General features: G+C 35.9%; 5 protein-coding genes across 7 annotated transcripts in view; 4 read left to right on the top strand and 1 right to left on the bottom strand.

The window, feature by feature from the left end:
* Nucleotides 1-10821, top strand: part of LOC107838835 (aminoacyl tRNA synthase complex-interacting multifunctional protein 1) — an 11787-nt gene extending 966 nt beyond the window's left edge. The window contains exons 2-3 of the mRNA XM_016682060.2: nt 8227-8433; nt 10542-10821. Coding sequence (XP_016537546.1) covers nt 8227-8433; nt 10542-10685 — 351 coding nt within the window. The 3' untranslated portion in view covers nt 10686-10821. The remainder of the gene's footprint in view (nt 1-8226; nt 8434-10541) is intronic.
* Nucleotides 10822-70671: 59850 nt separating this feature from the next.
* On the bottom strand, nt 70672-110036 carry LOC107838834 (protein GET4). 3 transcript variants are annotated; one of them, XM_016682058.2, is made up of 12 exons: nt 109690-110036; nt 109396-109475; nt 109237-109315; nt 103184-103265; nt 80261-80417; nt 74460-74550; nt 73892-73975; nt 73619-73665; nt 72666-72794; nt 72329-72413; nt 72092-72172; nt 70672-71036 (listed from the first exon to the last, which is right to left on the bottom strand). In XM_016682058.2, the coding sequence occupies exons 1-12, from the start codon at nt 109735-109737 to the stop codon at nt 71019-71021; spliced, it is 981 nt and encodes a 326-aa protein (XP_016537544.1). In that variant the 5' UTR covers nt 109738-110036; the 3' UTR covers nt 70672-71018. The 3 variants fall into 3 exon arrangements, 2 of the variants coding, with proteins under 2 accessions (XP_016537544.1, XP_016537545.1); XM_016682059.2 differs by lacking the exon at nt 103184-103265 and adding an exon at nt 94421-94466 and having other exon boundaries at nt 109690-109951; XR_001664799.2 differs by having other exon boundaries at nt 71009-71036; nt 72092-72187; nt 109690-109949.
* Nucleotides 110037-110582: 546 nt separating this feature from the next.
* Nucleotides 110583-114601, top strand: LOC107879023 (ATP-dependent zinc metalloprotease FtsH). The gene is made up of 5 exons (XM_047395508.1): nt 110583-110739; nt 113614-113711; nt 113874-114036; nt 114223-114413; nt 114491-114601. The coding sequence occupies exons 1-5, from the start codon at nt 110583-110585 to the stop codon at nt 114599-114601; spliced, it is 720 nt and encodes a 239-aa protein (XP_047251464.1).
* LOC124885347 lies at nt 112040-119547 on the top strand. The gene is made up of 5 exons (XM_047395816.1): nt 112040-113711; nt 113864-114413; nt 114491-114631; nt 115683-115772; nt 119176-119547. The coding sequence occupies exons 3-5, from the start codon at nt 114626-114628 to the stop codon at nt 119530-119532; spliced, it is 453 nt and encodes a 150-aa protein (XP_047251772.1). The 5' UTR covers nt 112040-113711; nt 113864-114413; nt 114491-114625; the 3' UTR covers nt 119533-119547.
* A 5388-nt stretch (nt 119548-124935) lies between these two features.
* On the top strand, nt 124936-127027 carry LOC107838833 (serine/threonine/tyrosine-protein kinase HT1). The gene is given in 5 exon segments (XM_047395507.1): nt 124936-124962; nt 125925-125986; nt 125988-126264; nt 126267-126397; nt 126674-127027. Coding segments are annotated over 5 exon segments (786 nt in total). The 3' UTR covers nt 126963-127027.
* Nucleotides 127028-144179: the final 17152 nt, after the last annotated feature.

The raw sequence follows: 144179 nt of genomic DNA, 5'->3' as shown, positions 1-144179 counted from the left end.
GTCAGATGTACCAAAATGCCAGTTAATGTTGTATCATAAATATGACATATGGAAAGTTGTAATTAAAGAGTTGCTAAAAAAGAAATAGATATTCTTTTTGAAATAGACTAAAAAGGAAAGTTGGAAAGAAATTGAAAAGGGGTGGAGTATTCTTTTCTGCATTGTAGTGTCTTTATAGTCAACATCATTTTGGTTCTTGTATAAAACTGTGTATGCTAATCCTATTATTTTCGATATTAAACTTTGCTTAACGAAAGTGCCTCTAAAATGATCACTACATAACTATACCTTTCAATATTATTCATTATACGATAATCCTTATATTATTATTCCTTGTATGTCTACATTATTGTTCCCCGCATAACATTTCTTATATTATGGTACTGGAATAAACGGTCGTATAGAACACCAACGCATAGAAAAGGGCTGAAGAAACCAGTCTATGACTTGACATCGGTGGAATGCTACGATCTAATGTGTCAAAGAGTGGATTCTCTTGCAGCGGATACAGGGGATACCTCTGAGCCTATTGATTCAATTCTAGAAAGTCCTGTCTCTCCCCTTCTCTTCTCTCCCAATTGAAAAAGATTATTACTACATGAGATGGCACATATGATAAGGGAAATAATCTTGAACAAAATTGACCTTGGGTGTTTTAGCTGGCATTAGCACGTAAAATCTTCATATTGTTACTATCATCTTAGACAACATTGCTCTTTATATGTCTCCTTTTAGGTTGTGTATTACTATTATCTCTTCAAAGTCATTCTCAATTCAAGTTATCTATGAACCTATCAATTTTTCCTTTCCTTATTTAGGCAAAAGCAAATCCTATCTTCTATACTTGAACACTATATTGTATTCAGAATTCAACCTTTATTCTTGTCTTGATTTCTTGGGTTCTGTAATCTAGTGTAATCTAGTATAAAAGAATCGCGACGTTTGTCCTTAAATATCACATTTTGAATTTAGCCTATTAAGGGGAAAAGCTAAATAGACAGAGAATTTGTAGGATGCAAAGCTAAGAAAGAAATGGAAGGCTTACACAACTAGAAGAACAAAATACCGCTTTCATAAAGTCCAACAATTTGCACCCAAGGGTGTGGCCTAGTGGTACAATGAAGTTGGTTTGAGCATCATGAGGTCTCAGGTTTAATTTCCAACAGAGACAAACACTAGGTAATTTCTTCCCATTTGTTCTAGCCTTGATGGACAAAGCTACCCGATACCTGTCGTTGGTGGGAGATGACAAGTACCCCTTGGAATTAGTCGAGGTGCGCAAGCTGACCGAAACACCATGATTATAAAAAAAATATTCCAACAACGACCGGAACACCACGACCTGTACCTTGTTTTTGAGCTAATGTACTACTGTCTTTCTCTAACTTTTTGTACTATTCTGCATCTTCTTGATGCCAACAATGAAATTTCTTGTTACTTCATCAAAAAAAAAAACACCACGACTTGTACCTCTGCAGAATTTCACCCCAACTTCACTAATCAACTTGAGCCTCAACAACGACAACTGACAAGACTTCTATAATCTAGGAATTATAAACTCTAACTCTTATTTAATGCTCAAATAACAAACCTCTCAAGGCATGTGATCCAAAGTCTTCAAGTACCCTAACTTGAAGACAACAATCTAACTCAGTTTATAACTCACGGAAACTAGGATTGCATCAATGTTACAACTCACATGGCCAATCTAATACATAAAAACTAAGATTCCTTTTCTTACTTAGTACTAGGACCAGGTTCAGCAATGTGTCCCTTAAGTCTCCAAGTTGCACACTGCTAAGTCAATTTGTCAATTGCCTTTTCGCCTTGTAAGTGCGTGAGTGACTGTGAAAGACACTCCGTCTATTTAAACACAACTCTCCAAAGAGTTCTTCTTTTGATCAAACTTCTTCTCTCGTCAGAACTCTTTTCTCTTAGAGTTCTATTTTGAGTATGACTGCTTCTTCAATTCAAGCTCTCTTTTTTCTTCAAGTGTTATAGTCAAACTCCAACTCTTCAATTTCACACGTGGTAGTTAATTTGAGTTTATCAACTGTAGTTGCTTATCCACTCTTTCAATGTCCTTTCTTTCAATGGTCTTGCTATGAGCTTACCTTCATGCACCTGTGCATCTCTGAACCAGCTTACCCAACATGTTTCATTCACCTTGTCAATCATCAAAACATTCGTAGAACCCAATAAATTTCCCCTTTTTGATGATGACAAACTTTGTCTTTGTGCAGCCTATGCCTTTACCTGAAGATACTTTAGGCATAAAGCACTAGAATGAAATGGGTTAGTGTATGGGTTATAAGCATTGCACTATCCTCTATTATCTTTCCCCTTTTGGCATCATTAAAAAGTTGAATATACACATATTAGAAGGAAAAACAGAGGTCAAACCATTCATGGCCTTTGGGTTTATCACCAAGACAATCAGAACATGACAATTTTAAATTAGAGGCATATCAATCTAAGCAAGAAGACAGAAGACAGTTGAGCACACCCTAGATCCATTGCATTAAACTTCAAAAGGATGAACATCAAAAGCCAAGCAAGCACCAAAAAGAACATAAAACTACTGAGCACAAACATAGAAGAATGACAACCCTAAGACACTAAGAAGGATGGACTATCAGGCGGATGTATGAAATCAGCTATGTCAGACGATGAATAGCTGCAGCACTAGTGGTCCTTTCCTGGGCAAGCTCATTTTCTAACTCCACAATGCGTGCCCGAAGTGCAGTTGTCTCTTGAGCATGAGTCACCCTAGCATCCTCTAGCCCCTCAATCTTCTCAGCTAGAGCATTTTGGGTCTTTTGGAGAGGAGTGTTAGCTCGTCACATTGTCTCAAGGAGGGCAGAGTCTGTCGTATCCTGCCTAAGACATCCTTAGTGGTCTAATACTCCCACACAGGAACTGGATATTCAAAAGCATCAAAAATCTGACCCAACCAAAATCCATATGCCAAAGAATGAACATTTTCATCCTGATGAAGCACTTTATTCATGTGCTTGAGGATCAAACTTGGCAAGTCAATTTTGACTTCAGAATCCATCAACTCCATCAAAGTCATGTCCAAGTAGTTGTCTTCAGTCCTTCTATCCTTACTTTGAAGGAAAAATTTATGAATCACATCAAAATAGAGCTAGTGCAGAGGAGACATTTCCCTTTTCTCAAACTCTGCGATGATGAAGAAGAGTGGGTTGGCCTGAAAATTTCTTAGTAATGTTCAAAGCTATGGTTGATTCCTTCAATTGCATTCCGTCAAGTCAAGTCCAAGATATCATTCTTATTCAGACTATTCTCTCGGAGACACACCCTATCTCAGACTTCATACTTAAGAGGGCTAGATCTCAACTCAAGAAAAGAACAGGAGCTCGTATTCCAATTCCTAATGATGAGGTTCTTGATGAACCTGTAAGTTCTCCTGGTCCAATGCGGACTCCTCACACTCGCAATCGCAAACGCCAAGAGGATGTCATTCTTGAAAAGGCTCTGAAGGCAAGTAAGAAGAAACGCCGCATGACTGGTGCACCACCATCTTCAGAGGTTCTCTCCTAGCCCGCAGTAATGGAGTTGATGTTCTTAAATCCATAGTTGGAGTAGTTAAATCATGTGAGTGATATGAAAATTCGAGTTATTTTTTCAAAAATATTCATATATATTTTCTTGAGAATTGGTAAGATTGTTGGCCACCTCCAAAAAAAAGAAGAGCAATTACAAGCTTCTTATTAAATCTATAATTAGGTAATTATCCTCTATACACAACTGTTACCAAGACAAGCAAGATACAATACTATTCCATTTACTTTGTGAATGGAGTTGGGCCTATCTTCAAAGAATCTACCATTCCCCTCTCTCCAAACTGACCACCATATACATGATGGGATTAATCTCCACCACTTCTTCTGGCTCTTGCTTCCATCCCTTCTAATCCATCAGCTAAAATGGCCTGAAGCCTGTTCTAGCATGATGCAACTAGTGCCTGTAACGTTGAGGAAGAGATTCCATAGTTGGTGGTATACTTGCAATGCGAAAAGGTGTTTTTTGGGAACCAGGTGTCTTACTTTCCTCTGCAACGCTTCTTGGGTTAGACATGCCCTCGTAATAACCAACCAAGTGAAGCATTTCATGTTGGGATGTTAGTTCTCCAGAAGTAGTTCCAGTGGTATTGGGGTCCCCCAGTTGTCATCTGTAGGCCTCTCTTGTAAGCACTGTTGACAGAAAATACCCCATCTTTTCAATGTTTCCACAGAACTCCATTTGCCTCATTGGTGGCGATATTTATTTGGCTTATCATCCCTAGTAGTAAAAAACACTCGCATATATTGAGCTCGTAATAGTACCTCTCAGTTCAAAATTCTCTATTTGTTCAAGATCTGGTTTAGATCAATGAATAGAAGTGCATTCATTCTATAAGCTGGACTGAGTTGTTTATTCGGGGAAATTTGACTCGTGAAAAAGCCTCGTTAGACCGACTCTTTTATGAGGCTTTTGAGAACCCTTAGTTTAGGGAGATAGGTTGGATTGAATAAAAACTAAAGTCTAAATTCTCTGATGGGATTGCTGACCTTCTTCTGCAGCTTAAGTCTTCAATGAGTGAAACCAAGCAACATATCTTTCATTGTTGGTACTAGGGAATATATTAATTTTTGGAAGGACAAGTGACTAGGCAATGCTAGCCTGATGAATGATTATCCTGCCATTTATCAGCTGATTTATCCCAATAACTCAAGCATAGCCCTAAACAGGAATGGGAATAGCTGGAACTTAACTCTCAGGAGGAACATAAATGATTTGGAACTTGAAGAGCTTCTGAACCTTTTAGCAAGACTGGAAAATTGTTCTATTAATGAAGACATACAAGACAGACTCAATGGGATGATGCAAATTATGGGACATTCACTGTTAGAGAAGCTACACTCAGTTTTGTGCTTTCAATGTCTTGGTAGAAATTGGCCTTGGAATCAAATTTGAAAGACTTAACTTCCTACAAGTCCTCTGCTTCAGTTTGATAGCTCTTCAGGTGCATCCTTGATGCAGGACAATCTCAAGAGAAGTCAAACAAATGCAATATGTGCCATCAAACTGAATAAACTATCAGCCATCCTTTTTTTCAATGAACAGCTGCAAATGATATTTGGAATATATTTTACTCTATTTTTGTACTCAGTCGGGTCGTGCCAATTAATCTAAGAAAAGCAGTAGAAAGCTGGAGCAGACGGAAAGTTTTGGTAAAGCCATCGAAAACGTCTGGAAGATGATACCGGCAAACGTTTTTGGGTTGTTTGGACAGAAAGAATTGCAGATGTTTTGATGGAATATCAGCTCCTAATCATTCCTTTTAAGCCAAATGTCTTTTACTTTTATTTAGTTGGTTCAATCTTTTCACATTAAATTCTTGAGTCTAGTTCTTAGATTTTGTTAGCATCATGCGAATAGCGTAGCTGTTCTGTGTGGGAGCTATTTGCACCTTCTTGTAATCTTTATGGATCTGTTAGCATCTTCTTAATGCCTTCAGTGATATTACTTCATAAAAAAACATGGAACATAATCCATGCAAAAGTTGAAATGCAAAGGAGTAGAGCCTTGGCGAGTTAATGCTGATTGAACAAACTGCTGTAGCCAGACCTCTATCCCCATCAAAAATTGCAAAATGCATGGATCCAAACTTGAGCTGTAGCAGCTGGCAAAGTCTGAAGAGATCTCGTGGAGGCAGAAGTCTAGATGTCTATGGCTCAAGGAAGGGGATGGCAATACCGAATACTTTTAGAAAATGGAAAATTCACATGGAAATTGAGGGGAAAATAGTTTTCAGGAGTTTTTCAAGTTTTTACTCAAAACATTTCAACTTAGTTTAATGTCCAAACATAACTCCATCTTCTAAATATCTTTATTTCAATTTCTAGTTCTGATACTACTTTTTCAGATCTTTACCAAATCATGTTCAGATGCCTACCTACTGTTGTACTCTCTTTTCTAGTACTAATGGAGGAAATTAGGGAGAATTAACTAGAGTTCAGAATAAAGCATACTCAACAAACAACATAGCAGTGTAATTTCACAAGTGGGGTCTAGGGAGGGTAGAGTGTATGAGATCTTACCTAAAAGCGATGGTCTAGGGTGGGCTGCCTGAAAGCAGCTGTCCTAACCCTAATAAATACCACATGAAGCGTGTGATCACCCAGATTCCTAATGCCTTAAGCTAAGTTGCTCGGACTCGGGTGCGGGTGTCCATTACGGGTATGGATCTAGAGATCGGATCCTTCACAGTCTCAATTTAAAGATTCAGGGATATGGATCTAGGGATGGATATGGGTACGGGGATTCGGCGAAAAATAATTTAAATATCTAAAAATATAGTTATAAAACATAAATTATGAGATATTATGTTGAAACTTGAGGAGAAAATATTGTTCAAGAAGAAAATCCTGAAAGGAGATAAAAGGAAAAGCAATAACATAGAAATTTCTATATACAAGGTATTCCATTTTCTTCAATTTCACCTTAGCTTTTGTTTTGATTACAGAATTTCTTAAATCTGTCAGGACTTTCCAGTCAATTTTGGTCAAAATACCTAAAATTGGTCGACCAGATCGGGTACAAATCCCACACCCACACCCACGTTGTGTCGACATGGGTGCGGCACTGAAAGTGAAGAGTCTGAGTAACTTAGGCCTTAAGTATCTTCTATTTATATAAATTTATCGATGCCAGCCCCCTTGCCCCCTTCCTACTCCAGCTAATGGGAAAACGCATTTGAATGTCATAATATTCAACAACCCAACCGACATCCACCATAGGCTCGGAAGCGGTCCTCCTAGATTTCCCGAAGGTAATTCCAGGGCTTTTTTAGTACCGACGACTCTTGATGCCAAGAAGGAGACCAATTAGACGAGACAGACCATTTTTCATAGGTTGGTTATAAACCTGGAGATTGAATCTGATTCTTCCCCGTTGAGAGGGATTCTCATGGCCACCATAGGAAGAACTCAGTTAGAGGTTGTTTCCAATAGACCCTCAGCTTAAATAAAATCATTTTCAAGCAGTTTGGAAAAGGGAATACAAATTTAAAAAAAAAAAGACAAAGAAATTGCTCGGACTCTCCAAAAATGTTGCCGCACCCATGTCGGATCCTTCAAAAATACATCATTTTTGGGGGATCCAACACGCACCCGAAGATATTTTTGAAGAGTTCGAGCAAATAGAGCTAAACTACTGATGAGAAAGAAGGTCCAAGTACCACCACGAAGCCTATACCTCAGGAACGGAAGAGAACACTCAACTACCAACTACTCTTCATCTTTGATTTACTACTTGTTTTTCTTACTTAATTCTTTTTTGAAGTTTCTCTTTTGCTTCTCTTCCACTCTCTTAGCATTCTAACTGAAGCAATTAGATATGAAATTGATGCTGCAAATTAATCCTCTTCTGTAGTGAGAAAGGAGAATTTTGGGGTGGTGATTCATATAGTAGACCCTAACCTGCTTGTGATTGAGGCATTTTTGTTGTTGTTATGTTGAATTAATTATCTTCTGTAGCGATTTACTGAAAATTGAAATTACATCTTATAATGAGTAATTAAGTTTTTGCATTATTGTTCTATATTAGATCGTAATTTTAATTGCAATGTGATGTTAAAAGTCCTAAATTCATATATGTTAGATAAATTCTCATGTTTCTGATTAGTTGTGCGCTTCACTTCTCTCTTTTTTACCTAAATATCCATTGATATTGTGCTTATGTGCACTTTTTGCTTTTGTGAAACACTGGCTAGTGCCTACTCACTTGAGTTCAAATGAATAAATTCACTCTCTATAATATAATGAGCCCTTTTAGCAAAATAAATAAATAGATGTCATCCAACGACCTTTAAAATACTTATGATTTGAAGTTTCTAGGATTGGAGTTTGGATCTTCATAAATTCCAGTTGCTGGGAATAAAAAGTCCTCTTGCTTCAAGTATTGTTGGTGCACATTGCTAGTCAAACTGGAAAATAGAACTTTGTATGTTAGTTTTTCCCCATGACAACTATTTATGATTGTTTGATTCGTTTGTTTCTTTTCCTGTAATTAATAATATGCTGTTTTTTGGCATTTATTAAGATGCAGCAAAACATGATTATTGGGCTTACATTGTGGTGACTGCGTCTCTTACACGCTTAAGCTTCTAAAGTCCATCAATAGTGACGTGTTTGAGAATCTTACAGTTGCAAAATGCAGGAAAGGAGTGTGATTGTTCTTGCGAATCTAAAGCCAAGGAATATGCGTGGTGTCAAGTCAAATGGAATGCTGATGGCAGCATCAGATGCATCTCATGAAAACGTGGAACTTCTTGAGCCACCTGAAGGCGCAGTACCCGGGGAAAGGATATGGTTTGGTTCTGTTGATGAAAAGGATAATCTACCTGATGTGGCAACACCCAACCAGGTAACATATCCGTTGTAAAGTTTGATTTCCTATAAGAGGCGGTGCACTAGCCTAAAAGCCAAGGGGCTTCTGTGTGTTATTTCTTTAACTTGAAGCAACAAGTTTATCCTATAGTGAGCATGAGGGTAGTTGAGTTGGAAGGAATGGAAAATGTTTTCATCCTTTCCTCTATCGTTGCTCACTGGACTGTGAGGAAATAGGACTGCTATCCAGGTTAAGTCTTTGACCATGTTAAGTAGTTAAGGTTACATGCTCTTGAGATTCAATTTGAAGAATGACTCTGTCTACAGGTGTGTACTGCCCTACCGTTTTAAGATCTTTCTTTTCCCAGAAATTACACTAACCTCACTTGTTAGTGTTTCCAGACAATCAGGAAAGGAATATTAGCCAAATGCGGTTTTATCTTTGTATTAAACAAACTATTTTTTTGGATACACTCCTTCTTTCTCCTACTTTATGTTAAGTATTGATATTCAATATATTCTCGAAACTTGGGAAGACAAAAAAGAACCATTAGGCTTATTGCCCATCTTTCTCCGCCATATACCTCCCATGTTTTATGTTTAGGAGTACCAGATTTCTTGAGCAGAAAATTTGATTTTCTTTTGCTCTTTTTTTGGAAATAAACTATTTATATGAAATATCTATTGAAGAAATAAAGTGATCGTATAAAAGTGTGAAAGATGATTTTTGAGTAGTTACTGTACAAACTTGAAAGCCTTTATCATGTTATGCCGAACTCTATCCATTCATTTGCCTCTTGAAATTTGTAAATAATATGGAACATTGTAAATTGCTTGGAGGCAAAATGAGAGTAGATGTCACTTAACCATATAACCATTTGTCAAGTGATGTATGTGTATGAAAAATTACATGTCTTTCATTCATTAGTTTGGTCTACCCACCGGGTGCACGGGAGTTGTTACTATATCTCTAAATAGATCCACGTGTAAATGGACTCCTTTGTCATGCATTGTGCTGTTTATGTTCTCCAAGCAATGTGTGACAACGTATTTTGGGGGTAAAAGGAACATCAGAAATGAGAAGCAGTGATTAATCGTCACATAGTTGGATGATGAAATTGAAGGATCTCTACTCTTGCTATTCCATCTACGACTAGACATCCTCCTTTCCAAAACTCTATTTGCAAAATTATAAAATGTGGTTTATATTGCATTTTCTTGCAATTTGTCTTATAGATGCTTATCCATAGTTCCTACATCCCTTTTTAAGAATGAAAAAAACAAGATTTAGAAATTATGGATAAGCATCTGCAAGACAGATTTCAAGAAACCCATTGACCATTGTAACATTCTGACTTTCTATACTAACTAGTTACCTCTTGAATTTTTCGGGCTAAACCCCCTTTGTTCATTGAAGAATTATTAGATCTGTCATTTCCTGAATTCAAAATTGGATCAAATTGGGGTAGAAGGTTAGTAGATAGGAGTCCATTGTCTTGTTGCCCTTTCTAGTAGTCGGAGGACTACTCTTGCACTTTCTTGTTTTTCAATTCCTGTTACTATGTATGGTTTGTGTAGTTTGAGTGGAGTATTATTTTGTTGTAGTACTGTTGTTTTACCATTTGGTGTTTTTGATACTATCTATTGTCTTTTGTGCTTTCATTACATCTTTTTAGACTGTTTTTGTCTTGAGCCGGTGATCTATCGGAAACAACCTCTACCTCACCTCTGAGGTGGAGGTACGGTCTATGTACACGCTACCCTCCCCAGACCCCACGTTATGGGACAACACTGGTTATGTTGTTGTCAATATTTACTACTGAGATGGATATCTGTTGATTGCTTGGAGAAGCATTCAGAATGTGTGCCTCATTCAGTTATTAACGATTGGGTAATATTGTCCTTTGGGTAACCGATCGGATAATATTGTCAGGAAAGAGCAAAGTAGTTTGTCTGATTAATTTGGCACTTGTTGAAAGCTTTGTAGTATACTGCACGGGAAATTATGTACTACTATTATGTTTGCTTACTCTTTTCATTAAAGGGAGTACTGTTTTAATATCCCTTGTACAGTTACTTTTTTGTTGGATGAGGCGGGGGTATTGTATTGCCTTTGGGCTGACGTCGTTCTTCAACTCTATGCAGATAGCAAAGAGAAAGATTTGGGAGCTAGTACAACCACATCTAAAAACAGATGACGCATGTGTTGCTGCACTAGGAACGCATACAATGCGAGCTTCAACCGGTGTAGTGGTCAGCCCATCTCTAAAAGATGCAGACATATCATAATTATATCCTAAAGTTCATGTAGCTTTACATAGCTTCCTGCATATAATTCTATCTACCATTCATTGTTATAATTTGCTCTTTAAAGGTTCATGGCCTTCTTTATTTACTTATAAAAATATGGAATTTTTCCTTTGAATCTTATAGCATGGTTGCAAAAGAGTGAAAATTCTAAAGGTGGGAGAAAATTTAAACCTCTTCCTTTTGGTTTGACGAGAGCATGCGAAGTAGAAATAAGTTTAAACCTTTTCCTTTTGGTTTGACGAGAGCATGCAAAGTAAAAATAAGTTAGCTTTCCTCTTTTTGGAAAGAAAACTTAAGGGCTCAATAGAGCATATATATTCTGGTCTTGGATAATTACATCAGGGTTAAAATTCTAAGTTCTAACTTCTAATTCTGAAGTTGATCAATTGGTTTTTGTCATTCTTCGAAGTAACTGTCACCTTCAAATGTATGTCAACTCCCATGAAGAAAGTAGAAATCTTTTAATGTCAAGCTACAGTTAGCTGGCAAGTTTTAGTTTGCCACAGTGCAATTTGCATCTCTATAACAATGGGAAAACTTAAAATTGCCTTCTTGCTTTAGCTTAATAATCGTGGAGCTCGTCAGTCCAACTTTACTTTGTCCACTATTAAAAATAGATATCTAATAATACTTGTTTAATTTCAAAAATTAATGGATGATTTACTCATTTATACCCATTTTATCTTTTGTATTAAATGCGATTCATTATTCAGTGTATTTTTTAAATCATTAAATTTATCATATTCAAAGAATAATATACACAACAACAACAAACCCAATATATTCCCACAAAGTGAGGTCTGGAGAGGGTAAAATGTACGCAGTCCATATCACTACCCCGAAGAAGTAGAGAGGTTGTTTCTGATAGACTTCCGGCTCAAGACAGCGGACCATAGACCAAAAAAGAGAAAAAAACATGAAATAAATTAACCGACTGAGGGCACATGAAGTGAATAGTGATAACTATTGTTGTGGAACAGAGGAAGTAACTCCTTTGCAAAGAAGATGACAATTTTAATCTTTATTAGATTTGCATGACAATTTTAACCTTTATTAGATTTGCGGTTTGATCTTTAACCATTTGAGTAATTATGATCTACTTTTCTCTTCTTTTTTTTCAGTAAAAAGGAGGGGAGATATTTTGTTGTTTCGCTGATACAAGACCATAAGCCAACTTTGGGGATTTTCTTGGGAAAAATTACATCAATAATTAAAGTTTGGCATTCTTCTTTTTAAAAATTTCACTCTTTTAAAATATTTCATAATTAATCACTTTTTCGATTTTATCCTTGATACATATATTTTCACTCAAACTATACGAACTCTTACTTTTTAGCCTCAAATCTCTCTTTTACATTTTTTAAATTTCCCACTTTAAAATAATTAATAATTTCTCTTCAGATTTGAGTTTCAATCAATTATCGCCATCATTCATCTACTGCAAATGGCATTAAAGAAAATTTGTTGAAAAAAGTTTCTCATATTTTTTAGGGTTATTTTTGAGGGTGCGTGAAATTTTGAAGTTGATTTTAAGAAAGATTACTTTATCTTAGTTTTAAAATACATTTTTTGTGTTTTTTTTTGTTTTTATTTTTTTCAATTTTTATGAATTTTGATGATTTATCATATCATTCAATTCGGGTGTTACCCAAATTAATAAGTTCATTGTTGGTTCTTCACGTGGTGATGTGGATTTTATTCTGGGTATTTTTGATTTTTTTTTTCAATTTTTATGGATTTCAGTTTAGCTGTTACCCAAATTGATAAGAACATTGTTGAATTTTAGGTTGGTCACATAACATTATACTATACTCTGATATGTATCAAGGCAAAATATTATATGTATCAAGGCCAAATGTGTAACGACTTAAAAATTTGATGAAATATGTGAAATTTGTGATTTTGTGTGATTTGACTGTTTTAATTCTCCCCGTAGTTGCATTATGGTATTTCTGGAGTGTGGGAGTGGTTGACATGATTTTTGATGCATTTTGGTATCATTTATGCAATATTGTGGTTTTTTATGGCTTCGAGAGCCTTATTTTGGACTTATATGGTTATATTTTGATCCATGCGACGGATGACCGAACGAAATGCTCCAGCAACTCTGAAATATCGATTTTAGGTTAGGTAGACACTTTGGTTCGGGTCCTGATTCACCCGAGCTCATTTCGACCTATTGGTCGGAAAGTTGAAAAAATTAAAAAGTTGGGAGTGGGATCCACTTTTGGTTGAAACGACCTCGTATGGAAAATCCGACTTCGCCAACAGATCCGGAATGTCAATTTTAGTGTGTTAGCATGTTTGGTATGATTTTACGGCTTTTAAATCTCATTTCAACCCTCGGTTTGGAAAATTGTGATTTCGGATCTTGGGAGTCAATTTTATGAAAACGATTTTTTTTGGAAAATCTGGTATCTCCATCGCGTCCGGAACGTCGAATTTAGTGTGACTGCATAGTTCGTTTGCATAAATCGGACTCCGAACGAATCCCGAGCACCCCGTCGAGTTAGAATAAAAACTGCACAATTATGCAAAAAAAATCTGCAATATATATAGCAGCTTTTTCACATTCTCGGCCCATTTTGCTCATTTTTCATCTTGTCTCTTGAGAGTTAAACCCCAAATATTTTGGGAGCTTAAAATTGAAGTTTGTGAGAGTTTGGGAAGCTAGATTAACACCTATTTCTTGATTTTAATTACGGATTTAAGGCAAGAATTCACCTTTTTCTTAGAAATTTCTTGATAATTTCTCAAAACCCCAAAAATATTAGGGCATGATTTTAAACCCAAATTTCATCCCCTTTCACTTGAATAATATTTTTATCTTATAAATACTAATTTTTCATCAATTTAACCTTCAAAACAACTCTGATTCTTGATTTTACTCGATTTTCAGCCGGATTTCAAGGATTTTACCTCGTAAAGCTCAAAAATGGTTTTTCTTCGATTTGAACCCCGTTTTTCACTCGATTTAACTTGAGTTTTCAGCTATAGGTTCCTAAAAATATAGGGAACATATTTTTGTAGTAAAGTTCTAATTTTGCCCTTTTTTTCGAAAATCTATTTTGGAGGTTCGTTTTGACCCCGAACCAAAAGTAGTCAATATGGGTGTCATTGTTTTTTTTTTTACGTGTATATTTCATATTTGATGTTTTTATTAGAGTTCGGGATTGTTCGTGAAAAGTAAGGTTGCAGGTTCAAGTGTAGCGGACCGGTTTTGGCTTTCGAGGTAGGTCATGGTTTGACTCTTCAGACTGGGCTGGGTAGTAAATGATGGTACAAAATGCATGTTAAGGGTGGGAACTAATCATGAAAAATGGTTATCTACGTGTTGTGCCCGTGTGGGGGCCTATATGTGATGTAATTATCGAAATTGAAATATTATGTGATTTGTTTGACCGTATGGGGTCCTATGTGACATTGATAGTGTTGAATACATGTGAGTAATTGTATTGTATTGTTTAATGTGGTACCATGGGTGTATTATGATTATACTCATACTTTACTAGCATATGAGACGTGGAAAATCATGGATGAAATGAAAATAACAAGTGAATATTGACTCATGTGGTTGTGGAAATGTATCATTATGGTTGGTTGTGGAAATATATCATGTGGTTAGTTGTGGAAATACTTATTGTGATTGGTTGTGAGTGTTATATCTTCATATCATACTCATTCATGAATTATTTGTACCACCGTGGCAACATCTGAAAAACACTGGCAACATCTTTTTAAAAATATTGTAACACCTTACAAAATCCTTTTTGAGGGATGTGTCGGAAAGGAAATATGAGATATGTGGATTGTATATGGATTGACGAACCCCCCATGGGTCCTACTTCGGGAAGCTTTGGCTCCGTAGGTATATATGGGGATTGTGCGACGATCCCAGAGGTTGTGCGACAACCTCGTGCATCATCATCATCATCATCATCATCATTATTATTATCATATACATTACACTTACTTTATTGTGTTTATGTTGTATTGTATTGCCTTATTGACTTGTCATCTATGTATTTGTCTTACCTTTCTTTACTTGTATTTGATGATCTTGTATCTACATGTTCTCTCTTGCTCTATTTTATATGTGACATAATCTATACTTGTGTTCTATATCTTGATGTATTTTTGCAATATATGTGAGATATATTAGAACTGTTAGTGCAAGCGGTGTGGGCTACCGTTGTGGGACATTTTCTGATTGCAGGTGACGTGCCCTTAGTGTATATTTTGTATGAGTTATTTACTACTTTGCTTAGTCGTCCTATGATACCTACTGAGTACAAGTGGACCGTACTCATGCCTACTACGCCCTTTCGGCGCAGGTCCTAGCTCGAGTGCGCCTCAGCTTACTTGATTTGGGCGGTTGTTGGAGCTTTCAAGGTAGCGGTTGGACATTCATGTGTCCGAAGTTCACCTCTATCTTTCTATACTAGTTATGTCTTTATTAGTGTTCGAAGACAGTTATTATTTCTTTATGGTTATTTTTTCGATGTATTTGACTCTTAGATTGTATTAGTAGTTCTTACACTATTGGCACCTAGTTTGGGGCATGATTGGTGTTTTGGATAATTTCTTTCCGCATTGTTATGATTATTTATATAGTTCGGCTTCATTCTAGAAGCCTTACCTTAGGTATTTTTGTCTTTTTCTCTATTCGTATCAGTTTGGGTGATAGGCTTACTTGTCAAGATATGTCGCGACAAGTGCCATCATGACCCTCATTTTTGGGTCGTGACAAATTGGTATCAGAGCAGCCAGGTTTCATTAGTCTCAACGGTGTAAGAACGGGATGTCTAATAGAGTCTCGCGGACCGATACGTAGACATCCGTATCTATCTTCGAAAGGCTATAGGATGTCATTAGGAAAACTCCCTCATTTCATTCTTTATCGTGCGAAATTCTTTCATACCCTGTATTCTGAGTTGTGTTCCACTCTTTCTACGCGTATGAAGTTGCTTATACCTCTTATCAGTTGAGAGATACAGCGAGAGATTATTGGATATCATTTGTTGGTTGTACGCTTGTTAATGCTCCTAAGTTGTCATGGGATCAGTTTGTTGATGCCTTTCTAGAGAGATTTGTGCCTTTTATTTTGAGAGATCATATGTGGGACGAGTTTGATAATTTGGAGCGGGGCTCCATGACAGTTTTTGAGTATAAGGCATGCTTCCATACCCTGTCTTGATATTTCTAAGATAGCATTTCCATCAAGTTTGAGAAGATTCAAAAGTTTGTGAAGGGTTGGGTTGTCTTCCTTCTGTTGGCTACATTTCATATAGTTGTGTTTGGGACTTCTTTTTAGAGTATTGTGGATCATGCTAAGATAACAGAGGATATTCTTAGTGCATCTCAGGGAGGCGCCAAGAAAGCGCGATATTTTGGTGAGTTCAGGAGTCAAACCTCTTGAGGCAAAAATTTTAGAGGTTCTAATGGATACTATGGTAGGCCAGTATAGGTGGCATTATAGAGTTCAGGTGGTGGACCTTCTAGTCCAGCAGTTCAGGGTGGCTGTTCAGGCCCAGTTGTACCTTCTCCTATTGAGACTAGTCGCAGAGGTTGTTATGTGTGTGATGAGATTGGCCATGTGGCCAAGGACTGTTCTTACCGCGTGTTTAGGGATAACCTTATTTCAATTGTGAGAGGTAGGTGTTCTACCAAAGGTGCTAGAGGTAGAGATGGTAGAGCCCGTGTTGGTGGTTATGGGGCCACTCAGCCAGATGGTAGTCATGGATAGTGCTACGCTATATCAGTCAGATCTGAGGCGGACGCTTCAGATGCTGTGATTGCAGGTACCGTTCCATTTGTTTCAGACCTGGATGTTATTATTTAATCCTAGATCGACTTTCTTCTATGTGTCTATATATTTTTCTTCGGGTTTTGATTCTGTTAAAGAGCCTCTTTCCATGCCTATTCGTGTATCTACCTTGGTAGGTGATTCTTTAGTGGTGGATCGGGTGTACCGATCTTGTGTTGTGACTTTTGTCGGACGTGAAATTTTGGTAGACTTGCTTGTGTTAGATATGATCGATTTTGATGTTATTTTGGAAATGGATTGTTTGGCTCCTTATCATGTTGTCTTAGATTGTTTTGCTAGGACTGTGACTTTAGCTTTAGTTGGTGTGACAAGGATAGCTTAGAAAGGGTATACTTAATTCAGGTCCTAAGAGGGTTATATCTTATGTTCAGGCTCATAAATTGGTTAAGAAGGGATGTTTATCTTACTTGGCCCATATTAGTGACACAAGTGTTGTTTCGCCTCCTTTCTTGGATTTTGTCCGTATTATTCGTGAGTTTATGGAGGTGTTCCTTACGGACTTTCCTAGTATGCCTTCGAATTAAGCTATTAATTTTATTATTAATGTTGAGTCAGGCACCAAGCCCATTTCTATTCCTCCTTATAGGATGGCCCCAACAGAGTTGAAAAAAACCGAAGGATCAGTTATAGGAGTTGTTGGATAAGGTATTTATTCGACCTAGTGTTTCACCTTGGGGTGCGTCTGTCTTGTATGTAAAAGGAAAGGATGGGTCTATGCAGATATGTATTGATTATCGACAGTTGAACAAGGTGATGGTTAAGAAAAAGTATCCTCTTCCTCGCATTGATGATTTATTTGATTAGCTCCAGGGTGCTGTGGTATTTTCAAAGATTGATTTGAGATCTGGTTATCACTAGTTGAGGATTAGAGCTTTGGATATTCTAAAAACTGCTTTTCAAACTAGATATGGTCATTATGAGTTCTTGGTAATATCCTTTGGGTTGACCAATGCCCCTGCCGCATTCATGGAGTCGATAAATCGAGTGTTTCGACCGTATCTTAACTCTTTTGTTATTGTATTTATAGATGATATCTTCGTTTATTCCAAGAGTGAGGTTGAGCATGAGAAACATTTACGAATTGTGCTTCAGAGATTGAGGGATGAGAAGTTGTATGCTAAGTTCTCTAAGTACGAGTTTTGGTTGGAGTCTGTTTCTTTCTTGGGTCATGTAGTGACTAAGGAAGGTATTATGGTTGATCTAGCTAAGGTTGCAGCAGTTCGTGATTTGGGCTAAACCTACTTCACCCACCAAGTTTCGGAGTTTTATTGGCTTGGCTGAGTATTATCGATTTTTTGTTGAGGATTTTTCATCCATTACAGCTCCATATACCAAGTTGACCCAGAAGAAGATTTCTTTTCAGTGGTTCGAAGCTTTTAAGGCGAGATTCCTGAAGCTCAAGGATTTGTTGACTTCAGCTCCTATATTAGCTTTGCCTAAAGAGGGCGTGGGCTTTACTGTCTTTTGTGATACTTCAGGTGTTGGGTTAGGTGTTGTGTTGATGCAAGAGGGCAAGGTAATTGCTTATGCATCTCGTCAATTGAATCCTCATGAGAGGAATTATCCTGCCTATGATTTGGAGTTGTGCGCAGTTGTGTTTGCCTTGAAGTTTTGGAGGCACTACTTGTATGGATTTTATTGTGAGATCTTCTCAGATCATCGTAGCCTTTTGTACTTCTTCACTCAGCGAGATCTTAATATGAGGCAGCGCCGTTGGCTTGAGTTTCTTAAGGATTATGACTTGACTATTCTCTATCATTCGGGCAAGGCTAATGTTGTTGCGGATGCCTTGAGCTGAAAGTCGACTAGCATGGGTAGCTTGGCGCATCTTTTGACCTAGGAGAGGCGTTTGGCCTTAGAGGTTCAGTCTTTAGCTAACCAAATGGTTAGGCTTGATATCTCAACACCGGGGTGTGTTTTGGCATTTGTGGATGCTAGATCTTCTTTGATGGAGAAGATCTGAGCTTATCATTTTGATGATGTTGGATTGAGGTCGATTCGAACAAGGCTTTAAGTGAAGAGGCTAAGGAAGCCTCACTTGATTCGGATGGAGTTTTGCGGATTAGAGGCCAAGTTTGTGTGCCGAAAGTGGGTGATTGGATTAGGTTGATCTTGGAAGAGGCCCATTGTTCCAGATATTCCATCCATCCAGGTGTGACTAAGATATATCGTGATTTGAGACAACACTACTGGTGGGGTGGTATAAGTTGAGATATAGTAGATTTTGTGGCTCGTTGCCTATGTTGTCAGCAGGTAAAGGCCAAGCATATGAGACTTGGTGGTTTACTTCAGAGGTTACCCATTCCTGAGTGGAAGTGGGAATGCATCACTATGGACTTTGTGACTGGTTTGCCTTGTACATCTTATGGTTCTGATAGTTTTTGGGTCATCGTGGATCGATTGACCAAGTCAGCTCATTTTATTCCAGTTCAGGTCTCATTTAGTGCTGAGAGGTTGGCCCGTATCTACATTCGTGAGATTGTGCGTCTGCATGGTGTGCCGGTGTCCATTATTTCAGATCGAGGTCCTGTGTTCACATCTTTCTTTTGAAAGACTTTTCAGGATGATTTGGGTACTCGAATGGATCTTAGTACAACGTTTCACCCCCAGACTGATGGCCAGTCAGAGCGGACTATACAAGTTTTGAAGGATATGTTTCACGCATGCGTGATGGATTTTGGTGGCCAGTGGGAGCAGCATTTGGCTTTAGCATAGTTTGCACATAGTAATAGCTACCATTCCAGTATTGATATGGCTCCTTTTGAGGCGTTGTATGGTAGGCGCTATTGCTCTCCAGTAGGTTGGTTCGATGTTTCAGAGGTGATATCTCGAGGTACGGACTTGCTTTGTGAGTCTTTGGATAAGGTCCGGGTCATTCAGGATAGACTTAAAGTGGCCCAAAGTAGGCAGAAGTGTTATGTTGATCGTAGACTTCGTGTCTTGAGTTTTGGTGTTGGTGATCGTGTTTTTCTTCGAGTTTCACCCATGAAGGGTATGATAAGGTTTGGGAAGAGGGGCAAGCTTAGCCCCAGGTATATTGATCCGTTTGAGATTCTTCGAACTATTAGTGATGTGGCTTATAAGTTGGCTTTGCCCCTTGATCTATCTGTTGTTCATCTAGTTTTCATGTTTTTATGCTTCGTTGCTATATTCTTGACAAGTCTCATGTCATTCGATGGGATTCAGTTCAGTTAGATGAGCGGTTGTCCTTTGTTGAGGAGTCAGTTTTCATTTTGGCTAGGGATGTTAGGCAGTTGCGCTCTAAAGTGATCCTTGTGGTTCAGGTCTAGTAGCAACTTTGACCTGTAGATGTGACTACTTGGGAGATTGAGTCTGATATGCGTAGTTCCTATCCCCATCTTTTCATTAATTCAGGTATTTCCTTGCCTTAGTTCGAGAACGAACTAGATTTTTAGTGGCGGATGATATAACGACTTAAAAATTTGATGAAATAGGTGAAATTTGTGATTTTGTGTGATTTGACTATTTTACCCCTCCCCGTAGTTGCATTATGATATTTCTAGGGTGTGGGAGTGGTTGACATGATTTTTGATGCATTTTGGTATCATTTATGTAATATTGTGATTTTTTATGGCTTCGAGAGCCTTATTTTGGATTTATGTGGTTATATTTTGATCTGTACGACGGATGACCGAACGGACTGCGCCAGAAGCTCTGGAATATCAATTTTAGGTTAGGTAGACCTTTGGTTTGGGTCCTGGTTCACCCGAGCTCAGTTCGACCTATTGGTCGGAAAGTTGAAAAAATTAGAAAGTTGGGTGTGGGACCCACTTTGGGTTGAAACGACCTCGTATGGAAAATCCGACTTCGCCAACAGATCCGGAATGTCGATTTTAGTGTGTTAGCATATTTGGTATGATTTACGGCTTTTAAATCTCATTTCAACCCTTGATTTGAAAAATTGTGATTTCGAATCTCGGGGGTCAATTTTGTGAAAACGAATTTTTCTGGAAAATATGGCATCGCCATCGCGTAAGGAACATCGAATTTAGTATGGTTGCATAGTTCATTTGCATAAATCGGACTCCGAACGAATCCCGAGCGCCCCGTCGAAGTCCATTTCAAGTTAGAATAAAAACTGCACAGTTATGCAAAAAAAATCTGCAATATATATAGCAGCTTTTTCACATTCTTGACCCATTTTGCTCATTTTTCATCTTGTCTCTTGAGAGTTAAACCCTAAATATTTTGGGAGCTTAAAAGTGAAGTTTGTGAGAAAGCTAGATTAGCTCCTATTTCTTGATTTTAATTACGGATTTAAGGTAAGAATTCACCCTTTTCTTAGAAATCTCTTGATAAATTTCTCAAAACCCAAAAAATCTTAGGGCATGATTTTAAACTCAAATTTCATCCTCTTTCACTTGAATAATATTTTTATCTTATAATTACTAATTTTTCATCAATTTAACCTTCAAAACAACTCTGATTCTTGATTTTAAGCCGGATTTCAAGGATTTTACCCCGTAAAGCTCAAAAATGGTTTTTCTTCGATTTGAATCTCGTTTTTCACTCGATTCAACTTGGGTTTTCAGCTATAGGTTCCTAAAAATGTGGGGAACATATTTTTGAAGTAAAGTTTCAATTTTGCCCTTCTTTTTCGAAAATCTATTTTGGGGGTCCCTTTTGACCCCGAACCAAAAGTAGTCAATATGGGTGTCATTGTTTTTTTTTATGCATAGATTTCATATTTGATGTTTTTATTAGAGTTCGGGATTGTTCGTGAAAAGTAAGGTCGCGGGTTCAAGTGTAGCGGACGTTTCGGCTTTCGAGGTAGGTTATGGCTTAACTCTTTAGATTGGACTGGGTAGTAAATGATGGTACAAAATGCATGTTAAGGGTGGGAACTAATCATGAAAAATGGCTATCTACGTGTTGTGTCCGTGTGGGGGCCTATATGTGATGTAATTGTCGAAATTGAAATATTATGTGATATGTTTGACCGTGTGGGGTCCTATGTGGCATTGATAGCCTTGAATACATGTGAGTAATTGTATTGTATTATTTAATGTGGTACCATGGGCGTATTGTGATTATATTCATACTTTACTGGCATATGAGACATGTGAAAATTCATGGATGAAATGAAAATAACGAGTGAATATTGGCTCATGTGGTTATGGAAATGTATCATTGTGGTTGGTTGTGGAAATAATTATTGTGATTGGTTGTGAGCATTACATCTTCATATTATACTCATTCATGAAACATTGGTACCACCGTGGCAACATCTGAGAAATACTGGCAACACCTTTTTAAAAATACTATAACACCTTACAAAGCCCTTTTCGAGAGATGTGTCGGAAAGGAGATATGAGATATGTGGATTGTATATGGGTTGACAAACCCCCCATGGGTCCTACATCGGGAAGCTTTGATTCCGTAGGTGTATACGAGGATTGTGCGACGATCTCGGAGGTTGTGCAACAAGCTCGTGCATCATCATCATCATCATTATCATATACATTGCACTTACTTTATTGTGTTTATGTTGTGTTGTGTTACCTTATTGACTTGTCATCTATGTATTTGTCTTACCTTTCTTTACTTGTATTTGATGATTTTATATCTACATGTTTTCTCCTGTCTATTTTATAGGTGACATAATCTATACTTATATTCTATATCTTGATGTGTTTTTGCAATATATGTAAGATATATTAGAACTGTTAGTGCAAGCGGTGTGGGCTACCGTTGTGGGACATTTTCTGATTGCAGATGACGCGCCCTTAGTGTATATTTTGTATGTCTTATTTACTACTTTGCCTAGTCGGCCTATGATACCTACTGAGTACAAGTGGACCGTACTCATGCCTACTGTGCCCTTTCAGTGCAGGTCCTAGCTCGAGTGCGCCTCAGCTTACTTGATTCGGGCGATTGTTGGAGCTTCCAAGGTAGCAGTTGGACATTCATACGTTCGAAGTTCACCTCTATCTTTCTATACTAATTATGTCTTTATTAGTATTCGAAGACAGATATTATTCCTTTGTGGTTATTTTTCCGGTGTATTTGACTCTTGGATTGTATTAGTAGTTCTTACACTATTGACACCTGGTTTTGGGCATGATTGGTGTTTTGGATAAGTTCTTTCCGCATTGTTATGATTATTTATATGGTTCGGCTTCATTCTAAAAGCCTTACCTTGGGTATTTCTATCTTTTTCTCTATTTGTATCAGTTTGGGTGATAGACTTACTTGTCAAGGTACGCCACGACAAGTGCCATCAAGACCCTCTTTTTTGGGTCGTGACAAAATGTTAAATATACCAAGGCCAAATAAACTAACACAAAACAGATGAATCAAATACATAAATCAAAATGTATCAAAAAAATTTATGTTGTGTAAACACATGACAGTGGAACCCTATTATCATAATGTTTCAAATGTATCAAAATATTCAAACAAATGTATCAAATTCACATATCGGACTTGAATGTATCAAATCTAATAAATACAACAAATATCAGCACGAAATATAGATAATCAAAAACACCTAACTGGGAATAATAATGTATCAAAAATATTAGCTAATAAAAGTATCAAAAGTGTTTGGTCTTAGCAAATTGTCATATGTATCAATTGAAATTTTTGAAGTTTTGTTACTACGTTCGAGGTGCAATTGAGATGAAGAAAAAATGAGGAATAATTTATGTTAAAATTGCGATTTTCAATCGAGTATTATTTGAAGAAATGAATATTTTGATTTTCGTTTAATTTTTACATTCATTGTGCTTCCAAAACTGATGAAACGTGATTTACTCCCCGATTTAAGGAGATTATGTTATTTCCTTATTTAGGTAACAGTATTTTTCAAATGTATCAAAACACATATGTCATATCAAGGCCAAAAATATGTATCAAAAATTATAAAAAGTGGTATATTAAGTAATTAAAAAAATTATGATGAAAAAAATTTATTAGGACCTTAATGTTTGGTATTTATATAAGTTACCCAATTTTTTTATCCCTTCGCTATTCTAGAAAAGTTTGTGTGTTATATTATAATTTATGGACTAATCTTAATAGCTCAGTTGGTAGGCTACATGAATTTTCATCTTATTGGGGAAGGGTTCGATTTCCTATATTGTAACTTTCTTTTTCTACCCTCATTTTTCTTAAAAAAAAAAAAAAAAGCAAATATTGAAGAGAAAATTTCATAAAGCACGTGATTATAGGTGCTAATTACTCAATGAAATGATAGTTTTAGTAAGCACATAAGTTTTTTGAGACTAGTTTTGGATATATGTGTTTGATTCACTTGATCGGTATATCTCATATACATATGCGTTAAAAGTAATTCCTCCGTTTCGGAATAAGTGAATTGTTGGGATATTTATTGGTGTTTCAAAATAAGTGAATCATTGAATTTTTTTTTAAATTCGCCCTTATGATTTGCAACCAATTAACTTTTGAAAAGGTATTACAAGGTCAACTTTTTCTTTTTTTTTTTTGTAAAAATAGAAAATTGTGTTAAACTTATGTCTTTAATATTTTTTTCCTTAATATGTGTGTCAAAATCCAATAATTCATTTATTATGAAACGAAGGTAGTACTTTATTTTATGCTATTTAAGATATTTTATAGCTGAAGCGCATTAAATAAGGAGAAATCACACCTACAATGCTTTCTAAAGATTTTGTGTATCCATGAGCTAAAAAACAAAACAAAAAAAAAATTAGATTCTCTTTTATCTATTTCAAACTCACTTTATTATTTATTTTCATAAAAATGCAACCACTGTATTTATAATTCACACTGACTATTTATATCTTTATTGTCACAATGTATCGATGTTTCACAATTTTTTATATTTGGTGTATCTGTATTCACTATTAATTTAATTTGTTTAATTTATTCAATATCAATTGATGTATTTTGTATTAATTTCATTTAGTGCATTCAGTATTAATTTGATCTATCTAAAATGAATTTTATACTATATGTCTAAATATATATATCTGGTGCATAGATACATATATCTAGTGTCAAATAAGTGCGACACTCATCAAATAAGTTAGTATTTAGTGTATTTGTGCATAGATACATACACACAAATATGCAGGGTGTTTGTGCATGTTTGGAGTGATTCTCTTACTGCTAGAATCGTCTTTAGCTATTGATGAACTTGAAAAAAAGCTTGATATATACCCTAAATTAATTTGAAAATCTAATATTGTCTGCAGTAATTCCACGAGAATTTCAAAATATTGCAAAAATCATAAAATAAATCAAAAACAAAGAAAAAACCATCAATCAAACAATGATCCCTCAACTCCAATTCGTTGGTCCATGAATTCATTAGATAAGCAGAAAAAATAAGCCAAATAAACATATAACTTTATTTTTTGGGATTTCCACAGTTGGTGGGTTACATAAACTTTATCTTATTGAAAAAGAATTCAATTTTTTACGTCGTAACCTCCTTCTCTTATCCCTAAAAGAAAAACAATAGACAAACATTGAAGAAAAAATTTCATAAAGCACGTGATTATAGGTGCTAATTACTCAATGAAATAATAGTTTTAATAAGCACATAAGTTTCTTAAGATTAGTTCTGAATATATGTGTTTGATTCATTTGATCGATGTATCTCAAATACACATGCGTTAAAAATATTTTATTTTCAGCTATTTAATATATTCTATAGCTGAAGCACATTAAACAAGGAGAAATCACACCTATAATGATTTCTAAAGATTTTGTGTATCCCTAAGCTAAAAAACAAAACAAAAAATTTAGATTCTCTTCTATCTATTTTAAAATCACTTTATTATTCAATTTCATAAAAATGTAACCACTATACATGTGATTCACATTGACTATTTATATCTTTATTGGCACAATATGTCTATCTTTCACAATTTTTTTTGTTTAATATATCTGTATTCAGTATCAATTGATGTATTTTGTATTAATTTCATCTAGTATATTTAGTATTAATTTATTGTAGCTAGAATCCATGTCATACTGTATATTCAGGTATATATATCTAGTGCATAGATACATACAATTGATGTCAAATACGCACTGATACATTATTAAATAAGTCAATTTAGTATATCTATGCATAGATACATACATACAGATATGCAAGGTGTTTGTGCATGTTTTGAGTAATCATTTTACTACTAGAATCATCTTTAGCTATTGATGAACTTGAGAAAAAGGTTGATATAAATCCTAAATCAATTTAAAAATCTAACGTTGTTTGCAATAATTTCACAATAATCTCAAAACATTGCAAAAATCATAAAAAAGATAGACAAAAACTCATTAATCAAATAATGAACCCCTCAACTTCAATTCGTCGGTCCACGAATTTATTAAATCGCAAAGAAAACACATAAAAAATATATAATTTCACTTTTCGAAATTTCCACCCCACCCCAAGAAATTCATATATACATTTATAGAAATTATACCTAACTCACATTATCAAATCAATCGTTCCTCTCAGTATTTTAATAGATGAAGGAATTGACGAACAAGGATGAAGTCGAGAAAGCTAAACAAAGGAAAAATATAAGAGATGGAGCATAATTGAGAAGTAGCGTGATCAAGGAAAGAGATTGAGTGATAAATACATGATAGTAATTAGAGAAAATCAGATTTCTTGTCCTCTTAAAATTTGAAATTAAGAAAATGAACATTTCAAATCTCTTAGGTGTAAAAATGGTGATCCCTAATAAAAAACACATAACTTAAAAAAATTAGAAAAAGCTAGAAATTTATTTCTCAAATAATGGACAATCTGCTGCGAAACTCAAAGGATACACATACATTTTTGTAAAAAAAAATACAAGAAGTAGCAAACCTAAGTTCATAATTAAGTTAAGGCGAAATGATCTCGCGGACACTTGTACTTGTTTTGATTTGTAAGGTAGATACTTCTACTTACACTTTTGTCATTTGAACTCCTAAATCCGTCAAAACAAAATATTTTAAACCCTTTACCCATCAAAACATAACATTTTAAATATTTTTTTCATCCAACTAATATGAGTGTAATACACTCGACGACACGTGGGATGCCATATCATATTTCAATGACACGTAGAAAATTAATTATTCAATATATATATATATATATATATATATATATATATATAAAATTAAAAAAAAAAAAGAAAAAATTCCCTGTATTCCTTGATCATTTCGTCCAAGAAGAGGAGTTCCTCTAATTCTATGAATTTTTGTCCGATTATAGCACGACGCGCTGCTTCATTCAATGTGCTCATCGGCGCCTGACCCTGAGATGTGAATCCTAATAATACTGATATTATTCCTATAATCGAGATCAAATACATTATGTAAGGTATAACTCTGAAAAGAGGAAGAAGCCGAGCTACAAGAAAAATCCCCGCCGCTACCATTTCAATCTTTTTCTTCCGAAAGAAAAATCAATGTTCATAAGAAAAGCAAAAAAGCTCTTTATCATCAAAGCAAGGCAGCCGATAAGTCATCGAAGGGTTTGTGTGAATAATGGAATGGTTAACATTACTCATTTTAAACTCTCCCACGCCGTTCTTAGCCGAGACTCAGGTTAAGCTCCGCTATTTTGGCAGATGGCATCAAATAACTGAGTTAACTCCCTTTTTCAAGAGGGATCCACTGAAGAAGATCCTTATCCTTCTCCTTCCCCTTTTTCGAAAGAAGGGTCGGATCCGGACAAAATCGATGAAACGGAAGAAATTCGAGTGAATGGTCATTTGTTCCAAGAAAAAAAAAATTATTTATATTATATTTATATTTGAGACCTATCAAAATAATCTAAGAAATGACAACTTTATATATTATTACAAAAAGTTGATCAAAAAATTTGTTCAATAATATAAAAAAATTTATGTAATATTTCAATAATCAAAAAATAAAAAAATAATATTCAAAGCTCATCCACCCCCTCAGTAATCAAAAAAATAATATTCAATAATCTAAAAAAATTGATCAAAATAATTGCTACATATCAAAATAATTTATTTAATTTTTGGGATAATTTTTGAATTTGAATTTTTTTTTGTTGTTGTGAATTTTACTTTTTTTGGGTTTTGCGGGTGTGTGTGTGCGTATTTGGGTGAGGGTGGGGGACGGAGGAAAGGTGGGGAACTGATGTGGGGTGGGGGTGGGGAGACATGGGGAGGGGCTGATGTGGGGTGGGGGGACGGGGGAGAGAGGGGCTGGTGCAGGGTGTAAAGGAGGGGTCAAACAAAGATGAAGGTAGATTTTTTTTTTTTAATTTACAATCTTTTTTAAAAAAATATTTTAAAGTAGAAAAATTGGCTCCACTCACTGAAAAACACGTGTAAAACACGTGTTTTTTAAATCATCAAGTTAATGTCTCATATGCAAAAAAAAGGGTTTAAAATATTATTTTTAATGGGTTAAAGAGTCCAATGACAATAGTGTAAGTAGAAGTATCTACTTTACAAAAGACAATTATAAGTGTTCACAAGATCATTTTGCCTTAAGCTAAATAACATTACTTTAAAAAAATTATGACTCCTTATTCTTCCTTATTTTTTTCTCCTTCTCTCTCCTATATCTCTAACCTTTTTTTTATGTTTTTCTTTTTAGTCTTTTTTTCATCTTTTTTTTTTATCATTTTGATTTTCTTCTATTTAGATTTGTTTTTCTATTCCATTTTTTCACTTTTTTTCCTCTCTTCTATTTCTCTTTTTTTTTTTTTTCTTTTTTGTTTTTTTTTTCTATTTTCATCTTCTTCTTTTTTTCTATTTTTGATTTTTGGTTTCTTTCTTTTCGCTTTTATTTTTACTCTTCTATTTCTCTTTCTTTTTTTTCCTTTTTCACTTCTTTTTCTTTTTGGGTTGTTTCTTTTTATTTTTTTCCTTTTTCTATTTTTCTTTTTTCTATTTTTTATTTATTTTTTTACTCTTCTATCTCTAGCTTTTATTTTTCTTTCTATTTTTTGTTTTTTTTCTTTCTCATTTTCTTTTGGGTTCTATTTTATATTTTCTTTGAATTTTTGAAAAATATGGTTGCATCGAGTAGAAGTCATGAATGATAATGAAAACACCACAATTATTTATTGTATTTGTATTCACACCATTACTTATATTTTATATTCATTGATATAATTATATTCGTACTTTATAGTTCACACTTGTATTTATATGTATTTTATAGTTTGCACTTGTATTTGTATTTTACAGCACACACTTGTATTTATATTTTATAGTTTAAACTATCATTTAAATTTTATATAATTCCCACTTGTATTTTAAATTTTATATATTTTATAGTTCGACCCTAAGCCTGTTCCTATTTGCATTGGTGATGGACGTGTTGACGTGGAGTATTCAAGGTGAGGTGCCGTGGTGTATGTTATTTGCAGATGATGTAGTGCTGATTAATGAGTCGCGGAGCTGTGTGAATGAGAAATTGGAGGTTTGGAGGCAAACCTTTGAATCTAAGGAGTTCAGGTTGAGTAGGTCTAAGACGGAATATTTGGAATGCAAGTTTAGTGACTCGAGTCAGGAGGACGGTGTGGGGGTGAGGTTGGAATCTCAGGATATTTGTAAGAAGGATAGTTTTAAGTATCTTGGGTCTATGATTCAGGGGAATGGCGAGATTGATGAGGATGTCTCTAAACGTATTGGAGATGGTTAGAAGAAGTGGAGGCTCGCCTCGGGAGTGTTGTGTGATAAGAAGGTGCCTTAAGCTTAAAGGCAAATTCTATAGAGTAACAGTCCGTTCGGCCATGCTGTATGGAGCAGAGTGTTGGCCAGTCAAGAAATTCCATATCCAAAGATTGAAGGTAGCGGAAATAAGAATGTTGCGTTTGATGTGTGGTCTTACTAGAGGGGATAAAGTTAGGAATGAGATTATCCGGGAGAAGGTGGGAGTGGCTTCGGTGGAGTACAAGATGCAAGAAGGAAGGTTCAGATGGTTTGGGCATGTGATGAGGAGGAGCACGAATGTCTCTGTTCGGAGGTGTGAGAGGTTAACTTTGGATGGATTCAAGAGGAGTAGAGGTAGGCCAAAGAAATACTGGAGCGAGGTGATCAGGCACGACATGGAGCAACTTCAACTTACTGAGGACATGACCCTAGATAGGAAGGTATGAAGGTCGCGGATTAGGGTAGAGGGCTAGTGTAAGTTTGTGGGTTGTGGCTAGGGGTTAAGAGAGTTTGGGTGTGGTGAGTGTCTTAGGTATTGTGAGAGTATGTCACTACTGGGTGAGTATCCATTTTCTTATATTTATTGTGTATTGCTCGTATTTTCTCTTATTTCGGAATTCTCTGATATTTATTGTTATTATTTCTTATCTCTTATTTCTGTTTATGTTATCCACTATGTCTCATATTTCATTACGGTCTTGATATACTATTCTCATTCTTGAACCGGGGGTCTATCGGAAACAACCTCTCTACCTCGTTGGAGGTAGTGGTATGGACTGCGTACATTTTATCCTCCCCAGACCTCACTTTGTGGGAATACACTGGGTTTGTTGTTGTTGTTGTTGTTGTTGCACTTGTATTTTAAAGAATTATTTTGTATTTGTATTTTATTGTTGACTGCATATTATATTTTTATTTTGTGATTTTATTTTATTTTTATTTTTATTTTATTTTCACCGATACACTTATATTTTAAAAAATTGAATTTGTATTTTGTATTTTTAAGTTGACCGTATATTTATTTATATTTGTAATTTCATTTATTCAAATTTGAATTTGTAGTTGGTTGCATCATTTGTATTTTTAAGCAAGTGAAAAAGAATTGTTATTTTTATTTCTATGAACAACTTGTTTTTACATTCATTGATGAATTATATTTTATTGATACAAATTGAACAATACAAATACAAATAATAAACTATATAAATACAAATGTTACATTTGTATCAAATGATACATGTTTATACAAGTTGAACCATACATATACAAATAATACATGTTTATATATATACAAATGATAAATTTGACATACAAATACTGACTCTATATTTGTATTAAATGGTACAGTACATATTTGTATATTTTAGACTCAAACAAATACAATTAATACATATATTTATTTGTACACAAATACAAATAATAAATTTTGTATATTCACAGGTAAACTATTCAAATACAAATAATAAATTTATTTAAAATATATAATTTGTTACAAATAAATATAAAATTTAAAAAATATATAAATATAAATACAATAATAACAAAAACGAAAAAACTATAGATAAAAAAAAATAATGAAACAATAAAGAAAAAAAAAAGAGAATACAAACAAAAAGTGCAAAGAAAAAATGTAAAAAATGAAGGAAAAAGCTTAAAAAGGGAGAAAAATACAAAAAATAAAATTGCAAAGAGAAAAAGAAGCAGTAAAAAAATGGAAAATAAGAAGGAAAAAGACTGAAAAGAAGAGAGAGATCAATCTCCAATTGATCTTTAATTAATTGGGTGTAAATGAATTAAGAAAGCTGAATTTTTTTATCTTTTTAAACTCAAATTATTATTTAAAAATAAGATAATTAACTATATTTGTATATGTATTTAATGTTATCTTGCGCGTCAAATACATATACACATTGTTATTTTGGATAATTATAAAAAAAAATGAGATAATTACGTAACTTAACCAATATTGACTTCTAATTACCTTATTTAGCCTAGTTTCAATTAATTACAATTCATAATCTTCCCTTGCCTACGAATTTTTCATAATTACAATTCATAGTCTCTCTCATGTATTTTTTTCTTTTCTCTATTTTCTATTACTTTTTTTCCTTTTCAGTTTTTTCCTTCATTTTTTCTTTTTCTTTTTTTTTTCTGTTCTCTTTCTTTTCTTTTTTCAATTTTATCTTTTTTCGTAACTATGTTTCAATTTTTTCTTTTTCATTTTCTTTTTTCCTTTTGTAGTTTTTTTCTTTTTCTTTTTTATCCTTTTTTTTCTATTTTCTATTATTCTTTTTTTTTTCTTTTTTTCTTCCTTTTTTCTCTTCCTTTTTTTGTTTTCTCTTTCTTCTTTCTTTTTTTCAATTTTGTCTTTTTCATGTCTTTTTTTCATTTTGTCTCGTTTTTCTTTTTATTCTTTTCCTAATTATTTTTTTCTTTTTTTTTTCCTTTTTTCTCTATGTTCTATTACTCTCCTTTTTTTATTGTATTTTTCTCCTTTTTTAAAAAAAAAATTTCACTTTTTTTCTTTTCTTTTTCTCTTTCTTTTTTATTTGTGCGAACTAGCAAACACAAATACAAGTGTGAAATATATTTCAATTTTTTCTTTTTTTCTTTTTTTCTTTTTACTTTTTCTCTTTTTTTTTGTCTATTTTCTATTACTCTTTTTTTCTTTTTTCTTCACTTTTTCTTTTTCCTTTTTTTGTTTTCTCTTTCTCTTTTCTTTTTTCTTTTTTCAATTTTTTCTTTTTTGTTATCTTTTTTTCCTTTTCTTCTTTTCCTTTTATTTTTTTCCTTTTTTTATTTTTTCTCTATTTTCTATTACTCTCCTTCTCTTTTTGTATTTTTTCTCCCTTTTCTCACATTTTTTCTTTTTATTTTTCTCCTTCTTTTCATTTGTGCAAACTAACAAACACAAATACACCTGTGAACTATGTTTCAATTTTTTCTTTTTCATTTTCTTTTTTTTCTTTTGTTATTTTTTTTTTTTATTTTTTCTCCTTTTTTATCTATTTTCTATTACTTTTTTTTCTTTTTCCTTCATTTTTTCTTTTTTGTTTTCTCTTTCTTCTTTCTTTTTTCAATTTTTTCTTTTTCGTTGTCTTTTTTCATTTTGTCTTCTTTTTTTTCTTTTTTTTCTTTTCCTTTTTATTTTTTTACTTTTTATTTTTTATTTTTTCTCTATTTTCTATTACTCTCCTTTTTTTGTATCTTTTCTCCTTTTTCTCACATTTTTTCTCCTTTTTTTGTTTTTATTTTTCTCCTTCTTTTCATTTGTGCGAACTAGCAAACACAAATACAAGTGTGAACTATAAAATATAAATACAAAGACGAATTATAACATACTAATACAAATGGAAACTATAATATACAAATACAAATGCGAACTATAACATATAGATACAAGTGTAATCTATCATTTGTATTTTTTAATTATTGAAAAGGAAAGATTGATTTTCTTTTTACGAATACTTGTTTGTATTTATTTATACGAGTTGTATTTATTGATACAAATAAATGCAATTCAATTTTTTTATAAAAATACAATATATATAAATACAATATGTATTTGTATTTTTAAAATCATTGATTTCATTTGTTTGTAATTGTATTTGTATCAAGTGATATTTATTTATTAACAAATACGAATAATAATTTTGACATACAAATACAAAATGTTACATTTGTATCAAATGATACATTGCATATTTATATATTTTAGAATCAAGAAAATACAATGCATTTACTCATTTGTATACAAATACAAATGATAAATTGTACATAATCACGGCTAAATACAATATACAATCAACTTACAAATACAAATATAAAATAATTCTTTAAAGATAAAAAGACATCGACGAAAATAGAATACAAATATAATCTAAATATACAAACACAATAAAATCATAATACAAATATAATCCAATATAATATACAGTCAATTATAAAATACAAATATAAAATAATTCTTTAAAATACAAGTGTGGATTATATAAAATAAAAATGATAGTGCGAACTAACAAATACAAATACAAGTGCGAACTATAAAATACAAATATAAACGCGAAATACAAAATACAAATACAACCACAAACTTTAAAATACAAATACAAATACAGTTGCATCAATGAATACAAAAATATAAATGACGCGTGACTACAAATAGATAAACAATTATGGTATTTACGTTATTATCAATGATTTGTGCTCGAGTAGTTATATTTTTTAAAAATACAAAAAATATAAAATAGAACAAAAAAATAATAAAGAAAATAAGTACAAAAAAGAAAAGAAAAAGAAAAAAAAAGAGGGATAGAAGAGAGAAAAAATATATAAAAAAAAAGAAAAAATAAAATAGGAAAAATTAGATAAAAGAAGAAGAAAAAACGAGGAAAATACGAATAAGAAAAAATATTAAAAAAATAAAAAAGAAAAAAATGGTAGTGTTTTAGGCAAGACTAAATATGTAGTGTATTTATGAATACAGTCCACTGAGTAAAAGTGAATACAACGGCTGTCAATCGAATACAACAGCTAAATAGTACTGTATTTATATTTTATATGAATACAGACTATTGATAAAATCGAATACAGCGAGCGTAAATTAAATACAACGGTTATAAATGGTAATTATGTAAAATATGGCTATGAAAGGTGAATTTTTCAGTAAAATATAGCTATTTTTGAAAGATTCCCTAAAAAAAATTACTATCAAATATGTATTATAAACTTAAATTTGCTACTTGTCAATTTTTCCTTAAATGTCGTCTGGTTGAATTGTTATATTAGGAATGTTTGCTTAACAATGTAGTTTTTCCTACATTGACTCATCAGAATGTCTAATCAGCAGAAGCCTAAAATGATATCAATGAGAAACGAAGTGGTCTATACTTTGGATCATAAAAATGAAAAGGCGATACCAACTCTCTTTAAGGGGCCAATTATGGATCTGGCCAAGTTTAAATGAGAAACCAAGAGGTCTATATCATAATTGACGTATAAGAAGATATTTGGCTAAGTTTATGAGTTGATCAAATTTAATTTGTAAGTAGTTTTTTTTGATAATTAACTAAAGTGTTTATAAATCAAAATCAACCACAAGCCATAAGTTAATTACTTTTATTAAATTTTTTCACTATCCCATATTTTCCTTAATTTCAAAATATCTTCTCAAAATAAAATTTCAAACTTCCTCGCTCCGTATTTATCGTCCCTCCTTTTTTTTACAAAATACTTACAAATTTACAATTTTGGTAAAACTTTTAAGGGTGTATTAATTGTAAAAAAGTGTGCATTTGCCTTAAAAGTGTGCATTTGCCTTTTGTCCTACAGAAGAAAGGTTTTTAAATACTAGCCTTTCTTCCTTTTTATGTGTAGAATAATTATCTTTTTGGTCCTTTACATCTCAAATATTTTTATATTTTGTATGTTCATTTGTCTCTCAACTTCTATTTTTTCTTTTTTTCATTGTTCCTTGATTTTTATTTTTTCTTGTTTTGGTTGTTTAATTCATTTGTTTAAGCCTTTTTTTTTATTTTTAATTTTCTCCTTCTCTTTCTTCTTTTTTTCTCAAACATTTTATTTTTCATTTCTGCATTTTTTTTAAAAATATCATTTGTCTCAACCTTTATTTTTTTCTCATTTTTTCTTCTTTTTTATTTATTTTTCTCAAACTATATTTTTATTTTTCTTCTCATTTTTGTTTTTCTCAAATTTTATTTTTTACTCTTTCAATTTTTTTCTTAACCTTTATTTTTTTATTCTTTTTTTTTTCTCAATCCTTATATTTTTTCTTTTCTCTCTTTTTTTCCTTCTTCGTTTTTATTTTTTCTCAAGTTCTATTATGTTTTGCTGATGAAAAGAAAGTTGGATAATCAACAAAGAAGATTTTCTTTCTTTAACAATGAAATAAACCTAAGGGCATGACTTATTGTTTGAAAGTCCTAGGATAAATCTTGCCTCTGAGACAATAGTTAAAGAACATACAATAAATCAAGGCACAATATAGTAGTGTCAAGTCATGCTCGCGGGGCATAACTTTTTGTTAGAAATTCTTAAGCTAAGTCTTGCCTCTAAGTCAAGAATTATAGTATATATCATAAATTAAGACATAATGAAGTAGTGTTAACTCTTACCCATGGGGAGTAACTTATTTTTTTGGAGGCTCTTGGGCTAAGTCTTATTTTAGAGGCAAAACTTATAAAGCTCCTTGTAAATCAAGACACAATGTATTAGTGTCAACTTGTGTGCAATGACCCTTCAGGTCATTTTTCATATCCCCACTTATTTTTGTCGTTAGAGCCTTTACATAGCTTTCCCAAGTCATTTGTGACTTGCTGCAGCCGACAGTTCGATTACTAGATAGTTCGTTAGGTTTTAGAGCCAATTTTCTGTTTAGAAGTCTTCGTAGGTACCAAATGACCATCGGGTGAGAACTTCAGTAAAACAATCTCGTATGCGAATTTCAACTGCGGCAACAACTACAGAATGTCAATTTTGATCTAGGTGGACCTTTGGTTCGGGTCTTGAGGCACCCGAGTTTATTTTGACCTATTGGTCGAAAGTTGGAGAAATGAGAAATATAGGTGTGACACCCATATTTAATCGAAATAACCTCAGATAAAAAATTTGACTTTTCCATCACATCCGGAGCGTTGAATTTAGTGTGGTTACATAGTTCATTTACATGTATGGGATTTCAAATAAATTTCGAGCCCCCGGTCAAGATCATTTTTGGACTTGCAAAATCTAGTGCATCAGCAAGCTGATGCTGCCGCAATCGCACCACCTTGGATGGTGATCGCATCTCAGTGTGCAGAGGATATAGTGTGAACGCACTAAGGGTTATTGCGATTGCAACATCTGCTCCTGATGCCATATAGTGTGATTGCATACCTGCATGTTGCAATTGCAATATTTGAGGTATAAATAGACCCCAATGTCGCAAATTTGCTCATTTTTTACCCATCTCTTTAGAGAAAAAATCCTAAAGGGTGTGGTATCTTAAAATTGAGTCTTGGGATGACGTAGAAGCTTGAGTAATATCAATTTTCGCGATTATCTTTCTACTTGAGGTAAGATTTCACCCTTTCTTGGTAGATTTTTAATGATTTCTTGACCAAAACCCCAAAAGTTTTAAGGCTTGATTTTAGCCCCATTTTAGCTTGGGTTTCATCCATTTTTAAGGGTTATGATTCCTTGAGCATGTATGAATGTTGTGCTGGTCTCAAAAATGTGATTTTAGTAAGTAGGACCCACATAGGATTTTGATGTAATTTTTGGACCCGAAGCACAATGGTGCAATATGGGTATTGTTATTCTCATATTGATAAATAGAATGTATTTTTGATAGCTTGGCATCTTAAAGAGGCTTCTCGAAAAGGAAGAGCAGAATCGCTAAGCTTTCTTGGGTGTCGAGGTAGGCTAGGTTTAACCCTTAATATATTGAGCTAATTCACAGTATGTTTATGATATTGTGTTAGATTCGGGATGGGTTTTAGGTGTTGGTTGTTGAAATACAAAACTTGGGGTTAATTGATCCTCCTTGGCTATTGTGATCCCATAATATTGAAACACTTAGCTTGTTGCCTTGTGCCTTAGTTAAATTAGTCTTCAGTCCTCATATTTAGCATGAGACCTTAGATTACTCAAAGTAGGCATATTTGACATAGTTGCTCGTGTTTGAGGAGATTTTGGCCTTAGTCCTCACATTAGATGAGGTTGCCTTAGTTTCCACTTTAACTTAGCGATTATAATTGGGAATAACCTCTACCTTAGGGCTAGTTGTGTCTTGTTATACATCTAAAAGTGAATTTATATACCTTAACCTAGTCTTGGGATAGAAATTGCCTTGAAACGAGAATTGGGGATTAGAAGTGGGTACTTCAACTCACCATAAGTAAAGATTGGATTAGCTATTGGGGAACTTTCATAGGCTCGTTATGTGCTTTAGGATGCCTTTTAAGGTAGTATTGATGAATAGTGGCACTTGATGGCTATGATAGGTCGGGGTATAGACTATTGCCTTTTTTCCATGTTAATGACACGATCTGATCTGGGGCCTTGTCATAATGGGCATCTCAAGTCCAACTGGGACCAGAGATCACCCTCAATACCCAATCCAACCAACCAACATATGCCCTGAATCAGATGAATTCCAAACCTATAACAAGATAATATATTTAGAGATATAAGGACTTTGGGATAGGTCTACTTCCTAGATCGACCCGACCAAGTCGATCCATCCAATAACTAACCAACCAAACCAATACCATAACACAATATGTATATATATATCATAATCATTCCATACCCAAGTCCACTATTATCTATACAAAGCCTCTAAACCAAACCAAACCAAAGAGCATCTAGTCGGGATATGCCCCGGATCATAGCTAAAAACCAAAGTCTATGAAAAGACAAAGTAAGTAAAGTAATCTGTGACATGAATAGATGCCTTTCGAACCATGGAAGCTTACCACTTCAATCTAGCATCGGCAGTCCCCAAATTCGATCGATGAGCAAGAAGAGTAGTATGGTCTCTCTCTCTCTCTATCTATCTATATATATATATATATATATAAATCCATGCCAGAAAATAAAACTGGTCTTACCATGTATTTAAAATCATTAACCTAGGTAAGTGTAGCTTAACCATTCTAGAAACAACTACGAGCTATATGGGTCCAGTGTAACCCCCTGAACGGGCCCTGATATGTGTAGCCACACGAACCGAAGATACCATAGGAGTAAGGGATTCCCAAGTACCTTTCGCTCTCTATCGTACATATATATAATTATAACTTAGGGGATTCCCATGTACCCTATATGTGATCATGACCAATCCTCATATCGACAAATATGAGTTTCCAATATCCGTCCATTGGACTCATACCTTCACGGTTAGCTATCACACCCCGTCATTATTGCCCAATTAAAACCATTACCACATAACCAAGACAACTATTCCATTTATTATTAACTAAGGCTATAAGTAGTGGTATCGTCATACCGACTATAACTTGCAAGCAATGTCCTAAGACAACCTTTTAGAGAAGATGGGATTCCCATGTAGCCATAGATTATATTATTAAGTTAGCTTTGGGGATTCCCATGTACCCCACAAGTATGTTCAGTACTTAGCTTGCTTGGGGGATTCCCTTGTACCCTACAAGGCTTTCAATTAAACCAACCATAACCACTAAGACCTTATGATTTGACCATTCCAAACCATTTAGACCATTTAGGGTTCTATTACCAAGTTATACCATGCAATCGTTCAATGAAAGTCCAACAATTTAGTAAGAGCATTCTCATAGGCATTTTTTCAAACACATTGGAGGCATAGTGTTTCCAAAGCCAAAACTAAGTTCCAATTAACCAGTCCCATGCAACCAAATATCCAAACTACCATTTAAACATGTAAATTCATAATTAAATATGGAAAAAACCATAACCAAGCATTTATAACCAAACCCCCAATATATATTCACAAACTCAAAACTATACAACATTCATTCCATGAAAATAATTTATAAAACATGCTTTTAGTTGTAAATACCAGTGAAGGAGGAGTAACATGCCTTATTTATGAAGATTCATGAAGAGAAACTTAACTCATGAGCCTCTAGATGGACACTTGTAGAAACCCTAGCCTCCAATCTTTAATAGAGAGTTTAGAGAGGATTTAATAGTGTTTTATCTTTCCAAAGTGAGTTATGAGAGGCCACCTAGGGTTATATAACGTAGGGAATTAAGGTTTTTGGGGTGGGAAATGTCTGGAATGCCCTCATCTTAAAAGTTAAAAAACACACAGAGGAGGGTACGACTCACCCCTTCTAAACCGTACCTTAGGGTACGAGTGATACCCTTACTAATACCCTAAACCACTCCTTGGACCCCCATACTAATCATCTTACGACCATACATGGCCAAGTCATATCATAGCATACGAGTGGTACCCTTGGAGTTGTACTTTGGTCAGAATCATCAAGACCATACTTAAGACATCATACAACTTGGAAACATACCACTCGTACACTATCATACAATTTGTATGATGCCTAGTCATACCTAGGGTAGAAACCAACCCATACATACTGTCTAACATATGAGAGAGGGAGTACTAAACCATATCTTAGCATACAACTAGTACCCATGAATCCTACCTTACCCGGAATGCCCAAAACTCAAGAAATTTTACAAGGGCCAAAGTTTAGGGTATTTTATTCTCCCCCACGTAGGATCATTCATCCTCGAATGACGGGTAAAAAAAAGCACAAGTACAAGTTAATACATTAATACCCATCAAGCTTCCCTTCGACCTAATTAGAAAACAAAGACATAAAACAAGATGAAAAGATCATCACATATCCTAAGCACGATTTACTCCTGAATACTTCCATCCCGACCTATAACTAAGTTAAAAACAATGATTAAAGGAAATCCAACCCTTTCTTTAACCGAATTAGAAAATAAAGATGTGATGAAGAACACATACCTTATGCACAAATTTTCAAAATGGAGAACCAACATAGATACTTGAACTCCATGTCCTCTTCCGCATCCCAAATGGCTTCTTCAAACTTTTGGTTCCATCATAGAACCTTCACCGAAGCCATACCTTCTCGTTCGCAACCGGCGAACTTGCCAACCCATGATCCTCACCAAGAACTCCTTATAGGAGAAAGATTCCGAGATGCTAATACCACCCAAATAAAACAACCAATGGAGGATTACTTACACCTTACCTCAATACAAACACATGGAATACCGAATAAATAGAACTCATGCTAGAAGGCAAGTCTAATACAACTTACAATTCCCCGGAGACTCATTACCAAGAGAGCCAGAGTCTAGCTATACACCACTCTCATATTCAAGCCTATCCAGAGCTAAAAAAAGTTAACTTAGGCCACAGGACACTATTCCTTAGATCCACTCAAAACACTATTCTGCTTCCACCAAGATTTTAGTACCCAATATAACGATTGGTATATCTATCAACCACAATATTTAAGCCTTCCTATTCTATTCTAGCGATACTGCCTATCCTTCCAAATATTTAGTAACCTTTATTATTTTCACAAAGATTTTTCACCATCTACTCCCCTTCTAACCATTTATCATGGGAACAACCTTACCTCACCCTCCAAAACCTTAGCTCTAGTAGTCACCCCAAAATCTCCCCACCTAGGGACTTCTACTTTCCCCTATTTTAAAATATCACTACACTTCCAAAGCCACCACCACCTTAACATAAGAAGGGTCATTAAGGAACTAAAGTACAAGAACCACTCATGCTACTCAAGGAGAGAACTCTAAAATAACACACAATACAATAGGCACGAAGTACTTCATAGCAACCACCTAGGTCATAAATGAATAATCATCCCGACAAAACCATACCATAGTAGGAGTCCTTAAGACTGGACACCAAAAGAAACACAACTGCACATACCACAGGTAATGCAAATATAATGTAAGGCCAAGATTCATATCTAGGGAGCAGGGCTAATGCAGAATGCGAACCTTAGGCATAAGCCCTACCAGAATGTGTGCAACACTATGAGAATGCTCTCTTAACCGAGATAGGAGAGAATCACTAGAATAGGAGTAAATACATCCCGACCTTCCCTTGAGTTCCACCACTAAAAGAAAATTTAAGATTAATGCTCGACCTTCATCTTATTAAACCTGTAAGCACAATACTCCGCTCTAAAGGGTATTACCAAGGATGATCACTAGGGACGCTTGGTTCACCTAAACTTTAAACCTCATCTACCCAAATTCTACCTATAGTCTTGCATAGTCATACAAACTTCATGCTCTAACCTATCCAATGACTTAGCCCCCAAGTTATCAACCTCACCCCTTCTACATATCTCAACCAACCTACTAATCTACCTCCATAATTTTTGCATGACTATCCCCGAGCTAACCTACTCTCTTTATCAACATCAACATCTAGGATTCACACTTAGTGTCTACCAACCACCATGCACTACCTAAATATAGAATATACATACATGGTTTACCCCATAAGGAGAACACCCTAAAATTTCTATTCATCTACCAACAACCTATTCATTCCCAGGGGAAACTATCCCCTCCTTTATGCAGAAAGCATGGAAGACACCCTACGGAGAAATACTAGGACAGATGAAACCTTTACCTAAGAAGTCCTTTAATTGCTACTTATGCTTTTTTACTCTCTTTGGAGCCATTCTATAAAGAAGGAATAGAAATTGGAAGAGTGTCCAAAATAATACCAATCCCAAAATCAATATCCCTATTAGAAGGACACCATGAAGGTCATCAGAAAGACCTCAGGAAATTTATTCATCACCAAAACTGAACGCAGAGAAGGACCTCCAAGTTAGAATCTTTAACCCAGACCAAATACTAATAGAGACACCCCTTTGAAGATTAATCTCTGAGCTCTAATATATGATATAACATTCCCTTTAAGAGCTAGGAAACCATCCTTCCACCCAACAACCAAATTACTAGGGAGTTTAAAGACAAACTTATGGTTCTAACAGTCCAATGATACATAGCATGAGTGTAACCAGTCCATACCCCGAAGGATATTGAAATCCACCACATCTGATTCAAACAAATTACCATAGTCTCCTTACCACTAACAGATATCATACACCCCCTATAGACCCTTTTGGCAATCACAGAGTCACCTATTGAGGTAGAAATAGAAAAAGAGTCCAAAATAACCTTGGGTCCTAAACCAAAATACATCACCACAAATGGGGTCACATAAGAGAGAAGGTACCCCGGACCAAGTAAACCATACACATCATGAGAAAAAAGTTACAACATACCAGTATCAACATCAAAAAATGCCTTAAACTTCTGAAGGATAGTGAAGGCATTGAGATGATCCCGACCAATGTCGGAGCTAGAAGCAGCACCTCTTGGTGCAAAAGCTTGAGAAGTAGCAATCGGTATCCTATTTGACCAAGAGGCAATCCTTATGGGACACTCTCATTGCATGTGACCCAACTGACCACAACTAAAACACTATTTTCTCCCTTTTTTGCAACAACCATGGTGTGACCGACCATAAAATCTATAAGGAGGATAGGATGGTGCGTATTGGGGCCTACTGGCTTAAGATTGGACACCTTATGCCTTAGAAGCATTACCATTCTAAAAATGTCTATCTCCCAATGACTTCGAGTAGGAAGCACTAGCCATAGAATAAGAGTTAGGACCCACTCAACTTTTCCTCTTGGACCACTTACCACCATACTGTTGTCCTCTCTTTTGTTTAGAAAATTAAGACCTCTTACTTCCTGATTTTGGACCTTGCCTTATTTTTGTCCATACTAATATAACCAGACTGGTGTGATAGAGTTGTCACTATCTAAGTTAATAGATTAATAGAATGTTGAAACTCAGCATTGGTAACCTCTTCTTGAGTTAACTGAACATGAGTGCCTCCTTCCAAAGTAGGGTCAGTGGAGACCGGTGGAACTCTACGAGAAAAATTTAAAACTACGACCCTTGACCAGGTCTGTGCCTCATGATTTGGACAAGATCCATCCATATCATCCTCAAGTGGGACAGGTGAGTTTCCACGAACTTTAGATCATTGAGAGGACATGATTGAATGGTGAACCAAAAGAAGATTTAGGGGAGGGTTCAAGGTAATAGACTCCATAGCCCGAAAGTAGAACAACAAGAAAGTGGAACATTTTTAAATGCCTCATAGCCTCCTAATTATAAGTCTAGTGCACAACACACCCATAAGAAAAACTCTACTCAACACGGCATTGTAGACACCCTATGACATCAAAACCTAGGCTCTGAAACCAATTTGACACGACTCAAACCAGGGCCTTGTCATAATGGGCATCTCAAGTCTAACTGGGATCGGAGACCACCCCCAATACCCAATCCAACCAACCAACATATGAACTGAGTTAGATGAATTCCGAACCTATAACAAGATAATATATTTGGAGATATAAGGACTTTGAGCTAGGTCTACTTTCTAGACCGACCCGACCAAGTCAATCCATCTAAAAACTAACCAACCAAACCAATACCATAACCCAATATGCATAAATATATATATATATATATATATATCATAATTATTCCATACCCAAGTCCACTTTTGTACATACAAATCCTCTAAACCAAAGAGTATCTAGTCGGGACATGCCCCTAACCATAGCCAAAAACCAAAGTCTATGAAAAAAAAAATGTAAAGTAATCTATGACATGAAATAGATGTCTTCTAAACTATGGAAGCTCACCACTTTAATCCAATACCAACGGTCCTCAAATTCGATTAATGAGCAGGAGGAGTAGTATGGTTGGTTCCTGTATCACGTGGGGATACAACGCGCAAAGATGGGTTAGTGGGTGAATGCTAGCATACACTCAGGATAAGGATAAAATAATTCCAACTTTAAAACCAAGTAAACAACCATATACATTCACAACCATATATATATATATATATATATATATATATATATATAAATCTATGCCGGGAAAAGAAACTGGGCTTAGCACACATTTAAAACCATTAACTTAGGTATATGTATCTTAACCATCCTAGAACCACCCATGGGCTATATGAGTCCATTGTAACCCCCTAAACGGGCCCTAGTGAGTGTAGCCGCACAAACCAAAAATACCATAGGATATGAGGATTCCCAAGTACCCTTCGCTCTCTATGATACATACAGATAATCCTAACTTGGGAATTTCCTTGTACCTCATATGGTCATCATGATCAATCCTCATGTCGGCAAATATGAGTTTCCAGTGTCCTTCCAATGGACTCACACCTACATGGTTAGCTATCACACCCCGCCTTTATTGTCCAATTAAAACCATTACCATATAACCAAGACCACAATTCCATTAATTATTAACCAAGGCTAAAAGTAGTGGTATCATCATCCAACTATAGCTTGCAAGCAATGTCCTTAGCCAACCTTTTAGAGAAGAAGGGATTCCCATATCCCTATAAATTACATTATAAAGTTAGCTTAGGGGATTCCCATGTACCCCACAAGTATGTTCATTACTTAGCTTGCTAGGGGGATTCTTTTGTAACCCACAAGGCTTTTAATTAAAACAACCATAACCACTAGGACCTTACGATTTGACCAATCCAACCACTTAGACCATTTAGGGTTCCATGACCAAGTTAACGATGCAATACATCAATGAAAGTCCAACAATTTAGTAAGAGCATTCTCATAGTCATTTTATCAAACACATTGGGGTTTAGTGTTTCCAAAGCCAAAACCAAGTTCCAATTAACCATTCTCACGCAACCAAATATCCAAACCGCCATTAAATTATGTAAATTAGTAATTAAAATATGGAAAACCCATAACCAAGCATTTATAACCAAAAAATCCAATATATATTTGCAAACCCAAAACCATACAACATTCATGTCATGAAAATAATTCATAAAATATGCCTTTAGCTGGAACTAACAATGAAGAAGGAGTAACATGCCTTATTTCCGAAGATTAAAGAAGAGAAACTTGACTCTTGAGCCTCTAGATGGACACTTGTAGAAACCCTAGGCTCCAATCTCCAAGAGAGAGTTTAGAGAGGATTTGAAAGTGTTTTATATTTCCAAAGTGAGTTATGAGAGGCCACCTAAGGTTATATAACATGGGGACTTAAGGGTTTTGGGGTGGGAAATGACTGGAATTTCCTCAGCTTAAAAGCTGAAAACACACGTAGGAGGGTACGACTCACCTCTCCTAAATCGTACCCTAGGGTATGAGTGGTACCCTTACTCATACCCTAAACCTCTCCTTGGACCCCCATACTAATCAGTATACAACCATACAAGGCCAAGTTTTATCATAGCATACATTTTATACTCTTAGAGTCGTACCTTGGTCAGAATCATCAAGACCATAAATAAGACATCATACGACTTGGAAACATACCACTCATACACTATCATACAATTGGTATGATACCTAATCGTACCTAGGGCTTTCTAACATACGAAAGAGGGATTACTAAACCGTATCTTAGCATACAACTAGTACCCATAAATCGTACCTTGTCAAAAATGTCCAAAACTTAAAATAATTTGCAAGGGCCAAAGTATAGGGTGTTTCAATTAATTATCATGCTTTGGATCATGTTATGTCTTTCTTGTGTGTATATGTTAATGATGGTTATATATTCTCAATTTTAGTTCTAAAGATGATTTTGTTTTTGATTATATATATATATATATATATATATATATTCATAGTTTGAATCTGGAAAATGATTATGAGATTGATTATATGTTATTAACTATATATTCCCCATTTGAGTCTGGAATATGATTAGGACATTAATTATATATACCTGGTTCAAGTTCAGAGGAGGAGGATAATATGGATTATATTTACCTGGTTTGAGTCTAGGTAATGATAATGATATTTATTATATATACCCAGCTCAAGTCCAAAGGATGATTATGACACTTGTGATATAATTACTAGTTTGATTTCGGCGATTGACTAAATACCAGTTCAAGTCTGGATATACAGATATGTATTCTATGACATAAAATGACTTGGATTGTGATGATTAGTTAACGAAAGATGCATAGTATAAAATATTGACTAGTTGAAAAAGAATGCTTAAATGATAAGTGATGACTAGTAAATTGATCATATTGATTATAATATATGACTAATTTTTAAATGGTGAAACTTTGGGGAATTATTGTTAAGTGTTGAAATGCGATAAGTTGTTAAGTGGTGATATAGTGTCAAATGATGGTAAATTATGGAAAAGATGGTTAAATGATGAAGATGAGTAGTTGTAAATGATACATGTTGATATATTACTATCTTAAGTGTACTCTCTATTCATATGGGAGGCTTTGACGAGTTCTTTACTTTTCTACACCAATTGGTGTATAAGAGCTAATTTTGTACTTATGATTGCATGCACTTGACTCTTTATGATCTATTATCGCTATTATTACGATTTATGTACTCTTTATGCACAGTGATGATGGAGAAAATTCAGGTTCGATTTTGTACTTTAACTTAGTTATGTTATCCTGCATTTTATCATCTCTATATCATGACTTAGCTCAGTCGATCGATAGTATTAGTGTCTATAATTGATTTTTTCTATGTAATACTAATCAATAGGATGTGATGCCTACTGAGAACCTATTATTTTGGTGCTCATACTATACTTTTGTACCTTTTTAATACAGATTTGAGTACTAGTTGTCATTGTTGACCATTGTTTGAGCTGTTTTGAATTTCTGGAGATAGGGTGAGCTCTTGGAGTTGGAGTCACCTATTTCCCTCTATCTTTTCATTCAATCTTTTGTATCTATATAGGTGTAGCAGTCCTTTTAGATATTTTGAGTTGTATTATTACTATTATTACTTAGATTCTCTTGTACTGGATCTACCAAGTTTTGGGATAGTACCTTGTATTGTCTATCTTATATCTATTTGGAATGCCTTATTACTTTTTGATTATGTTGTAAATTTCCTCCTATGATGGATATTTCCACAAAGTTAACCTATTGTGTATAACTTCGGGTTACAATTTGGCTTACCTACTGGTGGGGTATAGTAGGTGTCATCATGGCTCATAAATTGGGTTGCGACAAATTAGTATCAAAGCCTAGGTTTCACCGACATTATCGGTACAAGAGCAAGTCTTTAGTTGAGTTATGTGGATCAGAATGTTGACATTTGTTTCCTATATTCAGGAGGGTATAGGTCACTCTTAGGATTTTGTCACTTCTTTCATTCATTTCATGTTAAAAGTTTGCATTGGGTGTAGAATATTCCTTTGACCTCACTCTTTTCCAGATGGCCAGGACACATGCTACCGCTACACGAGATGAGGGTCTCGAGATCGGACCTAGGGATACTACTATAGGACATAGATGACCTAAAGGTTATGGATACCCACGTGATGTGTCCCCAGCTAGGGTCCAGGATTGGTCACCTTCCTCAGACTCTATTTCTGCTCATGATCCATATATTCTTCTGCCATAGCCAACGGTGGGCCAGGGACCAGCCCAGGCTCCACAAGGGTTTATTTCTTCTTTAGTGCTCAGAGATAAGTTGGTTCATATTTTGGGGATAGTTGGTTGTGTGTCATCTAATGGTACATAGTTTATAGATTAGAGTAGTACTGAGGTAGGGGTGTAGCCAGTTATTGTGGCTCCCAAAGTTGAGGTTCCTCGTGCATCGGTAGTTTCTTAGTTGGTAGTTTCTTAGCTAGTCATTACCTAACCTGCTATGTCTTCTAAGGAGCAGAATATATTGGGTATATTCTTAAGATTGGCTCCGCCCTTTAGGGCTCCGGGAGAGTACGTATATGAGTTTTTGATTACTTGTGAGGATAGGCTCTGTAATTTTAGCCTTTCTAAGACTCTTGGTGTGGATTACACCATATTTTAGTTGGATTTGTCTTCTCTTCATTAATGAAAAGGTTTCATGGACTCTAGGCTAGCTGGATCTTCTTATTTATCTTGGGCTCAATTCTTTGAGATGTTCTTAGAGAAGTACATGCCTCGTATCTCAGTGATGGTTTGAGGGATTAGTGCATGAGACTGGAGTAGGACTCCATGACAATTGATAAGTATAAGGCTTATTTTCATGAGTTAGCTAGGCATGCCACTTCCATTTTGATTTTTAAGTATAAGAGAGTTTGCTTCTTTGTCAGAGGGTTGAGACTTCCCATCTGTATATCTACTCAAATTTTACTTATTGTGGATGGGTCTTTTGTTGAGGTATCGACTCATGCTCAGGTGATGGAGGAGATACATCGGAGAGTCGTAAGGGCTATGACAAGAGGCCTAGGCTTCAAGGCAGATTTAGTGGAAGCCATAGTAGTTTTTGGTTCAGAGGTGGTAGCTCTCATGGTAGAGATTCTCCATGCCTTTATTATCAGTCTCAAGTTTAGACCAGTTGACCGGTTTAGGAAACTCTTCAGATTACGAATAGGGATCAGTCTAGTGCGAGTGATTGCCCTGGTCAGGTGATGAGCGGTGATTTTACCACTCATTCACACTAATCACTCATGCATATTACCCTATTTTAAATGAATAAAATAATACATAATTGTAATTAAATGCATTAATATCCCCTTTTTGAAGGCATGGAGTTGATGAAATAAAAAAATATGGAAAAGAGCTTAAAATGATCAAAAGAAAGCAAGAAAATCTAGTTGAATACTTGGAGAAAAGGGCCTCAGGTACCACGATCGCGGTCTGCTGACCGCAATCATGGCAGTCAAGCAAAAGTCAGTAAATTACGGTTGTGAAGCTGTGATTGCAGTCAAACCGGCACGATGTAGTTCAGCGGGATTAAGCCCAGGGGCAGATTTGTAAAATTACAGAGACGAATTTCAAACCATATTTAGGGAAAAACCCTTTCTTCTTGGAATATTGCTTACCTCATAAGATATTTTGAATTGAAAGCTTGAAACCCTAACTGGGCAAGTGTGTAACTAATTTTGGAGGCTTGATTTCTTAGCATTTTTACGAAGAATGAATGCTTTGGATAATCCTTATGATATATCTCTCTTTACTTTCTTCATGAGTAGCTAAGTAAGTTACTCTTGGGATTATATTGAACTAGAGTGTAATTTATGTGTGGGTATTGTTGTGTTTGCATGATTGTTAGCTGTTGAGTAAGATTTCACCATTGCTTGAGCTTATGATTTGGAATTTGATAGGTGAAAGCCCTAAATCTCCAAATGGATTTAATGGGTGAAAACTCCAAACTTTTAGAAACCCTTTATCATCCTTGAAAGAGGGATGCAGGTGAATATGAGGTAACCCATAACATCCTAGAAAGAGGATTATAGGAGGACAAGGCAATGGTGGATAATTAAGCTTATGGTTTGCTCCATTTTTCAATCTTAGAAATAAGTGTATTAGGAGTGTAAATCATGTCAGGAGCATCATCCTAGAAATAGGTATTCTTGATTGAGGTTTTGGGTGATTACGAATTTCACACTTGTTAGGTGCTCGAAAGAGCCAACGGGTGAAATCATTGTGGTTTTATCAAAAGATTAACCACAATGACCTTCGACCTAGCCTATACTTTAGTTAACAACTAAACTTCATGCTAAACCATCATTAACCCACATACTTTTACCTTTAAGTAGGCATAATCTCAAGATTTCCCCCAACATTGTTTCTTAAAATAAAAGTGTCATCTCTTGATCATTTGCTAAAGATATTACAAAAAGTTTCCAAACAAAACCCCACCCCCCATTTTATTTCACATGTTATTTTTGTTAGCATTTCGGGTAACCTCATAGTAATTTAAACACCCATAGGGGTTGAAGTCTATAATTTTCTCCTTGAGATTCTACCCCAATTCAAATTAGATTACTTGATAACGACCGTATCACCCCTCAATTATAGGAGTGAGTTGAGCGTTATCATTAAGGTAGTGGTCAGTCTTCGAGAGGTGTGCCCTCTAGTTATTTTAGTCATAGTGGTTACTCTTGGTCAGTCGGATCGATTGATTTCGTTTTAGCTCAAGGGGCATGTTATAGTTGTAGATCTCTTGGTCACTATTCATGTGAATGCCTAATCGTAGAACGAGTTTTTTTCAACTCAGTATGTATTCCCTATTAGAGCAATTTATCCTTCGTACAGAGGTAGTTCTCATGCTTGTAATGGTAGTTCCTCTGGTGCTCGAAGAAGTTCTCAAGCAGGCAAGATGGGAAATCGGTTAGGTGCCCAGCCAGGTGATGAGCGTGGTCAGTACTATGCAATACCTGCTAGGACCGAGGCTGAGACTTTGGATGCTATTATCATAGGTATGATTTTGATGTACCGCCAGTCAACCCTTGATTTATTTGATCTGAGATCCACTTATTCTTATATATCTGATTATTATACACCACGATTGGAATTATCTTATGATTCATTATCCGTGCCACTGCACGAATCAACTCTCGTAGGTATTTTTTAGAAGTGGATCGAGTATTCAGATTATGTATTATGAAAATTAGTGATATTGATACTATGTTGATCTTATTATTCTGGATATGGTGGATTTTGATATGATTCTAGGCGTGAACTACTTATCCCACTATCATGCAGTTATAGACTATTTTGATAAGACCGTTACCTTTGTCATGCCTAATATACCCTCAGTCGTACGGCATGGAGCAGTTAGTCATGAGCCAACTGGGATTATTTCTTATGTTCATGTTAGGAGGCTTATTTTAAGGGGTTGCGAGTCTTATCTTGCTTATATTTGTGATAATTGTGTGGAGAGTCCATTATTTGACTCTGTTCTTCTTGTTTGTGAGTTTTTTGATGTGTTCCCTACCAATCTGCCTGGTATTCTCCTTATCCGTGAGATTGAGTTTGCTATTGCTCTCGAGCTTGGTGCCTAACCTATTTCTATGGTACCTTACCATATTGCTCCTGTCATACTTAAGAAGTTGAATTCTCAAGTTTAAAATCTTCTTGGTAAGGGTCTTATTAGATTGAGTGCGTCGCTGTGGGGAGCTCCTGTTTTATTTATGAAGAAGAAAAATGGTTCCATGCATATGTGTATTTATTATAGGAAGTTTAATATGGTAACGGTGAAGAACCATTATCCTATGCCTTACATTGATAATTTGTTTGATCAACTTCAGGGAGTTGCAGTGTTTTCTAAGATTGATTTAAGATCTAGTTACCATCAGTTAATGATTCGGTTGAGGATATCCCTAAGATATCTTTCAGAATCCATTATGGTCACTGTGAATTCTTAGTGATGTCTTTTGGCTTGGTTAATGCCCTAGCTGCATTCATAGATTTGATGAACTGTGTGTTCATACCATATTTGGATTCTTTTATAATTGTGTTCATCGATATTGAGGAGTAGTGAGGAGCATGTGCAGCATTTAAGGATTGTGCTCCAAACTTTTAGAGATCATGTGCTTTTTGCCAAGTTCTCTAAGTGTGAGTTTTGGCTTGAGTTGGTGATATTTCTTGGACATGTGGTGTCTAAGACTGGGATTATGGTAGACCCATCTAAGATTGAGGCGATTCATGATAGGGCTAGGCCTACATCTCTGACTAATGTTTGTAGCTTCATTGGTTTGGTCAATTATTATAGACGGTTCATTGAGGGTTTTGCTACTATTTCAGCCTCTCTAACCAGATTGACTCAGAAAGAGGTTCCTTTCTAATTATCCGAGGAGTGTGAGTTGAGCTTTGAAAATCTCAAAGGTTTTCTTCTTCAACTCTTATTCTCTCTCTTTCTATTGAGGGTGAGGGATTTACCGTGTTTTGTGATGTTTCTGGTGTTGGTTTGGGTTACGTATTAATGCAACAAGGTCATGTTATTACCTATGCTTTTAGGTAGCTTAAGGTGCACGAGCGCAACTACCCCACTCATGATTTGGAGTTGGCAGCAATAGTTTTTGCGCTTAAGAGGAGGTATTATCTTTATGGTGTGTGTTATAAGATTTTCACCGATCATCGTAGTCTTCAGCATCTTATAACCCAGAGGGAACTTAATGCTCATTATCGTAGATGGATAAAGCTACTTAAAGATTATGATATTTTAATTTTATATCATATAGGCAAAGCGAATGTGGTAACAGATGCCTTGAGTCGAAAGGAACTGATCATGGGTAGATTGGCTTGTATTTCAGTCTCTCAAAGATTGTTGGCGCATGAAATTCAGTCCTTAGCCAGCTTGATGGTTCACCTTGATATTTTAGATCCTGGGAGGATTTTGGTTAGTGTGTAGGTGAGGTCCTCATTATTTGAGCAAATTTGAGATCGTCAGTTTAAGGATAGCAAGATTTGCTTCCTTCGTGATCAGTTATTGAGTGGTGATTTTTAGAGGGTCACTATAGATTCTGAGGGTGTTTTGAGATTTGACAGCCATATTTGTGTTTCATAGATTGATGATTTGATTCAGTTTATTTTGCATAAGGCTCACAGTTTTAGATATTCCATTCATCCCGACACGACTAAGATGTATAGAGATTTGAGATAGCATTATTGGTGGAGTGTTATGAATATAGATGTGGAAGATTTTGTATCTCATTGCCTATGTTGTTAGTAGGTAAAGGCTGAGCATCAACGACTAGGTGGATTGACTTAGAGGTTGCCCATTCTCAAGTGGAAGTGAACGGATTACCATATATTTTATTAGTGGTTTGTCTTGTACTTCTCATGGTTCTGATGGTCTTTGAATTATTGTAGATTGTTTGACCAAGTCAACTAATTTCATTCCTATTTAGATGTCCTTCAGTGCGGAGAGGTTGGCCTATATCTATGTTCAGAAGATAGTCCATCTATATGGTATGCCCATTTCTATTATTTCAAATCGAGGTTTTGTGTTCACTTCTAGATTTTAGAAAGCCTTTCAGGAGAATTTAGGTACTCAAGTAGATCTCAGTTTAACTTTTCAACCATAGACAGATGGTCAGTCGAAGCAGACTATTCAAATTCTTGACGATATGCTCCGAGCCTATGTTATGGATTTCGGAGGCCAGTGGAAGCAGCATTTCGCCTTAGCAGAGTTCGCGTTTAATAACAGCTATCATTATAGTAGTGAGATGGCACCTTTTGAGGTTTTGTATGATAGGAGATGTCGTTCTTTGGATGGATGGTTTGAGAGTTCTGAGGTTAAACCCCATGAGACAGATTTGCTTCAGGAGTCACTGGATAGAGTTAGGGTAATTCAAGATTGGTGGAGAGCAGCTCAAAGTAGGTAGAAAGCCTATGCAGACTGTAGGATTCGTCCCTTGAGATTTAGGGTTAGTGATCATGTATTCCTTCATATATTGCCCATAAAGGGTGTAATGAGGTTCAGGAAGAAGGATAAACTTAGTCCGAGATAAATTGGACCTTTTGAAATTCTCTGTACAGTTGGTGGGGTGGCTTATGAGTTAGCTCTACCTCTAGATTTTGTCAGTGTTCATCCAATTTTTATTTGTCTATGTTGCGGCGATATATTCCAGATCCTTCTCATGTGCTTAAATGGGGCTCAGTCTAGTTGGATGAATGTTTGACCTTTGTAGAGGAGCAGGTGCTCATTTAGGCTAGCGATGTCAGGCAATTGCACTCTAGAGAGATTCATGCAGTTAAGGTTCAGTAAAGTCACCACTAATAATGCTCAACTTGCACATCAATTTATGTGCAAGGCGGTCATTGTCAATATATTTACCCAACCAAGAGTTGGGGTCGAATCCACGGAGAATAATGTGAGTGGCGATTGAGTAGTTTCGATATGAAAGCTACTAATTAGATTAAACCTTAAGGTACAAAATGATTTAGGGGTTTTGAAATAGCTTTTAACATATAAACAATTCTTGGGCTTCTAAGGGACTAATTCGAGACTAAGAATAATTAGAGAGTAAACAATTACAAATGGATCTTGGGGTTATGTTTTCCTAGGGGCAACCTATGTATGAGAACATGATAATTTAGTGCAAATTATAATAGATGATGCGGTAGGCTAGGTTTAAAGTATTTGGGGATAGTTTTTTAACAAAAACTCAAAGATGTCACTCATTGACCCTTTCGAGTACCTAACGAGTGTGGCAATTAAAACCACCCAAAACCTCAATTAGCACCCCTATTTCTAGGATGGTACCCAAGGTATAGTCAACCTCATAACTGCCCTTATTTCTAAGATAGCAAAAATTAGCCAATTATGTCATTAATTGTCTACTATTACCTTGGTTCCAACATTCCTCTTTCAAAGATAATGTAGGTTCCTAAAATTCACTCAAATCCCGCTTTTAAGAATAGTTTGAGATTTCAAGAGTTTGGGATTTTCACCCATCAAACCCATTTGGGTATTTGGGGCTTTCACCCAAAAATCCCAACCAAGTTATTGAAGAAATAGTGGAACTCATCATCAAAACACTAGAATATACACAAATATAACACTATCCATACACACGTGCACCCTATTCAAACATAACCCCAAGAGGTAGATTTAGCAAATCATACACATAATAAACACAAATAAACCAAAACTTCCATCGAAGTTATTCTTTAAAAATAAAGATAAGGCAAACCACACTTTAAGCTTCAATGAATCTTCAATGGAAGATGCCAAATCCACTCTTTGGAATTTCTCTACTTAAGTTTTAGCTCAAATTAGTACAAATTTAGCCACCAAGCTCCAAGAAAAAACTATAGATAGGAGATATGTAAGACAAAAGATGGATAAAAGATGGTGAAAATAAGCTAAAATCCCCTATTTAAGCTTCAATTCTACATTTGCCCAATATTACAAAAATGCCACCTTGCTCTTGATCTACTTAAGCATATGGAGAGCAGGTGGAAAGCAGATGCAACACAGATGGCCCTTTACTTTCACATTTGACCTCCTTTTGACTTGAAAGACTTGCTCATCTTCCCTTTTCAAATTTTCCTACATAAATGAGCATTAAGTATGAGATAACTATCAAATCAACGGAAATCAATGAAAAAAGCATGATAATTTAGGCTTAAAAGGTACTAGAAAGTTGTCAAATAACGGATTATCAACACCCCTAAACTTAAACTATTGTTTGTCCTCCAGTAATCAAGAACAATTCAAAGAGATAAGGTATTTAACTCAAATCCATCCAAAGGAAAGCCATAGTAAAGGAATAAGCTACCAAAGCTCTTCAAATACTTTCTAAACATGTCATGGCAACAAGTAAACCATTTTTTTTAATAAGCACATATTTATAAAGAAAAGATGCAAGTTTGTATCAAATAAACCTTCCAAATCAACAAAGCATCTTAAGAGGAAACATACAATTTTCAAAAATTGTCTCAATCTTCACAATGCAACATACTTCACCCATTTACCCAAACCGAGAGTAATACTTCACCCTCTACCCAAAGTATTGATGCCGCTCACAAGCAAGAGTTAGCTCCACACACACAAAGTACATGAAAATTTCTAGAGGTGCCCAAATAATGAAAGAATTCATACTCACTCTCGCAAAGAAATTCAAGTACAATGAGTAGAACCATAGGCTTTTCCTTTGTGTTTTTCGCCACTAATTTAGACTTAACTAGTTTGAAATCACCAAGGTATTGCGGGTCAAGATGAAGGTTTAAGGTGTGGGAAGGAATATCTATGGATCGAGTGACTAAAATACCTCCTTCAATGCAATTTTTCAACCCTTTCTATCCCTAAAATTTTCAAACTCTCACCTTATTCTTCTTCAAATCATTTTCCATATTTCCCTTTTCTTTTTTTTTCATTTACAAAACAATTCAAAGCTTCCATTTTCTTTTTTTTTTTCACTTTTTTGGCTTTTTCAAGAGACTTTCTAACTTTAAGCCCTTATTCACCCTTCATTCATCCAATTTCTTTTCAAGTTCTATGGGCTAGGCTATTTAACTTTATTATTAAGAACATCTCTTGTCTTTTAAGAACATGAGTTGACAACCTTACATACACCTTTCTTGGCTCATCTTAGCACATCACATCCATTCCTCCAAACTTAGGCTTTTGCCTATATTTCATTTCTTAGAATCATGCAATGCATCAAAGGAGGTTAAGTTCCAAAAGAAAGATTTTAAAAAGGGCTAAAGTGTTTTAGCAAAGTTATCATTAGACAAAGAAAGAAAAATAGGTAAAAAGGCCCGAAGGGGTTAACTAGGAAAAAATACTAAGGTGGGAATTTGGCTATGTGACGGGTGAAAATGGCCTTGGGTCATTCTCCAAACCAAGCTTGTCTAGGTTTTCACTTTGAACACACTAGGGGCAAGTTCTAGACTACACATAGGTACAAGAATTATACAAAAATCTCACCACACATGGCATCATTCTTATAGAGCAAAAAGTTAGTCACCCAACCAATTTGAGCTTTTTGAGCTTAATAAGTTACTCCAAGTCGAGGACTCGTCCTTGTAAAAAGAGAGCCAAAAATTGAATTTAATGGACTCACTTAAAAGAATGCTCACAAAAATCCTTGATCTTCTTTTTTCAAAAAGAAAACTATATTTTTTATTTATTTTTTCAAAATCATTTTATTTCTTGTCAATTACATTTTGAAAGTATTTTTGAACTTTTGCTTCTTCCTAAACAATTAAATAAAAATTTGGGTGAATGCAAGGCAACATTATCATTACACTTCATGGGATTCTTTTCTCACAACTTCACATATCGCCCATTTAGATCCTAAAATACTCATAACACTAATAGAAACACAAACGACTCTATACCCTTAAGAATGGAGTCACCCAATCTATCATAGGACAAGATAAGCATTCATATCTCTCTTACCATGGGCACAACATTCCTCAATAATTTTAATCAAAGACCATAGGATATTCCACATTCAAAATCAATTGGACTCAAAGTCATGCTCCCAAAATGATCACACAATGCCCCAAGAAAGTTCACATTAACCTTTATAAGCATATAAAGCATTTCTCTCTTATTGATATTTTAACAAACATGTAGTGTGCATAAAATATAAGAGCTTGAATAGATAGAATAACACTACATGTAGTGTGCATAAAATATAAGAGCTTGAATAGATAGAATAACACCACATGTGAACAAGCCCAATACATCAATTCATCACCAAATACACCACTTGTAATCACACTAACCAAATTGAATCACCTACCACTCAATTAAGCAAATAAACCTCAAGTGGGTGTTTCATGAAATACGTGATGTGCACTAGTGTATAAAAGCAAGAATTTTACAATTTAGCACAAGACACTCATTCAAAAATCTTCATCCCAACAACCACATTCTACCAAATTAAGCTCAAATGGATTAAATTCAAACCAAAAGAAACCATGAAATGTAGTCTTCATTCACATTTTAAAGATCATACCTGGTAAGCTTACTAAAGAAAGAAAGTGATAAACGAAAGTCCAATATACTTATCCGGTTTTTCATTCTTGAAGTACCCATTTCACTTGTGCTATCACCTACGAACACCCAAAAACAAGCTAAAAATAAATTAAAAACATTAGAAAACATCAAGAAAAAATTCTTGGGTTACCTCCCAAGAAGCTTTTTAGTTAAAGTCGTGACATGACATCTTTTACTTATAAAATTAATGTCTCCATTTGAAAGACTTGAAACGGCGGTCCAACTTTAGATCAATACATATTTGAGGCATTTTGGACAAAGGTGAGGACACAATGAAATATTTTCTATCTCGCCACTTTAAAGATTTAAACCTTTTACCCAACTTCACATCAAACTTCCAAATAGTCTCATTGGGTATTGGTGAGTGCATTAAAAATTCACTTGTTACACACCGAATTTTGCATTTATTGGCCTTCAAGTGAGGGGCTTCATTTTTTTCTTTTGGAATGACAAACTCCAAAATGTAGGGATTTTACTCCTCATCTCCAAAATTTATCATTTGCTTGGGTGGTTCGACTTTCATCACATCCGCCAAGCATAATGTTGAAAAGTGGTTCGAGTGAGGTTTTCTCCCTAATTTTGGAGTTTTATCCTTCTCAACATCTTCACCCTAAATTGAGATAGAGTCTTTATAAGAGATTTGCTTGGTTTCTTCTTTTGACTCTAGCACTATTTCCTCAATCTTGGTATCATCCCTCATGGTTGATTCGGTTGGTTGGGAAATTACCATGGGTTCCTCGACATCAAGCTCATTTAGAAGAGTAGGCATGGTTATGGTGTTTGAATTATTGACCTCCATATCCATCTCTTCTATCCTCTTTCTTTCCTCGTTACATTCCCCCATGTCTTGATGCATATCACGTATGTTATCTCCCGTTGATTCCAAACGATCCAAGATTAGTTGAATCATGGCTTCAATGCCACTCTTTTCGGTGCTTCGTTCTTCCTTTTCTTGACCATAAGACCTATCAAAATCATAAGAAGAACTAGCAATTGGGTTAGCATAACGGGGGTAGGGGCATTTGGACAATCACTATAATGTCCATCTCGACCACCACATAGAGAACAACCATACTCCCTATAAGATCAAGATAGTGCACACATCTCTCTTCGAGGAGCATATCTACAATCTTGCCAAAAGTGGGATCCATTACAATGTACATGGACCATCAAGATAGCATTTCCAACCACCAAAATCATAGTAGTCCCGAGATGCCATAGTAACAAGTAAACAAGAAATCAAAAAAATCTAATTTACACAAGAAGCAAAATAAAATCACAAATAAATATTTACAAATTTGAATTAAAGCAAGTAAACTAAAATTTCAAACTAACTCAATACACCAAATTGTTCTCCGACAACGGCGCTATTTTTCATAATGCGCAACTTACACATCAATTTCGGTGCAAGGCGGTCGTTGTCAATATGTTTACCCAACCAAAGAGTCGGGGTCGAATCCACGGAGAATAATGTGAGTGGCGATTGAGTAGGTTCAAAATTAAAGCTACTAACTAGATTCAAACCTATGGTACAAAATGATTTTTGGATTTTGAAATAGCTTTTAACATATAAACAATTCTTGGGCTTCTAAGGGGCTAATTCGAGACTAAGAATAATTAGAGCGTAAACAATTACAAACGAATCTTGGGGTTATGTTTTCCTAGGTGCAACCTATGCATGAGAACATGATGATTTAGTGCAAATTCTAATAGATGATGTGGTAGGTAAGGTTTAAAGTCTTTGGGGTTAGTTTTTCAACAAAAACTCAAAGATGTCACTCATTGACCCTTTCAAGTACCTGACGAGCATGGCAATTAAAACCACCCAAAACCTCAATTAGCACCCCTATTTCTAGGATGGTACCCAAGGTATAGTCAACCTCATAACTGCCCTTATTTCTAAGATAGCAAAAATTAGCCAATTATGCCATTAATTGTCTACTATTACCTTGGTTCCAACATTCTTCTTTCAAAGATGATGTAGGTTCCTAAAATTCACCCAAACCCCACTTTCAAGGATGATTTGAGATTTTAAGAGTTTGGGATTTTCACCCATCAAACCCATTTGGGTATTTGGGGCTTTCACCCAAAAATCCCAACCAAGTTATTCAAGCAATAGTGGAAGTCATCATCAAAACACTAGAATATACACAAATATATCACTACCCATACACACTTACACCCTATTCAAACATAACCCCAAGAGGTAGATTTGGCAAATCATACACATAATAAACACAAATAAACCAAAACTTCCATCAAAGCTATTTATTAAAAATAAAGATAACGCAAACCACAATTTAAGATCCAATGAATCTTCAATAGAAGATGCCAAATCCACTCTTTGGAGTTCCTTTAATCAAGTCTTAGCTCAAATTAGAACAAATTTAGGTACCAAGCTCCAAGAAAATTACAAGACCCTAAACTATAGATAGGAGATATGTAAGATAAAAAATGGTGAAAAAGAGATAAAATCCCTTATTTAAGCCCCAATTCTACATTTGCATAATATTATAAAAATGCCACCTTACACCTGATCTGTTTAAGCAAATGGAGAGTAGGTGGAAAGCAGGTGGAAAGCGGATGCAATGCAAATGGCCCTTTACTTTTACATTTGACCTCCTTTTGACTTGAACGACTTGCTCATATTCCCTTTTCAACTTTTCCTACTCAAATGAGCATTAAGTATAAGATAAATATCAAATCAACGGAAATCAATGAAAAAAGCATGATAATTTAGGCTTAAAAAGTACTAGAAAGTCGTCAAATGATGGCTTATCAACAGTCCAGTGGAGGAGGCGACTTGGGAGATCTAAAGTGATATATGGACCTAGTACCCTCACTTATTCGAGACTTTAGGTATATCCTAGTCCTTAACTTTCGTGGATGAAAGTTCTTTTAGTAGTTGATATTGTAATGACCCTTCAGGTCATTTTCCATATTCCCTTATATTTTCACCGTTAAAGCCTTTACATAGCTTCTCCAAGTCATTTGTGACTTTTTAGAGCTGACATTTCGATTATTAGGCAGTTCATTTGATTTTTAGAGCCAATTCTCTGTTTAGAAGCCTTCGCTGGTTCCAAATGACCATTGGGCGAGAACTTCAATAAAAATGATCTCATATGCAAATTTCAACTCTGCTAATAGCTTTGGAATATCGATTTTAGGCTAGGTGGACCTTTGGTTTGGGGCTCGAGGCACCCGAGCTCATTTTGACCTATTGGTTGAAAGTTAGAGAAATAGAAAATATCAGTGTGGGACCCATATTTTGGTCGAAATGACCTCAAATGAAAAATCCAACTTCTCTATCGCATTCGAAACATTGAATTTGGTGTGGTTACATAGTTCATTTGCGTATGCAAAATTCTAAATGAATCTTAAGCCCTCGGTCTGGACTATTTTTGGACTTGCAAAATCTGGTGCATCAGCAAGCTGATGCTGCCGCGATCGCACCACCTTGGATGGATATCACATCTCAGTGTGTAGATTTGATAGTGCGATCGCACTAAGGGTTGTTGTGATCACAACACCTGTTCCTAATGCCATATAGTGTGATTTCACACCTGCATATTGCGATTGCAATATTTGAGAACCTAGAAGGGGGTATAAATAAACCCCAATGTTGCAAATTTGCTCATTTTTCACTCATTTCTGAAGATCAAAAACCCTAAAGGGTGTGGTATCTTAAAATTGAGTCTTGGGAGTGACTTGGGAGCTTGAGTAACATCTATTTTCGCGATTATCTTCTGATTTGAGGTAAGATTTCATACTTTCTTGGTGGATTTTTGATGATTTATTAACCAAAATCCCAAAGGATTTAGAACTTGATTTTAGCCCCATTTTAGCTTGGGTGTATATATGAATGTTGGATTGGTCTCAAAAATGTGATTTCTGTAAGTGGGACCAACATGGGGTTTTGATGTGATTTTTGGTCCCGAAGCACAATGGTGAAATATGTTTATTGTCATTCTTATATTGATGAGTAGAATGTGATTTTGATAGCTTGGCATCTTGAAGAGGCTTCTCGGAAGGGAAAAGTGAAGGTTTAGTGAAATCGTTGAGCTTTCTTCGACGTCGAGGTAGGCTAGGTTTAACCCTTGATAGATTGAGTTGTTTCATAGTATATTTATAATATTGTGTTGGATTTAGGATGGTTTTTAGGTGTTGGTTGTTGAAATGCAATATTTGGGGTTAGTTGAGCCTTCTTGGCTATTTTGATACCGTAAGCTTGAAACACTTAGTTTTTTGTTGAATTAGCCTTCATTCCTTATGTTTAGCATGACAATGCCTCAAAGTAGGCATATTTGACATAGTTGCTCTTGTTTGAAGAGACTTGGCCTTAGTTCTCACATTAGAAGAGGTTGCCTTAGTTTCCAATTTAACTTAGTGATATAATTGGGAATAACCTCTACTTTAGGGCTAGTTGTGGCTTGTTATACATCTAAAAGTGGATTTAGATACCTTAGCCTAGTCTTGGGGTAGAAATTGCCTTAAAACAAGAATTGGGGATTAAAAGTGGGTTGATTAACTCACCATAAGTAAAGATTGGCTTAGCTATTGGAAAACCTTCATAGGCTCATTAAGCGCTTAAGGATGCCTTTTAAAGTAGTATTGATGAATGGTGGCACTTGTTGGCTATAATAGGTCGGGGTATAGACCATTTCCTTTTGCCCATGTTAATTACCATGCTTTAGATCATATTATGGCTTGCTTGTGTGTACATGCTAATGATGATTATATATTCTCGATTCAAGTCTGAAAGACCACTATGTTATTGATTATATATATATCTATATATTCGGTTCGAGTCCGAAAGATGATTATGAGATTGATTATATATTTTTTATTTGAGTTCGAAAGATGAATATATTATTGACTAGATATTCCTAGTTTGAGTTTGAAAGATGATTAAGATATTGATTATATATACTCGGTTCAAGTTCAAAAGATGATGATGATATTGGTTATATATATTTGGTTTGAGTTCGGAGGATGATGATGATATTGATTACATAAACCACATTCGAGTTCGAAAAATGATTATGACATTTATGATGCAATTATTGATTTGAGTCCGACGATTGACTAAATTACCGATTCAAGTCCAGATATATAAATATGTATTCTATGATATGAAATTAATTGGATTATGATGATTAGTTAATAAAAGATGCATAGTATGAAATGTTGACTAATTGAAAAGAGTGCTTAATTGATTAGTGATGACTAGTAAATAGATCATGTTGATGATAATAGATGACTAATTGTTAAATGGTGAAACTTTGGGGAATTGTTGGTAAGTGTTGAAATGGGATAAGTTGTTAAGTGATGATATAGTGTCAAATGATGGTAAATTGTGGAAAAGATGGTTAAATAATGATTATGAGTAGTTGTAAATGATGAATGTTTGGATATTACTATCTTGATTGTACTCTCCAGTTGTATGGGAGGCTGTTACGAGTTCTTTATTTTTCTGCACCAATTGGCGTATGGGAGCCAATTTTGTACTTATGATTGCATGTGCTTGAATCTTTACAACATGTTATCGTTATTATTACGATTTATGTACTCTTTATGCATAGTGATGATGGAGTTAATTCAAGTTTGATTCTGTACCTTGACTTAGTTATGTTATCCTGCATCGTGTCATCTTTCTATCATGATTTAGCTTAGTCAGCCGATGATGCCTACTGAGCACCAAATGCTCATACTACACTTTTGTACCTTTTGGTGCTGATTCGAGTACTAGATATCGTCGTTGACCGTTGTTCGAGCTGTTTTGACTTTCGAGAGATAGGGTGTGCTCTTGAAATCGGAGTCACCTATTTTTCTCTATCTTTTCATTAAGTCTTTTGTATTGAGATAGATGTAGCAGACCTTTTGGATATTTTGAGTTGTATTATTATTATCACTTAGATACTCTTGTACTGGCTCAACCAAGTTTTGGGATGATATCTTGTATTGGCTGTCTTACATCTATTTGGAATGCCTTATTACTTTATGATTGCATTGTAAATTTCCACTTATGATGGGCATTTTCACCAAGTTAACCCATTCTGTATAACTCTGGGTTACAGTTTGGCTTAACTCTGGGTTACAGTTTGGCTTACATACTGGTGAGGTATAGTTAGTGCCATCATAACTCGTAAATTGAGTCATGACATTTTGCTCATGGGGTGTCTTATTGTTTGAAAGTCCTTGAACTAAGTCTTTCCTCTAATGCAAGAGCTATAGAACATCTCATAAATCAAGATGCAATGTGGTAGAGTAACTCTTGCCGACAGAGTGTAACTTGTTATTTGAAAGTCCTTGGACTAAGTCTTGTCTCTAAGAAAAGAGTTATAGAACATTTCATAAATCAAAATACAATGTGGTGGTAGTGTTAACTCTTTCTTATGAGACACAATTTATTGTTTGAAAGTTCTTGGTATAGAACATCTCATAAATGAAGCCGCAATAGTGTCAACTCTTGCCCAGGGGCGTAGCTTGTTGTTTGAAATTCCTTGGGCTAAGTCATGCCTCTAACGAAAGTATTGTAAAACATCTTATAAATCACGAAAAAATGTGGTAGTGTGAACTCTTGTCCATGAGGCGTAACTTGTTATTTGAAAGTCCTTGCGCTAAGTCTTACCTCTAAGGCAAGAGCTATGGAACATCAAACATAATTTGGTAGTGTCAACTCTTTCTCATGAGACATAACTTGTTGTTTGAAAGTCCTTAGGCAAAGTGTTGCCTCTAGAAACAAGAGTTATAGAACATCTCATAAATCAAGATACAATGTGGTAATGTGAACTTTTGTTCGTGGGGCGTAACTTGTTGTTTGAAAGTTCTTGGGCTAAGTTTGTCTCTAAAGCAAGAGTTATACAAAGCATCTCATAAATCAAGACACAATGTGGCTAAGTCTTGCCTCTAAGAAAAGAGTTATAAAACATCTTATAAATCAAAACACAATGCAGTAGGGTCAACTCTTTCTCATGGGCGTAACTTGTTCTTTGAAAGTCCTTAGACTAACTCTTGCCTCTACGAACAAGAGTTATAAAACATCTCATAAATCAAGACACAATGTGATAGTGCTAACTCTTGCTCATGGGCATACCTTGTTACTTGAAAGGAACTAAAAAAAAGAAAAGAAAAGAAAGGAAAGGTATAAAGGTTGGAAAAAAAGAAAAAAAAAAGAAGAAAAAATAAAAATAAAATAAAAATAAAGGTTGATATTTTTTAAAAAAATTAAAAATAAAAATCAAAGAACATTAAGAAAAAGTTGAAAGGAGAAAACAATAAAGGTTGAAAAAAAAAAGGACAGAACAAAAAATAAAAGTTGAGACAACTAAAAAGAAGAAAAAAAAAAGAGAAAAAAAAAAAAAAATGAAGTGGATAGGAGGAAAGGGGAAAAGGAAAGAAAAAAAAAAGTAAAGGTCGAGAAAAAAAAATTAAAAAGAAAAAAATAAAAATAAAAATAGAAGCTAAAAGATAAATGAGCATGAAGAGTTATTCAAAAATATTTAATGTATAGAAGGATAAATAGATATTTGTTCTACACATGAGAAAAATGACTACTTTTATAAAACATTTTTTACGAGTGACAAAAACAAAGTCACTCAAAAAGGAAGTCTACCCCTTAGTTTTTTCTTTGGGTAAAGGGTCAAATTTATCCCTCTACTTTGAAAAATTGATTAAATATATCTTTTATCATACTTTGTGATCAAATTTATCCTCGTTGTCATTCTTTGAAGCTAAATTTACCCTTCTACTTTGAAAAATTGACTAAATATACACTTCGTCATACTTTGGGGCCAAATTTACTCTTGATGTCATACTTTGGGGTCAAATTTTTCTCATTGTAAGAAACTTTTCATATGTACCCTTCTTTTAATAGAAAAATTTAAATCGGCATTAAATAACTCATTTTTTAAAAATAAAACACACCCTAATCTAACCCACTCAATCCGACTCTCAAAAAATACACAAATAAATATAACTCTCTCAGATTTTTGGTCAAATTTTTTGTATGAACAAATATACTTCTCTTTCAATGTGCCGCACGAGTAGGTTATTTATAAATGAACAAAAATTAAAATGGAATGGGATAACGCAAAAGTATGAAACTAGAGAAAATGTCTGTTACAAACTCTGTCGATGTTCTAGCTATGTATAAATTTCAAAAATATGATATGCAATTCTATGTGCATATAGATTCTAGAATCAGTGGATAACTTTTCTGAGCAAATGACATAATGAAAAAATTTGTGTAGATTCAAATTATATATAAATAATAAAAATTGAGAGATGTCACAATTGACACATACGGAGACATCTTGACTCAATCATCCAGAGAAATATCAATGGATATAATTTGTTACATTTGACCACTAAGTGCCATTTTTCATGAATTCTGCATTGATCCAGGTCTATGAACTAAGGGAGGGGTACATTTGTTTATGTTTGCACTAATGCAGATCTATTTTTTATGATCTATGCACTGATAAATATTCAGTGGCTCTCATTAAAAAAATTTGATCAACAAATTTGAAGAGGGTATATTTGTTTGTCTTTTTTTGTGGTTCAAGTCGAATCGGGCAAGTTAGATGTTCTATTTTTTTAAAATGAAATATTTAATGTTGATTTGAGCTTTTCTATTAAAAAAAGGGTACATGTGAAAATTTTTCTTAACGAGGATAAGTTTGACCTTAAAGTATGATATCGAGGGTAAGTTTAGCCCCAAAGTATGACGAAGGTATATTTGTCCAATTCTCCGAAGTAGAGAGGGAAATTTGACCTCAAAATATGACGAGGATAAATTTAACTCAAAGTATAATAAATAACATATTTAGAAATTTTACCCTTTTCCTTTTCCTTTCAAATACTTGAAACATGCAGGGAAAGAACCACTGAATCCGCCCCTACTGGTGGATTATTAATTTTTAACCTTCAATACTTTAAAGAAAAAATAAGTGGCCAAAGACACTCGAAACTACAATTGCAAACTACTTTCGCTAGGCAAAAATTTATACTTTCTTATCATAGTATAAGACCACTTTCGTTGGGCAAAAAGTTTTACTTTCTTATCATAGTATAAGACGAGTTATGCCACTTAACTCTCAAAAAACTTGTATCAATAGCAACAGAAGCTCAGTTCAAAACCCACGTACCGTGAAAAGCATATCTTAGTTCCTACAAAACTTAACGCTGATGGAAGCAAAACTTCAATTTCAGAACCCAATACCTACAAAGTAGGTCGTAGAAGACACAACTCAACTCCTACCTAACTTGTGCGATAGTTCTCTATATTTCTCGATATTTGTGCTAGCAAAACTAAGTCATAAAAATACTACACAATTTATGTCGCACAGTTTAATTCCTACAGAAGTTATGGCGAACAAAATTAGATCATAAATATGGTGCTTTGATCCAAAAAATTTCATTAAAAGAGTAGCAAGAGCAAAACTTAAAGACCATATTTGAGTGTGAAAATTATAAACCATCATGAAAATATGGGCAATCCGTGTAGAAACTTCAAATCTCAAAACACACCAAAATGAAATATGGGCAATCCGTGTAGAAACTATTGAAACATCACGTGTAATATTAGTCAGCATTTCTATTTATTTAGGACTAGTCTAGCTTAGTTAGTTTAGGACTCATCTTAGTTTATCTGTAACTCTATTTAATACGCTTTATGCTTCATTAATAAAACATCTTTTTCTATCAGCACTTACTCTGCGTTTACATGGTATCAAAGCTCTATACTCTCTAACGAGAACGATCCTATTTTTTTTTCTTCCTCACACAAATCAATAGCAATGGCCAACAATCCCAGAGTTGTTAATGCTGATAACACAACAGGTGCTAACATTATTATTCAATTCAACCCTGCGTCCCATCCCAATTACCCATCAAACTCAGCGATGGCCACAACTTTGCCACCTAGAAAGCTCAATTCTCCATGCTTATGTATGGTTATAATCTATTTGGCCATCTTGATGGGACCACTCTTGCCCCTACTCGCACCCTGACCATTGGCAACAACGTATCTCCCAATCCTGCTTTTTTAACTTGGTTCCGTCAAGACCAACTCATCCAAAATGCCCTCATGGCATCTGTTGAACCCACCATTGCTCCGATTGTTGTTGCAGCCAACTCATCCAAATCAGCTTGGGACGCTCTGCACACTACTTGTGCAAACAGATAACAAACGCATATCTTCAGCCTGCGTGATCAACTTGCTCGCGTCACTAAGGAATCTCTCTCTATCACTAAATATCTTCACACTATTCGATCCCTTTCGAATGAGTTAGCCACTGTTGGTTCTCCTGTGTCAAATCCTTAACTCATTATCAAAATACTCAGCGAGCTAGGTCCTGAATTCCGTGAAATCTCTGCTGCCATTCGTGCACGTGATACGGCTATCTCATATGAAGAATTGTTTGAAAAGCTACTTGACCATGAACTCTTCCTACGTCACGAGGATGTTAAGAAAATTTCCAGTCCCATGACTGTCGCGGTCTCGACTCCCACCAAATCCAATACCAATAACCGTAACAATCCTAGGCAAAATAATAATTCTCACCAGTGGCACCAGAATTCACATCCGAACACTACATCACAATGGCAGTCCAACTCCAATCCAAAGACTGTTACTCGATGTCAACTATGCAATAGGATTGGCCATACCGCCAATGTTTGTCGTTCGAAGTCTCATAATCACTTTGAGGCCAAAGCCAACTATGCTGCTGGATTTACTGCTGCCACTAACCTTTGGATAGTCGACTCCGGAGCCACCTATCACATCACCACGGAGCCACACAATCTACAACCATACCACGATAACGAAGATGTCTCCATGGGTTACGGTAACAAAATTCCCATCTCTCGCACTGGTTCTACTCAATTAAATGCATAAAATAATGTTTTTAAGCTACCTCACACTCTCTGTGCCCCATCTATTATACGCAAACTTCTCTCTGTTTCAAAATTTTGTCAAGACAATTCAAAGTCCATTGAATTTTTTCCCTTTGACTTTGTTGTGAAGGATATGAAAACGTGGAAACCGCTGGTGCACAGTCGGACCAACAATGGACTGTATGAGTGGCCTATTTCACATCCCCAAGCTCACATGACCGCCACATCTACTCCTCTCACTACTTGGTATCAACGTTTGAGTCATCCCCACTTTAGAGTTCTTAGGTTTGTTTTAAATAAATTCTCGCTACCGTTTCATGAGCGAGACAAACCTTTTTATTGTAATTCTTGCTTATCTAATAAAGTTCATCGGCATCCTTTTACTCAATTATCATTGTGTAGCTCTAAACCGCTTCAAATAATCTTTAGTATATGGGGGCCATCACCAGTCTTATCTCTTGACAAGAAATTGCATTATTGTTTTTTTGTTGATTAATATACGAAATATACTTGGCTCTATACATTAAAAAATAAAAGTGAGGTCAAAGAGATTTTCCAAAAATTCCATCTTATGATGGAAAAGCATTTTGACACCAAAATTTTATCACTGTACACTGATGGTGGAGGAGAATATAAAAGTCTTGACCCTTATCTCTCACTTCACGGAATTGAGCACCTCTCTACTCCACCATATACGCCTCAACGAGCTCGCTCGCAGAACGACGACATCGCCATATTGTCGAAACTGCAAGAACGCTCTTACATGAGGCTTCCCTTCCTCCCCAATTTTGGTCTTTCGCGTGTCATCACACGGTCTACCTTATTAACCGTTTGCCCACCTCTCAACTAGAAAACCAATCCCCATTCCAGCGTCTACTTGGAAAATTGCCTAATTATAGCTCCCTGCGAATTTTCGACTGTTTATGCTATCCATGGCTTAAACCATACTCCAAAATAAACTTGAACCAAAATCCACCCGGTGTCTATCTCAAATTTTCCTTATCTTATCACTGTCACCAGTGTTTTGACCCAATTTCCGCAAAGGTATATTTATCTCGCGATGTGCAATTTATTGAGAATGTTTTTCCTTTCAAAACCATGTTCTCCAATATTGCCATCAAATCACCTCACCTAAAATGGGATAATATCACGATTTCATATTCTTCTGATCCCACACCCAAACTAACCATAACTACGGAGCTTCCAATTCCATTAGAAATAGATGCCCAAACACCTGTAGAGCCTCGCTCAGTATCTTCTCCTTCTCCAGCAAAGTTACAGGCCAACTCACGCTCACAATCCAACTCCGACAGTGAACCAACGGTGGATGCAGCTTCTCCTTTCCCAGGTAAATTTCTATCACCCTCATCTTCTACAATTCCAAGGCTCCCAAAATCCTCTCACCCTACTGCCCAACAGCTCACACCACCAGCCCTCCCTACAAATATACCAACGCAGATACCCACAAACACAAATTACAGCTCGTGTCCTCTCCTTATTTATCATCGCAGGAACACAATTCCACCTACACTCATGGTTCATCAGCCAGTCCGTCCTATCCCTGAGTTGGAGCTCGCTCCCGTATCTCCTAAATGTCCCTCTCCTCATACCCGTGTTTCACTCGCTGCCAAAACAATATCACCAAACCCAAACAAATTTTTGATTACTTGGCTAAATTGAACCCCACCACCACACTCACCACTGTTAAACAAGCACAAAAACATCCCAAGTGGCGTGAAGCGATGAAATAGAAACTTGATGCTTTAATTAAAAATCAGACTTGGAAACTTGTTCCTCCTGACCCAACTAAAAATATTGTTTCCTGCAAGTGGCTTTTCAGGATAAAAAGGAAAGCAAATGGGTTTATTGATAGATATAAAGCACGACTGGTTGCGAAAGGCTTCACTCAAAGGCCGGACATTGACTTCCACAAGACTTTCAGCCCAGTCGTCAAGCCTACCACGGTCAGCATAATCGTTTCTGTGGCACTTCGCCATAACTGGACTCTCCGCCAGCTTGATGTCAACAATGCATTTCTCCAGGGCAACCTGGACGAGGAGGTGTACATGGCACAACCTCCGGGTTTCACTAATGATGACAAACCCACTCACATATGTCGGTTACGCAAGGCAATCTATGGCTTGAAACAAGCCCCTTGGGCATGGTACAATGCCCTCACAGGTTATCTTTCTTCCATAGGATTTATTAAGACAAAATCGGAAGCCTCCCTACTTGACAGGCAGGGTCTAGGTGACACAATGTTTATCCTTGTCTATGTGGATGACATCATTGTTACGGGGAGCAATACTTTCCAGGTTGATCAGGTTATTACTTCCCTTGCTTCTAAGTTTTCTGTTAAAGATTTGGGTAATCTTCACTATTTTCTTGGTGTTGAAGTGATACGCAGCTCTGACGGTTTAGTTCTCACCCAAGCAAACTATGTGAATGAGATCATGAATGATGAATTAATGACCGACTGTAAAAGTGTCCACACGCCAATGAGTGGATCTGAGCTAATCACGCTATCTGATGGTACTCACTTGACTGATGCAACACGCTATCGTCGGGTCTTAGGCAGGCTTCAATACCTATCTTTCACTAGACCGTACATTGCATATGCAGTAAATAAAAGCACCATCAAATCTCCATTGGAAAGCTGTTAAACGTGTTCTTCGTTACCTGCGTGGCACCATCCAACTAGGCACTTACTCTGCGTTTACAGAAACTTCAATCTCAAAACACATCAAAGATTAATAATACAACTAAAATCAGAGGTTTAATCCATTGTCGAAAAGTAAGAGAACATACATGGGCAAAAGGAAAAGGATATTTGGATTTCATAATAGAAATATTTGCAAGGGGATCCCTTCAGCAATCAATGAGAATTCATGACCCCATACTGCAACATATGTTCATAAAAGCAAATCAAACCAAACCAAACCAAACATGAATAATTTTGGCAAGCACATCCATTTAACAGCACGGGATCTTTCATGGACTACTTAGATTGGTGTTGATATGAACCAATTACTCTTATCAGGACACATCATGTTCAAAGAATTTCTTTCCCATCCTATTCGTCTCCCATCATCTGCAAAACCAAAAGTTTATAAGCAAAACCTAAAAGAGAGAACTTTGAAAACAAACACCAGAACTGGTTAAAAGCAAAGAAGATGCTAGGTTTGATTAGGGGAACCTTTTATGTTCTCACGGAATAACTACCTTGAATTTATGGAATGTGGTAAGACAATTTGTTTTTCTACCTAACTAGTGGCAAGTACACATTTTAACCTACAAAAACTAAATAAGGCTTGTTTGAGTGAGCATCAGCTCGAAAGATAAGAACTCAAGTAATGTGATAACCCAATAACAAATACGCCAAACTAGATTGGTGGTTAATAATGCTCTGTTTCTTCACTAATTACTTGGATTTTAGATTTTAGATTTTAGACAGCAAAAAACGAAGCCTAATTCAATATGTGAGAATGAAACTCAGTTGGTCGTCTACCAAGTGGTTAGACAGGTCATGTATATACACCAGGATGGTGTCTATTACGCACACGCACACGCACACACACACACATAAAACGCACTTCAGCCACCAAAAGTCTAGTCAATCATCAACTCAAGCCTGAATCTCTTGCTTATACCAAAGATACAAGATAGACAAAAGAGAAAGCTACTCATTAAAAGGGGAGCTGATTCATCAAATGATAAGTGTTTCTGACGTGAAGATATATTTTGATGTATGCAAGGTAAGGCTGCGTACGATACACCCTCATGGTGGGGCCCTTCCCCGGACACCGCGCATAGCAGTAGCTTTAGTGCACCGGGCTGCCCTTGCACTACAATATGATTCTTATTACTGAATAAAAGAGTTGTTTCATTTTCTACTTCTGGGAGGTTATTCATATTTGTTTTTATAATTTGCAAGTGCCCCCAGAGGATGGGTAATGTTCCATAATTAAAAGAACACGAGAATAAGGTGTAATTAAAAGACTAACCCTTTGCTTCTGTCAGTAACCTTCTAAAATAGCTAAACTAACCCTTTGCTTCTGTCAGTAACCTTCTAAAATAGCTAAACTAACCCTTTGCTTCTGTCAGTAACCTTCTAAAATAGCTAAACCTTGACAAAATTATATTTACCTTGAAGATATCTCCAAACATGCCTTGAAGAGGATTTTTACGCTGTACACCATAGAACTTCTTTGCAACTTCATCTAGCAACTAAACCACAGAACACTAAAAAATGTGAAATTAGGAGGAAAACCATCAAACCGAATGGAGAACAGAGTCATTAAACAGCTAATGAAAATCTACAAAGAGAATCATTCATCATAAAGATTGAAAGAAGGCACATTACTCGCATTTAAAAGAGCTTACCTCATTAAATAGAGGATCTCTTTCCATACTAGACTTGTAGCTCTGTCTCAACATATTGAAGAGAGGTAAAGCATCTCTCTGCAACCTGAATTACAAATTGAGTTTGCATTAGTCAATTCATTCGACCTAAATGTAGTAAAAGACATGAGGATGATCACAAGGCCTCAATGACGGTGCAGAAGGCACCAATTTTGCACAATCTAAGACAGAGAGAGGGGTACAGGAGGGATATTTGTGAAATTCTTGAAAAATAGACAGCTTCATAATGTAAGAGTGAGAAAAAAAATGAGAGAGGGTTCAGCAACAGCATATATTCAAAAAATATACTGAGACTTACGTCAGCAAAAGGTAGTTGACAAACTGCATTAATTCTGACAGAGGAAAGTCAAGATTCTTCGACTGCATTTCCTTTTCCACCTCATCCATGAGCTTGTTAGCATCCCTTAGGTTTCCTAGAGACAAGTACCTACCAAAGCAGAATGACAAAATGAAACCATAAGCTCAACCTACAAGCTAAAAACTAAAAAAGCATAAAAAAGACTCTTGGTTGAAACATCAGACAAATAAAAAATTAAACAGCTAGAGACACATAATTCTAGTTTATGGCTCTCAACAGTCGTTTTACACTCATCAAAAAAGAAAATCTTTTTTATCAGGTAAACGTATTTCATTCATTAACAAGGACAAAAAGTTGGCCATATATAAGGGTTAAACCAAAAGATGAGGAATCTATAGAAGATCATAATTCCCTACAAACTCCACCCAATCATCTTAGCAAGGGACACGATTCGCATCAAAATTTGATAGGTATATGCATAAGAAGAATGTTTCAATTTTGATAAATTTGTGTCCAAGTGTATTTTCTAAGAAGCATCGCCACAATGTTCCACATTGTTAGCATTCTGGTAGCCCATTTCTGTTCCATATACCAGAACAAACCGAAAGTCAGTAATATGGTTGATAAATATGCACAAAGACCGAATTCAAATCTTTGATCAGATAATTGAGGGTTCTCTGGGAGACATGCAAGTATATTGCCAGAATATTACAAATAAAGGGGCAATAATATACAGAGCTACAATAGTGCAGATGCTCAGAAAATTGCAATATTTACCGACCTCGGAGTAACCGTTAAGCGTAAGATAATTTATTGAAATACAATGTTCCTAATATGGACCAGCACAAACAGGATAAACTGAGTAGAACAGTAATTGAATGTAAGGCACTTATTCAATTGAATAAGTGAGTAATTGAATGTAAGGCACTTATTCATATTATAACTCTGCTTACATCAAAATTGCCCGGGCAATAGCCAAATCATCCTCTCCTGGATAGCACTGCAGGTTAAATGTTATGAATTATATTATATTTAAAATCTATAATAGAACGTCATTAAGTCAATAGCCACAAAAAAACATTCATGAGACTGTTTCGTGGCAAAATAAAACCCTAAAATGGAAGAAAGCTGTCTTTGCACAGGGAATTGGTGATCGAGTTTTTGTACCTGGTAATATTTGCTCATGATACCTAGATAGCAAAAGAATCACATGAATCAGTGCTTACCTTGCCCATGAAATTTATGATAGTCGACGCAAATTTCTTGAGATTCCTTCCTCGAACAAAATGAAAAGATACTTTAACCATGTCCTGCAAAGCAAGAAGAATGTAAGGAGGTCTACTTCATTCCCAATGATTGTCCTTGAAATCCAATTTTGTTAATTCTACTAGAAGCCACTACCTTCATCCAATTTCAGATAAGACCACTGCTGGTAAAGACGCTACAGTCATGATATGCAAATATATAACAGCTGCTACAAGCAGATCAACTAAATGCAAACATAGACTAACTGATAAATATGATCATATTATTTAGCCTCTTTCAAGTTGTAGTTCCATATGGTATGTTAGTATGACCAAAGTGAAAAAGGCTTTCATTAGCAACAGCAGGATTCTCTGAAACAGGATATTCATTTGTTTTATTAACAGCTTTTACTTTATGAATTGTCTTAGTCGTGTTAGAAACTAATCTTTCTTTCTAGAAATGAAGAAATAACCGCTTAAGTAACGTAACAGGCATTTCATATTTCTTGTAACAAGCTCAAAAGAGCATCAAGCTTTGCAGAGAACATACCACTTCGGGAGATTGAGAATACATATAATCTGCCAGCATTTCATGCAGCTCTGGAGATCCATACCTATGTGCACCAAATTCTGCTGACCACCTATAAAAGAAGAGCATTTTCTCAACAAAAGATATTAATAAATAAATGAGGTTATAGAACATTGAAAGAGGAGGACAAGATTTTGCCTCTTACAAATCAACCAAGATAATTTTCCTTGTGAACTTTTTAAAAAATGTTTCAAAAGACCACCAATCTACGGCACCTCATTAGGTGCAGCTCTTTAAGTATTTTACAGAATCTTGAATATAGAATTAACTGCCTCGCATCGCATCTGATTACATTCACAAAGTAAGAACTATTCTCTATAAGATACTGAGGTAAACGAGAAGTTAGATTGTCAATCATGTCCTCATCAAACATTGCTTTGTTTGTTTAAGTTGGTGACAAGAACTTGCCCACACAGTGCACATACTCCTTTACTATGAGCACAGGTATGATAACACTTAGCATCTTGATGCACGTGTTGCTTGCAAAGAGTGCATTTTGTATTTCCCCGAGGTGTCCACCTTTTTGTCTTGCAGAGCAGTTTGTTCTCATTAGGCCGCCACCTTCAGTAGTGTTGCTGGTACCTTCTTTTCATTTGTTAGGCACAATCACTTTCGACAACTTGCAGTTTGCGAGCTTGATCGTAATAGGTGACGCAGAAAGAGAATTTCTAAAGCTTTCAAATTCATATTTGAGGAAAAAGATCTACCCTGTGAACTCATAATCGTGTATAAGCTCTATTAAGAGACACGGCGCGGCTTATACTAACCCTTGACAGAAATTGCTACCAGAAAAGATTGCAAGATGAGGTAATCTTCATTGGTCCAACACCGTAATAAAGAGGTGAAAACAGTACTTGAATATGTCTTGCAGGAAGATCGCACGGTGTTGTGGATCCTCCGGAGATGACTCCAGAATGGAAGTCCAGTGTCGAAAGGGACTCCAAAAGTGAAGGAGTCTAGGGAACACATTGATACTTCTCTGATTTCCATTTAAAAAAAAAAAAGACTGAATAAGTTTTGAAGAGACTTAACGGTGGGGCTTTTCTTTTGCTCAAATAATGGTCTACCCAAATAGGTTGCACTGATTAAGTTTTGAAGAAAGGTATAGAAGCGTATAAATGAAGATTACGCAACCAATTGTATAAAATGTTAACTGCTGCTTCTGGAGATCTAAAGTACATTTTGCTGAGTTTCTGATTTCTTCTTCTATCAGTTATCCAGTAAGAGTCTGTTTGGCCATGAGAAAGTTTCACTATTTTCCGGAAAATTATTTCACTTCAGTGAAAATAGTAGTGTTTGGCCATACGAATTCCAAATACAGTTTGGAATTGCATTTGGAAAAGTGAAAGTGAATTGTTTTCACTTCAACTTCTCTCACAAAAAGTCAAAAAAAAAACTCCAATTTATTTTCATGTCCAAACACAACTCCAACTCCAACTCCAACTCTCTCTCTCTCTCGTCCCGGTCCCCGGCCCCCGTCGCCGACCTTCGGCGCCGACCCGACCCGACCTCCGGTCCCCGGCGCCGACCCCCCCCCCTCTCTCCACTACCCCCCCTCTCCCCCCCTACCCTCTCTCTCTCTCTCTCGTCCCGGCCCCGTCGCCGACCTTCGGCGCCAACCCGACCCGATCTCCGGTCCCCGTCGCCGCTCCCGGCTGCCCTCCGTCACCGACCGCCGGTTCCAATCCTCTCTCCCCCCCCCCCCTCCCGCCCTTCCCCCCCCCCCCCCCACCTCGGTCTCCAGCCAGCCGCAGCTCCGCCTGCACCCGCCGCCAGCAGCCGCAGCACCCAAACGACGATCAGTTCCCTCGGTCTCCAGCAGCCGCAACTCCATCTCAGCACCGGAATCCCCCGGAACCCGGTCAACGCTGGGCTTTGGTTTCCGGCTTGGTTTACAAGCGTAACCCGGTGACTTCTACCCTTTGTTATTTCATTCTTCGTATTATGCTAGTAGTAGCCCCTGTACCTTGACTTGCGTTGGATTTGTTGATATTGTCTGTTGTCTGTTGTTGCTGTTGCTGTGGTCGTTTCTTGCACTGCTTTGGATTGGGTTATCGGCTTGGGAAGCTGTTTTTGGGGCTGTGGGTGTTGAGTCCAGTAGTGTTTGCTCCCTAGTTGAGTTTAGTTTTGTTCCTGGATTATTCCTTTGAATTTGTGTGAGCCTTGTAATTCTTGCTGCTGCTTTGCTACTACCATCGTTTATATCTTTATATTTTCTTATACTTTCGTGTTATTGTGGCTGTGGGCGGTAATGGTTGGATAGGGTCATGTCCGAGGGGGTTGGGGCGTGGGGCCGTGGTGGGGGCAGGGGATGAGGAAAGGGCGGGAGTAGGAGGGAGGCCAAGGTTTGGCCGCGGGGGGGGGGGGGAGGGCATGTGGATAGTGATGGTAGGCTGAGGGTTGGGTCTTGGAATATAGGAACCCTTCAGGGTAAGTCCATAGAGCTTGTGAAGATTCTTAGAAAGAGGAGGATCAATATTGCATGTGTTCAAGAGACCAAGTGGGTAGGATCTAAGGCTAGGGAGGTGGATGGTTACAAGCTGTGGTACTCTGGGAGCGAGAGGCGTAGGAATGGAGTTGGCATCTTAGTAGATGAAGAGCTTAGAGGTCAGGTAGTAGAGGTGAAGAGGATCAACGATAGGTTGATGACTATTAAGTTGGTCATTCGGGAGTTTACCCTGAACGTGTGTAGTGCCTATGCGCCGCAAGTGGGATCGGAGGGGGAGGAGAAGATGCGGTTTTGGGAGGCTTTGGAGGAGGTGGTGAGAAGCGTGCCTAGCTCGGAGAAGATTGTTGTAGCAGGAGATTTCAACGGGCACATCGGGGCGTTGCCGGGAGGCTTTGGTGATGTGCATGGTGGTTTTGGTTTTGGGGAAAGAAATGAAGAGGGGGCTACTCTATTGGAGTTTGCGAGGTTCTTTGGGCTGGTGGTGGTGAACTCGGGCTTCCCGAAGAAGGACGACCACCTGATTACCTTTCAAAGCGCGATAGCCAGGACCCAGATTGACTTTTTGTTGCTTAGGAAAGGGGATAGGGCGTTGTGTAAGGACTGTAAGGTCATCCCGAGTGAGAATCTTTCGACCCAGCATAGGCTCTTGGTTATGGATTTGGGTATAAAGAAGAATAGAAAGAGGAGGAGTAAGGAGGTTAGACCTAGAATTAAGTGGGGCGGCTTGACGCCAGTGAATGCGTGGGAGATAGGGGAGAAGTTGGCGGGAATGGGGGTGTGGGAGTGTAGGGGGGACGTGGATAGTATGTGGGATAGGGCAGCTAGGTGCATCAGGGAGAATGCAAGTGAGGTGTTGGGTGTTTCTAGGGGCCGGGCTGGGCATCATCGGGGGGATTGGTGGTGGAATGAAGAGGTGGAGAAGAAAGTGGGGACCAAGAAAGGGGCGTATGCTAAATTGGTTGAGAGTAAGGACGAAGAAGAGAAGCGGGTAAACAGGAAAGAGTACAAGCTAGCTAGGAAGGAGGCTAAGTCAGCAGTCACGGCAGCTAAGACGGCCGCTTTTGAGAGCTTGTATGCAGGGTTACAGGGGAAAGGAGGGGAGAAAAAGTTGTTTAGACTCGCTAAGGCTAGGGAGAGGAAGGGTCATGACCTCGATCAGGTGAGGTGCATTAAGGGGGAGGACGGTAGAGTGTTGGTGGAGGACGGCCACATTAAGAATAGATGGCAGTCGTACTTTCATAGGCTCTTGAATGACGAAGGGGATAGAGCTATTGTGTTAGGAGAACTGGAGCACTCAGAGGAGTGTCGGGATTTTAGCTATTGTAGACGTTTTAAGGTAGAAGAGGTTAGAGAGGCTGTTCGCAGGATGCGAAGGGGTAGGGCGACGGGGCCGGACGAGATACCGGTGGAGTTTTGGAAGTTCGTCGGAGAGGCGGGTGTAAGGTGGTTGACTGGATTGTTTAATGAAATCTTCAAGACGGCAAAGATGCCCGAGGCTTGGAGGTGGAGTACCATGATCCCTCTCTATAAGAATAAGGGTGACATCCAGAGTTGCAATAACTATAGGGGGATTAAGTTATTGAGTCACTCTATAAAGATTTGGGAGAGAGTGGTCGAGGTGAGGCTGAGACGGATAGTGTCTATTTCGGAAAACCAGTTTGGATTTATGCCTGGCCGCTCGACGACGGAGGCAATTCACCTGGTGCGGAGGTTGGTGGAACAGTATAGGGAAAGGAAGAAGGACCTGCACATGGTGTTTATCGACCTGGAGAAGGCTTACGACAAAGTCCCTAGGGAGGTGCTGTGGAGATGCTTGGAGGTGAGTGGAGTACCACTGGCATATATCAGAGCAATTAAGGATATGTATGATGGAGCGAAAACCCAGGTGAGGACGGCGGGAGGAGATTCAAAGCATTTCACTGTCTTGACAGGATTGCATCAGGGATCTACTCTTAGTCCCTTTTTGTTTGCGTTGGTGATGGATGTGTTGACGCGGCGTATTCAAGGGGAGGTGCCTTGGTGTATGCTTTTTGCAGACGATATAGTTCTGATAGATGAGACTCGAGGGGGTGTGAATGACAAATTAGAGGTGTGGAGGCAAACTCTTGAGTCTAAAGGGTTCAGGGTGAGCAGAAGCAAGACAGAGTATGTGGAATGCAAGTTTAATGACGTAAGGCGGGAGAATGAGGTAGTAGTGAAGCTGGAATCACAGGAGGTATGTAAGAGGGATAGTTTCAAGTATCTCGGGTCCGTGATCCAGAGTAACAGTGAGATTGACGAGGATATCTCGCACCGTATTGGGGCGGGATGGATGAAGTGGAAGCTCGCGTCGGGGGTGTTGTGTGATAAGAAGGTGCCGCCCAAGATGAAAGGCAAATTCTACAGGGTGGTAGTCCGTCCGGCCATGTTGTATGGAGCGGAGTGTTAGCCAGTTAAGAACTCCCACATCCAAAAAATGAAGGTGGCAGAAATGCGGATGTTGCGCTGGATGTGTGGGCTGACTAGAGGGGATAGAGTGCGGAATGAGACTATCCGGGAGAAGGTTGGTGTGACTCCAGTGGAGTGCAAGATGCGGGAAGCCCGATTGAGATGGTTCGGACACGTGAAGAGGAGGGGCATGGATGCCCCGGTTCGTAGGTGTGAGAGGCTAGCGTTGGATGGTTTTAGGCGGGGTAGGGGTAGGCCGATGAAGTACTGGGGTGAGGTGATTAGGCGGGACATGGAGCAGTTACAGCTCACCGAGGACATGACCCTAGATAGGAAGGTCTGGAGGACGCGAATTAGGGCAGAAGACTAGGGTCGGTTTGGGGTTGCTAGTGTAGGGAATTACTTGGTGGGGGTTTTATTCTTGTTATGATTCCGTGTTCCATGTTTTATTACGAATCTGTGTGCTTTCCTCTGTTTTCTAATACTTATGGGTGCCGTATTTATGTTATGTAATCTAGTTCTGTGCTTTACTATGAGTTTGTGTGGTATCTCGTGACTTGAGCCGGGGGTCTATCGGAAACAGCCTTTCTACTTCTTTAGAGGTAGAGGTATGGACTGCGTACATCTTACCCCCCAGACCCCACTAGGTGGGAATACACTGGGTTTGTTGTTGTTTCATGGCCAAATGCCTACCAAGTATGGTACACATGAACTAAAAGCCAATTCCCTTTAGAATTAAAAGCACACTCGCTAGCAAATCATGGCTGTATAATATAAAATGTTCAATAAATACACAATTCAAGCAGCTAAAATGATATGTCTTTAAGAATTTAAAAATGAAAGAACATAGAGAACATGTGAAAGAATGAGAGAGAGAGTATCTAACTTGATGGAAGCTTTTAAAAAAGAAGAACAGCATTCTACTCGGGTTTTGGCTGCTGCAATGGCTTCTGAAAGCTTTTGCATATCATCGTCATCTGTGAGGTCCAAATTTTGTGGCACAGAAGGTCGAGGAAATTTCTCATAGATTTTCCTGACATGGTCTAAGGAGAATTGTGTTATAATCAAGCAAGAAGTAAAACTAATTATTAAGCATCAATACTTGAAAAAGAAGAGTAGCATAGCTGACGTTACCCCTTACGGCTTATGATATAGCACTAAGGAATCACATCAGGAGTTAATTCATGCAGTCTACTTTCAGAATATTGGGTATCTCTTTCCTAGTCATTTGAAGAACTCATATAAAGAGTAACAAGTATAGAACCCTTAACTTTAATGAAATATTATACATTTGAAATGGCTGGTTTATTATCTTTCAGTAAATCAGAATGCAATCAGTAATTTTTTAAAAAAAAATGGTCAGAATTTGCATTAAAGTCAGTACTCCCTAGGTGCTGAAAAATCATATTTACAAAAAGAAAGAAGAGAAAATAAAATACTAAACTGAGATGGCAACCCAGAACAGATTCCAAAACATCTAGGATGTTTTCAGGATCTTCAGAGTAAGCCTTTGTACACCAAAAACAGAATAACAATATACAGTTAAGCTTGATCTTCTGTACATTGCTACTATTATCTTCAAACATCTGGCATTTCTCTGTCCGGATGGTTCACCAAATACATATGTCGATAATCCTTCATCTATCTCGGTTTCTTGCACCAATTCCAGCTTCCTCCCAGCTAAAGAAAGTGTCAACAATCTTATTAAACATTGTCCATGAGATGCCTTTGAGATTGATAAAATACACAGTTGGCCAGTGACTATGCAGCACAGAAAAAGAAGGCTGTCTCAGCATCACTTCCAAATAAATAACATCTTGAACATAGAGATATTCCCCTCTTTGATAGATTATCAGGGGTTAGGAAAGCCTCATTAACTAAAAGCCAAGTGAAATAGGCCACTTTTTTAGGCACTTTAACTATTCAAATGTGCTTCCATGGCCAGGCAGGGATCTGTGGCTCGGCTTGATTTAAAATCTTTTATCACCTTGTAAGTACCTTTGCTATGTCCATTCACCATAAACGGTCCACTCCACTTCACTTTCTGGTTCTTGAAAAGATTCCAGATATTTGTACAATTCAATCAGCCTTGGAATCTCCCAATCATTCAAAAGTTTTCCGAGGACCAAATCCCATCTTTGATGAGTCCACATCTCAGCTACAGTCTTGTGTTGATGTCGGGACAGAGCAAATAAATCACGGAATAAATCTTGTAAGCTGGCAGAACCCATCCACTTATCTGTCCAAAACAATCTTGTTGCCAGTGTGAACCTTGACAGTTGACAGTAGAATGACTTTTAAGGATAGGCCAGTAGAACCTAATAGTTCTCCGTAGACTTGCACCATATGGAGTAGTAACTTCTTTAGAAACCCAATTGTCCAGCTCCCCATATTTGGTTTTGATAATACTACTGCACAAAGTTTGGAGCATTTCAGATTAAGAGCTTTACTTTGGTTCTTAAGATTGTTGATACCTAGCCAACCTTGACTTCTAATTCTAACTAGCAAGAATTAAGTGTTTTCTATTGAAAATTTTATCATTTTCTAAGTGCAAGATTAGTTCGTATATTTAATTTAATTTTTCTTTGCTAATTACTCCCTCTATTTGTTCATTTTACATATTTTAGGGGCCTTTTAAAAACAATGACTGATATGTTAATTTTATCATAATGTCCATATTAATTAATGTTTAGTTTTAAATTTTTGAAAAATAAATCATTAATACTAAGAGTTAAACTTTTATAAAAAAAACTATTGTCTTTTCTTGATACGTTAAAAGTGACAAATAAAAGTGAAAATTTCTTTTTAAAGTAGTGGACAAATAAAAATGAACGAAGGAAGTATTTGATTTCAGAGTAATTTTCTTGCTCCTTTTTTAAAAATTTTAATTTGATACTTCTAATCTAATGCATAGATATGAAAGCCTCAATGCAATGGGATCAGTATAAGTAATCATGAAAATTGACTAAATTTTTGTACTAAAATAGTTGGAGATAATTTTGGTTGTTGATTGCAGTTTAAATAATACAACAATTAATTATGCAGAAATTAGTTATGCAGGATTTCATTATTCATGCATTAGTTATATCAATTTTTATTTTGCATAACATAGTATGAAAAATAACTCATAACTTACACACATTTTACTTATGTGGGATTGTAAATGATAGCCAAATATTATAGGCTTGACCTGGTATGCTAAATTTTATAAAAACCATTATTATACATACTATTCGTGTTAGTTTTATTACATGAATACTCCTCTCCTAACCACAAAACAAAAACGTTACATATTTTAAATCACCGTGCATTAAATAAAAACTGTTTTAAAAGAGAAAATGACTATGCCCTTCTATTATGTTTTAAAAAAAGATTATTTCAGAAAACATATTTTCTATAAAAAATTGAAGTATCCAAAGGGTTGGGAACAATATATAAGTGAAATCTGAATAGATATTCTGAAAAATGCAAAGAGGAGAAGAAGCATAAAATGGTTGGCAAGTAGACCCCGTATCTTGTACATAATGGAAGGGTAAACTTTTTGGGAGCTGCAAGGTCAAAATAACAAAGCATCGAGTATAACTTTCCTAAGCAAGCTAATATAGCAAAATGATTGAAAGCTCAAAACTACCCTTTTATATGAACTTTTCTTTCCTAAGCAAGCTAATATAGCAAAATGATTGAAAGCTCAGAACTACCCTTTTATATGAACTTTTCGACATTTAACACACATGTTGATACCATTGTTTAACTCACTCTTTTAAAGTAGTAGAAATAAGATTTTTCCATTTGTCTAAATGGAAACTTCTGTTCTCCTTATTACCTTTCCAAAGAAAAGATCTCCCCATTTTGTCCATCCTTTGCTAACATGGGGTATATGAAAGAGGGATATCATATATGTTCGTAGAGCATCTAAGACAAAATTTATTAAGGTACATTAGCCTCCCAATGACAAACATTGTGATCTCCATCAGGGCAGTTTCTTTTCACATTGTCCATAATTGGGCTCCAAATCTCTTTGGATCTTGATTTTGCTACCAAAGGCATGCCAAGATAGGCAAGGTACCCACTGCTCCACCAAAAACTTAGTGTTTCGGTCCCCCTCTTTAATCCAAAAGGCCGTTGATCTCTGTCTCCGGGCCATCTCTTCGTTCTTAAGACATTCTACACATTCCATGAATGTAGTAGCTTTAGTTACAATATCCTCCTCTATCAATACTCCCTCTTCTAACGATGAATCCAAATCAGCCAGTTGACTTAGCAATTTAGACTTTTGGCACCTCAAGTTCCCCTGCTCAGTTCTGCTCCCCTCTTTGAGCTTGCCCCTTACAGGCCAGAATGTAATCTAGCCTTCCAGTAAAAGCAAAAGACCATCATTTCTGATTCTATCAACAAAAGCCTTCGGAGTTTAACCGCCAATTTTAAAATTTAGAATGTGACTTGGCCTGTTCCCAGTGACCACAAAGGAGAGCTACTGGGACATGATACGAAGTCAATCTTTAGAGGGCAGATTGTTCAATGTTGCTTGTTAGAATATGAGTAGGAATAGGAATTGTATATAAAATCCTACTTGAAAAAGAATTATAATGTTGTGTCCATAAATAGGGACTGAATGTAATTATGTAAACACACAATTTTCAATAATATTTTCTCCATTAGTTCTCACATGGTATCAGAGAGTTGGTGAGAAACATTAGAAAACATAACTAAGTCACCGTGCATCAATTCCGGTGACTGATTTGTGTCATATTTTATTTTGTGGGTTGTGTGAAAAATACAACACCACCAAGAGGATCGAAAAGATTAGGCAACAAAAACCCGACCAAAACCGCCGATATTTTATTTTGTGGGTTGTGTGAAAAATACAACACCACCAAGAGGATCGAAAAGATCAGGCGACAAAAACCCGACCAAAACCGCCGGAAAAGTACCTACCACGCGCCAGCCGGAATCCTGTAATTCCGGCGAGATCTGCATCATGCGCCAACGTGTGAGCCCATCTCCGGTCGAATTTTTGAGTTGCTCTTTTATTTGTTAGGGTTGCCCGCCACGCACCGGTCGGAATCCTATAATTCCGGCAAGATTTGCATCAGGCGCCGGCGCGTGAACCCATCTCCGATCGAATTTTTGAGTTGCTCTTTTTTTCCGTTGGGGTCGCCGATCTATTCCGACTCCGACCACTTACTCTTTTCCAGATTCCGCCAAGTATTTTGAGATTCCGATCACCGAAACCTAAATTCCGGCGACTTCATGTTTTTGGTAACTGTTTTCAGACATTCAGTAACTGTTTCTTGGGGTTTTAAAGTCAAATTCTCAAGATGTCTTTTGGGCATGATATTTTTGCCTCCAAAAATACTAGAATTGGAAGTTCAAGTTCTATGATCACTTTCGAACCTTTAATGGAAAGTTCAAATTATTTAGCCTAGGCTTAGTTGAGTTGTGGTGCAAAGGTCAAGGTGTCCAAAATCACTTAAAGAACAAGGCTAGTGTGGTAGATGAAAAGGCAAAATCTGGCGCGAAAGATGCGAAAGCTAAAGAACAATGGGAGAAAGTTAACGCTCAATTATATAGTCTCTTATGGCGATCTATTAATTCTAAGTTGATGCGCTTGTTTCGTCCATTCCAGATGTGTTATTTAGTTTGGGAAAAGGCTCGTGTTTTGTACACTAATGGCATATCTCGTTTTTATGATGTGACATCTCGAATGACCAACTTGAAGAAATAAGAATCTGATATGTCTACTTATTTGGGACAAGTACAAGCAGTCATGGAATAATTTGATACATTGATGCCCGTCACTGTGGATGTGGAAAAACCACAAGAGCACAGACAGATGTTTTTAGTTCTTAAACTTGTTGGACTTTCTACTGACCATGATATTGTACGTGATCAGATTTTAGCTAGTCCTACGGTTCCTACAATTGATGAGTTATTCTCTCGTCTGCTTCGTCTTGCTGCGCCTCCCAGTCAGAGAGTAATTTCATCTCCCACTGTAGACTCATCTATTCTTGCATCTCAAATCATAGAAAAACGAACATATCAGCCTATGAAAAATCGGCGACGAGGAGGTCGTTCTAGAAAATCTCGATCGAAGTGTAGTTATTGTCATAAAGTTGGGCACACTCGGGATATATGTCATAGTTTGCATGATCCACAACCCAGTTATGATCCTATTGTTGTAAAGGAATATAATGAGTTCCTTCGGAATCAAGCAAGTAAGCAGATATCTCCACAGCCTATTCGACCATCCAATAATGCTCATATTGCCCAAACAGAATATGATGAGTTCCTTCAGTATCGAGCAAGTAAGCAAACATCTCCACAAGTAGCCTCGATTGCCCAACCTGATGCTTCTGTTGCTGGTAATCCTTTTGCTTATGTTTCACAGTCTAGTACACTTGGATCATGGGTTGTGGACTCAGGTGCTTCTGATCATATTTTTGGTAACGAATCACTTTTATCTGATATTGTTTATTCACAATCTTTTCTTGTTATTACTTTAGCCAATGGGATCCGAACAAAACCAAAAGGAGTTGGACAGGCCAAACCCCTATCTTCCTTCACTCTAGACTCTGTTCTTTATGTCCCTAGTTGTCATTTCAATCTTGCATCTGTTAGTCGTTTGACACGTGCCTTTCATTGTAGCATAACCTTTTTTGATGATGCTTTTCTAATGCAGGACCGCAGTATGGGACAGATGATTAGCATAGGACATGCATCACAAGGCCTTTTACCATCTTACCTCTTCAAATTCCTTCACAACATGCTCCATTACAGATCCTCCAGACCTAATTCACAAACGTGTGGGACATCCGAGTCTATCCAAGCTACAAAAGATGGTGCCTAGTTTGTCTAGTTTATCCACATTAGATTGTAAGTCATGTCAACTTGGGAAACACACCCATGCTACCTTTCCATGCAGTATTGAGAGTCGTTCAGAGTCTTATTTTCTCATTAGTTCATTCTTTCATTCTGATGTTTGGGGTCCTAGTAGAGTCGGTTCATCCTGAGGTTTTCGTTATTTTATTAGTTTTATTGATGACTTTTCAAGATGTACTTGGGTCTTCTTAATGAAAGATCGTTCTGAGATATTTTCTACATTCAAAAATTTGTGCTGAAATACAAACCCAATTTGGTGTTTCTATTCGTACTTTTCGTAGTGATAATGCCTTAGAATACTTATTCTCTCAGTTTCGGGAGTTTATGTCCCATCAAAAAATTATTCACCAAACATCTTGTCCGTACACCCCTCAGCAGAACGGTATAGCAGAAAGGAAGAATAGGCGCCTTCTTGAGATTACTCGCACTCTTCTCATTGAATTCAATGTACTGCTGAATTTTTGGGGCGATGCAGTCTTTGCATCTTGCTATCAAATTAATAGAATGCCATCATCTTCCATTCACAATCAGGTTCCCCATTCCATATTGTTTCCACAGTCACCTCTCTACTCTATCCCCCCTCATGTCTTCGAAGCACATGCTTTGTTCATAACTTAGCCCTGGAAAAGATAAATTAGCCCCTCGTGCTCTCAAGTGTGTGTTTCTTGGTTACTCTCGAGTTCAAAAAAGGTATCGTTGTTATTCACCCGATCTTCGTCGCTACCTTATCTGCCGATGTCACCTTTTTTAATCTCAACCTTACTATACATCTTCTGATCATCCTGATATTTCTGAGGTCTTGCCCGTATCTCCAAATTTACCTGTATCAATCTTTGAGGAATCGATAATTACTTCTACATCTCCAGCTGCAGCGCCACCACTTACTTCTACATCTCCAGCTGCAGTGCCACTACTTCTGAGTTATCATCATCGTCCGCGTCCAACATTAGTCCCAGACGATTCAAGTCATGCATCGGACACTTCTCCTACTGTGGACTTGCTTCCTCCTAGCCAATCAGTTGCACTTCAAAAAAGTATGTGTTCCACTCGTAATGCTAATCCACATTATACTTTCTTAAGTTATCATAGTCTATCATCACCCCATTATGCTTTTGTATCATCTTTGTCCTCTGTTTCCATCCCTAAGACTGTAGGAGAAGCACTTTCTCATTCAGAGTGGAACCATTCAGGGTGGAAGCAGGTTATGATAAATAAGATATCTACTTTGCATACGAGTGGTACTTGGGAGCTTGTTTCCCTGCCTGCAGGTAATGATAAATGAGATGTCTACTTTGCATACGAATGGTACTTGGGAGCTTGTTTCCCTGCCTACAGGTAAATCCACTATTGGTTGTCGTCGGGTTTATCCAGTCAGAGTTGGTCCAGACGGTCAGGTTGAGCGGCTTAAGGCTCGCCTTGTTACCAAAGGATACACACAAATATTTGGGCTTGATTATAGTGACACTTTCTCTCCCGTGGCTAAAATAGCATTTGTCCATCTTTTCTTATCTATTGTTATTGTTCGTCATTGGCCTCTTTATCAGTTGGATATTAAGAATGCTTTTTTGTACGGTGATCTTGAGGAAGAAGTCTATATGGAGCAACCACCTGATTTTGTTGCTCATGAGGAGTCTAGTAGCTTTGTATGTCGATTGCGCAAGTTACTCTATGGTCTAAAACAGTCTCCTCGAGCCTGATTTGGAAAGTTTAGCACAGTAATTTAATAGTTTGGCATGATCTGTAGTGGAACTGATCACTCAGTGTTCTATCGGCATTCTAAACCAAATCTGTGTATTTATTTGGTGGTTTATGTTGATGATATCGTTATCACGGACAATGATCTAGATGGTATCACTAAGTTGAAGCAGCATCTCTTGCAGCATTTTCAGACTAAAGACCTCGGCAGACTGAAATATTTTCTAGGTATTGAGGTTGCTCAGTCCAGATCAGGTATTGTTATTTCTCAACGCAAGTACACCTTAAACATTCTTGAAGAGATAGGAATGATGGGATGTAGACCTATTGACACTCATATGGGTCCAAATGCTAAACTTCTGCTAGGACAGGGGGAGCAGGACAGGGGGATCCACTCAATGATCCTCAAAGGTATAGGCGGTTGGTTGGAAAGTTGAATTATCTCACAATGACTAGACCTGACATATCCTTTTCTGTAAGTGTTGTAAGTCGATTTATGACTTCCCCCTGTGATAGTCATTAGAATGCAGTTGTTCGTATTCTGCAATATATAAAGTCAGCTCCAGGTAAAGGACTACTCTTCGAGGATCCGGGTCATGAGCATATCACTGGATATATAGATGTTGATTGGGCAAGATCACCCTCTGATAGACGCTCTACATCCGGACATTGTGTTTTAGTAGAAGGTAATTTGGTGTCCTGGAAAAGTAAGAAACAGAGTATGGTAGCTAGATCTAGTGCAAAAGCAGAATATCAAGCAATGGTGCTTGTAGCAACCTGTGAGCTAGTTTAGATCAAACAACATTTGAGAGAACTAAAATTTGCAGAAACCGATAAGATGAAACTTGTGTATGATAATCAAGCAACCCTTCATATCGCATCAAATCCAGTATTTCATAAGAGGACTAAACACATAGAAATTGATTGTCACTTTGTCAGAAAAAAATACACTCCCAGGAGATATTGCTACAAAGTTTGTGAAGTCGAGTTATCAACTTGCAGATATCTTCACAGAGTCCCTCACCTGTCCTCGTATTAATTACATTTGTAACAAGCTAGGTACATATGATTTGTATGCCCCAGCTTGAGAGGGAGTGTTAGAATATGAGTAGGAATATGAATTATATATAAAATCCTACTTGGAAAAGGATTATGTAAGATTGGTATCAAAAGTTCATATTTTATACATCTGAGAGCTACAAATTTATAGTACAGGAAAGCAAACATACCAAAATCAAATTGCTTGATTCTAGCAGATATGACAATCAAGATGTGATCTTCTTTATCTAATTATCTAAACTATCTACAACAAATCAAATATGATTTTATCAAATCAATTAAGATCCTACAACCGGGGTATTAAGTTGATGAGTCACACAATGAAGATTTGGGAGAGGGTGGTGGAGCGAAGGTTGAGGAAGATTGTGTCTATTTCGGAGAACCAATTTGGTTTTATACTTGGTCGCTTCACGATTGAGGCAATTCACCTTATGCGGAGACTAGTAGAGCAGTATAGAGAGAAAAAGAGGATCTTCACATGGTGTTTATAGACCTGAAAAAGGCGTATGAAAAGGTCCCTAGGGAAGTTCTTTGGAGATGCCTGAAAGCGAGGGGGGTTTCAGTAGCGTACATCAGAGCGATTAAGGACATGTATGAGGGGGCGAAGACTCGAGTAAGGACAGTGGGAGGAGATTCAGAGCATTTCCCAGTTCGTTTTTATTCGCTTTGATGATGGATGTGCTGACGCGGAATATACAAGGTGAGGTGCCTTGGTGTATGCTTTTCGCGAATGATATAGTTTTGATTGATGAATCGCGACAAGGGGTTAATGATAAGCTGGAGATTTGGAGAGAAACCCTAGAGTCTAAAGGTTTCCGGTTGAGTAGGACCAAAACGAAGGACTTGGAGTGCAAGTTTAATGACTCAAGACATGAGGAGGAGGTGGTAGTAAAGTTGGATTCTCAGGCGGTTTGCAAGAGGGATAGTTTTAAGTATCTCAGGTCTACGATTTAGGGGAATAGAGGGGAATGGAGAGATAGATGAGGATGTCTCTCACTGTATTGGGGCAGGTTGGATGAAATGGGGGCTCACTTTGGGAATTTTATGCAATAAGAAGGTGCCCCCAAGCTTAAAGGCAAATTCTATAGAGTTGCAGTCCGACCTGCTATGTTGTATGGAGCGGAGTGTTGGCCGGTTAATAATTCTCATGTCCAAAAGTTGAAGATGGCGGAAATGAGAATGTTGCGTTGGATGTGTGGATTCACAAGGGCAGACAAGGTTAGGAATCAAATTATTCGGGAGAAGGTGGGAGTGGTATCAGTGGAGGATAAAATGCGGGAAGTGACGTTGAGATGGTTTGGTCATGTGATGAGGAGGGGCACGGATGCCCCAGTTCGTAGGTGTGAGAGGTTGGCCTTAGAAGGTTTCAAGCGGGGTAGGGGTAGATCGAAGAAATACTGGAGAGAAGTGATTATACGTGACATGGAGCAGTTACAGCTGACTGAGGACATGACCCTTGATAGAAATATATGGAGGAAAAACATTAGGATAGAGGGCTAAGGGTGTGGTTGAGTTGTAGTCAGTAGGTAGGAGAATTGTGGTGTCCTTTGTTTGGCGATGTACTTTTTGTGGATGTCGTATCCGTGTTATTTTATCATGTTCTATGCTTTTGATGTTTTTGTATACTACCTTTTATCTTGAGCCAGGGGTCTATCGGAAATAGCCTCTCTACCTCGTTAGAGGAAGTGATATGGACTGCATACATTTTACCCTCCTCATACCCCACTATGTGGGAATATACTGGGTTTGTTGTTGTTGTAATTAAGATCCTACAAAATTAAATCTTAAATATTCACAAATCAACACTCCCCCTCAAGTTGGCATGTAAATACCTGTCATGCCTAACTTGCTTACAAGAATTTCAAATTTTGATTTAATTTAAACAAGCCTTTTGTGAAAATATCTGCAATTTGCTGAATTGTTGGGACGAAAGGCATGCACACACTTCCTTCTTCAATCTTCTCTTTTATGAAGTGCCTATTCACTTCAACGTGTTTTGTTCTATCATGTTGAACTGGATTGTGAGCAATACTTGTGGCCATTTTATTGTCACAGTACAACTTGATTGGTAAAACAAACGATTTTTTAAGTTCTTCCATCATCTTCTTGAGCTAAATCATTTCACAAATCCCATGGGCCATAGACTGGTATTCAGCTTCAACACTGTTGCGGGCTACAACATCTGCTTTTTACTCCTCCAAGTCACAAGATTTCCCAGATAAATATACAATATCCAATATCCAGATGTGGACCTCCTATCAGTAGTAGAACCTGCCCAATCCGCATTTGTAAAGCCTTCAATGCCCCTAATGCCCCTATGCTGACTTATTCCGAAAAATAATCCTTTCCCTGGAGAACTTTTAAGATATCTTAGGATCCTGTAGACCGCTTCTTGGTGCTCTTCCTTTGGGGAGTGCATAAACTGACTGACTAAGCTTACAGAAAAAGCTATATCAGGTCGAGTATGTGACAAGTAGATCATCTTCCCCACTAGTCTTTGATATTGACTGTGGTCAACTGAATTTCCTTCTTTATTTTCGAATTTTATATTCGGATCAATGGGTGTTTCAGCTGGACAACAACCACTTATTCCCGTCTCTCTTAAAAGATCTAGTACATACTTCCTTTGTGACACCATAATGCCTTCTTTTGATCTCGCAACTTCCTTGCCAAGAAAATATTTCAACTGGCCCAGATCTTTAATCTCAAACTCCGAGGTCAAATGTTTCTTTAAATTCTCCATTTCGGACAAGGCATCTCCTGTAAGTATAATATCATCAACATACACTATCAGAACAACTGTCATTCCCTCAAGAGAATGTCGAATGAACATGGTATGATCTGCTTGCCCTTGAGTGTACCCTTGTTTTTTCACAAACTGAGTAAACCTCTCAAACCAAGCTCTTGGAGATTGTTTGAGCCCGTAGAGAGATTTCTTTAGCTTGCACACTCTAGTTTCATACCTTTCTTCAAAACCTGGAGGAGGGTCCATATATACTTCTTCTTCGAGTTTTCCATTCAAGAATGCATTCTTTATGTCTAGTTGTTGGAAAGGTCAATCAAGGTTGGCCGCAATGGTCAGAAGAACCATTATTGAATTCAATTTAGCAACTGGAGCAAATGTCTTAAGATAGTCAATAAACGCGCCTTATACCTCTCTAGGGACTCATCTGATTTAAATTTGATGGCGAACAACCACTTGCAGCCCATTGTTTTCTTTCCACGAGGTAGTTCCACCATTTTCCAGGTTTCATTTCTCTCCAGAGCGTTTATCTCCTCAAGAATTGCCTCCTTCCACTCGGGAACGTTCAAGGCATCCTGCACATTTCTCGATATCTCCATTCCAGATAATTGAGAAAGAAAAGCTATATAGGAAGGGGTTAAGTTTCTATATGACACAAAATTTGACATAGGATAGTTGGTGACTTTTCTTACCCCTTTACGTTTGGCAATTGGAAGATCAAGGTCTAAAGTAACAAGGGGTGAATCAGAGTTGGGTTCTGGAGAATTACCTTGTGTATTAGTAAGATCCTGCGGGGTGGACATTTGGTTCTAATAAGAGTCCTTGATCTCTTTTTCTTGATTCTGGTTTCTTCTCATGTAAACCTGTAATTCCTTTGTTTGTTCCTTGTTCTTGTCATTAATTGTATCATGAAAATGCTCTATTGCCTCAGTATCCTTATTTTCATTATTTAAGTTGGGATCTCTTACCTTATCTAGGTTATTACTAAAAAAACTATTCCCTGTATCTATCATAAAACCTAGATCCTTTGGTTACTCACATGTGAGGTCAAGAAGATCTTTATCATCCCTCGAATTTTCACTATGTTTCTCCCCCTGAAGATGAGCTTCAAAAAACAATTGTGATTCAAAAAAAGTGACATCCATTGTGACTATAATCTTTCTAGTAATTGGGTCATAAAACTTGTAACCCTTTTGACTAGGGGCATCGCCAACAAAAACACATTTTTTAGCACGTGGATCAAGTTTACTCCTATTATGATCATGAACATGAACAAATATACTACACCCAAAAACTCTCAAAGATAGGTCAGTTGTCAATCTAGAAGTAAGGAAGTATGTCAGATCAGTTGTCAATCTAGAAGTAGGGAAATATGTCTTGAACGTATTGAAAGGGGTTTTAAAACTTAGAACACAGGAAGACATCCTATTAATAAGATAGGTGGATGTCAGAAAAGCTTCTCCCCAAAGAAATTTAGGGACTTCGCTCGTGAACATTAAGGCTCTAGTTACTTCCATAAGGTGCCTATTTTTCCTCTCCGCTACTCCATTTTGTTGGGGTCTATCGTAACATGAACTTTGGTGCACTATTCCCTTAGAAGTAGGGGTGTGCAAAAACCGAACCGACCGATAAACCGAACTGATAAAAATGTTATTGGGTTAACAATTTTTCAATGGTTTTATAAAAAAATTTATTGGGTTATTGGTTCGATTCGATTTTTTCTTAATGGGTTATTGGGTAAACCGATAACCTAATAAGCTATATATATATATATGACTTATTATATATTTCTCTTAATTTCTCTTTAATTTCTACACATTAACAAACCTATTATTTCAATTATACAAACTTTTAATTTCTCCTAACAACGTTTAGTTCAAACTTGAAGTTTCTTGTAAATTAAAACACATTATGTAGGACTTTTGGTGGCAACTAAGATTCGATTTTTTTCATGTTAGTTACTACTATTTCTATTTTATGAGTATTTTCTTATCGATTAAACCGAAAATTGAACCGTTGAGGACTAAAAATCGATAAACCGAAAACCGATAAAAAATATCTTATTGGTGTGATTATTGGTTTAGCATATTTAAAAATCGAAAACCGATAAACCGAACCGATAATATATAAAACCGAACCGAACCGACCGATGCACACCCCTACTTAGAAGTGAAAAATTGCTTAGGTGGTCATTAAAAAACTCTCCCATAATCACTTCGAAATATTTGAATCATCTCATGAAATTGTCTCAGCCATAACATAAAAAGCCTCAAATAAATGTTTTACTTCCCCCTTGTCTTTCAATAGATACACCTAAGTTAGTCTAGTGTGATCATCTATGAAACATACAAAACACCTTTTTCCATTTACAGTTGTTATCCTAGAAGGTTCCCAAACATCACTATGGATTAACTTAAAGGGTTTTGTGGCATGGTAACTTTAGGATAAAAAAGATGAACATCTTTGTTTAGCCATTTCACAAAATTCACATTGAAAAAATGATGTAGTTTTATTCATAAACAACTGTGGTAACAAGAGTTTCAAATAATGAAAACTAGGATGGAACAAGGCGATAGTGCCATAACATGACTTTATTATCAAATAGAATAGAGTTCAAGCAAGTTGAACTAAAATTTACTGAAATGCCACTATCTTTAAGAAAATAGAGACCTTCAGACTCTCTAGCATTGCCAATCATCCTCCCCGAGACCCTGTCCTGAAATACACATGAAATATCGTCAAGGATAGCACGACAATTAAGATTTTAAGTCAACTTGTTTATGGACAAATGATTATGAGACAATCTTGAAACATGAAGGATATCAAAAAGAGTCATAAAAGAGGTTAGTTTGACTGTCCCTTTCCCAGCAATTGTTGAGAAGGAACCATCAGCAACTTTGACTTTTTTATTTCCTGCTAAATGAGTATAAGTCGAGAAAAGATGGGAGTTCTATGTCATGTGATCACTAGCCCCTGAATCTATGATCCAAGAGCTTATATTAGTAGAATTTGTACTTAAAAAACACATAGCACATTACCTGTTTGGGTAAAAGAACAAATGGGTGTAGCAAACTAGGTTTAATGGATTGGAGTTGAGATTAGAGAAGTTTGTGCAGTAGCTCTAGCTGTTCCTGGGTGAATGGTGGCATTTCTGAAGAAGATGTCAGCCCGGTTCTTCGCTGGTACACTGAAAGGCTTGATTGCCATGTTTTTCTGCCCTTTCTTTTGTTCCCGATGGACGATTTTCCATGGATCTTCCAGCAAGTCTCACGAGTGTGCCAGTATTTTTTACAAAAATCACACCACAACTTCTTTTTCTTATCATTCTCATTTTTTGCAGCAACTAAAGCAGATGACTATATTTTTTTATTCCAGATTGAAATCTTTTTTTAGCATAACATTCCGCCTTGTTTTTTCAAGCCTAATGTCAGAAAATGTTTGCCTCAAAGTGGGCAGGATTTTTCCCAAGAAGTCGAGAACAAAGTTCGTCAAAATCTTGGTTCAACCCTGCTAAAAATAGATATACCTTCTCACTTTCTTCCTTTTTCATTGCTTTTAAGCTATCCTTCAAACATTCCCATTCATCATTATAGCATTGATTTAATTTTTGCCACAGGGAAACCATCTCATTATAGAAAAGAGTAACACTTCTCTCTCCCTAACTCGCTTTCCACAGTTTAATTTTTAATTCAAAAATCTGAGAGGCATTTTCTACATCAGAATAAGTTTCTCTAACCGCCTTCCAGACATCCCTAACAGTGGGAAGAAATAAATATGGTTTACCTATAGTAGGTTCCATGATAGGTTCCATGGAGTTTAGTAGCCAAGCAATTACCATACCAGGCGTTCATTTTCGGGTCTCGTGGGTCAGGCTTTCTCGTTTATCCAATCAAGTGCCTAAGTTTTTCTCGACCATCAATTGCCAAATGGACAGATTGCGCCTACTCCAAAGAATTCTTTCTATTTAGCTTGTGAAAAGTAAGCTGAAAGGAAAAATGAGATGAATCACCGCCTTGGTTCATTGTTGTCTCGGTCGGGACTTTGTTAACAGAACTCTCGGCTTTTGTTAATGCCGTTGGATGACGTAGCCCACTAAATGTTGTTTTAGTCATTAGCAACACAAGAATAAAGCTGCTCTGTAACCATGTAAGATTGGTACCAAAAGTTCAAATTTTATTCATCTGAGAGCTACAAATTTATAGTACACTACAAATTTATAGTACAGGAAAGCAAACATAACAGAATCAAATCGCTTGATTCTAGCAGATATGACAATCAAGATGTGATCTTTTTTATCTAATTACCTAACTATCTACAACAAATCAGATATGATTTTATCAAATCAATTAAGATCCTACAAAATCAAATCTTAAATATTCACCGATCAACAGATTATAATGTAGTGTCTATAAATAGGGACTGAATATAATTATGTAAACATACAATTTTCAATAATATTTTTTCTCCATTAGTTCTCACATTGCTGAAATGATCATTTCATTCTACAGACGCTAAGATTGTATATTCTAGAAGCAATGATATGGTTATCCCCCTTAAACCAAGTTTAAGAACTACCTTCTAATTATAGTAGATCAATAAGTTTCATATCCTCTATAACATCTGAAAATTCCATCATGGTGGAGGACCTCCTAGTGCAGCTCCTTTTTTCAGAAGGATATCTGCATACATTTGAAGTACAACAAATAGCCGAAGCGGGACTCAGGACTCTGATAGCATCTAGTTCCTCTCATACTAATCTCCTTTCCACTTTACTGTTGGGAGCATAAACTTCAATAATATGACAGAGCAGAATTGGGCAACTGAGCCTCAAATTTACAGGATAAAGTGAAATGCTCCAACCTGTAAAATCTCCCCTTTCCAGACTCTAGAATAATATCTCCCCTGAATTTAAGAATGCTCTATAGGAGTGATTCTATGTTTTAGCAATCAGTGATCTTTTTCAATCAAGTAAAGATTATTAAATAAACCATCCAGGGATTGTAAGCGATTACAGAAACATAGCATCACTCCTACAGGGCCCATATCCAAAAGCATCTGGTAATTACACAAAGCCAGTGATAAAATTACTTTCATCATAACCAGAGGTAAGATAGTCCATAATAATAAGAGGTTCATCCTTACTTGGCTGCCCTGTACTGCCTAGGGTTTCATCTACTTTGATCAGTATGTTGACAATTAGGTATCCTCTTTCTAGAGTACTTATTTATCAATTTGGCACTAAGAGAAAAAGAAAACATGATAATTCATTCATTTTTTTATTTTTTTTGAGAAGTTAACATGATCATTCATTCTAAAAAGCAAAAAGTGCCAAAAAGGGGGAAGTACTACTCAATTAGCATTTTCTCGATATCTCTTTCTGCATATTAGATTTTGGAATTAAAACAAACTGTAAAATTTTGACTTTATAATGTATCATTTAGCTTCGATTAGTTGGAAATGTGTAATATTTTCTTACATATTCTTTTAGTTTCTTTCCTGGGCATTTTATGTCAATTTTGTGCCAACACATGTAGCCAAATAGAACAACTGCAAGGTTAAAAACATTCTCTGGAAAAGCTTCTGCATTTCACTAATTAATGCTTGAACAACAGCCAACAAGATACGTGCGACTTGCAGCAATCTTTGCAGTTCATCTATAGTTGGTGCATGTCTTCTCCAGTTTCCTTCTCCTCAAGTTCTCATCAATAAGTATTGCATTGCATATGCAGCCGTTCACATGAGAATTATGTTGTTTAGGTGCTTCACTTTGCCAGTCACCAGTATCATCTATCGCCAAGAGATTACAAAAGTTAAAAGAAAATTTGCCGACTGCTTTGCAGAAATATATCTCTTTAGTCTTATTTTATTCGTAAAATATAGAAGGATAAGTAAATCATCCAGCTCCTCCCCACAACACACTCTTTTATGGATCTCGTAAATTGAATGCTGCAAAAGATATTCCCCATTTCCCATTTGGCAACCTCCCTTAAATGGTTTCCTGATTTAAGGAGCTGCTGGAAACTTCCTTCAGGGTTACATGTATTCATCAGTCATTTTCCCAGATTTAATTCTATCCTCCTTGAGTACGGCACACTTGTCTGAACACCCGGTCTGCTTCATAATCTCTTTCAAAATGCAGTCCTACAAGAACAAGGGATGGCCAGCATTATCAACTATTCGTCCACGCCATATATTATCATCGAAACTCTTTCTCCTTTTCAGGAAGGTAAGTCTCTTTGCCAGTAATCTAACCTCTTCTCAACCCCTACCAACAGATTTAATCTATCCTCCCTGCATACGGCGCACTTGTCTGAAAACCCTGTCTACTTCATAATCTCTTTCAAAATGCAGTCCTATAAGAACAACGGATGGCAAGCATTATCAACTATTCTTCCACGCCATATATTATCATCGAAACTCTTTTCTCCTTTTCAGGAAGGTGAGTCTCTTTGCCAGTAAGCTAACCTCTTCTCAACCCCTACCAACAGACACCAAGCATTATGTTCTTATAACTTGCATCCAAGAAAGGAGTACTAGTAATTGGCAATATCTTTGCTTGCATCCAAGACTTATGCTAGCCGTTCAACATTCTGAACCTCACAGACTGGGATAGCATCACAATTTTTTTAAGATACATCTTAGACTAGATACCTCTTGAAGCCACAAGATGAATCTATAACTAACTAAGGCTGGTCGAATATTTCTTAGGGTCAAAGAAGAGAAAGGAATCATCAACAGTATACAGCCCCTTTAATTGTCTCTGGCTTGGAGACCACATAGATGCCCTCTTCCACAGCTCAGCCTATCAGTTTGCTAGTACCCTCCTTAAAGAAAATAAAAACTGTAGCTAATAATGATCAACTTGTATTAATCCCCTAGAACTTCCAAATTGTACCTCATGACTAGCCTTTAATGTGGTAAGATATAATAATCGAGATTTGCCTCCCCATAGCAAGACTCCAGATCTGATACCATATTTGTCACAGGCCAAGCCATGGCATGTATAGTCCACTTTGGCCCAACAGACCACACAGATTTGTCCGTTGGGCTAGGCAACCATCAAGCCTAAAAGCACACAAACCATGTGAACTAGTGCTCTGTTTTAATATAGCACTTCATTCTTCTCTACCAGTTCAACGTGCAATTTGCTTACATATGCACCATTTTTCAAAGTTCTTCATCCAAGCAGCCTGCAAGTCCTCTTTGACCCCCCACGCCACACACACACACTCTCCAACACACACAAAAAGAAAAAACCACCACCACACATACACACATCATCAACACTATCATGGACATCAGAGATGCTCAAGTGACAGCTTCCCTTATCTTTGTTTGTTTCTCTATCATCTTGTTGTCTTGTCAACAACAACAACAACAAACCCAGTATATTCCCACATGGTGGAGTCTGGGGGGTAAGATGTACGCAGTCCATACCACTACCTCCGGAGAAGTAGAAAGGTTGTTTCCGATAGACCCCAGCTCAAGACACGGAATAATACACAAATCCTTAATAAAGCATGGAACAAGATGACAGTACATACCTACGCCACCCACAAGGAATAATAATCAATGAGCAGTAAACAAACTCGTAATAAAGCATGCAACAAGGTGTCATAACAAGAATAATACCCTACCAAGTAATGCCCTACCCCAGCGACCCAAAATGGCACTAGCCTTCTATCCTAATCCGCGTCCTCTAGATCTTCCTATCTAGGGTTATGTCCTCTGTGAGCTATAACTGTTCCATGTCCCGTCTGATAACCTCTCTCCAGTATTTCTTCGGCCTACCCCTACCCCGCCTGAAACCATCCAAAGCAAGCTTCTCGCACCTACGAACCGGGGCATTCGTGCCCTTCCTCTTTACATGTCCGAACCATCTCAAACGGGTTTCTCGCATCTTGTCCTCCACCGAAGCCACTCCAACCTTTTCCCGAATAGTCTCATTTCGAACTCTCTCACCCCTAGTAAGCCCACACATCCAACGCAACATCCGCATTTCCGCCACCTTCAATTTTTGAATGTGAGAGTTCTTGACTGGCCAACATTCCACTCCATACAACATGGCCGGACGGACTGCCACCCCGTAGAATTTGCCTTTAAGCTTAGGCGGTACCTTCCTATCATACAACACCCCCGAGGCGAGCTTCCACTTCATCCATCCCGCCCCAATCCGGTGAGAGACATCCTCGTCAATCTCACCATTCCCCTTAATCATGGACCCAAGATACTTGAAACTATCCCTCTTACACACCGCCTGGGAATCCAACTTTACTACCACCTCGTCTTCCTGCCTCAAATCATTAAACTTGCATTCCAAATATTTTGTCTTGCTCCTGCTTAACCTGAACCCTTTAGACTCAAGGGTTTGTCTCCACACCTCTAATTTATCATTCACACACACCCGCGTCTCGTCAATCAAAACTACATCATCTGCAAAAAGCATACACCAAGGCACCTCTCCTTGAATACGCCGCGTCAATACATCCATCACCAAAGCAAACAAGAACGGGATAAGAGTAGCTCCCTGGTGCAACAATGTCACGACAGGAAAATGATCTGAGTCTCCTCCCACCGTCCTCACCTGAGTCTTAGCTCCATCATACATGTCCTTGATTACTCTGATATACGCCACGAGGACCTTGCTCACCTTCAAGCATCTCCAAAGAACCTCCTTAAGGACTTTGTCGAACGCCTTCTCGAAGTCGATAAACACCATGTGCAGATCCTTCTTCCTTTCCCTATACTGCTCCACCAGTCTCCGCACTAGGTGAATCGCCTCTGTCGTCGAGCGCCCTGGCATAAATCCAAACTGGTTCTCCGAGATAGACACTATCCTTCTCAATCTCAACTCGACCACTCTATCCCAAATCTTCATAGTGTGGCTCAATAACTTAATACCCCTATAGTTATTGCAGCTCTGAATGTTATCCTTGTTCTTATAAAGAGGGATCATTGTACTCCATCTCCAAGCCTCGGGCATTTTTGCCGACTTGAAAATGTTGTTAAACAATTCAGTCAACCACCTTAAGCCCACTTCGTCAGAAAACTTCCAAAAGTCCACAGGAATCTCATCAAGCCCCGTCGCCCTACCCCTAAGCATCCTGCGAACAGCTTTTTTAACCTCTTCTACCTTAAAACATCTACAATAACTAAAATCACGACAGTCCTCTGAGTGCTCCAGCTCCCCTAACACAATATCTCTATCCCCTTCATCATTCAATAACCTATCAAAGTACGACTGTCATCTCTTCTTAATGTGATCATCCTCCACCAACACTCTACCATCCTCCCCCTTAATACACTTCACCTGGTCGAGGTCACGACCCTTCCTCTCCCTAGCCTTTGCAAACCTAAACAACCTCTTTTCCCCTCCTTTCTCTTCTAACCCCGCATAAAATCTCCCGAACGCTGCCGTCTTAGCCGTCGTAACTGCCAACTTAGCCTCTTTCCTAGCTATCAAGTATTCCTCCCTATTAGCCCGCTTCTCATCTCCATTCTTACTCTAACCCAACTTAGCATACGCCTCCTTCTTAGTCTCCACTTTCTTCTTAACTTCTTCATTCCATCACCAATCGCCCCGACAATGACCGGCCCAGCCCCTGGACATACCCAACACCTCACTAGTAGTCTCCTTGATGCATCTAGCCACCGTATCCCACATACCATCCACGTCCCCTTACACTCCCACCCCCTCATACCGTTCACCTTCTCCCCTATCTCCCGCGAATTCGCCGACGTTAAACCGCCCCACTTAATTCTAGGTCTACCCTCCTCACCTCTTCTCTTTTTGTCTTTTCTAATATCTAAGTCCATCACCAAAAGCCTATGCTGGATCGAAAGATTCTCACTCGAGATGACTTTACAGTCCTTACACAACACCCTATCTCCTTTCCTAAGCAGCAAAAAGTCAATTTGGGTCTTGGCTATCGCGCTTCGAAAGGTGATCAGATGATCGTCCTTCTTCGGGAAGCTCGAATTCACCACTACCAACCCAAAGGACCTCGCAAAGTCCAACAGAGCAGCTCCCTCTTCATTTCTCTCCCCAAAACCAAAACCACCATGCACATCGCCAAAGCCTCCCGGTAACGCCCCGATGTGCCCATTGAAATCCCCTACTACAACAATCTTCTCGGAACTAGGCACTCCTCTCACCACCTCATCCAAATCCTCCTAAAACCGCGTCTTCTCATCCCTATCCAAGCCCACCTGAGGCGCATAAACACTACACACGTTCAGGGTAGATCCCCTAATGACCAACTTAATAGTCATCAACCTATCGCTGATCCTCTTAACCTCCACTACCTGCCCTCTAAGCTCCTCATCTACTAAGATGTCAACTTCATTCCTACGCCTCACGCTACCAGAGTACCAAAGCTTGTAACCGTCTACATCCCTAGCTTTAGACCCTACCCACTTAGCCTCTTGTACACACGCAATATTGATCCTTCTCTTTTTAAGAATCTTCACCAGCTCAATAGACTTACCCTGAAGAGTACCTATATTCCAAGACCCAACCCGCAGCCTATCCACTCTAGCACCACGTCTTCCTCTACCTCCCCTAACGCCAGACCTAGCCCCCACTCCCACGCTCACCCTTCCCTCCTCCCCCACCCCTAGCACAGCCCCCCGCCCCAACCCCCTCGGACATCTTGTTGTCTTGTCCTTTTCTTTCATTTTTCAACTATATTTTGTTATACTTCAGTTTCATCATTTTCTTTTTAGGATAACGTACTTCATTTTCATCACTATATGATAAACAATTCAATAAAGTGGTACTAAGTTTAGGAGAACATTTTTTAAGGGAGAAAAGTTTGAGTAACGAGAAGTCTTAACGGGAACAAAAGCATTTGACAAGATAAGTTATGGGATCATCCAAATTATTGAGTAAAACATCAAGGTTATTGAATTTATTTCTCTATCATCTTGTTGTCTTGTCCTTTTCTTTAATTTTTCAACTATATTTTGTTATACTTCAATTTCATCATTTTCTTTTTACGGTAACGTACTTCATTTTCATCACTATATGATAAACAATTCAATAAAGTGGTACTAAGTTTAGGAGAACATTTTTTAAGGGAGAAAAGTTTAAGTAACGAGAAGTCTTAACGGGAACAGAAGCATTTGACAAGATAAGTTATGGGATCATCCAAATTATTGAGCTAAACATCAAGGTTATTAAACATGGATGGTGAGAGAACAGAAATACTCATCAGTATTCTGTATGAAAGTGCAAATTAAGTCAAGAAACAGAAATCTGAAATAGAAAGACTGGAGTGATTTGAAGTAATGATAAAGTAGGTTAATTAACAGAACAAAACACATATGAAGAAATGGCTAACTGATAGTTCATGACCTAACTCAGCTTGATAAATTATAAATGTATAGGACGGGAAAATTTACCAGAATTTAAAAACATAAGACCAGACTTACCAAGAGTTTCTTCATAATAAGAAACTTTTCCTTTTACAAGAGTTTCAACAAACAACAAAGCAAGCTCTGACCCACAGGTAACCTGCAAATTGTTAAGATCGTCTTTCATCAATACATAAGTAAAGATGTTCTTCTTTAGTCTTCCAACACGAACAACCTCAAATTGCTTTGAGTTTCAGGTATATTTAAATTTCATTGCCAACTCCACCGAGTCTACAAATTTTCATGGGGATAGGATTGACCATGAAGTCATCCAGATAACATAGTAAACTTTTTTTGCAATTGAAAAAGTTCATCCGCTGAATTGTCCACAATACATATAGTAATCTTCCTACTGTATCTGGGGAATGAAAAAATGTACACCCCCTTGCCCCTCCTCAAATACAAATTTATACATACTCTTTTAATTTTAGAACATCCCAAAAGTGTTTCGCACAATTTAGTTCAATACAACATTCAAGATTCAAGTATATTAAGTTGTTCAATCTATAATGTTTCCTGTATCAAACCAACCTTTCAACCATCACTTTAATGTTTTCTTCTACTAGCATTAATACAATATTTGAGTCAAATTAACATCTTCATTTTTTATAACCGTGGTGCCCGGACAGCTTCCATGCACCTTGACGGTAACACCCAGAATTGTTGGGCTAAAAATTTGGACCGCTCTACATATGTAGTTAGACCTGAATCTAGCACATTTGATTGTATATAGGTTTAAAGGTCATGTCTTAAGTGAAGGATAGGTATTGGATATTAAATTAAAGGCATAAGAGATCTCTAGGATGAAGTTGAGTTGAAAGGTCCTTTAACAATTAAGTTTTTTGTATAGGTTCATACAAGGGTCAACTTCAAACAAATCTCCTAGAATATGTAGAATTGCATAACTCATTACATATCAAATTAAAGGTTTTTGTGTCTTCTTTCTAGTGCCACCAGCCTCTCGTCAATCTGAGTCCCACGTAAAAAAGATATGTGTGTTTTAATGAGGAAAACAGGAGGACTACCGCCCAAAAAGCCTGGTGTGCCGCCCCAGCGACACTACAAGCCTTCTAGGCAGGGGAGATTGTGCCTTCGCCCACTTAGGGTACTTTTGTCCTATGGCACTCAGTATAAATGTTTTAAAGCTCTCTTGCACATTAAACCCACTTCTCCCCGTCAGTCTTTCATACATTTTCCGTCAACCAACATCCCTATTTCTCCTCTCAAACACAACTTTTGAGAATCTCAAGAGAATCAGTTGAAGATTCAAGTCTAATGTCCTCTTTTTTTATCTCAAGTTCTTCAAAGGTTTTGAGGTATGTAAGACTACTACTTCCCCATATTCCTTTAAAGAATTTCTTCCCCAATTTAAATTACTCCCAAAATATCTAGGGTTGAAGAAATTTCTATGATCTTATCAATTAAATTGAATTCTTAAAGCAAGTTGTTGGGATGTTTATGGATACCTCTTCATGATTCCTCCGAAATTATGTGAATTTTAATGGCTCTTGATGTGAGAATCATAAATCTTGTAACTTATGAAACTTGTGAAATTCATGAATTTGGTGATTATTCTTTTATGATTTGAAATGTGACAGAAACCCATAAATTCTTGAAGTTTTCCCCATAGTTTGATATATGATGGAATTTCTAATCCCCTAGGTGCCCTTATAATAATTTGATGTGATCCTGGATTATTTACTTTGGCATCATAACTTGAACTCCCTCACCTTTCAGATATGAACTATGATTTTCAACAAGAACACTTCTCTTTGCTCCTTAATTCCTCTAAATGTTATAAAGACTATAGCATGAACCAGTGACATGAAGTATCATGACTTTTATCCTTACATGAATTTTCAAAAATGTTGAATAATAGAAAACTCATGACGTATGAACTCATTATGGTTTGTTCTCCGACATGAGCCCGCTAATCCATGAGCATGAGCCTAACATTTTTTATCAAGAACTAATATCCAAAACAACATTTGCCGACGTAAGATAGAGGTTATACTGCAAGTCAGGTGACTTTTTTATGTGTCCCTAAAGGGGCTAATTATGGATTCTTGCTAGCAAATCATGTCATGTAAGGTATAGGATCTTAGCCGATTAGGCTGAGAGCAGACTCCATATGCTGACATAGTGGTTTATGTCAATTTACCACTTGCTCCCATAAATAAATAAAAGGACTAAATTCACTTTACTTTGTCAACTTCTACTTCAGCTCATATTCTTGCTTCTTTTAGCTTATCATCACTTGGATTGAGCTTTTTACATTGATATTTTCATGCTTTACTATTTTCCTAGTATGGTTTTACATACCAATACATTTCATGTATTGACCGTCTTTGGTACTACACCGTTTCATGATGTAGGTTCAAGTCAGGCCTGTGACGAGGTGATTACTAGGATCTCTATCTTTTGCCATTGGTTATTCTCCTTTCTAGCTAGGGGCAAGTCTAGATAAGACAATTTTCTTAAGTAAATTGTATTTTTTATCTTATTAAAGAAATAAAAAATAAGACCTTATTTCTTATGTTCCTTTCAGCATTGGGGTACGTTGGGGCCTTGTCTCGACATTATTTACTCATTAGGCCTTGGTGTCCTATGTTTGGCAATGTACAATATGTTTGTGGATGTCGTACATATGTTATTTTATCCTGTTCTACGCTTTTGTTGCTCTTCCATACTGTCTTTTGTCTTGAGCCGGGGGTCTATCGGAAACAGCCTCTCAACCTCTTTAGAGGTAATGGTATGAACTGCGTACACTCTACTCTCCTCAGACCCCACTATGTGGGAATATACTGGGTTTGTTGTTGTTGTATTGGAGACTTCACAGACCGGTTTAGCTGTCAGAAAGAGTTTGTAATTTTCAGTCTTTATTTATCATGACTATTAGTATCTTTAGATATTAAATGGTGTTAATGAACTTTGATGAAAGTCTTTCTCCTTTAAGGAATCTTATTTGAACTTCATGTTGTTTCCCCTTTATCCATTATGTTAGTTGTACGCTCATGTGACATAAAGGAACTTCACTCATTCTAGCAATAGTATCGGGTACGTCAATGATATCAAAGGCACGCTTAAGGCCCTGAAGTGGGGGCTCACAACGAGTTGAGCGCTTCGCCTCGCTTTAGGTGTGCTTCACTGTTGTCATCAAGTTTTTAAGACATACTTCTTGCTAATGAATCTCTTCTGAAAAGGCAACACCAAACAATTGATACTTCACTGTATCGTAATTGTTTTTCAATTTCTTTGTTCAGATATTTGTCAATAATGTCTATAACTATTCGACTTGGACTAAACATAAATATTTACATGATTTCTCCCTTTGTGCATTTTTCATTGATGCCCACGCTTTTATTTGCACTTGGAGTTTTAAGCCCCAATAGCCTTAGAGCTTTTTTGCGCTTTTTGCTTTTGATAACACTAAGGTCCATGCCACTTCTAGGGCCTTGTCACACCCCGAGCCGAGGCCCAGGATATGGAATGCACCCAATTTCACAAGTTTCATAAGTTTCACAAACATTATGAGAGATGCCATCATTTGATATACGCCAATTAGGGAAGAATTCAAGAAGATTTGTAGGCTTCATGGCATAATTCAAATCATAAAATAATAATCACCAAATTTATGAACTTCATATGTTGCAAAATTTATGATTCTCACATCAGGTGCCATTAAAATTCACATAATTTCAGAGGAATCATAAAATAAAAAGGCATCAATAAACATCCCAACAACTTGCTTTAAGAATTCAATTTAATTGATAAGATTACAAGAATATCTTCAACCCTAGATATTTTGAGAGAAATTTGAATTGGGGAAGAATAAAACTTAAAGGAATATGTGGAAGAAGTAGTCTTATATCCCTCAAACGTTTGAAGAACTTGAGATCAAAAAAGAGGAATTTAGACTTTATTCTTGAACCATTTCTCTTGAGTTTCTAAGGAGTTGTGTTTGAGACGAGGAATAGGGATGTTGGTTCATGGAAAACGTATGAAAACCTGATGGGGAGAAGGGATTTCAATCGTGCAAGAAGGTTTTAAAACGTTTATAATGAGTACTCAAAATCCCTAGGAGAAAAATACCCCTAAGTGGGTGAAGTGTCCAATCTCCATTGCCCAAAGGGCTTGTGGCCTCGCCCCGGACACAGCACCAGGCATTTTGGGCAGTAACCTGCCAGTTTTGATTGTTCCCCAGTAAAACGCACATAACTTTTTACTCAAGACTCAGATTGATGAGCGGTTTATTGAAAAGAAAACTCAAAAACTTTTAATTTGATAGGTAATGGGTCACCTAATTCTACATATTCTTGGGAGGAATTTTTCTAGAGTAGACCCTTATATGAACCTATACGAAAACTTATTATTAAAGGATCTTTCAATTCAACTTCGTGCTAGAGATATCTTATGCCCTTAATTCATATCCGATACCTCTCCCTCACTTAAGACATGACTTTACACCTAGATACAATTAATTTTGCTAGATTCGGTCTAATTACGTAAAGTGGTCCAAATTTTTAGCCCAAATATTCAGGGTGTCACATTGACTAATTCCACGGAATACTTACCCCTCCCACTAGCAACAAATACCAGATAGGGGTGTTCATGGTGTGGTTAAAAACCAAACCGAACCGCGAACCAAACCAAACCAATTCAAAAAATCGACATTTGGTTAGGTTTGGTTTGGTTTGGTTTTAAATTTTTAAAATCGATACTTATTTGGTTTGGTTTTGGTTTTACTCTAAAATAACCGACAAAATAACCGAACCGATAAAAATTATATATATATATATATATACACACACACATATATACATGTATATATATGTATACACACACACATACATATGTATATAAATTATTCATATATTATTCATAAATAAAATATAAATATTTTTATATTTTAAATTTTAATCATGAATTTAACTTTAGTCATAGCACTTTTAGTCATATGTCTGTCTCCATCTAGTTGATGGTACGTTATGAGATTGTATATGATTTTCGTACTTTGAATGACAAATGATACTAACTGTAAAATTATCTTGTCGTCTATGGGATTTTATAGGTGTGTTTTATTAGACTATAGATAATCACTAGTTTTGAACTTTCTTTTTGGTCCCCATTAAGCAAAAAAATTATGTGTTTAACTTTTTGGGGGTTTATCATATCATTCTCTTATATGTAGTTTCTAAATACTTTTGTAGGAGCGTTCATATGGTGTTGTTCATGGCTTTGCCTAAATATAACACTAAATTAACATCTTAGTTTCAAGGTTGAGGAACAACACTCGGTTGACATCTCATATGTTGGATTGAATTTTTTTAAGAAAAATTTCAACTTTTATCATTAACTAAAGTTATAAACCGAAAAACCGAACCGAACTAAACCGACAATAACCAAACCGACGGTTATTTTTTTGTGTTGGTTTGGTTTGGTTTTAGAAATTTAAAAACCGACTAAGTTGGTTTGGTTATGGTTTTGACCAATAACTGACCCAAACCTATCCGTGAACACCCCTAATACCTGATAACTCTATCAATCGAGACTAGAACGAGGAAGAAATCACTTAGTGTTTGTCTATATAGGATTTGAACTTGAGAGCCTCATGGTTTGTCAATGCACTTCATTGACCACTAGGTCACACCATCAGATGCATATTTAAGTCAAATTAACAACTTTAACCCCAACCCAAGCAAATACCAACAACGACATCAGCAACAACAACATACCCAATATAATCCCACAAAGTGGGGTCTGGAGAGCGCAGGGTGTACATAAACAAAAACCTCTACCCCAGAGGTAGAGCGCCTGTTTCCGATAGACCCCCGGCTTCAAGATAAAAAAAGTCTAAACAAGAAGTACTAGAAATAAAAGAAACAACAAACATGCTAAAAGCAACAATAATAGCAGAACAATACTACACCAAAATATTACTATAATCAAACTACACGAAACAACATATAATACCGGAAACGAACCACAAGAAACCAAATCAAATACTGTCACATAAAATCGCAGGAGGAAGAAGTATCCTTCTAGTTTAAATATGTTGAATGGATCATAACCTGTCCATTCTCCAATTGTAAGCAAGCACCACATTTAAGAATATCCAAGGCTTCAGAGTACCTCTCAGAAGACACGTATCTGAAACCATATCAATTCAAGATTACCCCTTTATAGAGTTGATGTCAAATTATCACAAAGGAGGGGTGTATAGATTGTACCTGGCGCTAATAGACTTGAACATCTGTTGAGCTCCATAGTAATTTCCCTGTTTTACAACCTTTTCTAACTTCTCAATATTCTGCAAACAACAATAAAACGTGTAAATCTGCCATCAGAAAATTTGTAATAGATTGTCCTAGCCTAGTTTAGTCGAGCAGCGCGAAAGCTGGCTTCGACACCAGGGTTATCAAAAAAGATTGTCATAGGTTTAAAAACTTAAGGGCTAATTCGGATTTAGAAGTCAGAGAAGAAAAAAGAAGCAAGGAATTATGAGGAAGAAAACAAATTGGCACCTCCTGAGCTGGCGGCAGTGCCGCACGTTTGGCTCTCTCTCGAGACATCCTGCCAAAAAGGAGTTTAAGAAATCGGGGGTTTTAATGGAGTCCGAATGACTACCGTAGAAGATTGCTGTCTATTTCTTGCTATCGTAATTAAAACTAAATTCAATTGTCATTGATATCGGGGTCTTTTGGCTTAGAGGTAAAATTATCTTGGGGATGCGGTGGGGCTGGGGTTTGGGGGCATTAGGACCGTTTGGCACGGAGGAAAGTATTTTCTGAAATAATTTTTTTCTTCTAAATTACTATTACTATTGTATTTTTAAAATTTTTCTCTTCTACTCTATAGAAGAGTGAGCCCTTGGACGACCAAGGACATAACCGTTATTAAGCTCAATATACATAGGCAAATAATAATATAAATAAAATATCTACCTCAATAATGAATTGAACCAATAATTGCCGACTCTCATCTGCTTTTTCTTCCTATCGATTAGAACTTTCTTCACTCTCGTCATCAAGCTTTCTTTGTTCCTTTGTGTGCTTGGACTCTCCATCATCAGGGTTTTATTTTAATTTACCTTCATCGTCTTCTGATTACACCATTTATTATATTGATGGTTGCAATTTCAAGTTATTTTCTCTCTTAATTTTGTCAGAATTACCTTCAGAGTTTTCAATTTCATAAACAGGTGATTTCTACTGTTGTTCTTAATCTATTTCTTTTTTATGTGAGTTTTTATTTTAATTTTATTGTTACACATACAGGGTTTTGTCCAGATTAATCTGAGTAATTGTCAATAGATGAAAATCAATCAGTGATGTCAATAGATAATTTCTATTGTTGAGTGTTTATTATATGTTGTTATTGTACTAATTTCTCTGTAGGTATAGAAAAGATTAAATCTATGTTTGAGGCTGGGACCCCCGCAATTGGAGAAGCAATTGGGCTTGGAGCTACAATTGATTATCTGTCTGAAATTGGCATGCAACTGATTCATGATTATGAAGTGTGTTTTAATCTCTTAACCTCCTATTCATGCAAGAGAGATGATTTTGCACACGGTCTGAAATCTATGTATCTGTTTGCATTTCTATTTTGCTACATTGCTTCTTCCTTATGGTAGCATCTAAATATCGATTCTAACAAAAAAATGACAGCATGCAAATTTGAATGAGACAAAAAAATGCACCACACCTTGTCATCATACTGAAGAGATCTAAAGTAGCAATTGGATTTTGTTTACTGTTGTTCGAATTTTTAGTTTTTAAGCTCTGACTTCAAATAAGACATTGAGAAAGCTGTCATCCTAGACTTTTGGCGCTCAATATTTGCTACTAGGACAGATATTTGAATTAATCTTCATAGAACAATCAAAAGCTTTTATTTGGACGTCATGTTTGAAATTTTGTACCATTAATTTAGCACCTTCCACATTTGAGTGTAATTTGCAAATGTATATATGTGACCGATCCACTGGGTGTGTTTGGTATGATGGAAAATATTTTTTGAATTTTTTTTCCTATTTTTCCTTGTTTGTTTGTAGTAAAATATTGGAAAAATATTTTCCAAGATAAATCATTTTCCTTTATTTGAGGGAAAATGACTTTTCTTATGAACCAAGGGAAGTTATTTTTTAGAAAATGACAATATGACTTATACCCCACCCCACCCCTCTTCCTCACCCCAACGACACTCATATTCATATGACTTAAAAAAATCACATTTCTCATAAATTTACATTACTCAAAAATATTTTTGCTTTGTTTCAATTTTTTACTGCTTGAAATAAAAAATAATGAAGCCCAATTTTTTCCCTTTTCCAATGTTCAGTGAATGTATTGTTATTTTCATATGTATAGAGGAAGACTTACCTATGTTACTTTTGCTAATTGCATATTTCATTTTGTCATCGGTGTAACTTATTTCACAAGATTGAATAAGTTTGTCGTTCCGTTATATTTCCATTGCTTGTAGTATCTTGAGATTGTCCTAACAAAATGCTGAAAAGTGTCTCCTATATTTGTTAATTAATAGTTTCTTAAATTTAGTGATCGTAATATTTTAGTATTCGATATTAATATTATTTGCTATGATTAAATTAGTTCTTACAAATTATTGAGTTATTAGAGACACTGATATATTAATTAACAGTTAGTAGTATTTTAAAAAAAAAAAAAAATTTCACTCACCATCAAATACTAGAAAATATTTTTTTAAAAATATTTTCTACTTACCAACCTAACACCATAATTTTTCAAAAATATTTTTGACTCGCCAACTAAACATGAAAAAATAAGTAGAAAGCCAATTTATTTTCCAAGAAAACATTTTCCATATAAAATATTTTTCGTTATACCAAACACACCCTCTATTCTTCACTGCCTTTTGCCGGTCTACTCATCACTTACCTTCATCAAGGATGGCTGTTGCCGTTTTATGTTGATTAGTGCTCATTTTTATAATAGTCTTGAAATTAGTTGATTGAATAAATCAACAATGCATCGCACAGGCTGCCCACGATATTTGAATTCATCTCAAGCATGGGCAAATATTAGTATCAATAAAATATCTACCTCAACATGAATTGAACCGATAATTGCCGACTCTCATCTACTTTTTCTTCCTATCGACTAGAACTTTCTTCACTCTCATCATCAAGCTTGGACTCTCCATCTTCAGGGTTTTATTTTAATGTCTTCACCGTCTTCTGGTTACACCATTTATTATATTGATGGTTGCAATTTCAAGTTATTTTCTCTCTCAATTTTGTCAGAATTATCTTTAGAGTTTTTAATTTCATAAACAGATGATTTCTACTGTTGTACTTAATCTATTTCTTTTTTATGTGAGCTTTTTTTTAAAATTTTATTGTTACACATGCAGGGTTTTGTCCAAATTAATCTGAGTAATTGTCAATAGATGAAAATCAATCAGCGATGTCAATAGATAATTTCTACTGTTGAGTGTTTATTATGTGTTGTTGGTGTACTAATTTCTCTGTAGGTATAGAAAAGATCAAATCTGTGTTTGAGGCTGGGACCCCGCAATTAGAGAAACAATTGGGCTTGGAGCTACAATTGATTATCTGTCTGAAATTAGCATGCAACCGATTCATGATTATGAAGTGTGTTTTAATCTCTTAACCTCCTATTCATGAAAGAGATATAATTTTGCACACGGTCTGAAATCCATGTATCTTTTCGTAATTCCATTTTGCTACATTGTTTCTTCCTTATGGTAGCATCTAAATATCGATTCTTACAAAAAAATGGCAACATGTGAATTTGAATGAGACAAAAAAAATGCACCACGCCTTTGCATCATACTGAAGAGATCTAAAGTAGCAGTTGGATATTGTTTATTGTTCTTTGATTTTCTAGTTTTTAAGTTCTGACTTCAAATAAGACATTGAGAAAGCCGTCATCTTGGGCTTTTGGAGCTCAATATTTGCTACCAGGACAGATATTTGAATTAATCTTCATAGAACAGTCAAAAGCTTTTATTTGGGCGTCATGTTTGAAATTCTGTACCATTAATTTAGCACCTTCCACATTTGAGTGTAATTTGCAAATGTATATACGTGACCCTCTATTCTTCACTACTTTTTACCAGTTTACTCACATCACTTACCTCCATCAGGGATGGGAGTTGCCGCTTTATGTTGATTAGTGCTCATTTTTAGAATAGTCTTGAACTTAGTTGATTGAATAAATCATCAATGTATCGCGCAGGCTGCCCATGATATTTGAATTCATCTCAAATTTGTGGTGCAAGAAAAATGCAATGCAAGTTAAAGTTGCATAATGTGCATTCCAATACAGAGTGATTTTGGTTATGATATAATATCTCTTCACATTTTCATATCCTTCCTCAGATAGAGCTGGGTAGTTTTCTGTATGATTGCATGTCTTCTGTATCTGATGTTCGTATTTAAGGCCCTTCACCTTCACGAACTGTTAAGCGAGCAGCTCTTTGTTCTTTCAAAGTTAAAGATGTTCATCCTACAGATATTGCAACCTTCCTTGACCAACAGGTATGAAAACTAAAACTTCATCCTAGCTCTTGCATATCTACAACTTAACTCTTGCAAAAATGCGGGCATTTGTAAGCCAGCCCTGAGCACGCGTACTATCAGTTAAGAGATCATGTAAATGAAATATTTCTAAATAATAATGTTTCCTGCAGCATGGTGTAGCTATTAGATCAGATTACCATTGTGCGCAACCTCTCCATCGGCATTTGGGAATTAACTCAAGTGCACGAGCTAGCCTTTGTTTCTACGACACTAAAGATGATGTTGACAGATTTATCAACGCGCTCAAGGACACAATCGACTTTTTCACTTCTTTCAAATGAGGGTACTTTCTGCATCACCCAGTTATGTAGTGTATCAAAAACAAAAAATATATTCACACACTTTTGTATAGGGTGTGGTTCATGAATAAACCAAAAAGGCAGATGAATACTTGACACTACTATATATTAGATATTGATATTAGTTATTTCACTTCAATTTAATTAATATTTTTCTCTTATACTTTGAGTGTACGATGCACATTCTGGTGGTGAACGTGAGATCCAGAGAACAAGAGATGTTAAGGTGATTTTTGCTACAAATAAAATCTCGAGTCTTGATCCCGCCCTTCTGCGACCTGGTAGAATAGACAGGAAGATTGAGTTCCCTCTTCCTGATATTAAAACAAGGAGGTGGATTTTCCAGCTTTGGTATTATGATGTAAGCAATTATTACTGACTGATGAATCTTGGATTGCCTCCTATTTGCTGACTTGAAAATCTATTTTGAGATATCAGATACATACCGCAAGGATGACTTTGGCTGATGATGTCAACCTAGAAGAATTTGTTATGACCAAGGATGAATTTTCTGGAGCTGATATCAAGGCAATATGTACTGAATCTTGATTGCTCACTCTAAGAGATCGACGTATGAAGGTAAGACCTCAAAATTGGAAGTTAGGATTGTTTATAGAACTGAGGGTTTCAGTTTGGTCTCAATTTGCATCCAAATGCTCAACTTTGGATTGACCAAGTCCATGTCTTCGTTCATGTGAGTTAGCTATTGTAATGTAAATTGATTAGGTAGCATGTTACAATTGGTTCTTTAACTTGAGTTCATGAGAAGACAGGTTATAATTTTAGTTCTCGTAATGTGGAATGTGGAGCATAACTTGTTGGGAGGGCATTATTTGGGCTGAGTCAAAGTTAATGTTCTTGCGATTGCATTATTGATTGTTTGATATCTCCTATTAACTCCAAAATGCAATTTTAATTTTGGCATTTCATTGGCGCCACTGATTCTGTAAACGACTTGATAGCCAACTGCGATCCTTTATCGTCAAGATTTTTATTCCTTTAGAATTATTGGGAGTTGGTATCACAACCAAATTACTCGTGGAATGTGGATTCAAATAATGGCACTCCCTCCGACCCAATTTATGTGACACACTTTGTTTTTTAGTTTGTCCCAAAAAGAATGTCGTCTTATTATAAAAAAAATGTCCCCTTTACCTATAAGGAAATGATTTATAACCACACAAGTATGTAAAGATTGTTAAAAACCACAAGTTTCAAAAGTTTCCTTTTTATATTAAAAACTGTGCCAAGTCAAAGGGTGTCACATAAAATAATTTGCTCATGGTTTCAACTCTTTCTGTATCATTGTGATTTTTAAGAAAGGCTTCCAGCATGTAATGTTGCTTCCAAGCATGATCATTTTTACCAGGTACATACCTACTGATTTTGTGATTTATGAGCTAATCCAGTGCATACAAACTTAAAAGATTGGACTTTGTCTCTTTTATTGCACATTCTAAAAAAAAATATGACCCTTGGATCTACTGTTGCTATTGACTTCTCTGTCAAAAATGCAAAAGTTGTAAGTACATTCAGCAATTGTGAATCCCTTTCTAGATTTTATTGATTGGAATCTTGTATGAAGTAAGAATCCTTTTTTGGCTTACTCCAATGTAGTTTTACTTTATAGGTGGGTATGCTGATTTTAATCAATGCAAGTGTTTACGTGAAAGGTACAAAAAACCTCGCAACCTTACCGAAAGTAGTAGCGTCTGTTGAGGTGAGTTCTTCCATATTCCTCTAAAGTAAAGGGATACATTGTACTCCAATTTTTTCCAGTTGATGTAAGTCATGTAATTGTACAGCTACATCATGAGGATTGTGGTTTCGTCAATAGCTTATTGTTGTTGAATCTTCTTCCATTTTTTGTTTTCATTATTGTCTGATGGTATGTACAACATAAAATACCCTTTTATGCAGCTTGTGGTGTCTAAATAGGTTTAAAGCATGAAAAAGTGTAGGTTTGCAAGGTGAGAGTGAGCTTGAAAATACAACTCACCTCAAGTGACAACTTGAATTTCATATTTCATGGAGTAGAAAAAGGATCCAGATATGGTCGCCAATGATGTTAAGGATTCTGTTATGTCTTAGTAAAATTATTGAGAAGATAATTGTAATACCCCGTACTTTTTCTAGCTTGAAAAGTTTCCCAAGAATGTTAGAAGCTATCTTTGAAAGATGAATCCACTTTTGTACACGTGGTATTTTCAAGATTTTCACTGTTTGTCATGTGGGACATTCAATAAGTTTTCCATCGATACCAAATTCGCTCAAATCCAATACCCGGGTGAAGAGTTAGAGACTTTTTAGTGAAAGACAGTGTGTCACCTGAGCCATCAGCACGTCGCGGAGCCAGCTTAAATGACAATTGCTAATTTCCAGTGTTTCTCTGCAATAGTGGCGCGTCGCGCCAAACTTCCAGGTCTCAAACAAAGTGGCAACGGGATAGCTCCGCGTCGCGCCACCATGCAGATTCCCAATTGTCCAGTTCCAGTGACTTGGCGCAATAGTGGCGCGTCGTGCCAAGGCTGAAAATTGGAAAATTTTCACAAGAATTAAAATACGTTTCCTAGGGTTAAAAGTGTCAATTTCCCTACCCTATATAAGCTCAAAAATACGGATTTGAGCCTCCATTACACCAAAATATACTCTATTCTCTCAAAATCCTCTTAAGAATACATTAGGGTTTTTCATAGAAGATTTAAGTTCAAGAATTTCCTCCGTCAATCTTCGTGTATTTACGAACCAAGGTATGCGTAGTGTTCATTCATGGACTCTCTACGTCCACGAAGCCCAAGAATCTCTTTTCCAACTTCAAGTTTATGGATTTCTTTATGAGTTTCATGTTGGGTTTGCTATGTTCATGGTGAGAATGATTAATTGAATTCTAATCCATGTTGGGTGATCAATTTTATGTGGATTTGATTAGTATAGATGTATATTCAAGTGAACTTACGATTAAACCCTATAATGATGAAATTTGAATTGAACCATGATGTTTAATTATTGTACAATGTTGTTTACATATACTATGCCTACCATGTGTTTGATTGAATGCCTATATGAAGGAAAAGTGCCCAACTAGCATGATATTATGAAATCCCCATTTATGTACAAGTTTATGCATATCACATGTTTGATGAAGTGCTTCAATATATGAATTATGAATTGTGTTGTTAGTTATGTGTTCGAGTAAGTCATGTTATGTCAATTTCTTTTCATCAAGTCCTGGGGGTACTTGTACCCGACAACTTAGCTGTGTGCCTAGAGCGATGTCATGTTTTCACGATACTCTCAGACAAGTCACGTTCCATAGAACTCAGTCAGTCATGTGACTCAGGAAATCTCAGAAATTTCAGTAATCTCAGTAGTTTAGTAACCTTTGTGATCTCAGTATTCCCAGTAAGTCTCAATAACTTCAGTACTCTCAGTCAGTCCTCAGATCTCAGTAGCATTCCGTCGGACAACGGAACTCAGTAAATTCAGTTTTAGCTTCGCTAAACGATACCATCAGTTAATCAGTTTAAATCAGTTAAATCAGTTCAGTTTAGTTAATCAGTCCAGTTTAGTTAAATCAGTTCAGTTTAGTTAATCAGTTCAATGTCTATTCAGGTGGGAGTAGGATTCAGCATCGAGTGAACCCAAGGATGGGGACTCACCTATTATTCAGTGGAGGGTGTGATCCTTAGAAGCAATCCTTGTATTCCAGAACTACGTAGCCAACGTAGGTTAAGATGCACCCTACGTGTTTAGGGATATATATATACATCTCATTTGGGTTGCCTACTAGGAGGGGTTGACGAAAGAGCTCCCTGTCAGCGAAGGTATACTCACAGCAGGTCTTTACCTGTGGCACGGTATTGACACTCTTCCAGTTGGGGTTACAGGTTGGACCCCACCAGTTTAGTTCCGGGGCATGTCGGTTAGATGATTACCTCCCACAGTCTCAGTCTCAGTCTCAGTAAAAGAACTCAGATAGTTCTTCAGATTTCAGGACTGTCAATACAGTCAAATTCAGATGCAGTACAAAACTCAGCTAGTTTCATCAGATTTAGGATTGTCAGATACAGTCACTTAAGTTATCAGTTATATCAGTTCACAGAACTTATGTTATCAATATTCAGCTTCAGGACTGTCAGATACAATCAACCAGACCAGTTCTTCATAATTAGAACTATCAGAAACGGTTATTCATGTATCAGTACCATAGTATCAGACCCTCAGTATTCAGTAATACAGTATCGGTCTTTCTCACTTATCAGCGACTCAGGGGTCAATATTAGTAGACTCAGTATCCAGTCCTATCACGATTTCAGTTATAGTTACGTAGTCATCCATGTATTCCCACGTTCATGTTAGTCAGTCAGTTAGTATTGTTCATGTATATGAACCTATTACATTCAGCCTACCTCACTTGCATACCAGTATATTCAAAGTACTGACGTATTTGCGCTATGGTGTCTTATACCATAGGTTTAGAAGCACGAGCTCCAGAGAACCAGTAGCATCCCAGTTCAGTGACCAGAGTTAGCAGTGAGTCCTCATCCTTCGAGGACATGATAATCACATTACTATTTTAGTTTTCAATTTATTTCAGTAGTTTAGTTGGGGACATGTCCCATCAACTCCTTATTTAGACAGTTTAGAGGCTTTCAGACTACAGTATATTCAGATAATTATCTCAGTTGTTTTGGTATTGTTATACCATATTTTTCAGTTAGGTACTAGTATTGAACCTTATGGCCTTTCAATTCATGTTTCCGCATTTACGATATTATTACTATTATTCACTGCTCAGTTTACAGATATCAGTCATGGGTTAGCTTGTGGTCCTTCGGGGTCATGGGCACCGTGTGGCGTTTTGGGTACCAGATTCAGGGCATTACAAACTTGGCATTACAAACTTGGTATCAGAGCCCAAGGGTTAATAGTATCCTAGTAAGTCTGAAAAGTCGCATCTAGTAGAGTCTTGTACATGTGTGTGTTGTGCACCACTCTTATGTGCAGGAGGCTATGAGATGTTTTAGGAACAGTTTCCCTTCTTTCAGTATTCATGTCGTGCCAGTGAGCATAGGCTCAAAGTTAAACTCTCAGTCTAATCCGCTTTTTCCCTTTGTTTACAGATCATGCCTTCCAAAAGGGCTAGTGAAGGGGGAAATGGAAATCAGTCAGCACCTCAGCCCGTCCAGCCAGATCCTCTGGATGAGCATATCTCTCATGCAGAATTCAGGACTGCATTTACTACTCTAGCCAGTTCAGTCGCAGCCTATAATGAACGGCCAACTGTTGTTCCAGCCAACCCAGTGGAAAATTCTGCTGCAGTCAGGATTCGGGACTTCACCCGAATAAATCCTCCTCTATTCACCGATTCCAAGTCTGAAGAGGATTCACAGGAGTTCCTCGATCAGGTTCAGAAAGTCACAGACATCATGGGAGTGACTTCCAGTAAGAGCGTTGAGTTAGCCACCTATCAGCTATAAGATGTAGCCCATACGTGGTATAAATAATGGAAGGTAGACAGGGGTACAGATACAGAGCCCATAGAGTGGGAAGAGTTTGCTACAACTTTCTTAGATAGGTTCTTTCCCATAGAGGCTAAAGTGTTAGAGTTCATCAATCTCAGACAAGGTACAATGAGCATAAAAGAATACTCCCCCAAGTTTAGTCAGTTAGCCAGGTACGCTCCCCATGTAGTAGCGGATAGCAGATCCAGAATGAGTAAGTTTGTGTCAGGGGTATCACATAGAGTGGTTAAGGAGTGCAGGACTGCGATGCTGATTGGTGACATAGACATATCTAGGCTTATGATATATGCCCAACAGATGGAGGAGCAGAAGCTTAAGAAGAAGGAGAGAGAAAATAAGAGAGCCAGAACAAATAGTTATAGTTTTGCACAGCATAGGTCACAGGGTGGTAACCGTTCTCAGTTGTGTTAGAAATATTCAGCCCCAGTTCACTCTTCAGCTGGTGCCTCAGTACCAAAGTTCAGAAATGACCGTAAAAATGGGGCATTAGGATCCAAGGCTTAGAATGGTGAGAGCAGGATTCTTACTCATCCGTTTTACGTAGAGTATGGTAAGTATCATAAGGGTCTGTGTAGAGCCAGCAGTGGTGTGTGTTTCGGATGTGGTGAGTTAGGTCACAAGGTCAGAGACTGCCCCAGTCAGGTTATCAGAGTCATCTCCGCTCATCATTTCAGTCCGGTAGCCCGAATCAGCAGAGTGCCAATTCCAGCGCTATCAGTGGGCAACGCCCAAACAGACTCTATGCACTTCGGTCCCGGCAGAATCAGGAAAATCCTCCTGATGTAGTCACGGGTATGTTATAGATCTCTCATTTACATGTTCACGCTTCTTCATATTCATGAGTTCCTTTTTCTTTTGAAACCTTGCATAGCAGTTAAACCATGGGGTCAGAAAGTCAAGCCTTCAAATTCTAGTTATAGTTCCAGTATGTGTAGGTAATCACTAAGGGAAGATGATTCCCGACCTACTTTTATCTCGTGCAATTGTTTTATACCACAGTCATCACCTTACCTATGCATGTTTCACACACTTCCCATAGGATTGTGTGCATGTCAAATTCCTAGCAGGACGGGTTCCAACACCCTCAATAGTACGAGCCATGTTCCATGAACACAGAAATTTCAGACTTAAGTCATGCAACTCATGACTCGGGCACTCATGTCATGTTTTACGATACGTTCAGTCCACATGACTCATGCTCTACTCCTAGTGATCAGTCAAGCTCAGATTACATCATTTATACCTCCAGTTTAAATCTCTTGATAAATCCATAATGTTGGTACTCTGTTCCTCAGGCCTTAGTCGATTGTTCAGGTTGATATAGTATTTATTTGAGCATCGGATCCTTGCCTATGCCAATCTTTACCCAAGTAGTTATCAGTATCCAGTCTCAGTACTTCAATATTAGTCTAACCCTCAATTATCAGAATCCAACATTCAGTTCCAGTCAGAATCTCAGTTACAGTATTAGTTATAATACCAACTTCAGTTCAGTAATCAAATCAGAAACTCAGTTCAGTTCCAGACTTGCTTGCCCAATGCTACAGCTATCAGTCTCTCAATTAGTAGTATTTTAGTACCTCAGACTATAGAATGTTTCCAAACCATGATATATGTCTAGCCTTGCATTCTTGAGGTGATGCAGTTTTGCTCATTCATTCTCAGTTACCTCATGTTATCCAGTCAATCATTATCTCCTATGCATAATGTTTTACAGCCTTAGTCCTGTTATTCGGACTAAGTACAGACCAGTCTCTCATATCCAGTATTCAGCTATCAGTTATCCAGTTAATCAGATAAGTCAGTATGTTTACGCATTCGTGCTCAACGCCTTGTAAATCTTTCAGTAGTCTCAGTTGCAGTGCATGAGCTTAGTTGCTTCATCTTAGATGATGTATCAGGCCTCAAGTTTTAGATCTCAGATACTCAATCATGATTCAGATACTAGGTGCCTTGCGTATCGCCTCAGTTTCCTCCCAGTAGCTCAGCCAAAACAGTATTCCTCTCCTAGAGGGATCTAGTGTCCCAGGGGGAGATATGCTATGATCCCCCGAACCTTTATAATATAAGCGTCCCATTTTCTTCTCACGAAATAAATCCATTTTGAAGTAGGGTATACTCATAAGTTGACCCTCAAGTTCGAATCTCAGTCGTTAGCCATGTATTTAAGGGCTCGGATCAGTTCACGAAATTTAGTTTATATGCCATATTTCAGCCTCAGTCATGTTCTCAGGTCCCCGTTCATGCATACTTCTATCATAATCATGGGGTCATCAGTGCCTTTCAGTCACGTAACAGTTTTCTTAAACTTACTCAGTTCCATGTTCAAACTACCATTACAAACTTGGTATTCAGTTCATGATCAGATCCTCATTACAAACTTGGTACTAAGTACTCTTGCATATTCAGTCATGCATTCATATACCAGTTCAGTTATGTAATCATGCATCAGACATGCCTTCTCCCTGTGAGAAATTCAGTTCATTAGAACATTCAGTCATGTATTCATAAGACAATTATCCATGCATCAGATATGCATGAATTCAGCTTATCAGTCATGCATCGGACATGCATATTCAGTATGTTATATTCAGCTCTTCAGTTATGTCAGTCATGAGATCATGTTTCGGTTATTCATATTCAGTATGTACGTCAGTTTATCTTCTCCCCTCATTCAGTCTCATTCGAGGACAAATGTTCTCAAGGGGGAGATATTGTAATACTCCGTACTTTTCCTAGCTTGAAAAGTTTCCCAAAAATGTTAGGAACTTTCTTTGAAAGATGAATACACTTTTGTACATGCGGTATTTTCAAGATTTTCACTTTTTGTCATGGGGGAAATTCAATGAGCTTTCCATCGATACCTAATTCGCCCAAATCCGACACCCGGGTGAAGAGTTAGAGCCTTTTTAGTGAGACAGTGTATCACCTGAGCCATCAGCGCATCGCGGAGCCAGCTTAAATGGCAATTGTCAATTTCCAGTGTTGCTCGGCAACAGTGGTGCATCGCGCCAAACTTCCAGGAGTCAAACAAGGTGGCAACGCAATAGTTCCGCGTCGCGCCACCATGCAGATTCCATATTGTCCAGTTCCAGTGACTTGGCGCAATAGTGGCGCGTCGCGCCAAGGATGAAAATCGAGAAATTTTCACAAGAATTAAAATACGTTTCCTAAGGTTAAAGTGTCAATTTCCCTACCCTATATAAGCTCAAAAAATTTGAGCCTTCATTACACCAAAATATACTCTATTCTTTCAAAATCCTCTCAAGAACACATTAGGTTTTTCATAGAAGATTCAAGTTCAATAATTTCCTTCGTCAATCTTCGTGTATTTACGAACCAAGGTATGCGTAGTGTTCATTCATGGACTTTTTACGCCCATGAAGCCCAAGAATCTCTTTTCCAACTTCAAGTTTATGGATTTCTTTATGAGTTTCATGTTGGGTTTGCTTTGTTCATGTTGAGAATGATTAATTGAATTCTAATCCATGTTGGGTGATCAATTTTATGTGGAATTCATTAGTATAGATGTATATTCAAGTGAACTTACGATTAAACCCTATAATGATGAAATTAGAATTGAACCATTACAATATTTACATATACTATGCCTATCATGTGTTTGATTGAATGCCTATATAAAGGAAAAGTGCCCAACTAGCATGATATTATGAAATCCCCATTTATGTACAAGTTTATGCATATCACATGTTTGATGAAGTGCTTCAATATATGAATTATGAATTGTGTTGTTGGTCACGTGTTCGAGTAAGTCATGTTATGTCAGTTTCTTTCCATCGAGTCCTAGGGGTACTTGTACTCGACAACTTAGCTGTGTGCCTAGAGTGATGTCATGTTTTCACGATACTCTCAGACAAGTCACGATCCATAGAACTCAGTCAGTCATGTGACTCAGGAAATCTCAGAAATCTCAGTCATCTCAGTATTTCAGTAACCTCTGTGATCTCAGTAGTCCTAGTAAGTCTTAGTAACTTCAGTACTCTCAGTCAGTCCTCAGATCTCAATAGCATTCCGTCGGTCAACGAAACTCAGTAAATTCAGTTTTAGATCCGCTAAACGATAATATACATCTCATTTGGGTTACCTACTAGGAAGGGTTGATGGAAGAGCTCCCTGTTAGCGAGGGTATACTCACAGCAGGTCTTTACCCGTGGCACGGTATTGCCACCCTCCCAGCTGGGGTTATAGGTTGGACCCCACCAGTTCAGTTCCGAGGCATGTCAGTTAGATGATTACGTCTCACAGTCTCAGTCTCAGACTCATTCTCAGTCTCAGTAAAAGAACTCAGATAGTTCTTCAGATTTCAGGACTGTCAGATACAGTCAAATTCAGATATAGTATGAAACTCAGCTAGTTCCATCAGATTCAGGATTGTTAGATACAGTCACTCATGTTATCAGTTATATCAGTTCTCAAAACTTATGTTATCGGTATTCAGCTAGGACTGTCAGATACAGTCAACCAGACCAGTTCTTCATAATTAGAACTGTCAGAAATAGTTATTCATGTATCAGTAACATAGTATCAGACCCTCAGTATTCAGTAATACAATATCAGTCTTTCTCACTTATCAGCGACTCAGGGGTTAATATTAGTAGACTCAGTATCCAATCCTATCATGATCTCATTTACAGTTACGTAGTCAGTCATGCATGCATTCCCACGTTCATGTTAGTCAGTCAGTTAGTATTGTTCATGCATATGAACCTATTGCATTCAGCCTACCTCACTTGCATACCGGTGCATTCAAAGTACTGACTCAGTTGCGCTATGGTGTCTTATACCATAGGTTTAGAAGCACGAGCTCCAAAGAACCAGTAGTGTCCCAGTTCAGTGATCAGAGTTAGCAGTGAGTCCTCATCCTTCGAGGACATGATGATCACATTACTATTTCAGTTTTCAGTTTATTTCAGTAGTCGGAGTTAGTTGGGGACATATCTCATCAACTCCTTATTCAGACAATTTAGAGGTTTCAGACTATAGTATGTAGTATGTTCAGATAATTATCTCAGTTATTTTGGTATTGTTATACCATATTTTTCAGTTAGGTACTAGTATTGAACCTTATGGCCTTTCAGTTCATGTTTTCGCATTTGCGATATTATTACTATTGTTCACTGATCAGTTTACAGATATCAGTCATGAATTAGCTTGTGGTCCTTCGGGGTCATGGGTACCGTGTATCATTCCGGGTACCAGATTCGGGGCGTTACAGTAATCCTGTTATATTTTCATTACGGAAAATAGTATAGCTACTAATGTTTCTTCACTTGAGTTTTTGCTAATTGCGGTTGATGAGTGATGACCCTAACTTGGAAGAATCACTCTTTGTAGAAAATGGATAATTATCGATTGGGATACCTGGTAAATCTCTTGTACCCTCTTTTTTAGCAATTTAGTCTTCGCCTCAACAACTCCTATCTGTTCAGAAAACCCACAAGTTGAAATGGGTGTTCCAGTAAAACTTTGTGGTAGCTTTGAAAAGCAAGCGATAAGGTGTGTAAAGGCTATTTCATTCATTTCTTGTCATAATTTTTTTATTGCCTTCCCCGACTCTTTAGATGATGTATATAATCAACTTTCACTTTTAGGAGCTAATTATTTTGAAGTTATGTTGCATATTTTTGTAATTACTTTAATCTAATTTTTGATGTTCTTGATTTTATCACTCTCAAAAACATTTACCAATATCCACAACCAGCCTGAGATAGTATATATTTTGCTTTTATCAGGGTAAATTTGATTTGAGCCTTATGTTACTTGTGTTTTTGTGCCTCTGGTAGTAACTATTCTTCTCCAGAATATAAGAAATCGAAAAAAGTGAGGCTTTCCTGTTGATGTTGGTAGTGAACCTATGCTATCAGAAATCGTCAATTTAATGCACCTGTGAGACAGCATGGCATGGAATCATAACCCTGGCAGCGCTTTTTGAGTATTCATTGTGCAGTATAGTAGAGGCCCGAGTAGCCAGTCAAAGGATACAATGATATGTATCGATAATGTGCATTTGACTCGAGTATACATTTGGGGAAATGGGTTTGTAAGATAGAAGTTTTGCTTATGTCTCAAGTCTGACAACAGGTTTTCTTGTAAGATCAAATGCTTAATTAGAAATGTAGATTAATCTGTGATTCAAGTATTAAATGTAATTTGATTGTTCGTAAGTATCTGGTTATGCTGCTATAAAAGTTTCACAGCCCTGTTAGTTCCCTCATTTGCCTCTATAACTAAAGTGTCTCCATTTTTTGACAGTAGAGCAATAATGGTAACTTGTCGTCCTCATAAAATTTCTTTGTGATTTGGTTCATATGACCCCTTTAATGTAGTTTATATATGCATGCAAATAACCACCAGTTTTTTGTGTTGTTAGAGAGTATCTTTCAGAGAGTTCTTGAGAGTATCCTCCACAAGCTTGAGCATAAGTCCCTAGCCCTAGAAAAATTGATTGCACTTGCCATGGATATTGCTCGTGGAATGGAATATATTCACTCGCACGACATTATTCATTGGGACCTCAAACCCAAGAATATTCTTATCAATGAGGATTTTCACCTAAAAATTATTGACTTTAGAATTGCTTGTGAGGAGGCATACTGTGATCTCCTGGTTGATGACCTAGGCCCTTACCGTTGGATGGCACCAGAGATAATTAAGAGAAAAAATCATACGCCAGAAAAGTTGACGTATATGGATTTGAACCCATTCTATGGGAAATGGTGGGTGGAACCATTCCTTATGAAGATATGACACCAGTACAGGCTGCTTTTGCTGTTGTAAACAAGGTATGATCCAACATTTGGTACCGTCTTATTCATATATTTCAGGAACTCTTGTAATATTTTGTTAGTTATGAACTTTATACTCAGTTATGAAACACATACCTGTGAATAGTTGGAATAAATAACTTTGATCTCTGCATGGCTGAACACTTTGATATGATAGCAATCCACGTGCCCCCAAACCTCCACCTGTCCTCCCAGTAAACCCCTCTCTCTTGATGTTTCTTCATAAACTGTGAATTAGGAATATATTGAATCCTTAAAGAATTTGTTTTGGGGACCTTTCATAATATGAGGCCACATATTCATGGGGACTGCCCTCCAGCCATGAGAGCTTTAATTGAACTGTGGTGGGCCTTGCAACCTGAAAAGAGACCTGAGTTTTGATAGATTGTGAAGGTACTGGAGCAGTTTGAATCGTCAGTCGCTCATGATGGAACTCTGAATCTTGTTCAGAAGTCAATTTGTCAAGATCACAAGAAAGGGCTTCATTATTGGATCCAAAAGCTTGGTCATGTACATCAAACTGCTTCATTACATCAAAATGTTTCATCAATGCCCATGCCAAAACCTAGATTTGCTTGAATTTTCTGGATGATCTAACTTTAATAGTTTTACCAGGTCTCTGTGTAATTAAACTGTTTTTGGTTACATACCGTTGTATATCTCCGTTCCATTATTAAGCCAATGTGAATTATTAGACTGTAGGTGTGCATTGAGGTGGCCTCTGTCATTTTACCTGATTGGTACACAAAGTATGATCATTAATTCTTGAATGCAAGTGCCATCTGTAAGGGCTTGTTATAGCCTTTGCAATTTTGTATGATGGGTACACAAAATCTGATCATCAGATTTTGGATGCAAACGCCATATGTAATGCTAGGTTAAGCTGAATGGAGTAAATTCTGCACTTTTAAGTGGTATATTATATACTAGTTAAACCAAGATAATCATTGCTAATAAATATATAGTGCGTTTACTTGCATATTTTCCTGAAGTTCTCTGCTACCTTCAATATTGCAAGCATAATCTTGCTTGCTCTAGATACTCAAAATGAATTGTTTGCTTTTTCCTTCAGGTGATTTTTGTATTTTACTGAAGCGTGACACCTACACGCTGCTGCTGATTGTTAGTGATATAACTAATGTAACTTGTTAATTGTTGCATGCAATTTGCTATCCTTCTTTTGCATGTTGTTATCGGTAATATTAACTGAAACACTCCCATACGACGCTTATCTGAACGTAAAATCTGGTGTCATTATCGACATTAAAGTTAACAATGTTGATTTAGAGAAGCTGATTGGTTGACATTAGATTTACTTAGCGACTCAATATATCTCTGTCTACCAACAGGTTGTATGAATAAATATTAGTGACCATCTTACACATTTGCCACATTTGAGATAGTTGTAATTGATGACACACAATCTAGAGTATGGTGGTCTTAGTAATTTCTCTTTCTTTTCCCATCGTTTCTTCTCTAAATAGATTCTCACAATTATTAAATAGTAAATATGTGAAGATAAATTGGTGGTAAGGTGCATCACTTATCGTCTTTGTTTGCATTTAACATTTGTTTCCAACTATGCCAACACCCTCTTGCATCCTCCTTGTGTTGCCAGACTTTTACTCTGTAGGGTGCAGTTCAGAGAAGATAGCTGGTTTCGTACATTTTGAAAGGGAAAAAAGATGATCTTGAGAAAGGTCATAACGGCATAGGTTATCTTGGTAGGCTGAAAATATGGTAGGTTAAGAGAGAATGTGGTACTTTACTGGAGGGGATGTGTGTCATTGGTATTAGTATTTCACAACAACGCAGATACTTTGCCAATAGGTATGTAAATGTTTATCCAAAATTTTAAAAACAGAGAGATACGTACAGTGTTACTAATGCTACCTACAATGTAATTCTATCAATTTACAAATGGATGTTCATTTTGATACCATAATAGCTTAGGTTATTGGAACTTTTATTCCAATAACTATTGTGTTTGTCTTCTTTGAATAAAGAATTATTTTATTATCACATTTTGAACTTCTTAACTAATTTAATCATTAGATCTAATTTAACCTGTGTTTGATCGTGATGCTCAAGAAATTGATCATAACAAAAATGCATCTCCTATTGTAGAATTTATAAATATTATCTATATCAGTGTAAATAGACCATTGTCACTATCATATGTGTGGAGCATCCAGTAGTATGTTATTCCCATGATTGTATAAAACATACATTTGGGATTATTTTCATCAATTGAACCAATCAAACGGGATAGTCCCTTACTGTTACATCTTCATTTTATACTATGTTGTTATAGCATATGGGTTTGCATCCCCAGTTCAGTCTTTAGCTTTGATCACAGTAACCTGCCATAGCCATTTAAGAATACAATTATTCAATTTCAAAATTGGCATCTAAACCCGAAAAATTAGAATATGCATAATTCGATGACATGTTGGAAAAAAGGTAAAGAAAAATTCTCATTGATTAGTTTTATTCTACTATACGAGTTGGGCCCGTCCAATGCACAGGCATACCTATCTAGTATATATATAAGCGTGAGTGGGGCAACTAGCGGTCAATAGGTTTGCTTTAAGTTGTCTGCTTGTTTCGTAATTTTATTATATCACCCCTAATTAATTATTATATTACATTTACGTATTAAAAAATTAATAAAATTTAATTTTAAAAAAGTAAAACAAATATTTATGACATGTTTGCTCCAACTGTTTTAGCCATAATTTTACTATATCACCCCTAAGTAATTATTATAAGTCATCTAAATATTAAAAAATTAATAATATTTAATAAAAAAATAAAAATAATATAAAATAATAAATTAACTCTTGATGTTTTAAATTAATTTGACATCTTATATGAGGCTCAATTAAAATATCATCCCTAATTAATTATTATATGACATTTATGTACTAAAAAATTTATAAAATTTAATTTAAAAAAAAAAGTAAAACAGATATTTATGACATATTTGCTTCAACCGTGATTTTACTATATCATTCCTAAGTAATTATTATAAATCATCTAAGTATTAAAAAATTAATAATATTTAATAAAAAAATAAATATAAATAATAAATTAACTCTTGATGTTTTAAATTAATTTGACATCTTATATGAGGCCCACTTAAAAAAATCACAAATATTTTTATATCAATTTTGTTATATCACATCTAATTAGTTATTATAAATCATTGAAGATGTCATGTGTGCTTCTTCATAAGATATATTTGAAATTTTAAATTGTTGACATTTTAAGAGTTTGCACAACAATACAACATAAATGTACTTTTGCAAATTTTGGGAAAAAAACCCATGCCATATCTCTTTGTAGTTAATGGTCAGACAAAAGTTATTGGGGCCCACTTACTTTTCCAACACTACATTTTGCAAATTTTGGACAAAAAGCCCATGCCATATCTCTTTGTAATTACTGGGCAGACAAAAAGTTATTGGAGTCCCATTTACTTTTCCAACACTTATTTTATTTATTATGAAAAAATTACAGAAAATAGCATACTTAAAACTATAATTATAATAAATAACAAAATTTTTATAAAATTATAATTTATAAAAAAAATAGTATTATTTTACTCATTAATTAGACAAGTGTAAGTTTTACTCTCACTACTTTACATTTTTCTATTTTTACTCAACTATTTCACCTCCTCCAAATATAGCTATATCTTTTACCCTTTTTTTTCATCTTATTTTTTAATTATTTTATTTTATTTTATTTTATTTATTTTATTTTCTCTCTTCTATTTCTCTTCTTTTTTTCCTTTTCCCTTTTTTTATTTTTTTATTTTTTGTTTCTTTTTATTCCCTTTTTATATTTGAAGATAATTATCTCCATGATGTTCAAGATTTCAAAATAAAACATCATTACTATCTTTCACTTTCTTACATCTCTACCCTTTTTTTCTTGTTAGTTTTTTCATCTTTTTTTAATCATTTTATTTTTTTTATTTTTATTTTGATTTCTTTTTCATTTTTATTTTTTTCTTTCCACTTTATTTTCTCTCTTCTATTTCTCTTTTTGATTTCCTTTTCCTCTTTCTTTTTTTTTTTCCTTTCTCATATCTTTTTTGTCTTTTTCTATTTTCGTTTTCTTCCTTTTTCTATTTTATTTTGTTTCTTTTTACACTTCTATTTCTCTTTCTTTTTTTCACTTTTCTTTTTTCATTTTTTTCTTTTTATATTTTTTTTCTTCATTTTTTTTACTCTTCTATCTCTAACTTTTATTTTAAAAAGACAAATATGTATATCACATACACATATTCAAAAAATCATACAAAATACATAGTAATACAGATATGGATATGTATTTACAGTACAAAACATACATATGTATTTACGAAATACATATCATATTCATATTAAACAGTAACAAATATAACTATACTATATATCTTCATATATATTTACGAAGTACAAAGATGACTCATATAAAATGAGAATACACATATGGATCAGGTATGTATTCTATAAATACATATGCAGAGCTATATGTATTTTATACGGTGTTGGATTTATCTTTGAACTATACATATTATATCATTTTAGAGGGCAACATATGTACTTATTTGTTTTCTTTTACTGTTTAAGATATGTATCATATGTTTTTTTTATTACCTATATGTATATGTATATAATTGTCATTTTTGTTATAGAGATTTTGTGTCCTATATGTTTATATATACATGTGAGTCAGATATGTATTTCTGTAAATACATATGTAGATATATATGTATGTTTTTTTTATCGTAAATACAAATGCAGATCTGTATATCTATTTATTTTGTATATTTTTTTGAATATATATATGATATAGATGTATTTCTGTAAATCTATATGCAGGTATATATGTATGTTTTTTACAGTAAATACATTTGCAGATTTGTATGTCTATTTATTCTGTATATTTTTTGAATATGTATATATGATATAGATATTTGTCTTTTAAAAATAAAAGATAGAGATAGAAGAGTAAAAGAAAAAAAATATAAAAAAAAAAAAGAAGAAAGAGAAATGGAAACTAGAAATAGAAGTGTAAAAACAAAAGCGAAAAAAAAGAAGAAAAAGAAAACGAAAAAAATATGAGAAAAGGGAAAAAAGAAAAAAAGAAAAAAAATAAAAAAACGAAAAAGAAAAAAAAAGAGAAGTAGAAGAGAGAAAATAAAGTGGAAAGAAAAAAAGTTAAAATTAAAAAAAAATGAAAAACCTAACAAGAAAAAATAGTTATAGATATAAGAGAATGATATTTTGAAATTTTGAAGATCATGGAAATAATAATCTTCGTATTTGAGTTTGATTTGAAAAAAGAATCTACTAATTTAAATAAGAGTAATTTATGGGAATTTAATTAAATGAAATAATTATTCCTTATTTAACTCAACCAATTTGAGTAAAACAAGAGAAGTAAATCTTATTGTATATGTATTTGTATAGCAACGGTTTACTTAAATACAAAATACAATTTGCTATTTTTCGCAATTATGAAACTGTTGCTATAAAAATTACAATTAAGGCTCTATAATTGTTCTTTCTGAAATTTTCCCTCTTATTATTGTATTGGTAAGCACTAAATGACCACAATTTTTTTGCCCAAATTTGGCCACAATTGTGAAAAGACTTTCATAGCCTTGTTTTATATTTTACCATATTTTCTCAAATAAATTTCCTCCAAATCTTCTTAATAAATGTAGTAACTTTTTCCTATTCCCTAAACTTATTGAACAACTAATTGATTTATACAAGAATAATTAATGAATTTAAGGTAAATTTATTATTTATTGAAAGTATATAAATAATATATATTTGTAACTAATTTTAAAAATAATTAGTACATATTATTCGATAAATTTTCACGTAACTTAATTAAATATAATTCAAAAGATAAGAAAATATGAGTCTATAATCTCTTTCAACAATTTCAACAATGTAATTCTATTTTAATTCAAAAATTAAAATAGTAATGCAGTTAATCAGTTTTGCTAAATGAATAAGAAAATAAGCAAAGAAAAATAAAAGTGCGAGCAATTACATAATATTACAAGAAGTAAATATCGAGACATAAAAAGAAAGGAAATGGATGATATCAAGTTAATTAAAAAGTAAATTTCATCTGTATTTTGCTAAATCACATCGAAAATATAACAGAGGTCCAAAATAAATTAATTACACTAGTGTAACCGCACGTGTCTTGCACATGTAACATTTGTTATTTAAAATTAAATAATTTTATCTATTGCAAGATATTTTATAAAATATAAAAATTCAAATCATTTTTCAAATATACTTCATACTTTAATATAATAATATAAATATAAACACATATTTTAGTATAGGCTCATAAATATTTTACCACCCGAAGTTTCAAACGATTGATAGACCATCATTTTTGCGTTTTTCACGTAGTGCCTCTTCCCTTTTTGTCAAAGAGTAAAAGAGATGCATCAATTTGAACCATATTTGTTGTACGATTATTTTTCTTGTTTTTTCTATATTTAAAATCTTTCTTTATTTTTAAAGTCAATTCTTTACAAATCATTGATTATATTCTCATTGAGTACATAAAACTTGTAAAAATTTGGTACTTATTAAATTTTTCTTATTTTGACTCTTTTATATTTATTTCTAGATTTTTTAAATTTTCTGAAAATCATATTTAGTTGATTTAGAATTCGTAAACTAATATTAGTTGTCATTAATTCTAATGATTTCTATATAAGGAAATATTTTATCATAAATATATTTAATTAATTTTCAACTCTTAAATATTAGGAAAAAATAGTAAAAGATGATTTTGTCTAAAACAAAGACTTTTAATGAAGGACAACAAATTCAAAAAATATTTATAAGACACTTCACACTTTTAATATATTATAAATTATAAATATAGATTCTGGATGATATTAGAAACATCTCTAATGTTTTACTTCTTAACACAACTTGTTGGGGGCACACAATATTATACTTGCTTTCCTTAATTTGATTTCTTTATAATAATTTTAATTTAATATTATTAATATTGAAGAAAATGTATTTGATTATTTTCTACACCAATATATGTAGTTGAATAGTAAATTTTGTAAAAACCTTTTAAACAAATAAATAAAATAATTTTTGTGTACTAAATTTTAAAGATAGAATACATTTATATCATAAATATATTATATTTTAAATTTAAATGATGTTACATTTTAAAAAAATTGAAACCAATTTTTTATGAGATAGAATCAATGTTATGTAATAGCAGATAGATTTTACCTATCTTTGATTTCAGTTATTCAATTTTTCAATTCTTTTAGTTTTCACCTACAACATGTTTAGTGTAGTTCCACAATTTTTCATACCTCAATTATTTTTTAAAAAATTATGAAAATAAAAATGAGAATTAATTACTCATAAAAAAATTTGGTTCAATTTCATAATATTTAAAAAAAAAAAAAACATAAAAGGAATAAAAGTGGTATAGAAAAACAACACATATTAATCATTAACTTCTTGAAAGTGAAATCTACTCTTATTCTTTATTAGTAAAAGGATGCTCTCGCATAAATAAAACTTGACATATTTCTGTCAGAGTAAAATTACAACAATAATACTAACTTTTTAGGTACAATATATTACCCCAAGCAAAATAATGTAACAAAATAAGTATTTTTGTTTCAAGTTCTAAATAATTTTGCTTCAATTCTATATCTATTTGATATGGTGAAATGATTTTTGATAAAATTTTATAGCTAATAATTACTTTTTATCATGAGTAGAAATTTGTTGTAGCAACACTAAAAACTAAAAAAGATCACATTTAAGAGCGAGATATTTTATCTATATAGTGATTGAACAATTTTTATTATAAATCAACACCATTGATCTAAGATAAATAAATGTGTTAGTTATTTGATTTGACTCGATCCTATCGAATTTTACTAGTACAGTTGAAGAATATTTCTTGTAAAATAAATATTTTGTTATAATTATAATTTATAGTCTACAACATAATAAATTTCATAGCAATGAGTATAAATCGTGAATCATAGTCCAATGAAAAAATGGTAAATAAATTTTGGCCACATCTATTTCTACGAATACTATGAAAACAAAAAATTATTGTTAAATTATTTAGCAAATTTTTTTTTTATATTTAGCTACGACGTATTTTGTTAGTATATCTATCTATAAAAAAAATGTAAAGTAACAAAATTTAAAGCATGGCAAAATATTTTATTATTAAAACTCTACATTCATACACTAATTTTCATATTCATTAAAAAAGTCGTAAAATTAAACTAGCGTGATAAAACTTAAATTGAAAAATAATCTCATTGAATTTTCTTAACACAAAGTTAAGAAGCTTGGCTGAAATGATTGACTTGTACCAAATATATAACTTCAATCGACTCTAGATCTGCCATTGCGAGAAATAATCTCATGTGTATATTTACACTTTGAGTGATAAAAAAAGAATGTTTACAAGGATCTCATATATTTATTTTACAAATTATAAATTAACGACTAATAAATAAATTTGTATTGATTAATTTTTATTTTCTTAATTACACACTACTATATTTGAAAATTATTTAATTATGTAATTGTTAACTAAAACATTAAATAATTGAAAATAGAATACATAAATTGTCCATTCCCATGTATTAAAATAGTTTTCAATGTATTGGGAAATGCTGATAAATAAAATAGTCTTAACAATTTAAATTTAGAAAGAAAGGGGCAAAATGTCTAAAAACTAACTAGTTTATAATGTGAACACGTCTTTTTACTATTTTGGGCCAAATTTTTGTGGCCAAAAGGATTTTTTTTTATTATTATTGTTATTGTATTATAGAAGAGCTATTTCAACATGTATGCTTAAAGTCATTATAATTAAAATTAAGAGCATTTCAGATATTTTAACAATTAATTTAAAAATTGACTGATTGCCAAAATTTTATCTATGCATCATAAATTGGGACAAAGAGAATATTCATATCTTATTGAAAAATTATTTAAAAAATATTATAAATTAGATAATTAATAATTTTAAAAATTTAAAAGTATAAAATATTTGGCTGGCTCTTGAAGTTATATCATTGCTTGAGAAGGTTGTCTTTTGTGTTGTTTCTTTTGGACCATATTGACAACTTCAATAAAATCCCTTTCTTTCCTTTTAAATTACATATCTTGTCAAACCTTGAAGTATCAGTTAATATGTGGGGGCCACTGAACATCTAATTTGATTTAAGTTATTTAAATTTAATTAATTTGATAATATAATAATTTTATCTTAATTAAATACAACTAAATCTTTAAAGTAAATAAATTTTATTATTTTAATTGAATTATATATTTAAAATTATATTTTTACTTGTTTATTTTAGTAAATTTAAATTTTAAATTATTTTTTCCTTATATGAAAATACTAATATTTAAACTTAACTTTAAAATTTTAAAGTATAAAATTAATAAATTTAATTTAATAAAATAAATTCTTAATGAATATTTTCTTAAGATTTGCATTGTGTCAATATGAATCAAGTAAAAAGAAATAAATAAAAATATATAGTAATAAAATTTTATTATTGTGAGAGATAAACATAATGCACTATCCAATAATGTTTAGTAATATCATATTTTATATATGCAAAATATAGCATCTTAAATTTAAATAATTTAATAATATAATAGTTTTATCTTAATTAATTGTAACTAAATATTTACAGTAAATCAATTTATTATTTTAATTTACTTTTACATTCAAAATTAATTTTTTACTTATTTATTTTAGTAAATTTAAATTTTAAAATTATTTTTTTCTTATATAGAAATACTAATGTTTAAACTTAACTTAAAATTTTTAAATTATAAAATTAATAAATTTAATTTAATAAAATAAATTCCTAATGGATATTTTCTTAAGATTTGTGTTGGGTTAATATGTATCAAGTAAAAAAGAAATAAAGAAAAATATATAATAAAATTTTATCAAGTAAACTAAAATTTTTGGGAGAGAGTGGTCGAGTTGAGATTAAGAAGGATAGTGTTTATCTCAGAGAACCAGTTTGGATTTATGCCCGGACGCTCGATGACGGAGGTGATTCAACTGGTGCGGAGAATGGTAGAGCAGTATAGGGAAAGGAAGAAGGATCTGCACATGGTGTTTATCGACTTAGAGAAGACGTACGACAAAGTCCCTAGGAAGGTTCTTTGTAGATGCTTGAAGGTGAGCAAGGTCCCCGTGGCGTATATCAGAGTAATCAAGGACATGTATGATGGAGCCAAGACTCAGGTGAGGACGGCGGGAGGAGACTCAGAGCATTTCCCTGTCGTTATAAGGTTGCACCAGGGATCTACTCTTAGCCCGTTCTTATTTTCTTTGGTGATGGATGTGTTGACGCGGCATATTCAAGGAGAGGTGCCTTGGTGTATGCTTTTTGTAGATGATGTAGTTTTGATTGACGAGATACGGGGGGTGTGAATGATAAATTAGAGGTGTGGAGATAGACCCTTGAGTCTAAAGGGTTCAGGTTGAGCAGGAGCAAGACAAAATATTTGGAATGCAAGTTTAATGACTTGAGGCAGGAAGACAAAGTGGTAATAAAGTTGGATTCCCAGGTGGTGTGTAAGAGGGATAGTTTCAAGTATCTTGGGTCCATGATTCAGGGGAATGGTGAGATTGACGAGGATGTCTCCCACCGGATTGGGGCGGGATGGATGAAGTGGAAGCTCGCCTCGGGGGTGTTGTGTGATAGGAAGGTACCACCTAAGCTTAAAGGCAAATTCTACAGGGTGGTAGTCTGTTCGGCCATGTTGTATGGAGTGGAATGTTGTCCAGTCAAGAACTCTCACATTCAAAAATTGAAGGTGGCGGAAATACGGATGTTGCGTTGGATGTGTGGGCTTACTAGGGGTGACAGAGTTCGAAATGAGACTATTCGGGAAAAGGTTGGAGTGTATTTGGTGGAGGACAAGATACGAGAAGCCCGTTTGAGATGGTTTGGACATGTGAAGAGGAGGGGCACAAATGCCTCGGTTCGTAGGTGTGAGAAGCTTGCTTTGGATGGTTTCAGGTGGGGTAGGGGTAGGCCGAAGAAATACTGGAGAGAGCTTATCAGGCGGGACATAGAGCAGTTACAGCTCACAGAGGACATGACCCTAGATAGGAAGATCTGAAGGGCGCGGATTAGGATAGAAGGCCAGTGCTTTTTTGGGTCGTTGGGGTAGGGCATTACTTGGTAGGGTATTATTCTTGTTATGAAACCTTGTTGCATGCTTTATAACGAGTTTGATTACTGCTCTTTGATTATTATTCCTTGTGGGTGGCGTAGGTATATACTGTCATCTTGTTCCATGCTTTATTAAGGATTTGTGTATTATTCCGTGTCTTGAGCCGGGGGTCTATCGGAAACAGCCTTTCTACTTCTCCGGAGGTAGTGGTATGGACTGCGTATATCTTACCCCCCAGACCCCACTATGTAGGAATATACTGGGTTTGTTGTTGTTGTTATATTTTTTTTCGTTTTTTTACTCTTCTATCTCTAACTTTTATTTTGAAAAGGCAAATATGTATATCACATATGCATATTCAAAAAACATACAAAATACATAGCTATACAGATCTGGATATGCATTTCAGTACAAAACATATATATGTATTTACGAAATACATATCATATTCATATTAAACAGTAACAAGAGAAAATTGAAGGAAAGGTGTCTTTTAAGTCTTGAATGAAGGATTGGTGACATTGACCAACTTAAAGAGTCAAACATCATTAGGAAACTTGATTAAGTTAATTGTGGACTTGATTAATATTTTCAAAACTTTCTATTCTTTTCAAAAATATAAATCAACCCAACCTACAGCCCCCTTCAATCCAAATCAACCACTCTCTCTCTCTCTCCAGCTTCTCTCAACTCTCTCACAACTAACAGTTCTGTAAAATTTCTCCCTTTAACCTCCGGTGACAAATATTCGGGCGAGTTCCTTTTCAACTTTCAAATGTCAATCGATGTGAAGACTTCTTCGGCGACAACAACTTCGAGTTCTTCGTCGTCCCATTTCTTTTTTCACAAGTAAAAAATTATGAAGAAACAGAGGAACTTGAGCCAACTACTCTTCTAGTATTGAAATATAGACTGAATAAAATCCTAATTTTTGGCATTTCTTCTTCTTGTTATCATACGGTTGATTCGAATTTGTTGGTAATTTTTTGTCACAGTTGATGTTCTTAGTGTGTGTGTGTGTTGGTGTTGCTGGGTTGATTTGTTGTTTGTCTAGGTAAAAATGATATTACAACAGATGAAACATCTAATTTAACAGATGAAACATCTGATGCAACGGATGAAAATCTGATGTAACTGGTGAACAATCTAACAAATCATTCATCTGTTGCGATAGACGACTCTTCTGTTTGGAAGAAATCTAAACAATATTGATCCAACAGATAATTGATTAGTGATCTATTTTTATTCTTTCCAACGGTTTACTCTTCATTTTGCAATATATTAGTGACTGTTTTTATTCTTTTCCACGGTTTACTCATCCGTTGTAACTGGTCGATTATATGTTGCAACAGATAACATAGCTGGTGCAACAGATTAGTGATCCATTTTTATTCTTTCCAACGGTTTACTCATCCGTTGTAATAGGTCGATTATATGTTACAACAGATAATATACCTGGTGCAACAGATTAGTGATCTATTTTTATGGTTTCCAACGGATTACTCATTCGTTGCAATAGGTCTGTTATATGTTGCATCACATAAAATACCAGGTGCAATAGGTTAGTGCTGTTTTTATGGTTCCCATGAATTACTCATCCGTTGCAACGGTCGGTTATATATTGCAACAAATAACATACCTGGTGCAATAAATTAGTTGTCTGTTGGAACTATTATATTACTGTTATGCATTAATCAATTATAATCTATGTTATGCTCCTGTTATTTTAAGATAACATGGCTCCCAAAAGAAAAGAAATTGAATCAAGTCCAAGTAAAGGAACAAGTGCAACAACTTGGCTACATCTACCACTCTATGATCTTGCTTTACAAGCGTTATCTCAATCAGGAGCAGAAGATATGAACACGGGAAGGAGGAGTCTCTCAAAAGAGATGATCCAAATGCTAATAGCCCTTCCACCGAAGAGTTGGTCAAAACCTTCAGCATTGATCGTTATCTTGTGAGAATGCAGTGCAATGGTGCCACAAATTTAATGAGTGATCTCGTGGTTAAGTCAATCATGGGAAAAAATTTCGACGCCTTCAAAAAAATACTTCGAGAACAAAAATTAGATTCTTATTTCAGGGAAAGCTACTTTGGGCAATATCTTGATTTGCCGGAGGACAACAATGCTCGTTTCCAGATGAAAATGGTATCTGATCTTCTCAAGCGCAGGTTTATATATGAAAATAAATATAAGATGGATGAGGTATGGATAAATTACTGTGGCGTGCCTATTTATTTTGGTTTGAAGGATTTTGCCATAGTTACCGGACTAAAATGTTATCCTCCTTCTCCTTCTTAAGTTATACCTACTCTGACAAAAAAAAAGCACCTCGTACACCCAAAAAAGGAAAAGGCAAGTCGAGTGATCGTGATGACCTAGTGTCCATTGTTGGTCCAAGCTTCAAAAATAAAAATCTGATAGAAGCGTTGAAAGGTAAAGGACTTTCAAGGAAGCACAAGCAATCATTGTGCTTGGTTTGGTTTGTACATAATGTTCTTTGGGCGAGTGACATTAACAACAACATAATCCCTGTTTAATAAATATCTCCGAGGATCTTAAGGCATTTAACAACTATCCTTGGGGTTATGAAAGCTTTAAAATGACTGTTGAATTTTTGTTGACTCCGTTAATGCCAAAAGCAATTAACTTATGTGGCTTTCCATGGGCCTTCATGGTAACTATGTCTTTTATCATGATATGATTCATCATTTTTTTATCCAATAATGCTTTTGATTTATTAGCATTATGTTATAGGCTTGGGCATTTGAAGCCATTCCTTATTTGAGACAACAAGTGAACTACCAGGAAGAAGTTTCCTGTCCAAGAATTCTGAGATGGGTGTCGGCCAAAACCGATAAGAATACAAAATTTCTTGATCTTTTCAATCCCCCCAAGAAAGCAGTAAGTCCAATTCTAATCAAGTTTTTATTTTAATTAATGATTAAATAATTTCATCATCATTCTTAATATATGTACCGATTTATTTTAGATTGTCCATCCGTGGCTTGTTCCAACCAACCAAAAGTTGAAGATGCCATTTTTTCTTACTTTACGGTCTATCCAAACTTTATCGGACCCTAAGGTCATTGATGGAATAAAAATGAAATTGTTTGGAGCAACAACTATCACAAGAAAAATAATTTTGAAGAGTGGGGCTAATGATGCTCCTCTTACAGTTTTTGAAACAACAAGCCATTATGATTATGATCATAATGGTTGTACAGATTTTTCTTTAGATTTTTCCGCATCTAGCGAATGTTCTTCATACAAATGTCAAGACTGCAAGGAGAAACACGATGGAGTGATTAATGCTATTAATACACTAATTGCTTCTATAAAGAAAATGTCATCTAAGAGGGGTGTCATTCTATCAAAGAGGATTTCATATCCAGACGCTCTATTAGAGATCAAGGCGGCTAAGAGGAGAAGTAAAGACACTTCCAAGGCATCATTAATCATAAAAAAAGTAAGATTTCAATGCCTCTGTCTTTGTCTTGCACCGATGTTTAGTGTGCAAGGGCCACAGGAGAGCAACATGAGCTGAAGAAGGTGAATGTACATCATCTGTTCCAAAAAACAAATAGGCACATATCTGTTTCAACAGATGATACATCTGCTAAAAATTATCAAACAAATATATATATCTGTTGCAATTGTTGTCTATCCTGTTGCATCAGATTCATTATCTATTTCAACAGATGAGTCTTATATTGCAATAGATGGGTTATCTATTTGAAATATCGTACTTCTCTGATTTACCTGTTTGAATTTGTCCCAACAGATAATCCATCTGATGCAACATAATACTCATCTATTGCAACAGACGGATAATCTGCTGCATATCTCTACTTAGCATTGACAATTCTAGCTTTTCAGGTGGATGTCACAGTAGAAGCTACTACCAAAGAGCATAATATTACAGTTGATAATCCATCAACTCTTCCAAAGATGAGGAAAAAGTGGAGACTATCAGTTTGGGAGAATGAAAGAATTACCCATTTGAAGGGTTCAACATCTAGGACGAGGCTCTAAAAAAACTAACACAGTAGATCAATGACTATTCAGAATGGATTACCGATGGGCTGTTAAAGCATCATGTCGGCAGGTACATAAATCAATTTTATAGATATTGGTTTATACAATTTTTATTGTAAGAACCTGACATTAACACATATAAATCATCATGTAGAAAATAAAATAATGAGCGCTACAAAGTTAACGAATCGAGTCTTGGTTTTAATATGTTCGAATTTGTTGTTGCACATCTCGGAATGAAGAATTGGTTTTATTTGATGTCACAACCCAAACTTACTGGAATGATGAGGTTTAAATGCCATACATATTACTATTAATTAATACATTATTTAATTGCATCTGCATATTGATTTTTTCATCATGCAATCTAAATTGTTTGATAATATATGCAGCACATCGATGTCATTTTTTACTACCTCCGAAAGAAGGCCAAGTTTCAAACATAAGAAGAATATAGATACACAATAGGCAATTGTTTGTACAAAGTTTACATCAATAATGCCTATGATAGGTATTATCAACAACAGCCGAAAGTTTCCCAAAATGAAAAATGCTTAATCAATATCATCAAAGGTTTTAACATTTTGGATGGCTTACCTTAACATTTGGTCGATGAAGTGTACATCCCAATCAATTGTGGTGATGAATTCCATTGGGTGTTGGCTGTCGTCGTTCTAAAAGAGAGGCACATATGAGTTTATGACTCGATGTCGTGAAGGAGACATTTCGGGCCGTTGTCTGAGATACAAAAGCTGGACAAAATATTGCCTACTTACCTTGATATGAGTGGTTTTTTAGACCAAAAGGGTCATACTGATTGGTTGACGATTTAAGCATATCGGGATAAAATGGCTAATCCATTTGATGTACAATATGTTGACATAATTTTCCAACAAACCATTGGTAGCCTGTAAGTTTAAGTGTCATGGTTTAGTTTCATTTCACAAATTTCATAACGTTTGCATGAACTGCAAGATATGGATTATCTATTTTTTTATAACGCAGGGATTACAGTCCTTTTGTTGCCGCCTATGCTAAGTATTTGAGCGATGGATTACAAGTACCAAATGATGGACTTGATGCCGGATTACTCCACAAAATATATGCTGCTCTTTTATGGAAATACGAAAAAGTGAAAGCTCAGAAGCCGTACGCAACCGATGTTAAAGATCCACGACGACCAAAGCCGAATTCCCTAGCACCAGATGAAGAGCAACTTGTCCATATTGATTAGATCTTTATAGCTTGAGTCCATCAATGTAATAACCTATCCTCCTTGGTTTAACTTGTTGATTTATTTGTAGAGTAGATGATTTGTACCCATAATGATTTTTTTTACATTTTATTTATTTGTTGAGTTATTTCATGTAATTTCCAAATGCTTCGATTTATTTTATTCTGTCTATGAATATAATTAATCCTTATTTTGAATGTGTTAATTGAAATGGAGTACTAGATTTAAATATCACAATAGATAATACATCTACTGCAATAGATGACATATCTTATCAGACAGATTTAGACATATATTGCAACATAAGATGCAACACGTAGGTCATCTGCATTTCTTCCTACTTTTTTGATTTGCTCCAACAGATTACCGATCAGTTGCAACAGATAGATTATATGTTGTAACAGATCATATATCTGTTACGACAGACAGACTGGGAATATCTGAATAACGTAACAGATGACCAATCTATTCCAATAGATAACCAATCTGTCATAACAGGTACTTTATCTGTTACGACAAATATAAAATCTATTGCATTATAAAAATTCAACTTGACCAGACATAAAAATTATTGCCACTACATGTAAAGTGAATTATCTTGAAATGAAAATTTGTTATCGTGTTCATCTCTGTCTTTGTACATGTTCTTTTTTATACACGGGCTCCAACTATTTAGTTAGTATCCCATATGCCCAGACCCATTGCATCTTTCCCACAATGGTGTTGTACATATCGATCATTTGTTTGTCGATCATCAAACACTAGATGTATGCAAGCGAGTACGGTTCGCACGCTGCACCGGTTGTATTTCTTGGAAGCTGGATATTCTTATTTCGACCTTCAAAGTCCCATGATTCCTTCTCCAAGACTTCAGCCAGCAAATAATCCATCAACTTACTCTGTGTCAACAACTTGGGCAACAACATCAAGAGTGGCTGCATGTGGATTAAAAACATCTTCTCACTGAAGACAGGTAAGTTGCAGTCATAAACCTTAATCTTTTTCTCGTATAGTAGTATCTCAACAGTGAAAAAATATTTGACATCTACATTCATGAATGCAAGGATTCTCTTTGCCTTGGTTCAGCTCTTGTCGTGTGGATATGGCCTATTCCCTCTAACATATTTAATCGCTTCTTCATCCCATTGGAATGTAGAAACTAACTGATCAAATCCCGAGCCACTGGGATAAGTTATCTTATAGATTTTAGCGTACCTATCCTTGAAATTATTGTAGAATTTGAGGTCCATTATCCTATCGGTAGCATCATAAGC

Source organism: Capsicum annuum, chromosome 8 (assembly GCF_002878395.1).
Source record: "Capsicum annuum cultivar UCD-10X-F1 chromosome 8, UCD10Xv1.1, whole genome shotgun sequence".
Lineage (NCBI taxonomy): Eukaryota > Viridiplantae > Streptophyta > Magnoliopsida > Solanales > Solanaceae > Capsicum > Capsicum annuum.
The sequence above is the reverse complement of the archived record's forward strand: the minus strand, read 5'-3'. Positions and strand labels throughout refer to the sequence as shown.

What these genes read in the sequence shown, in the direction of transcription:
- LOC107838834 (XM_016682058.2), bottom strand. Translation starts at nt 109,737, where the DNA reads ATGTCTCGAGAGAGAGCCAAACGTGCGGCACTGCCGCCAGCTCAGGAG. An exon ending in TTTTTAAAAGCTTCCATCAA is followed by an intron (nt 74,551 to 80,260) that starts GTTAGATACTCT and finishes CTTCTTTTATAG; the next exon opens with GTGGTCAGCAGAATTTGGTG. An exon ending in GAGATCCTCTATTTAATGAG is followed by an intron (nt 72,173 to 72,328) that starts GTAAGCTCTTTT and finishes TCTGTGGTTTAG; the next exon opens with TTGCTAGATGAAGTTGCAAA.
- LOC107879023 (XM_047395508.1), top strand. Translation starts at nt 110,583, where the DNA reads ATGTTTGAGGCTGGGACCCCCGCAATTGGAGAAGCAATTGGGCTTGGA. An exon ending in GAGAGATGATTTTGCACACG is followed by an intron (nt 110,740 to 113,613) that starts GTCTGAAATCTA and finishes TTCGTATTTAAG; the next exon opens with GCCCTTCACCTTCACGAACT. An exon ending in TTCACTTCTTTCAAATGAGG is followed by an intron (nt 114,037 to 114,222) that starts GTACTTTCTGCA and finishes TTATACTTTGAG; the next exon opens with TGTACGATGCACATTCTGGT.
- LOC124885347 (XM_047395816.1), top strand. An exon ending in AAGTAGTAGCGTCTGTTGAG is followed by an intron (nt 115,773 to 119,175) that starts GTGAGTTCTTCC and finishes CTTTGTTTACAG; the next exon opens with ATCATGCCTTCCAAAAGGGC.